Here is a 144,179-nt window from a genome sequence, read left to right as displayed (position 1 = left end):
CTATTTTTAACCTAAATAACACTATTTATACTATTAAGGAAAGACTTTTAGTTATATTTTCGACACACAAAGTGTGTGTTCTCAACTTCTATCTGTTTATTTCACAAGTTTAGGCTTATTATTACAAAAATAATACAATTCAATCTGTTCAGGAAAGACTTTTAGTCGCATTTTCGACACACAAAGTGTGTGTTCTCAACTTCTATCTGTTTATTAGGCTTATTATTACTCAAATAACATTATTTATACTATTCAGGCAACATTTTTTTATTAAATTTTGGACTCAGAAAGATATTTTTACAACTTTTTAACTTATTATTTTACAAGTTTATACCTATTTTTAACCTAAATAACACTATTTACACTATTCAGGAAAGACTTTTAGTTACATTTTCGGCACACAAAGTGTGTGTTCTCAACTTTTATTTGTTTATTTCTCAAGTTTAGCCTAATATTTACTCAAATAGCACGATTTGATCGTGTCTTTTATTACATTTTGGACTCTCAAAGACACACACACACACACACACACACACAGAGAGAGAGAGAGAGAGAGAGAGAGAGAGAGAGAGAGAGATAGAGAGAGAGAGAGAGAGAGATTTTTTCCAAGTTTACAGTATTATTCTCTAGTTTACTCAAATAACACAATTTAGATGTGTTTTGAATTATATTTTGGATGCAAAAGTATGTTTTGACAAGTTCTACCCTTTTATTTTACAAGTTTAGGCTTATTATTACTCAAATAACACAATTTAATCCAGTCAGGAAGGATTTGTTATTATATTTTGGATGCACAAAGAGATGTTTTCAACTTTTTTACTGATTTTTTTGCAGGGTATGTATTAATTTGTATTTATTTTGTTTCGTATCATATATACATTTACAAATTTTTAATTTAGAGTTTAGTATTTATTTAATTTTTTTCAAAAAACACTAAAGAAAAAGTACTTTTAGCTAAAATGTAAGCCACAGAATATATTATTATTATTATTATTAGGGTTTACTGATTTCCACTATGCTATTTTTGGTTCTGTATTTCTATATGTATTTATTTAGGTCAGGTTACGCCTGCTATGTAGGAAAGTTTGTTTATTTTAGAGTTTGCTGAGTATTTTGTTACTTTTATACTAGGTAAAGTTTTCTAAATATATCAGGAAGGGCTCCATCCATATACTTTTGTTTTTGCTGTTTGGAGATGATGCGATCAGCATCACTCTCCATCTGCTTTTTATTTTATGTACCCAATATTATTTTGAGGCTTAGTGAATTCTAGAGCCTATTTATGCAGGAGAGAGGGCTTGAAAATTTTCATTTCAGATAACCCACAACTATTTGTCAGAGTATTTTAAAGGATATTTTATACTTATTATGTGCTACTAGAATATCAAAGCGTGCTTAATTTTTATGTCTGTAACGCTGTTATTGTATTTGTAGCTAAGGTTTGCTGGATAAAGTACACGAAATGTTTATCATTTCGACTATTTACTTTTATACGAGGCCAAATTTTTAGTGTAACGAAAATTATTGTGTGTCTATAAAGACTGAAATCCCTTTACCGATGGGTCCATAACTGGACGCTTACCAACATTGTTTCTTTTATTTTAAAAAAATATATATAACCATTTATCAATATATTCTCAATTCACAGGACAAGACGAAGTTCACAGACGCCTGACTATATGGACCATAGGTCCACTTGCTAAATTTTTTTCTATGCTAGAAGAATAATTTAGCCTTATAGCCTTTTTCAAGGTATTTTTGAAGTATTACTGGCTTTTTTGGGTGCATCAACATTTGGGTTATTTCTATTTGGTTTATTATACGAGGTTTATTTTTTACTCTAAGATCAATATATGTCTCCGAGGACTAAAATACATTTATTGAAACTAAAAGCTTAGGCTGTAACTAGGGACTTAGCATGTATATCGACAATTTATAGGACAACACGAACCTTACAAAGGATTATAGGTGACGTAGGCCCACACGCCAGAGCTTTGTTAACCTGCAAGAAGCATTTACAGCTAATGCTACGAGGAAATGAGGTTGATTTTTTACTGTTTCACAAGAATGCTATTTTTTACACAACCAATATTTGCTTTTTCAAGTAACTACATGTTCCAGAAGCACTTACAGGCCAACTCTAACTAGACTTCGACTTATTCTATATCAGGTGCTAAATTTATAAAGAACTATGTGTATATTTCTGAGGAAGTACGCAAAAGCAGATTACCCGATTAAAGTATCTGAAAAACATATTTTTCTATGCAAGTATATTTTTATTGACTGGATTATTTAACAGATCAAACAGGAAGACTGCAAAATTCATTAAATGTAGGTCTATCGTATAGGTGGTTTCAGAGATATAAAAAGAACAAATATAAGATTTCGCTTTTTTTGCTTCTGAGGCTAATCGCGACGCTAAGGGTAAATGGCCAGGAAATGTAACGGAGGAGAAACAATCCCAAGAGTTATGGGCTGCATGTAAGTTAATACCACAGAGATATTACAGTAGGTGTAGGTTCTTCCACCAGAACATTTCTATCATAATAATACTGGTTATGCTGTACTGTTAGCTAAAGATGCTGATATTTGAGAAACTTAAAAGCTTACTCACGACTTACTGTTGCAAAAGATCCGATGACAAAATTTAAAAATTGTTATCGTCCAGACAGGGACTCGAACCCTCGACAGATAGGTTAAAAGCCTAACGCTATACCAACTAAGCTATCTGGGCACAAGGTATTCTTTTTTTGAAAAGTTAGTTATTTTAAGAAATATATTGAAACACTTGAGAACACTTTTGGTCTGGTTCGACAGACAAGGAGACAACATTTCTAAATTTTTACAGACTGGGTGTATTTTTCCACTATAGAGGCCTTCACTATATGTAATTCGAAACGCTAAAGTTCAGCTAGCTTCCAAAATTGAGGTAAAGATTGTGTTTGGCGAGATTAACAAGTTACAATTATATCCAGTTACGGACAAATAAAGCTAAAACTCTTAGATTTACTGTACTAGCCAAGTTTTAGTAATATTTTCTTCACTTTAGTACAAATACCAAAGAAATAGGTATATTTTATTTATAATTTGACAAAATGTACTAGTATTTAATTTACAAAGTTAGGTAAAAAGCAGTATTTTTTTAAAAATATTGTTACTGCCTTCAAATTTTATGTTATTTAGCCACTAACAACTGATTTACACTGTTTGGCATTCTTTAAATAGGAAAAGAAGGAATTATTTGTTTATTATTTTTACTTTATATTTATATTTATTTAAGAAAACAATTCTACAGTTTAACTTAATTTTAACAAATTGTTACTAATTTATATATCAAAGTTATGTTATTTAGAGTGTATCAAGGCGTATAAAGTTAATATTTGTACTTATCAGTTCAACTAACAATTATATTTTACACACAAAAGATGATGTTTACAGTTAAATTACTTGAATCAGAGAATAATATTTTACAGTAATTGATTCATTCAGCACTAGTCAGTACTTTTATGCTTCAGAAAGTTTTCTTAATTTTCTATTACGCATGCTATTTTGGGCTATTTTTAAAATGTATTTCTAAGGCAAACTGGTTTAATTTTCTGCTTATAATGCAAAGTTGACATAGTTTTCGCACAATGCATTGTACATTTGTTATATTCTCTACTTACAATTCAAATATTATGCTTATTTAATGTATAACTAACTAACTCTCTAGCCTTCTTAAACCCGAAGGTTCATGGCTGCAGCAACACATGCCTTTCATCTGTCCTTGTCCTGAGCAAGATCTATATACTCCTTTCCTTCCCTACCAATTTCCTTTTGGTCCATCTCTACATTATCCCTCCATCTTTGTTTTGGTCTTTCTATTGGTCTTTTACCATCAGGTTTTCCAACAAGAATCCTGTATACTCTTTTTTTTCTCTCCCATATGTACCACATGATCTACACACCTAAGTCTTTTTGATTTAAGCATTCTAATAATATCTGGACATGAATACAAGTTATGTACTTCTAAATTATGTAATTTTCTCCATTTATCTGTCTCCTCATCTGTTTTAGGTCCAAATATTTTCCTAAGGATTTTATTTTCAAATACTCTCAATTTATGTTCCTTTTTCAATGTAAGGGACCAAGTTTATTTACTGTATTTAACTTTTATTTTTTGTAATTAACAAAAATTAAAAGCTTATACTGTAGTTATTATATCTTTTTCTATCAGCTTATTTTGAAATTAATATTATTAGGTATAGTCTTTGATTTATAACTATATTGCTTTTTTTTATCAATTTATCTAAGAGTACACGCAGACAAACACGTGTGTTCACACTTTTATGTAAATAGATATGCCATTTTTCAATATTTTAGTATGAAGATTGCACTTTAGCTATTTAAGCAAGGGTAGGAAAGGTAGGATTTCTGAGAATTTGTTGCAGGATTTTGTTGTCCAAGTATAGATGAGAACTGAGCTGGGAGACTGTTTTGAACCTTTTCATGAGAGTTTGCATGTGAACTGTATGCAAATTGAGCACTATTGACTGTGCATGCTTCTAAGGTTTGCTGTTATTTTACATCAAGTCTGTGAGACTGTAGTCTGTTTTCCCATTTCAAGTAGTTTTTATTGATTGTATTTGTATATGTTTTCGGGACTTAGCAGTTTTATGTTATGAGGCAGTTTGTTGTAGAATATTTTTACCGGATTGTTTTGAGATATTGAGTGTCTGCTGTTTTACTTGTAATTATTTTCCTTTTTGTGTTGTGTATTTGACTATATTTTGTCCAAGTTCGTAGTATTTAGAATAATTGTTATTGACTTGCAGATGTAGGTAGTAATAATCCTTTGCAAGATGCCCTATACTTTAGTCTGAACATTATTCGTAGTGTTCACTTTTGAACCCTTAGTATTCTTGTAGTATTATTAATGTAGAGGTAAATTAGGCTGAAATGTAGGCATTTTTCTGATAAATTATACTCACTTAGTTGTTTCAGCAGGTAGAAGTTGCATGATGGTTTACTGCTGATGATGTTAATTTGCTCTTCTTATGTACTACGTATGATGTAGCTTACTTGAGTAATTGGAATTTTCTACTGAAAAAAGGATTGCTTGTCTATTTTATTCCTATGTTGTTGAGTTTGTCCATAAGCAAGCCATGTTTTTACTCTATCCTATGCCTTGGAAGAATCTAGATATATTGTGTTTGCAGTTTTATGTTTCTCTAAGGTTTCAGCTATGTAGTTTTTTAAACTGTGCTATGGGTGTGAATATTGATTTCTTTTTCTGGATGCCATGTGTTGCTGCAGCCATGAACCTTCGGGTTTAAGAAGGCTAGAGAGTTAGTTAGTTATACATTAAATAAGCATAATATTTGAATTGTAAGTAGAGAATATAACAAATGTACAATGCATTGTGCGAAAACTATGTCAACTTTGCATTATAAGCAGAAAATTAAACCAGTTTGCCTTAGAAATACATTTTAAAAATAGCCCAAAATAGCATGCGTAATAGAAAATTAAGAAAACTTTCTGAAGCATAAAAGTACTGACTAGTGCTGAATGAATCAATTACTGTAAAATATTATTCTCTGATTCAAGTAATTTAACTGTAAACATCATCTTTTGTGTGTAAAATATAATTGTTAGTTGAACTGATAAGTACAAATATTAACTTTATACGCCTTGATACACTCTAAATAACATAACTTTGATATATAAATTAGTAACAATTTGTTAAAATTAAGTTAAACTGTAGAATTGTTTTCTTAAATAAATATAAATATAAAGTAAAAATAATAAACAAATAATTCCTTCTTTTCCTATTTAAAGAATGCCAAACAGTGTAAATCAGTTGTTAGTGGCTAAATAACATAAAATTTGAAGGCAGTAACAATATTTTTAAAAAAATACTGCTTTTTACCTAACTTTGTAAATTAAATACTAGTACATTTTGTCAAATTATAAATAAAATATACCTATTTCTTTGGTATTTGTACTAAAGTGAAGAAAATATTACTAAAACTTGGCTAGTACAGTAAATCTAAGAGTTTTAGCTTTATTTGTCCGTAACTGGATATAATTGTAACTTGTTAATCTCGCCAAACACAATCTTTACCTCAATTTTGGAAGCTAGCTGAACTTTAGCGTTTCGAATTACATATAGTGAAGGCCTCTATAGTGGAAAAATACACCCAGTCTGTAAAAATTTAGAAATGTTGTCTCCTTGTCTGTCGAACCAGACCAAAAGTGTTCTCAAGTGTTTCAATATATTTCTTAAAATAACTAACTTTTCAAAAAAAGAATACCTTGTGCCCAGATAGCTTAGTTGGTATAGCGTTAGGCTTTTAACCTATCTGTCGAGGGTTCGAGTCCCTGTCTGGACGATAACAATTTTTAAATTTTGTCATCGGATCTTTTGCAACAGTAAGTCGTGAGTAAGCTTTTAAGTTTCTCAAATATCAGCATCTTTAGCTAACAGTACAGCATAACCAGTATTATTATGATAGAAATGTTCTGGTGGAAGAACCTACACCTACTGTAATATCTCTGTGGTATTAACTTACATGCAGCCCATAACTCTTGGGATTGTTTCTCCTCCGTTACATTTCCTGGCCATTTACCCTTAGCGTCGCGATTAGCCTCAGAAGCAAAAAAAGCGAAATCTTATATTTGTTCTTTTTATATCTCTGAAACCACCTATACGATAGACCTACATTTAATGAATTTTGCAGTCTTCCTGTTTGATCTGTTAAATAATCCAGTCAATAAAAATATACTTGCATAGAAAAATATGTTTTTCAGATACTTTAATCGGGTAATCTGCTTTTGCGTACTTCCTCAGAAATATACACATAGTTCTTTATAAATTTAGCACCTGATATAGAATAAGTCGAAGTCTAGTTAGAGTTGGCCTGTAAGTGCTTCTGGAACATGTAGTTACTTGAAAAAGCAAATATTGGTTGTGTAAAAAATAGCATTCTTGTGAAACAGTAAAAAATCAACCTCATTTCCTCGTAGCATTAGCTGTAAATGCTTCTTGCAGGTTAACAAAGCTCTGGCGTGTGGGCCTACGTCACCTATAATCCTTTGTAAGGTTCGTGTTGTCCTATAAATTGTCGATATACATGCTAAGTCCCTAGTTACAGCCTAAGCTTTTAGTTTCAATAAATGTATTTTAGTCCTCGGAGACATATATTGATCTTAGAGTAAAAAATAAACCTCGTATAATAAACCAAATAGAAATAACCCAAATGTTGATGCACCCAAAAAAGCCAGTAATACTTCAAAAATACCTTGAAAAAGGCTATAAGGCTAAATTATTCTTCTAGCATAGAAAAAAATTTAGCAAGTGGACCTATGGTCCATATAGTCAGGCGTCTGTGAACTTCGTCTTGTCCTGTGAATTGAGAATATATTGATAAATGGTTATATATATTTTTTTAAAATAAAAGAAACAATGTTGGTAAGCGTCCAGTTATGGACCCATCGGTAAAGGGATTTCAGTCTTTATAGACACACAATAATTTTCGTTACACTAAAAATTTGGCCTCGTATAAAAGTAAATAGTCGAAATGATAAACATTTCGTGTACTTTATCCAGCAAACCTTAGCTACAAATACAATAACAGCGTTACAGACATAAAAATTAAGCACGCTTTGATATTCTAGTAGCACATAATAAGTATAAAATATCCTTTAAAATACTCTGACAAATAGTTGTGGGTTATCTGAAATGAAAATTTTCAAGCCCTCTCTCCTGCATAAATAGGCTCTAGAATTCACTAAGCCTCAAAATAATATTGGGTACATAAAATAAAAAGCAGATGGAGAGTGATGCTGATCGCATCATCTCCAAACAGCAAAAACAAAAGTATATGGATGGAGCCCTTCCTGATATATTTAGAAAACTTTACCTAGTATAAAAGTAACAAAATACTCAGCAAACTCTAAAATAAACAAACTTTCCTACATAGCAGGCGTAACCTGACCTAAATAAATACATATAGAAATACAGAACCAAAAATAGCATAGTGGAAATCAGTAAACCCTAATAATAATAATAATAATATATTCTGTGGCTTACATTTTAGCTAAAAGTACTTTTTCTTTAGTGTTTTTTGAAAAAAATTAAATAAATACTAAACTCTAAATTAAAAATTTGTAAATGTATATATGATACGAAACAAAATAAATACAAATTAATACATACCCTGCAAAAAAATCAGTAAAAAAGTTGAAAACATCTCTTTGTGCATCCAAAATATAATAACAAATCCTTCCTGACTGGATTAAATTGTGTTATTTGAGTAATAATAAGCCTAAACTTGTAAAATAAAAGGGTAGAACTTGTCAAAACATACTTTTGCATCCAAAATATAATTCAAAACACATCTAAATTGTGTTATTTGAGTAAACTAGAGAATAATACTGTAAACTTGGAAAAAATCTCTCTCTCTCTCTCTCTCTATCTCTCTCTCTCTCTCTCTCTCTCTCTCTCTCTCTCTCTGTGTGTGTGTGTGTGTGTGTGTGTGTCTTTGAGAGTCCAAAATGTAATAAAAGACACGATCAAATCGTGCTATTTGAGTAAATATTAGGCTAAACTTGAGAAATAAACAAATAAAAGTTGAGAACACACACTTTGTGTGCCGAAAATGTAACTAAAAGTCTTTCCTGAATAGTGTAAATAGTGTTATTTAGGTTAAAAATAGGTATAAACTTGTAAAATAATAAGTTAAAAAGTTGTAAAAATATCTTTCTGAGTCCAAAATTTAATAAAAAAATGTTGCCTGAATAGTATAAATAATGTTATTTGAGTAATAATAAGCCTAATAAACAGATAGAAGTTGAGAACACACACTTTGTGTGTCGAAAATGCGACTAAAAGTCTTTCCTGAACAGATTGAATTGTATTATTTTGGTAATAATAAGCCTAAACTTGTGAAATAAACAGATAGAAGTTGAGAACACACACTTTGTGTGTCGAAAATATAACTAAAAGTCTTTCCTTAATAGTATAAATAGTGTTATTTAGGTTAAAAATAGGTATAAACTTGTAAATAATAAGTTAAAAGTTGAAAAAATGTCTTTGCGAGTCCAACATTTAATAAAAAATGTTGCTTGAATAGTACAAATAGTGTTATTTTGGTAAAAAATTAACATAAAGTTGTAAAATAATAAGTTAAAAGTTGAAAAATGTCTTTGTGAGTGCAAAATTTAATAAAAAATGTTGCCTGAATAGTACAAATAGTGTTATTTTGGTAAAAAAATTAACATAAAATTGTAAAATAATAAGTTAAAAGTTGGAAAAATGTCTTTGCGAGTCCAAAATTTAATAAAAAATGTTGCCTGAATAGTACAAATAGTGTTATTTTGGTAAAAAAATTAACATTAAATTGTAAAATAATAAGTTAAAAATTGAAAAAATGTTTTTTGTGAGTGCAAAATTTAATAAAAAATGTTGCTTGAATAGTACAAATAGTGTTATTTTGGTAAAAAATTAACATAAAGTTGTAAAATAATAAGTTAAAAGTTGAAAAATGTCTTTGTGAGTGCAAAATTTAATAAAAAATGTTGCCTGAATAGTACAAATAGTGTTATTTTGGTAAAAAATTAATATAAAATTGTAAAATAATAAGTTAAAAGTTGAAAATGTCTTTGTGAGTGCAAAATTTAATAAAAAATGTTGCCTGAATAGTACAAATAGTGTTATTTTTGTAAAAATAAGGATAAGCTGTGAAAATGTTTGACATAAAGTCAAAGTTTGGTAAAAAATAAACTCAAAATTAAGTTAAATAGCACACAGTAACATACATTTACTACCTAAATCAATAATCAAAGGGTCCTAGGTTCGTTACCCCGTGATAAAAGCAAATGGTGAAAACTGTAGGCCCCGTCCCTAATAGCTCTCCCTTCTTCATAGTACAGATAAAAAAAACCTGCGCTAAAGCGTCCTGTGCCTTGAAGGCAAACCTGAGCGGAATATTAATTGGCGGCGGAAACCGCATAGCTTCAGAGATTTGACCCTTGCTGCTTATTTCCAGACATCCTTTGTTGTCTGGTTGAATCCCTCCCCTGCCCTACGGCATTGCATAGCTTTCCCCTGTTCTTGCGTACTGGTTAACCTTGAAAAAACCGGTTCTGAAAATCTACCGACGCGTTCTCTGATTGGTGAATCAGCTTCTTCCTTTGTTCTGACGTTCTGACGTCATTTGACCTTGACCGCTCTTCCCCCAAATTCCTTTCTCCTCTACCTGCGCGGAATATTAATTCATTCTCTCTGTCTGGCATCAGAGCGGAGTCGAGATTCGGAGACAGTATTCTGTCTAGCGTGTTGCACCACCGTGTTTCATAATATAATGCAATTATTACATAGTGCTAATTAATAATATTACATATCGCGGGTTCGAGTACCGGGACCGTCTTCTTTCGTACCATTATCAGCGTTCATAGCGGTTCATAAACCATAAACTCTTATTTTCAATACTATAAACATTAATTATTATCGATTGATACGTTACATACTTTGCAGTAATGAATATAAAAACATATGCATAGCGTTTAGTACCTCTAATTACCTTCTATATACATATTTTTCATAAAATAAATAAATATATATTCATAAAAAGTTATAAACATGCAAATACATAAATGTAAAGTACTCTAAGTACTTGCAAATAAATTAAAACCCGTGCAAATTAGTTCTTAATTACGTGCAAATTAATTAACACCCGTGCAAATTAGTTCTAAGTACGTGCAAATAAAGGACCACCCACGAAGAAAACTGTCCTTAGCGTAGACCTCTACTACTCATATCACTCTAAATTTCAAGGAACATGTTATGATCCAGCTCAGGAACAAATATTTTTACAACATGTTCCGGAAATTTTTTCTGTTAATGACAACTTGGGGATTGAAAAGTCCTTTACAGCTGCTGAGGTGTACGAAGCGTTTCTAGGAATGAAGAATAACTCATCGCCAGGAATAGATGGTATTCCCATAGAATTTTATAAAAGATTTTGGTCACTTGTAGGTAATATTGTGACAGACTGGATAAATGAAGTGTATAATCAACACTGCTTGGGTAGGACGAGCAATACAGGTGTAATCGTCCTGGTTCCCAAAGTTCCTAACCCTACGATAGTAAAACACTATAGACCTATATCTTTGTTGTGCACGGATTATAAAATGTTTCCAAGATGTTTACTTCGTCGTCTTTTGCCTTATATGGAAAGAATGATCGGTGTCCATCAATACTGTTATGGTAATAATAGATCGATATTTACTGTTTTACAGACAATTCGTGATGTTATAATTAGTTATAGACATACGACCATACATGGTCACCATGGTATAGTGGCATTGGATTTTCAAAATGCTTTTGATACTGTACAGCACGAATTTTTATATGCTGTATTTTTAAGGATGGGTTGTAGTCCAAAATTTGTAAATGCGATTAAGAGTTTATATACTGATGCCATATCGTGTGTAAAAATCAATGGGTTCTTAACGAAGACATTTCCTATACAAAGGGGTGTCAGACAAGGGGATCCCATGTCTATGATAAGTTTTTGTGTAGCGTTAACCATTTTTAAAGGTACTTGAAATGCAATTGCAGGGGTTAAATATTCACTCAACAACGATAAAATTATTAGGTTATGCTGATGATGTCACGGTGTTTGTGAATTTGCCGACAGATATGGAAATACTTGAAAATGTGATAGAAAAGTACAGCTCGGTGGCTGGACTAAAGATTAACTATAATAAAACTCATTGGATGCACTTAGATGCTACAAACCACTCGTATCAAAATAATAAAATTCAAAAAGTAAATGCACTGAAAATACTTGGAATAATTTTTACCCACTTTTTACAAGAAATGATTGCTCAAAATTATTCAATATGTATTGCTGGCCTGAAAAGTGTGCTTAAACAAAACAAACTTCGTGCCCTTAGCTTGGTTGCCAGGTAGCGTTTGTAAATATTTATGCGAGTTCAAAGCTCTGGTTTGTGGCACGAGTGCTTCCGATGAGGAAATTGGATTTTGTACAGATAAGGAGTGCGATAAACTGGTTTGTTTGGGCACACCAAATGTTGCGGGTGAGTCACGAGAATGTATGTCTGCCGGTACGGTGCGGCGGACTTGGCTTGTTTAACGTGGATTTAAAAAGCCAAGCTCTCCGAGTACAAGCATATATGTCAATGTTAGTAAACTTCCCAGACAGTTTAACGGGTGTGATACTTAAGCAGATTTTGGACACCATACCATTGCAGTCTCCGATCGCTATAGCAACGGTGCCATCGCAGTATAAATATTTACAAGAATCAGTGCTAGAAATTTGTTATATACTACTTTCAGCGAAACCTCTTGAAATACCAAAAGTATCTCAATTATACCAGTCACGTTGTTTGGCAACATTGCCTAGCTGCAAGATAATGATTAATCAACCAACCCATCCCTGGCATAAAATATGGAACAATGTTCACGCACCACATTTATCGCCCTTGGTAAAATCTGCGTGGTACTGTGTGGTACAGGATATAGTGGTGACGGAAGAGAAATTACATAAATTAAAACTGTTACAAGACCCACTATGTGGTAGGTGTAAAAAAAAATGGTTCGATTTCACACTGGCTAAGTGAATGCATACGGACACGTGAAACATGGAAATATCTATGTGTGTTATTAGGAAAAATTTGTCGCACCCATCCCAATGCGTTTACTGTGCATAACATAATGTTACCTACGTTTTCGTATTTTCCATGTACTAAATTGCGTAGTGTACAATGGTTGGTTGGACATTATATATTGTTTGTCTACATATATAAAGGTATAGATTTTCATGATCAATTTTTAATATAGGGTGATCGAAAAGTCCCCGAACGCAAACTTCAATTATTTTTTTCGCCGGTCGTTATTATGATAATGTCAAAATTTCTGTGGAAGCTGGTTTGCGAGGGTCTTGGCTGTACACGACACAAGAGATGGCGCTGGGGAGTGGCGCTAGCGGTCGTGGCGAGGAAATGAACTACGAGCAGTGCTGGTAACAAAATAATCACGCCAGTTGCAAGGATGACTTTGTCGGTGGAGGAGGATTTTTTTTCGAAAACCGAGTGAATTCTATTGTGTACCAGGACATTATACAGCAGTTTATCGCGCTTTTGTACGCCGATGAACGAGATGTGTGGTTGCAACAAGACGGGGCAACATGCCATACGTCCAATGCCACCATGGCAGTTCTGCGTGAATTTTTTGATGACCGCCTGATTTCATCAGGGCTTTGGCCGGCAAGATCACCTGATTTAACAACACCCGATTTTTTCTTGTGGGGTCACAGTTTAGGTTAACTGTTGGTTTGGTTTACCTGATTATTTTGTTACCAGCATTGCTCGTAGTTCATTTCCTCGCCACGACTGCTAGTGCCACTCCCCAGCGCCATCTCTTGTGTCGTGTACAGCCAAGACCCTCGCAAACCAGCTTCAACAGAAATTTTGACATTATCATAATAACGACCGGCAAAAAAAAAAAATTGAAGTTTGGGTTCGGGGACTTTTCGATCACCCTGTATATGTTAAACAGGAATATCATAAAGTGTCTCAAGATAAAAGAACAATATTATTTGCACATTTTTTAAAGGTGCTGATGGAATGTTAAAAGAACTATTGTTATCCAAGACCTGTAAAATTACTGTATGAAAGAAAAATGGTAAATAAATAAATAAAAAAAAAAGTGGTTAGCACATCGCGCTGCGACGCCAAGGGTCCCGGGTTCGAATCCCGGTCGGGCTTGGTTGTTTGTGAATGCCCATTCATCAATTTCATCATTTCATCACTCATCCCCATCTTCGCAAATTAGCCAAGAGGCACAAAACGCGAAGTAAAATAAACTAAATCAAATCAAAATCAAACCATAAAATATTAATCAGAAACTTTACTTTTCGTTAATTGGATCTAACTTCTTGTTTGTTATTCAATAAATATTCAATTATTTTTCTATTTGACATTAAATTCCTTGCCAGGGCAGTTGTTTTTATGCAAATCTTGGCGATCTTAACTACACGTAAGCAAGGTAATGAATATATGCTTTTATATCTCTCTATTATTTTACTATCTTTTACCTATTCATGTAATAACAACAATATTAATTAACTTACATATTTAATTAATATTTCAATTTAATTAAATATAATTATTATAATTGTAATTATTTATTATTATTGTTGTTGTTATTATTATTTCAACACTTGGTTGGACCCTAGAAATGTTTTTCTAGGTGCAGTAGCATGTGTGTTTATATATATGGGAGGCTGAATTTTGTACCCCCCAAATGAAAAACGTTCCTGCGCCACTGCTCAAATTCCACATATTTTCAGGCTCATTAACATTTTCTAAGTTAAGGGTATTTTTGTTAAGCTCCTACGATCTGGGGAGAAAAGTAATAAAGAGTATTTTTTTATGATTTTGAAAATGTAACTCTTATTTCGTAAAATATTCTTGATCGCTACTTTTATGTGGTGGAAAACTTCTCGATTCTGCCACCCCCCCCCCCCAACATGAAGCTCCAGGTTGATGTTAAATTTTAGTGAGCGTTTTGTTAGGAACCCCATTTTCTAACAAGTATTGATCTATTGATCTAATTTTCTCTATTATCCTATTTTCTTGCTACTAGTCCACCTAATTAAGAGCCACCAGCCACCGCTGATTTAGGCTCCAATGAGAACAAGGTATGATAAATTACTGTTACGACTCGTCCCTCCTCACGCCGACACCCGTGGCGGAATGGTTAGTATCGTGCTACGACGCCAGAGGTTCCGGGTTCGAATCCAGATCTGGGCTTGGATGTTTGTGAGTATCCATTCCTCAAAATAAAGCAAATCAATCAATCGTTCCTCCTCACCATCATGGCCTATCGGTTAGCATAACGCTAAACACTCTTGCAAATCAAAGGTCCTGATTTCAATTCCGTATAAGACACAGTTGTTTGACTTTCCTTCCACTAGACTTCGTCAATCGCTTTAAGGTAGAGGTAGAGAGAGAGAGAGAGAGAGAGAGAGAGAGAGAGGGGGGGAGTTTGATTGATTGATTTGGTGTTTTAAGTCCACTTTATGCACAGTAAGGCTAATCGCGACTGGACCTACAGTTTAAAGTGGGATCCGAACCACTATGTGTCTCCACCAGGTATCGAACCCGGGGCCCCTTGATTACGAGGCGACGACGCTTTCACTGTGCCATCAGGGAGGCCCGCAATGAGAGAGAGAGAGAGAGAGTTGGGAGCATAAAAGTGACATAACTTTTACCTATAAAAGCTATATCCGAAATTGTATATAGATATACAGTGGCGTAGCCATGTTTCTGTTCCCCCTCCCCCCGTGCAAGTAATATACTGGGAACCTCTTAATGAAAATATATACAAGTAAACTTACCACCATTTCAGTTTTGGGGGTTGAACTGGACGTCTAGATTATCGATGTTCCAGCATCACAAGGTCAATTGGAATCTACTAGAGAGAAAGACCGCGGACTCCAGTGTTGAAAGGTCAAATCATGGAAATGCTACATCCCTAACTAAGAAAACTTTCATAAAGCATACCCAACTACTGTACTATCTCTATGTTGATTCATACAAGCACCCTCTCTTCTATCCCTAACTCAACCAAGCATCAAGCACTGTAAAATACAATCATAATGCACTGGAAAAGAATTACTTCGACAGAAATGTCCACAAAATTTCTACACGAGAAAAATGAACTTCACAAAATCACCCAAAATAATGACAAGAGGGTGTACTGGTTTTTGGGTCAAGGGATAATTGACCCCTGGGCCTCACCTTGTATTGAGTTATTAGGCCCCTTGGAAGTGTTTAACAGTTAAAAGAAAAATAATTTACCTTGTCGTAGTACAGCTCAAAATCGACAATAACGTGGAAACACAACAGGTTTGGACAATGTGGGGGAATTTCTGTTCTCTCTTATTTGAAAATTTTTGGTGTGAAGTTACATTTTAAATACATGTAAAATTAATATTACTGGTAAAAGTTTATTAATTACTAAGTTTGTTTTTTGGGTGGAAATAAAGATTAGTTGACTTTCCCTGGCACCTGGCTGAGCTAGCAGGCTTCGGATTACCATCTCAGACATGGTGTTACTTTTATGTCACTGAAAACCCACTCCACTCGACCATCAACATATTTAAAAATAATAACAATGATCACAGAGTCGAAGTTATTTGTTGTGCCCGTTGACTCTTACACCCAACGCCAAAAAAAATAGTAGGCAAACTGTCCATCACCATTTTCATTCAGTCCGTTTTCCACATTATGATGATTATGAATTGAAGTAAAAACGTCAATAGACAGAAGACAACATCTGCTTGTATCAACAGAAATTCATTACTTAAAAGAACACAGCGGCGTGTGGAATACAGAGTAATGAAAATAGCAATGGAGAATTTGGCTCTCGTCATCTTTGCCATTCACTGCATAGTTCAGCTAAGGCCACGTCCGAATCGGCAGCAGATGTTACCTAGAGCACCGTTCCATCCGGGGAACCAGGCTGTGGAGTTGGAGGGGAGAGGTGAACGGCGCGACAGATGCACGCTTCAACCCGCTGTGGCCCTGCGCTTGGCAGCCATATTGCAACTTCCGCTTTGCTGAGACAACACTTACTAAATAGACGATGTAAAACTGTGATTCTTGGACATTTTATCGATAAATCTGAATGCAGAAAAATTGAAAATGAAGAAATCACAAGCCACACTTTTAATAGTAGTAAATAGGTGGAAATCATAGTATTGTGTGGTTGGCGTCTGCCTTCTGCTTTCATCCTGTGTGTCTTCGCCCTAGAGCACGGTAGATGATGTTAGGGGCGACACCTGGCGGAAAAAGTGACAACCGTACTGCAAGGGGACGTGTAGATTCGGACGACTTTGACGGCACACGAAAGCAATGGGAGAGAACGTGACGCAACTTCGCAAACTCTACATAGCGAAGCATTTTCTGCAGTCTTATTGGCTACCGTAGTAGTGACGTCACACCTAGGATGACGTGGTCGTGCGTAATGTCCTCGGCTCGCACGTTTGTGCAGAAGACTAGCCCACGTTAAAGATTATTTTGTTTCAGGATATTTTTTCGTAAAACAGACAAATGACGAATACAATTAATCAAAGTGTTAACATTAACGTGTGCCTTTGGGATGTGGATATTTCGTACTGTAAAGATGAAAAAGAGAGCTATAAATTCATCCAGAGATGAATGCATGCAGTTGAAGACAACACCAAGTTACCCGTTGCATCTATATAATGTGCTGACATTCCTCTCTCTGCATGAAAGAAATTATAAGAACGTCTTTGGGCATTTAGATATTGAACTGCACAGTTTTCTCATCTGTAGCATACACATATTTTATATACGTAACTAGATTTTTTTCTCCTTTTGGTCTTTTAAGTGTTCATAAAATGTTACAAATATTTCATTAACACTCCGAAATAGCAGTTTCACTTTGAATTTGAAGTTAAAATTTTGGGTGCGTCAGCACTTAGGTTATTTTGCACCAGTCACTTTATACGGGGTCCAGCCGGGGCCTCCGAGAGATACTTATGTACGGGCCTCACACCAGCTTTCGTGACGTCACAGGATTAGTCAAGTATAGTCCATTTACAACATTTAACAAAGTGCATTGTAAGAGTATAATATTTAGTTTTCTGAGTGAATAGTCCTCTCTTATTCGTTCAGAACGTTGCTTTCACCTGAAGAACGTTTGAAATGTTATGACTAGAGACCGGATGTTTAGGCACTAAAAACATATAAAATAGGCAGGCAAATAAGCACTTATAATTTTCAAAATAGGCAGTAAAATAGGCATTAAAATACAAATAGGCAATAAAAAGGCAATGAAATTTAACTCAAAATAATGAAGATAGACATACAAAAAGAAATAGGTGTTTATAAAATATAGAAACATACCTATACATTCTTTGTAGTTGCTTAAAATAAACCAGGAGATCATAATTAGAGATAAAAAAAGGTAAAGTGCTCCCCTGTGCTTAGCACCACGCCATGAAGGCGTATAGGGGGTGTGGGGGTAACGCCCCACACTTTCTTGATCCGGTCGTGAGTGGGGGTGATGTGATCAGCATCACGCCCCTGACCGCCTTTACCCCCCAGGGTTTACCCCAGGTACCCATGTTATTCGACGCTGGGTGGGCGCCGGGACCGCTTCCAACGTTAGAAAAGTTCCCGGATTAGAGAGAGCAGTCCAAAATTGTACTTAATAAATCACTGCAAACAGGAGTCACGTCAGCCCAAAATTTTCCATTGTATAATGGCTACACACAATAGTCTGACAAAAGAAATTGTTGGCTACTTCCAACCAGTACGCAAATTATTTAAATATACACTTTATCACTGCACACAGGGTTATTTCAGTTAAAAAATTTACACTATGTATTCCACACAGCAGTTCGAACTAAGAATCTGTTTAAATGCGTTTCAAGTTTGTACTGTACGGTTTGGCCGTCTCTGAATAAGAAGCACTAATTGTGGTTGCACATCACAACAAATTATTTCTTCAGGTGATCAACCGACAAGTTATGTCTGCGATCGGACAACACATTTTTTAGAATTGAAAAAGATCTTTCAACCTCCACAGATGTTACCGGATCATACTTAAAGCACGCGAGAACATGTGGATCTAACTCAGTTTGTATATTTTCACCTTTCAGAACTTGTTGAATTGCCCTTAATTTGTCCAAGTCCTTATTAGCTGCAATAAATAACTCGCTAACTGTTATTTTTAAATTTCTTGGAAGCGTCGGAAACTAATCCTGGGAACAGGAAATTATATGCACAGAGTTCAGTCATGTCCCAATTTTAAAGAAAATGCCTAAAATAAGCAATATCTGGCATTTATGAAATAATATAGGCAATATCGTATGAAATAGGCAAAATTAAATTGCCTTTAAATGAAGCTAATCCCTCCCCCCCCCCCCCCTGGCCTTCGCAACATTCGTTTTCATCATATCTCTGACAGGAAAGAATAGGCATTTTGCCTAACATCCGGTCTCTAGTTATGACATTCGAAAATACGTAAATAATATTGATAAAAAATAAAATCCAATCTTTACCGTTCTGTATAAAGTACCTTTATTTTTCAAATTACCAATGGAAAAAAAGGCTATATACATAAAATTTCATCCTACTGTTGGATCTTACTGTAAGTTCGTAAAGAATTATCGTCGTTAGTACATAATTTCTATTAAATTGCTATGGAATGAGAACTTACTATGGTTGAGGAAAGAGCTTGTAAGATTAGAATTTCGTATTAAATAAGCTTTCCAACTTTCGAAACTCAGTTCCCGTGTCTAATTTGATAAATGTTTAATTTTCTATAAATCTGGTAAATATTTGGGTGCACAAGTTCCCGTGGTTTTGTTGTAGGTTACATTTTTTAAAAAAATAATTTTTCGCATCAAAATCTTAACATGCAAGCAAGGAGAGAAAGTGTACAAATGGTAATGCAACAAACGTCTAGCCTAAACTATTCGCAATACCTAAATGCTAGGAACCTAATTAACTAACAGTAATTCAAGCCTATGAAAAGGGATTTTCGATCACACGGAAAATGAAACTCGTTGAGAATATTAATGCAACATGCAAGCAACTTACTTTAAGAAGCCCAATGCAAAAAGCAAGAGAATACAATAAACCTCATGCTCTATCAGGTGATTATTTTTAAAAGAATATCGTATTCTAAAGTCATAATTATATTCCTTTTTGGTAAGCATGCTAGATAATGGTAACAGTTATTTTCAGGATAAGGCGTAAGTTTTAATATATATCAGCGTGTTTCATTATCCCTAGTAACGACAATTTACTTCTAATTGTACCTGGACATGTACTGAAATCGTGTCATGCAAATATTCGCTAACATATAAGTTGATAATTATATTTTTCCCTTGTGCTTGTGATATTTAGGAGAGGTTGAGATAATATCTCGTTCTCCTACTTTTCTACAGAGCATATATGTAAATCAATCAAATGTGTTACATGAAATCACAATGACTGACTATGCAAATATAATAATCGTTATTCTTTAGATACTAAATTTTCTGTCCAAATACCTTAAATGCTATTTACACAAGTACACGTTTTTATATAATTAGTTCGTTAACTACATTGCAATAATAAAAAAAGATCTTCCTGTTCTTGACAGAAATAATCGACAAAGCGAAAATATAACATCCATTACCGAGTACAAAGGTACAAAATTATCCACGAAATATGCTATTATTATTTCAGTCGTTTACCGTCAGACCGTCGGCCGCCGAGCGCCCCCTTCATGCAACAGTTCCCGGCAAATTGACTTACAGGAAGTCCGTAACAGAAACCGCTTGCTTTGTAATGTTTCCACTTTTCACAATTACAGTTACAATTGAAATAAGCACGTACCTTATCGCAAGGATGCTGGAAAAGGTGTCCTCCCAAGTACAAATATTTCTGGCACCTTATTTCTGACATCTAATCTTAGATTAGACATCGCTACTTTATCCTCAGTTGTCGCGCCAGCGCAGGCAGCTTATCGGGGGTCAGGGGAGTTGTCAGCCGCGAGAGGGCGCTTCATACTGAACGAACGCGACACCTGTCGCCAGAGATGACAACCGTAGGGACATGTCCATACGCATAGGGACTTTCACTATATTTCGCCCGCGTAGGGCCAGATTTTACCAAATAAGGGAAAACGTAGGGACTTTTTTCAATCTTGGAAAACAACATTTTATTGTGCAAAGGTGCAAAGCTTACTCGCCAGTCAGGCACGTATCCAGGAATTCCTTTCGGGGGGGGGCTCAACACCATTTTTTAAGGGGTATAGTAAGAACCTCACAATTGTATGTTTAAGACCAGTGGTGGCAATTGGGTTCCAAAACAGGTGGGGTTGGGCGGGGGGGGGGAGGGCGGTGCAAGGAAAGTTTACTTTCTCTTGGTAGACAAGGCTTAACATTAAGAGGCTATAATGTTGAGGCAAAAAAATGGAGAGCAACTATCCCTTAAATCGTCGCCACTGTAAGGCTGTCATTTTAATCAGAACGTGATATCTGAACATTTTTTACCACTCGACTCCTCTGTTTCCATGCATTAACATTGTGTGCTGGAACCATCTCAGTATGTGTGTTTGTCCATTTCTTCTCCTCAGGCATAAAAACATCTATGGTGTCTTTGAGTGTTTTTACGAAGCTGTTACACATGCACGGGATGGACAATCCACTCGACAACGCGAGATTCAAATTGTGGGCTGCGAACTGGACGCAGATAGCTCTCGAATATGTATCTCTGATTCGAGCCTGAACACCACTAACGTGTCTTGTCCTCCCATGTTTGCAGCTCTTATAAAAGCCGAAACCCACCAAATTGTTCCGATTCAGGCCTTAGCACTCACAAGTGTTCAAAAATGCCTGTCACAGCTTCCGGAGTCTTGTCATATATCGGCACGAAACAAAGGAAGTCTTCTCAAATATAGTTGGATCACGAAACAATTAATGCACAATGAAAACCCTTCCGTTCCCAACACATCTAATGTTTCGTCTACCAGTATGATCAAATGCTTATTCATTTATCTCCAGTGACGTGCCCAAAGGAGGGTTGGTGAGGTCATAACCCCATTTGACCCAGTATTCCGTTTATTGAAAAAAGAAGAACGTCAAAGACAGGATAAAAATGGCAAAATCAGGACTGACCACCAAAATTAGTATGCGTAAGCCCTCCCCCTTCCGAAAATCCTGGGCACGCCACTATTTATCTCCGACACATTTTTTAAAATTAACTCACAAGAAGTTTTTTATCATTCTGTATTGGATATTGAAGTAAGATGCGTTCTTCCTGCAGGTTTGGATATGATCCTTTAGGGTGCTGTCGTCTGCCTGCCTTCACACCTAACCTTAACAAGGCCCTACTTTTCCATCCTTCTGACTTGGATTTTCAAGATTTAGGAAGGTTTCATACCGAAGGGACACGCGATACATGTCGATTGGAATGGGCCCATCAACAGCAACGTTTCACACTGTAGTGACACAATAGGCCGCACAAACTTAATTTCGACTTGTAAAATCCTCAGGCGACAAGGTGTGAAATCTCCCTTATTAGGCCACTGTCATTGTCACCTCGAAGTAGTAGCTCTTGTTGACTACAGAAGGAAAAAATCCACCTCAACCGGTGGGAATGCTCCTCAGTTTTCTTCTCTCTCCTATATTTTCTGTGCTTGTTCACTATACAGGCAACACCTTACGATTTGATATACGCAGGACATGTACTATGTAGACATTTTAACGAAAAATCGGTTGAAGTCAAGGATGGCTAGGTGGCTCAGTTGGTAGAGCCCTGATTCGGGTTCTGGTAGAGCCTGCAATTTCCGCCTAAAATGTCTACATATGCAACATCTTCTTGCTTTCTCTTCTCGACATACATACAATTTTCGGCTGTCTCTTTATGGTAGTTAAGTGTTTGAATGTATTTTAAACCCAGTAGGCTTAAACAGAAGTATTTTTTATACCATGAAATTCTCGGACTGCATATACAAAATTTAGTTCTGGCAAAAGTAAATCATCACTCAAAACTTTGATTTTCAGTTGATCTATGCAGCTGATTTCTGTTTTAATAAACTACTCCAATATCCGGTACTGCTGAAATATTCACTTTTGAGAGAGAGAGAGAGAGAGAGAGAGAGAGAGAGAGAGAGAGAGAGAGAGAGAGAGGCACCTTGATTTCTTCGGCCCTTGAGCCGAACTAGCACTACATTGAGGCTGCGGAAGTTCTACTGTCGTCAATGTCTTCATTTCCGAATCACTATATGTTATAAAGCAACCAGAGGACTCTGACTGATCACTAATCGACTGTATGAATTGTCACACCTCTGAAATCTCATTAATCGATTCTTTGTAGAGATGAACCGAAAAATTGAATCCGCGTATTTATATCCTCATTATATTCTAGAACGTTCCGCAGATAAAACGATTCGATAATATTGCCAGTAGTTGACTCCTTCTTTCATTCAAGAACGTACCCTCTCCCGCCTTCCAGAGATTAGAAAAAACAACGAATCGCTCTACGTGTGGCGCTACCTTTGCTGTGCAGCTTCCAAATGCTGACAAGTTTCTACATAGTGCTCAAGTGCGCTGCGACAACACCGAAAGCGCAAGAAAAGTTTACGTGCAATATTATCAACAAGAGGGTTATAGAACATTCTCCGTTTTGCCTCGATAATTATTTCTCCCAAATTATCATCACATTATTCAAGAAGCCAAAATCCTAATTCTATCTAGTGTACACAGAAACATTTCCTGAAGGGGGGCTCGAGCCTCCTGATTCCCACCTTGGATACGTGCTATTGACAACAATAGGGTTATAGAACACTCTCCGTCTTCTCTCGATAATTATTTCTCTCAGATTTATAAATTTATTATCTTCACATTATTCAAGACGCCAAAAATCTAATTTTATCTAGTGTGAATTGAAAAATTTCCTTGAGCCACCTCATCCCCGCCTTGGATACGTGCTATTAACAATAATAGGGGTATAAAACATTCTTAGTCTTGTCTCGATAATTATTTTTCTCCTTAAATTATTTTCACATTATTCAAGAAGCCAAAAACCTAATTTTATCTAACGTAAACTGAAAAATTTCGTGGGGAGAGGGTCGAGCCCCCTGTGCCCCAGCTTGGATATGTGCTATTATCAATAACAGGGTTACGGAACGTTCTCCGTCTTGCCTCGATAATTATTTATCTCCTTAAATTATTGTCACATTATTTTATTTCACACCACAAGAAACCAAAAACCTCATTTTATCTAGTGTAAACCTAAATCTTTCGGGAGGGGCTCGAGCCCCCTAAGCCCCCCCTCTGGATACGTGCCTGTCGCCAGTCAGTTGCACTTTCTTCTTGCTCGGTTTGGAATGAATGGATTAGTTTATCTGGATACTTTAGCGAGGAGGAGAAAAAAGAACTAACCAACAAATCTCCATCAGAATTTTGAAACATGTTATCGGTTACCAAGAACTTTCAAGGCATGTTCTTTTTTGAAAACATTTCCACTCTCGCGAAAATAGTGCTAACATTGCCACATTCTAACGCGGAAACGGAAAGAATATTTTCAATGTTAAGTGATATAAAAACAAAAAAAGATAAATAAATTGGGACCAGAATTGTTCAAGACTGCAGGAAATACAGCATCACCAACCAATATCTATCTCTTCACAGCAGCGGCATGTATGACTTCAAATAACATAATCAACAGTAAACGACTCAACGTTATTCATTAGGGGTGTGCGGGATCCCGAAAAGTCAGGACCGGGATCGGAAAAAAAATTACCCGTCCCGATCCCGACTTCGGAAAATGACTTCCCGACTTTTCGGGATCCCAATCAGTCGGGAAATACCGAATGGTCACTTTAAAAAGTCGTTAATTCTCGACGATTTCTGCATTGTAAGTTTCTGGAACTTATCGGAAATTGTAAGTTTTTATTCTAGAAATGCAAAAACAATCACTTAAAGTGAAAAGCAAATTTTTTCGTCCCAAATGTTCGGGATTTACAAAAATTCCCGTCCCGACCCAAAAAATTCTGTCCCGCACACCCCTATTATTTGGCGGAAGAGAACAGTAAAAATGTTGTTAATGTTGTACAGATTGTTAGGTGGAGTGTGCAGGAGGATGGCCGTGGGCTAATTAATAAACTTATGGATATCGGTATATTGCCCAAAGAAGGTGCTTACATGTGACAGCGATAATCACGATGTAGAAGAACATGTGGAGTGTGGACTGATTTGATTACAGGTAAGTTTGGCAATACTGCATCGATCGTAAAAGTGCAGGATACGAAAATGGCGTCTTCGATGATGAAAGTTTGCCGTTAAAGTGCTACGAAAATAAGATTTTTATCGGTTCGTAATCACAATTAACGCAAAACTATTCACGTATAGCCCCACTGACCATTCTAGGTAAGGTTAGGTTAAGTTGGGTTAGGCCAGGCAAACATAGGTAGTTAAAATTTGGGATCGAAAAACCATGCACGGGTAGCCCCACAAACCATTGACGAATAGCCCCACGAACCATTCAGGTAAGGTTAGGTTAGGATAGGATAGGCAAACATAGTTAAAATTTGGGGTCGTAGTAATATCAGGAATGTATATTTTGTTTTTTAAGTATTGGAAACACAAAATCTTCCAGTAAATAATGAGCAATCGTGCCGATCGCGGACCACTCAATTTAACTTATTTTGCAATTTCTACACGTGACCCCCAAATTTTAACTTCAAATTCGTGATTAGGAGGCCTCAATTAGTGAGTATGCGAAATATTACAAAGAAACGGGGAGGGGTCCTGTATTGCAAATTCGCTCCTTCATTAATTGTGGAAGCACCGAGCAGAAAGATTTGGTAAGTAAATGTGTATATTTTATCTTCTGTTTGCATGCTCATGAGGTGTTTTTTTTTTTTTTAGTCGCTTTACTTGGCGTAGGGACATTTGGTCAGTTGTAGGGACATTGCCGAAAAATGGTTAGCAACACTGTCGGCTACCAGACGTAGTGAGTGTACCGTACCCTCATGTACACTTCTGTTTGCGTTTATCAGTACGCGTGTTTTCTATACTGTGTTATTGAGTTAGTGCTATTCACTGCTAGTGCTTTATTGTGTGTTAATTGTTATTCATTCATTAGTTATGCCGCTAAACAAATATAGTCTTGAACAAAGAGTTTTTATGTACGATAATTACGTGAAAACGAATTCTTGCAGAAAAGTGGTCAGGCAATTACGAGAGACAGGATCTCTTGAACCTAAGAAACGTGTTGTATTGCTGTTGAAGGAGGTCATTTTCAACATCTCTTATAACACAGGAGGTTAGTGATCATCATTATTATTACTATTAAATATCATTTTACGCTTTCGGTTTGCTTTATGCACCGGGATGCTGTCTTCCCTTTCTGTCAACTGAGGATAAAGTAGTGATGTCTAACCTAAGGTTAGATGTCAGAAATAAGGTGCCAGAAATATTTGTATTTGGGAGGACACCTTTTCCAGCATCCTTGCGACAAGGTACGTGCTTATTTCAATTGTAATTGTAACTGCAATTGTAAAAAGTGGAAACATTACAAAGCAAGCGGTTTCTGTTACGGACTTCCTGTAAGTCAATTTGCCGGGAACTGTTGCATGAAGGGGGCGCTCGGCGGCCGACGGTCAGACGGTCTGACGGTAAACTACTGAAATAACCTCCCTGTACAATTGAACAAAGTCGTAAAATTCTATAGACCGTGTTAAAAATGTAAACATAAACATTAGTGAGGTCTTGCCCGGTCCCCCCGGAACTTCCGGTTTAGGCCAGTCCCCGTTGTTGCCAATGCAGATTCACCGGTATACGAAGTAAGATATGGGCGCTTGTTTTCATCAGTTGTGCGATGATAGTCAAGAAAGGTATTTGCTAAAGTTCTACTATGAAGGAGTGGACGTCTACAATCCGTCGGATGATCAACTGCAGAGCAGATTATTAAAATATGACGTGTCTTTGTGGCCGCCAGTTGTATAGCATACATACAAGTATCTCATGTACACACACGACGAACTCAAAACGTACGAAAGTTTAGATATATTCAATTATTTTGTAAATGGAAAAGTGAGGGAAAGATAATTCTATAAAACTAGTGATATTATTATATTATAAAGTATGCTCAAGTGAATCTTTGCCAACAAATATGCAGAACTAATGAAATGACACATAACAAATGCTAGTAAATATACTGTATGTGCTTTCAACGTCGCCTTTCCGCCTGAGGGATTTAGTGAAAACCTGTGATATGGCATGCCACTTTCACTTGCACGAATTTACTTCAAACAACAAGGGAGTTTTCAGATTGAAGCGACAAGCGATATCGAGATTTCGCACAGAAGCATTCGATCTAAAGCAAACCATTCACCAGTCACGCTTGCGCAAATAACAGGCCGGGGCAACACAATGCACTGTATTGATACAACGACCCAGTCCGAGCGACAAGCGACGCCTGCAATTTGTCGTGTCGCTTTAATTCGGAAGGTGTTGTTTATTTTTGAATGTTGGTTTCCAAGAGACACGTATCTTTGCAGTCTGATAGCTTCCATTCAAACCAATTCATCGCGAGACATGCACGCGTCGCTTGGACTGGACTGTTGTTTTCTCAGTACCATGCATCGTGTCGCCTCAGTCTGTTGTACTCGTATGCAAGGTGAATAGTTTCCTTTAGAGTAAAGGGGCTGTTGATTGTCGCTTCGGGGTGTAATCTCCGTGCCACTTAAAAGTGAATCCTCAGTGATCAATGACATTTTTTAACCGAAGCGACACGACAAGCTGCACGTATCGCTCAGATTCCCAATGGCGTGTATTGTGCCGTCTGAGACTTGATTTCCCATGAGCTATAAATGCTTATTTATAGACTAAATGGGCCTGTGTCGCTTGTTACTTCGGTACGAACCACTGCTGCCGCGTGTCGCTTCGGTTTGAAACCTCACTAAGAGACGTGCTTTTCACCTCAACACAATACGCAGATAAACCATCAACATGCTTGCAACAAAATGCAAGACTTACAAATCCTTCCGGGTACCAATCCTTTCTTCGTTCTGCTTGTATCAACAGGTTTCGTCTCTCTACGTCCTTCGGAAACCTACGAAGTGATACGTGACTCAATAAATTTGTTCCCGATCGAACTGTGCAACCATATGCTACACAGTTGACACCATATTTCCTTGTAAAAGAATCTCCACTTTGCCCTTTCATATTAACGTTCATAGCACCGTAAGCGTAACCGGATGTTCGAGGGGGACCAGACGAGTGCGCATGCTCCGCAGTAGCTCCGCCTTTAACACAGTCTATTGATGTGCATTGTATTTCTGTCACGTCATGTATATCAAGCACATAATTCTTGTATACTGGAACATAGCATGAAGAAGTAAGTGAATATCCTTTACTGTGACTGGAAAGAAAATGAGTTAAAGACGTGACTCTTGCACTTTAAACTGTACAATTTCAGACAACGTATGAGCAATAAAACGGACATATAAATAACAATGAAAATTTTTTCGTGATAAATAAAGTAATATAATAGTTACAACGTCGGCATTCATGTTTAATATTACCATTCAGTTATGTTCACAAATTCCTAAATGTCGTACACATCGCACTGATTGAACATAGACTTTTTTTACTAACATCTAATTAAATGTTGTACTACAAACAAACGCATAAATTTATTTGTAACTGATCAGGAGACAACTATGTTAAGTTTGCGAAAACAATTATTGTTCTTACTCTGAAAATAATAGATTTACAGGAACTCTTTATCGTACAAATCTCTCATTCAAATACTTGTATTTCGCCAAAACACAAAAAATAATCGATCAGACAATTCGATTATCGATGGCGGGGAAAGAACTTCCGGTTTGGTCAATTTTCCAATGTAAACAAGTGGAATACAGATCGACACAGAGCTCATTTTATCATAAAAGATCGGGAACAAAATGGATCATTTGAAATTTTTGAGTGATATAGAGAAAAGAAAAGTACCTAGAAAAGATTGGCTTTTCCCGGATCCTTTGGATGAAGATTTATGGAAAAATATTAGTCTTTTCCGAGAGAATGTTGATCTTCCTCTAGCAATTTCGTGTTAAGACTTCTGCAGATTGAAATAAAGCTTACATAAATTATAAACATTGAAATACTTCAATTTACAACAGTGAAATGTATAATTTTCGACATTGTGTACTCAAACACAGCCTCTTTAATTTTATCATATGGCTTAGAGACAGCGTCGTCAGAAATTTTTGTAGGGGTAAAGGCCAGTAATAAAAGTAGAAATAATAATAATAATAATAATAATAAAGTTATTATACAATAACTAATTACTAAACTAATGAAATAAAAAATACCATTCGAAATTTATTATTATTGTTTATTTATTCGTGCTATTGTATCCACAAGCCGAGTGCATATCCTGCACAACAGTCACAATACTAAAATGCACAGTTATTGTATTTTATTATTAACTTTTGCAAGTGTATTCAAGAAAAGACTTTAGAAGTTAGTAAAAATTTTACTAATAGAGTTTACATTGATTACATTAAATTAACTTAAAATTATAATTTTGGAATTCTGAATGATTATAAACAGTTCCAATTTTAAAATAGTGTCAACACATGTGGGTTAGACAATTATAATTTTCGAAACACGTAAAATATTTTAATTTGATTTACTCCGGTGTCGACCATACAGCCTATTCTCTCGTGTTTGTGTCCATTCTTTTCGCTTTACTGCCTGAATCCACTTATTTTTCCGTATCGTACCTGTCTTGACAACTATGCATGGATACCAGGGAAAAAATATTTGTTCCCAACCTCGTGTTGTGACCAACAGCCACGCAATTATTGTCGCCTTTTCTTAAGACACTGCCTTTACCCCCTTTGAACTTCCATGCTATTCTATTCAAAACCGGAAGTGAAGTTCCCGCGCGCGCCAAGGAAGCACAGAAATGTAAACATCTGGTGAATAGCCCCCATACGGAGTATACGCGAAGTGTTCGCATCTCGGAGGCTCCGGTCCAGCCCCTTACCAGAAATAAAATAACATAACTGTAACGTCGTGTTGTAACTAAAATATTCTGACTTCGCTTAAAAGCTGAGGCTGTTAAGATGCACTTAAGGACAAAACATAGGACATCACAAAAAAATATACGGGCCAGTCGCCAGAGCCTCGTTCGTCTGCAAAATGCAGTCCAGGGCAGTGGCGTACGCAAGGGGGGGGGTTACCCCCCCTTGAGCTTTTGAAATATTATGGAAAATGCTGTAGAAAAAAATTAAAATGGCTAATTTATCACAGTCAAAGATCTGCGACAGTAATAATAATAATAATAATAATAATAATAATTATTATTATTATTATTATTCCCATGCAGCATGAAGAAAAACACAACATTCCAAGCACAATCTAAGCGGCCGCAAAGTTCAAATTTGCAAATTTTTTTTTGCAAAAAGTCGCGCAGTGACTCTCGCGAGAATTGTGAAAATTCCTTGCTTCGTCGCAGTGTGCCGACCTTATTGCAAATTTCTTCCCGGTACTGATTTCACATCCGCTTGTGAACTCTCAAGTGATGCTGAGTCTACATCCACATCATTAAATAATGTTGAAGAAGTTCTTTGTGAATCACCTAGAAGTGATAAATGTGTTGGAATGTCTATAAACTTACTTTTCAACGAAAACATAGACTCAGTGGAATTTAGCAACGTGTATTTTCGCGCTTCATCATCATCCTGGGCGAGTTCCATAGGTAAAGGTAATGTAAACTCCCCCGTGCATATACTCGTAGCACCGTGCCATGAAGGCACACGTAGTGGTGTGGTGGGCCCCAAAGATTCTCGATCTCGAACTATTTTGCAGGTGATGTGATCAGCACCATGCTCCGGCAGCCTTCATCCCCCAGGGTTGCTCTCAGGTACCCATTGCTATGAGGCTGGGTGCGGAGACAAGGCTGGATAAATTCCAACCAATTCCGGGAATCGAACCCGGATATCCCACGAAGTTGTCAGACTAGATCAGCGCGGCTCCTTGAATGAGTTTCATATTTCGATTATTTCAATAAATTTAATATATTTGCTTGTTTTTATGGATTTTCTTCACACTTAAAATGTCTCACTTATCATATACAAATAACCGTTGACTAGACAATTATTTTGTTACAAAGAAGCAAAAGAAATGTAATTTTGTTCTATTTCTTTCATAAATAGCAGTTGCATTAGTAGTAATTATTAGTAGTAATTAAACTAATTAATTAATTAATTATAAGAATTATTAATTATTATTATTAATTAACGTGTAATAAAACAATGGTAATGTGAATTTGTAGAAAGTTTTCGAAATAACACCCCCCCCCTTGATGAAATCCTGCGTACGCTACTGGTCCAGGGTGTACTGCGTGGAAGTGAGGTTGACAATTGAGTACGTGGAAGGTCACCCCTTACACCCCAGCAGTTTCACTTATCGCAAGGATTGTTAGCTTTAGTTCGTGTCCTGCTTTTATCAATATTTCAATAGAAGCGAATCATTACAACATGTGTTTTCTTTATTATTCGATCAAAATCAGTTCTTTCTTCTGAGAGGATATTGAGATCATCGTAAAATAAATATCGAGTTGGGGTGTACTGTGTATCGAGTACTCTGAAAAAATGAGCATTCTAGATAACTCGGAGAAATATTAGGGTTGAGAACAGAATGGAATATATTACTTCAAAATTATTATTACGTTTTATAAGGTAAGAGATAAATTCATCCCTGGCAGGTATGAAAATTTATTTCGTTGCTCAAGATGCTTGAATCTGTTGATGAGAAAACCGCAGCTACTGAGGGGGGGGGGGGGTGTTGGTGGACTGAAAGGCAGTCGCACCGAGTGCAAGCAACATGTTTATTGTGTTCTTTGAAAACAATTTTGTGCATAATAATGTTGTATACAAGATAACAAGTAACGACTAATAATAACATGCCTAGGGAAGTTTGAAAATGTGGGGAAAGTGATATGAAGTATTACGAGACATAAGACGAGTATTAAATAATAATGTTATTATATTATCCAATATTTCGTAGTGAGTTTTATTTCAAGCACACAGCCGACCTTCGTGGCGAACTGGTAATCACACCGCGCTACGACTCCAGAGGTCCGTACTGCTGTATACAGAATGGAAAACATTCTTACGTACACAGTGATTATGTGGAGCATTGTTATCATTTAGTAAAAAATATTAAATTTTACATATACTAGTAGTATTTAAATGCACATTTGATTTTTGAACACATTAGGATACGAAATTTAAGCATTACATTCACATAGTGTGGTGGCGATTAGGGGGGGGGCAGTCGCCCCTCCCCACTTTTTGTCCTGCACTACGCTAAACCATATACAGGGTGAATCTAAAGGTATAGTACAAACGAAAAAAACAGATACCTCCCATGAAATAGAGACGAAAGTTCCCCTTCCACTTTGCCGAGAGATGCCTCCGTGAGGAGCTAGACAACGCCGAAAACGTGTGAAAATGAACTTCACACCTCTGCATGGGCGTCCGGAAGGGGGGGCAAGGGGGGGGCGTGCCCCCCCTGGAAAACGAAAGTCATTTAAAAATTACATATTTCACACATATAATTTAATTTCAGCCTCAATAATGTGTGTTAATTATTGCACGAACATGATAAATTCAAATTTAGCATTGTTTTTTGATGATGCACACTATTTTTTGGGAAAATATGTCACGTTGCCCCCCTGGAAAAAAATACCTTCCTTGCCCCTCCCTGGAAAAAATCCTGCGGACGTCCATGCACCTCTGTACAGCCAGTACCAGTGAAGATAGAAAGGCGGAACAAACGAAGTCAAAAGGAACACCAAAGTCGCCCATCCGAAAAACACTAGGCGGCAGCTGCGCAACGCATGCGCATGGGGTTCCACAAAGGAAATAGGAGTGTCCCGCAAGACAAGTGAAGGGAAAGGGTAGCGATCGACAACGGTAGAGAGAAAAGAAGCTATGAAGCATGAAGTAACAATTGCACAGCGGGAAACAAACACCATGACTGAAGCAGTGCAGTCGAGAAAAGTAGTGCGGGGTTGTAGAACCACGGGAGGACGACGTAGGATGTAAAAACACACCGAGAATGCAAGCAAAGTGGTCCGTGACACTCGACAGGCAACAGACGCGTACATGGTTCGGGGCAGAAATGGCGGCGCTGGCGGTGCAGCGCAAGGGGAGTCCCCAAAACACAGTGGGGAGACACCGCAGCAAGAACAAAGCACAGTGCAACAAAAGAGAAAGAGGACCGGACGGGGAATGGTACCTGCCAAGGAGACAACAAATGCGGGACGAGGGATTCCCCGTAGCAGCACCGAGGGGATGTCACACAGAGGTCGTGCGCCAGCAGGACAAACACAGCAACTACGGGCACAGGAGGTTATTGCTAATGAAAAGTTCACGTACAAATAGGAACACGTACCCCGTACTGACGTTGTAACAAACGTCGTGATGGGGCCCAATCAGCCTCTTAGAAATGAAGCCGGAGGCACATCGCTGGGTGGGAGCGGGCGAAAGGCTGCTGGAGTGTCGTACGGACCCCACCACTCCGTACGGTGGACGACACTAATGGACGAGGTCGGAATGTTTCCATCCCGATCACCAAGTCCACCGTTGCTTCCGAGCGCAACCCCAGCCGAACAACTCGAGTCCCTCCTCGGCCGCAGCCTTCCGCTCCGAAACCAAGCGTGGCCTCACACCACCGCAGTCGCACACTGCCGCGTGGGTGTGAGACCGGGCCGAGCAAGGCTGGACAGATAAACTGCGTGGGACAATCGTGTAATGAAGCTACGTGGGGGTATGCACGTCTGTTCAACTGCTGGGTTACCCCACATTGGTGTACACAAACACCACACGATCGTACGTAGTGCTCCCCGTCGGCTCGAGCAAGACGGACGAAGTACGTGTTGTGGGTGAATGGGGCAAGAATGAAGGACGAATGAAGGACGCTACATGTGTTCCACGATGACAAGGCCCCAGAGTACATGGCCCCACCTGACGGCAGTGGTCAGGTAGTGAAGAGCGCAGGCACGGGTGGGTCAGGAACGTCAGCTGATTGTACCACAGCGCCGTGCGGACGTGTGGGCTGATTGGAAGTGCAGCGTCAGGGAGCGTGTCAGTGAAAGAGCCGGTGCGGTGGTGGTGTGCTTGACGTACGACAATTGAGTACGTTGTTTCGAAGCCGTTGAGACCAGTGTGTGTGTGTGTGTGCCACCTGTGCACTGCAGTACAGTATTCCATAATTGGCACTATCCTCACCGTACCATGGAACGCTACACATTTGTAGAACTGAGGGACATGCATTTTGTCTACGGCCTTGCAGATGGCAATGGCCGAGCAGCTGCACGCCTTTATCGCGGACGGTATCCGGAGAGGCGACAACCCGACAGCAGGTTGTTTTCGAACGTGCACCGTACCCTTGGTGAATCGGGTGTGTTACGTGCAGGCCATCATGTCGGTCACCCAAGACATGTGCACACCGCGGCGGTCGAGGAGGACGTACTTGCTCGCGTGGACGACACACCGTCCACTAGCACCCGTAGCATTGCACGTGCAGTGGGAGTATCACAGTCGACAGTGTGGCGTGTCCTTCATGATGGTCTGCTGTATCCCTATCATCTACAGCGAGTCCACGCGTTGCAGGCTGGGGATTACCCACGACGTGTGGAATTCTGTCAACGACTGTTGAAGTTTTGTACCGACGATCCCCGTTTTTTGCGCCATGTGCTTTTCACGGATGAGGCAACATTCACCCGTGAGGGCATCTTCAATTGCCGAAACAGCCATGTGTGGGATTATGAAAATCCACATGCAGCAGTCGAGGTGCACCATCAGAGCCAGTTTGCAGTGAATATCTGAGCAGGTATCATCGATGAACAGATTATCGGTCCATACCTGCTGCCACCACGTTTAAATGGCCGCCTCTATCGCACCTTTCTTGCATCAGTCCTTCCAGAGCTGCTAGAAGATGTACCCCTCAACGTGCGACATCGTATGTGGTTTCAATTGGATGGAGCGCCTGCACATTTTGATGGCACAGTGCGAACCCTTTGGCACCATACCTACCCACAGCGCTGGATCGGCAGAGAGGGCCCCGTCCCCTGGCCCGCCCGTTCGCCTGAGCTCACACCAATGGATTTCTTCTTGTGGGGCCATGTGAAAACACTCGTCTACGAGACCCCGGTGCCTGACATGGAAACATTGGTAGCGCGGATACTTGCAGCATCGGCCGAGGTGTGTACCATGCCAGGGATTTTTGATAGGGTTCGCCAGAATTTCCTGCGACGCTGCAATGCCTGCATTGAATGTGGTGGTCGTCAATTTGAGCAACTTTTGTAACAACGTCAGTCCGGGGTACGACTACGTACTATTCCTATCTGTAAGTGCACCTTTGCGTGGCAATAAACCTCCTGTGCCCGTAGTTGCTGTTTGTCCTGCTGGCGCACGACCTCTGTGTGACATCCCCTCGGTGCTGCTACGGGGAATCCCTCGTTACGCATTTGTTGTCTCCTTGAAAGGTACCATTCCCCGTCCGATCCTCTTTCTCTTTTGTTGAACCGTGCTATGTTCTTGCTGCGGTGTCTCCCCACTGTGTTTGGGGACTCCCCACGCGCTGCATGTGTTTGTTTCCCGCTGTGCAATTGTTACTTCATGCTTCATTGCTTCTTTTGTCCCTACCGTTGTCGATCGCTACCCTTTCCCTTCACTTGTCTTGCGGGACACTCCTATTTCCTTTGTGGAACCCCATGCGCATGCGTTGCGCAGCTGCCGCCTAGTGTTTTTCGGATGGGCGACTTTGGTGTTCCTTTTGACTTCGTTTGTTCCGCCTTTCTATCTTCACTGGTACTGGCTGTACAGAGGTGTGAAGTTCATTTTCACACGTTTTCGGCGTTGTCTAGCTCCTCACGGAGGCATCTCTCGGCAAAGTGGAAGGGGAACTTTCGTCTCTATTTCATGGGAGGTATCTGTGGTTTTCGTTTGTACTATACCTTTAGAATCACCCTGTATACAAAGGGAAATATGCTGTCTTTGACCCCCCCGGTTTTGGAACCCAATCGCCGCCACTCTTTAAGGATATTAACAAGGGTTAGGTGGCAGTACTGCCCTAGGTAGGATTACCAGACGTCCGGATTTTCCCGGACATGTCCTACATTTTAGCCTTATGTCCGGCGTCCGGAAGGAATTTGAAAAATATCATAAATGTCCTACATTTTGAGCGTCACATAATAATTAATTAGGAAAGTAGATAACAGAAAAAAAAAGCATGCAAGTTACAAGTCTATGGACTGCGCTTCCAAACTCAATGGTGAAATTTATTTTGATTCAGTCATTGCCCAAAAAGAAAAAAGTTTGTCCTGCTATTAAAAATCCGGAAAAACGGAAGCACTTATGAACAAAGTTTTGGAACCACTTTCTGATAACGTAACTGTTCAATGCCTGAGCAGAATCTCTTGCCTTAGGGATTATACTGATGGAACAAGGTGTTGCCATTCTTATTCAATATAATTTGATTGTAAAGCAGGGGTATAAAGTTATTCAGGGTGTCTACCAGTCAAGAAAGTCATGGTAGTCAAGAAAAAGTAAAGAAATCAACAAATAGGTCAAGCAGTCAATACAAAGGCAATAAATTATTCTTGTGGTCAAGAATTTTTGCTATCATGACTGATTGGTTGATTTAGTTTCTGTCGCTTTGGTTAATCGCGAAAATGATAATGAATGGAGGTAAGGTAAGATGGATGAAGGGACAGTCACAAACATATAGGGACAACCGACACAAGCCCCCCCATATAAGATTATACTGGCTTGAGTCCAGACGCCAAAGCCTTGCTTGTCTGTCAAACACAGTTCAGAGCAGATCTAATTCTCTTTTTAAATTCAGCTTCAAATCAGTTTTCATCTTGACTGGTCTTTTGGTAGTGGTTTTCAATAAATAAATATTTATTTTCTTAATTATTAATTTCAAATTTTACCTAAGTAGGGATCGGATAAATAAACGTTAAGAAAGAGGGAAAAAGGTCTAGAAAAGTCAAGTCAAGGAAAAGTCAAGAATTCTGGATGTGTTATTTTGGTAGACACCCTGTTATTGAACTAAAGACTACCCAAGGTGAAACTTCTCGAATTTTAAATTACGGTAATTGCTGAATATTTGTTTAACATTACAGGTCATCAGTGACGTGCGGTGATGCTGACACTTGGGGTAACAATCAGTGGCATGCCCAAGGGAGGTTGGGTGGGTCATAATCCCCCATCCACCCTTTAGGGCCCAGTATTCCAAAAAGTAGAACTTCAAAGAAAAGAAAGGATTGCAAAATGAGGAAGGACTACTTAGAAGAAGCACACGTTAATCCCACCCAGTTTCGAAAATCCAAAACATGTTGATTTGACTATTAAGCCAGAGATTCCGGGTTCGGATCCCACTTTAAACTTTAGGTCCAGACCCGATTAGCTTTTATGTACATAAAGTGGACTTAAACACCACATCAACCAACCGCTCAGTGGCGGCTGGCCAAGTGCAACAAGTGCAGATGTTTTCACCTAATTTTCAAATTAATATTGACATTTTTCATTTGCTTGTTAAATTAAACTATTTCCCAGCAGAACGCACACGATAATACTCAAATAATACACCGCTCGGCGCTACGCACGTGAAGAGTTCGTCGTAGCATAAACAAACCAAGAGCAGACGCCACCAGGTTGCGGAAGACTTTAGCCGGTTGTCATGGCAACGGTGACGTCACCTAGCGTTGGAATTGAACAGGTGTCGCCATCTAGGTGCAGGAGTTCTCTCGTCGACAGAAAACATTGCATCCAGTGATTGTGGCAAAATCGTTGCGTTCTTGCGAGATCTTGTTCCGCGTTTCTTATCGTGTGTTGTGTTCATGTGTTGAGCTGTGGTTTATACAATGACTTAGTGTGTAATTTGTTGCAGACATCATTTTCCAGATGGACGGATGACGACAAAAAAGACGTTTTAAATTGTGGGGGGCCCACTGGCACTATTTGTTTTTCATTGCCTATAAATGTACTTCTTCACCTGTTATTTTAGGCACGAGCCGCTACTGCGGGGGAGTGGTTATCACTGCACGCTACGACACCAGAAGTTCCGGGTTCGAACCTCGACCTCAGAGTGGGTGTTATTTGTGTTTGTCCCTTCATCAATTTTATCGTATCATCTTGACGATTAGTCAAAAGTGTAGGAAAAGCGAAGTAAAACAAACCAAATCAAACAATCAATCAATGATTTTATTTGATTTATGCTCCTTAGCGTCGCTGACACATTTGGTTAATCGCGAAGATGATGCAATACAATTAATGAAGAGACAAACACAAATAACACCCATGCCGAGGTCCGGGTTCGAACCCGGAACTTCTGGTGTCGTAGCGTGCAGTGATAACCACTCCCCCGTGGTTGGTTGATGTGGTGTTTAAGTCCACTTTATGTACATAAAAGCTAATCGGGTCTGGACCTAAAGTTTAAAGTGGGATCCGAACCACTATGTGCCTCCACCGGGTCCGATCCGGGGCCACTTGCACTCCCCCACGGAGGTCGACCGACAACAAAGATGAGTGGAAAGCTCTAACTATTCGGATACGTGGGTATCGATAAAGCAAACTGCGTATTTACTCAGTGGTACGTAAATTTCAATTGGATTTTTGAAACACCATATTTGTATATGATTAACGTTTTTCCATAAATTTGTGCATTGCTTCAATTCTATAATTTCTCCATCTCACGATCTCGTTACTGAAGGATCCGGGCTCGAGCCCTGGCCTGTGCATGAGTGTTCATTTGTAACCACTCTTCATCCGTTTAATTTAATCAACGTTAATTGTCATGACAGAATTTAGGAAAAGTGATGGAAAAGCAAAGCTAAAGAAAGGGGGAATAATACAAATAATTTCCTCCCAGTGGATCTGCAGGGCACTGTGAAATCAGGAGTCCAGAGTTCTGTTATGATTGTCCCTCGTGACTTCCATAAGCTCATTAGATACTTATCGCGATTAAATCTATACAGCTAGAAAAAGCAATGGGAGGTGGTAAAAACTCAATATATTAGAAGAGATAAACAGGTAACAAAACACACTTTTTTCTACTTACTTCAATGACATTCATTTGGCTTTTTGAGTTCTGGGATACATTTTTCCTTCCAAATTATTTCATTATTCACTGCAGAGTACAACACATAGGAACAAGAATGTGCGCGCATCACGGGTTCGAATCCCGGCCTGAATTGTTCTTTGTGAGGTCCCTTCATCAATTTCATTATATCATCACTCATCCTCATTTTCGCGATAACCAAATGTGGCAGAAAGGTGAAGTAAAAAAAAACCAAAACAACAACAATTAGAACGCGTGTTTTCTTGCCCAAAAGTAGTATAGTAAATGTTACTACGAGCTCACCTAAAATTAAGGGACAATTTTAATCCCAAAAACCATCAAAAACAATAACCCACCCACCAAATTTTTGCACATTTAACTAAAAATAATACCCTTAACCTTATAAAAAAAACACGAGCTCACCTAAATTTAAGTAGCAACTTTTCACCCAAAAACCATCAAAAACAACCACCCATCCACCAAATTTTAACACATTTTACTAAAGAATACATCCCCTTAAACTGTCAATTTATTCCTGGCGCACCCCCAATTAAGAGCTAACAAAAAACAGTACCACGCCCCCAAAATTTAACACATGCTTTCAAATCCTACCGCATCGCTTTAAATTTCTAAAAAACATTAGGGCAATTCAATTAAGGGCACATTTTTAACAAAAAAGATATGATTTTTAGGGTAAACTTTCCAAAACCACCTATTTTCAAGCCATACAAAAAGTTAGGAAATAATATAATAAAACAGAGACCCTTGTGCATTCCTTAAAATATATTGGTGCTTTCTGATTTAGGGCTAAATTAAAAAACAAACAAAAAAAAAACAGGTACCTATACAATTAATAAATTTTACCCTTTTTACTAGTCAAAATATAAAAAATCATCCCTTTAGATTGATTTATTTAATTTATGGGGCTATTTCCCCAAATGAGCATCTTAATCTATTTCCATGAATCTTTCTTACTTAATACACCTAACTTTAATATACTTGTAAATCTATATTATTCACCAGTTTATCAACACCCAACGCCTTTTCCTCATGAATCACAAGCCTGATTAGATCAATTTGTGACAATACCATACAGCACTTCACTCAATTTTACATTATGGCTGCTGAGATTGTTACATTTAATGCAACTATTGAGGCATATATTACTGAATGTGTGAGAGTGGGGCAAGTGATACCTGTAGAAGAAAGTTCGTGGAAATTATCAAAACAAAAAGTGAAAAGTATTTACAAAAAACTTAAAATGGAAGACCAGAAGGAACGAGACCTAAGCAACAGCCTACGGGAATTATTGGAAAATTTAACCAAAGGATTGATGCAGTACCATAGTGATGTTTCAAACACCTATATAGTACCAGATAATCTAAATCTACTGTTAAATGAAGCCATAGAAAATTGTCGCAGAGCCTCAAATGCATTTATTAAGGCCAACAGCAACTCAGCCCATCAAGCGTTTAATTTAGGATATATTCTCGATAATTTTTTTAATCGCTTTAAAATTCTAAAGAGCGAACGAAAAGTGAAACACAGCTGGAAGCAGTGGTTTGAATTAAGAAACATTGGAATAAGTTTGAGACAAGTAAGAAAATTGAGAAAGTTTTTTCACGATGTACAATATTATCCAAAATTGTTACAGTGTGGCTTATCATTTAGTGATTTACATGCGAAACTACCATCTATATTTAATGCATTCGTTCTTTTCCCAGAACAAAAACAGAACTTTCGTTAAAAGTGGCACAGATATGCCACATGAACTTTGGGCTTGATGGTGATATGATTTGTAACTGTGTTATGAATCACAAGGAAAATTTTTATCCCAGCTCAAGTGTTTGCAAACGGCAAACCGCAGATAAGGCCGACACAACTTCAATCTCTCTCACCTCTGTGAGCAAATCTTTTTATAAACAAGGAAAATGTAACTAACCCGTGAATAAAACTGTATAATTTATACCTTCCCTTACCTTGTGAAATAAAATTCTATTCTGCACATTACTTAAATATTTATTTGTAACCTAAAAAACAACCACGATCATTTCTGAGAGCGTAAACAAGGAGGCAGCCATCTTCTCCAAGCATAGTTGCCAAGTGTCAAAACGATAAAAAACTAAAAATAACGAAAATCGAGTAAAACGAAAATAACGTAAAAACGATAACAACGATTATAACGTAAAACTTAAATTACGAAAATCGAAAAAAAAAAGCGATATTTCTTCAGAACGTTGTTTCAATAAAGATTAATTTCATTATGGCGCTTGCCGCTTGCATCAATGCTAAAATCCAGTGTTGCCGTCAAGTAGGCCCGTTAGCTCAGTTGGTTAGAGCCGTGCTGAATGCTGATAACGCGGAGGTCGTGGGTTCGACCCCTATGCTGGCCAGGATATTTTTTTTCTCACCCTTCGTCTCGACTTTCTCTAAATCGCAATTATATACTTTGCTTATCGCAATATTCTTATAATGGACATGAAAACAGCTGAATTTTCAGAATTACTATGAATAGCCGAGGCATGTACATCCAGAATCCATTTACAAATTCGTCAGGTACAAAAATGAATAAACAGACTAACTTAGCTCAACAATATTATATTTAGAATCATCAAGAAAGTAGACGTCAAAACAACAACAAAAAATGCTCCGGATATACCATGCATTGGAAATGTGTTTTTGGAATATCTTATACATCCATATCTTTCACTTCCATAGTTCATAATTATTTTCAAATAGCTTCTTCCAACTCAAATGTTCTGTTTACTCTACCAAATCATTTGAAGATATATTACATGAGTTTCAAAATGATATAATGTACTGAAACATTGTGCAATGGTCCTTCATTCAACGTAACACAACATACAAGAAAACCAAAAAAAATTGTAGGGTTTGCCACCCCTATCTTTCAAGACAAATCCCAATCAGGAATTTATGCACACACAAACCCGGTTACAAAAAATATTAATTATGTAAGTGCAGAAGTCTTTTTCAAGGATCACACAAATCCCACACAAGGCGTTTCATAATTTTGTACATATAGTATTGTATTCCAGAACCCATAGAGATATTTAATTTATACCTAATGTACACATACTCATTATTTGCAAACCGTTAATCAAACTGCTTGGCGATTTGCAACGCTTGTTGAATGCTTTCGTTTCAAACAATATTAAAGTCTCCAACAGGAGCTGTGTTGTCCCACTTAACAATAAAACTAGCAAAAGTAGTCTTTGTCTTCAATATCGATTCCAAATGGTGGAGAAGCAGACGTACGGATTCTTAAGCCTAGTGTCTTCCGCTCAGTTGACCTAATAATTGGATAGGTTGTATAGGTATGCAAACGGGTGTTAAATATTGTAGCGACTTCTTCTGTGGATGCATCCCAGTTTGGTTGGACCCCTTCAAATAAAAGTAGCTCTGTATGCCGTCCCATTTCTAAGGATGTATCTGGAAGAACTTGATCAAGTCGTTTTTGACAATCATCACTCAAACATTTGCTTGGGCTTGAAAAGTTAAAATCATTGAACATAAGACATCCTAAAAAATGGGTACATTCATGCGCGGAAAGTGTTATCATGTCAGCCTTATTAATAGCAGTTCCTTCATATCCCGCCAAATTGTTGATGCAAAGCAGGATCCCATCTACTAAGCAGGCTCCACGCAAGTTCCTCAAGGGAGCAAACTTCTTAACACCGTATATCTTCAGATTAGCAATTTCTTTGCCAAAATCTGGAATGGGTGTGCTGCCCAGGTTTTTCATGGCTTCCTCAAATGCACTTATCATTGCTTTGCTACAGAGAGCATTCTGAATGTCCTTCTTTGTATATTCGGGGAATAACCACACTACTCCATCAACTCCGCAATCCATACTTGCATGAGTCACAAATGACTCTATACACTCATCAAAAAAGTTGGCCTTTGTTGATCTTTCAGCTTCTGGTAACTTATCCATGTCACTGCGAATAAGATATTTACGATATTCGAGTTCTACATCCATCTTGGTGTAGTGTATCATCACTTGAAGCGTGATTCGTTTGGTGATGTCATTGAAGTCCCCTCTCAAAAATTCAATCAACTTTTGTGTAGTGCTAGGCTCTAGCTCCAGGCGTTGCTCTAAAATATTGTGAATGACACAGTCACGGAAAAGAACCACATTAAAGTCCTTCATGGGGGCCACAGCCTCTTGTGGAGTACTCGGTGGTCTAGACTGTAGAAACTCCAGAATCCTGAAGTTGTCTTTCTTGTAGTTGGCAACTAAGTCATCAAAATAACCCATCTTGCCTAGGTTGGACCTGAGAAAGAAAAAATTATAAACTACTTCAGGAAAAACAGGCAGTATAATATGGAGATATCAATTTCACTGGTAGAAGGGGATTTATCTCTAAAACTAAAGTCTTACGATCTAAAATATGATACCTAAAAGTTATTGCAATGACAAAAACCATAGCACCATGTCTAAAATTTAGAATCTTAAATTTTAACAAAATGTCACTACACCACATCTAAATCACAGCCTTTCCCTTTTTTTGGCTAGTATAAGAAATTCAAAAATTACACAAATGAGAAATTGTAATTATGAAACTGAATATTTAAACTAATTAAAGATTATTCAAGTCTTTTAGTGATCGACATTTTTTCAATGGTTCTTGAAATCTAACTTCCTTTCATTTTACATTATTTAACCCAGCTTCATTATTTGTATTAGATTTAGGTTTTACTATAATTTGTGATTTAACATTTAAATTTAACATAAAACGCCCATAATTATCTCGGGGTGGTAAATTAACAACTCCTTTTTGATTATAGGATATATTATTGGCTTTTAAATATTTTACTACAGTTTTAGAATTAACTTTATATTTGTTGCAAAAAGAATTAATTGAATTATTTAAGAAATTATAAGATTTTAAAAGTTTAACAAATTCATCTGGAGTAATCGGTCTTGACATCTTTTATTTATTTATATTATTTTTTATATTTGTTAAAGTATGGTATTATTGTAAAGTAGTGTAATTCAGTATCGTATTATAGTATAGTAATACTGTAAGGTATGATATTGCAGTAGTAAGGTAATACAGTAATATAGTAAGGTAAAGAAATCCCGTAATATAGTAAGGTAAAGAAATGTGGTAAGGTAAATATTCTACAATAAAATATATATAAATGGAAAAACAAATCAAATTATTTACCCCCAGTGAGAGTGAATTAATAGGTTTAGATAATTTAATAACCAATGTACCTGAATTACAAGAATTAATTGAAGAATCGGGTTATAATATTCAAACTATCAATAATGGTGTTAAAAACCTAAAAGGTCTTCCAGATTCATATAAAGAAATGATAATAAAATTTTTTAAAGCATTGAATAACACACATATTACTAAAGAAATATATAATTTTAGAAATCAAGAAATAATTGATAAATTATTAGCCCGAGAACAGGAATATAAAAAAATTATAACAAAACAAGCATCTAAACACAATGACGAAAGTGGTATAGACGAAATGAACAAAATGTTTAGTATGATGATAATAGAAACAAAAGACAATAAGAAGATAAGTAGATATATGAATAAAACTTTAAAAGATATAAAGTTTCAAGATGATTTTAAACCTATATTTGAGAAGAAAGGTATTAATGAATATTCTAAAAAAGAATTATTAGAAATGAAAACTAGTAAAAAAGGTCCAACATTTAAAGATATTGAAAAAATCCAAATAGTTAATATTCCTGAAGGGAAAAATATAATTAACGGTAAAGTTAAATGATTTTTATAAAAAAAATCTTATCAATGGGAAAATAAAATAAGAGATAATTTCTAAGATTTACATATATTACTTATTATCTAAGTTTATTTTATAGCATACATAAATAATTGTACAACAAAATGTCAAGGTATTTAATACAATTTTATTTGTAAACCTAATTTGCAATAAATTTCTAAATTGAAAAAATATTGGGTATAAATAAATGAATCAAGTTGACACAACACAGATCGCTGAATTTCAAAGAAGAGTGAAAGGTTTATACAGATCAGAAGATTCTGCAACCAATGAGTTTGAAAGAATTATGATTAGAAATATGAACGCACAATTTAAAGAACACGAGAATAAAATAATAACTTTAGCTAGATTAGGCACGGTCAAGCTGCGGCTGCCCGCTTAGCACCTTCGGTGCGTTTTATTGAAAATATCTTTTCCGAAATAAATGGACAACCTTGATCCTTCAAGTAGTCTCGCTGCGCTTCGTTGTTCTGTTTGTTTACTATTTAAACATCCAGATGAATTTTACAATGGTAAATATGTTGATAGAAGATGTAAACAATGCAAAATACTTTCAAATTGTGAACGTTTGTTATGTGAATGTGGAAGATATTATACCAAAACACACTATCAAAGACACTTAAAAACTAAATTGCATAATAAGGGGGTAGGTGTTTATTGAATAATTTTTTTTATAATAAATTGGTTGTCTTAAAATGGAAGAACGTTTAAATAAACTTAAACTACCAGAATTATATAACATTGCAAAACTTTTAAAAATACAATATATTACAAGATATAAAAAAGCTGATCTGATTATACAGATAATCAGGCAATATGAAAGAAGGAAAAGAGAAAAAGAAAACAAAAAAATAATGATTTATTTCCATTTGATCAAGACATAATAGCACCTCCAAAGAAAAAAAGAATAAAACAAATAAAATGTGATGTTTGTGGTAAGTATATTAAAGAAACTAGGCTACAGCTTCATAAAGCTAAACATAATCCTGAACCTGATTTTATTTTAGTTGAAGTTGCTTTTAAAGGTAGGTTATTAACTTATCAACATAACAATAAAGAAGGAGATTCTGATTTGTTTTACTATATAGACTCAATTAAGAATAAAGCGAATAATCTTATTAAAAATGCTTTAGAAATTCATAAAAATATTAAAATTAATTTAGAGTTAGAATGTGATTTTAAAAATTTAGAACATGAAATGGTTCATAAGATTCAACTACCTAATGTAATAATCAGATCGTTTGAAGAACTTAATAATTTCTGGGATACACAAAGAGATTTATTTATAGCCAGATGTGATGAATTAGAAGCGAAAGGCTCAGGCTGGGCTATAAGCAGAGTAAACAATTTAAGAATTAATATTAATAAATATAAACCATTAAGTGGAAGTTCATATATAAAATTACCTGAATGGATAGAAGCTAAGCAAGCTTGTATTAATGTTAAAAATGTTGATAATGAGTGCTTTAAATATAGTGTGTTATCTTGTTTATATGAACCAGTAAAAAATAAAGAAAGGCCATCTAAATATAAAAACATTAATCATAACTTAGATTTTGATTGTGTAAAATATCCGGTTACTATTGATCAGATACCTAAATTTGAAGCAAAGAATAAAATTAATGTAACTGTATTTGGGTATGAAAATGGTAGCATATACCCATTATATCATAATAAAAAACAAGAGTTTGAAAATAATATTGACCTGCTTTATTTTGGTAACAGCACCAAAAACCATTACTGTTGGATAAAAAGTTTAAGTCGTTTATTAAATAACCAATTAAAAATTAATAATAATAAAAAATATTTCTGCAGAAGATGTTTAAATTATAGTGCTAGAACTGAAGAAGCTGTTAAGAAACATCAAGTAATATGTAATAACAATGAAACCTGCTTGCCTGTTATGCCAAAATCTAAAATTATAGAAAATTGAACAGAAATTAAACCTACAATATCATTTAAAAATTTTCAAAGAATGCTTAGACACCAATATGTAATTTACTGTGATTTTGAATCAATCTTAAAGCCAATTCAGACATGTGAACCAAACCCTAGTGAATCATATACCAATAAGATACAACTTCATATTCCTTGTAGTTATGGACTTTATGTAAAAAGCATTTACGGAAACATAGAAAATCCTTTACACATACATAAGTGTGAAACTGCTGATAAATGCTTTATAAATAAGATAACTGAAAATGCAATAACAATACAAAAATTATTAAAGAAAAATGAAGATATGAAATTCACAAACAAAATAAAAATTAAACATTTAACAGCTACAGTATGTTATTTGTGTAATAATGAATTTACCAAAGATAATCCAAAAGTAAGAGATCATGATTATTATACTGGAAAATACTGAGGGGCTGCTTGTAATAATTGTAATTTAAAATACAAACAACCACTTTTTATTCCAATTTTATTTCATAACTTGTCCTCATATGATTGCCATCTGTTTATAAAAAATCTGGGAGAGGAGGCCCCCGGAGGGCTAAGTCCAAAGGATGCTGGGTGGTCGTCTAAATCAAAACTAAAACTAATTCCAAATAATGAAGAAAAATATATCTCGTTTAGTAAAGTATTGAGGACAAATGAAGGTTTAATTGAACTAAGATTTATTGATTCTTTTAGATTTTTAGCCAGCAGTTTAGATAATCTCTCATCGAATTTAGTACCGGAACAGCTAAGAGAAATAATAAAATACTTTTCAAATGAAGAAATAAATATAATATTTAGGAAGCAAGATAATCGAACTATAAGAAAAGGAATTTATGCTTACGAATATATGGACAGCTTCGCTAAGTTTAATGATACAAAATTACCAGCAATTGAAAAATTTTATTCTAATTTAACCAAAGAAAATATTTCTTGGAGTGACTATGACCATGCTCAAAAAGTATGGAATAAATTAAAAATTAAAGATTTAGGCGAATGGCATGATTTATATTTAAAATTAGAAGTTTTATTATTAGCAGATGTATTTGAAAATTTTAGAGACTTAGGATTAAATAGTTCATATGGGTTAGATCCTGTTTGGTACTATACAACACCAGCTTTAGCTTGGGATTGTATGCTTAAATATACCAAGGTTCAATTAGAACAATTAACTGATTATGAAATGTATCTGTTTTTCGAAAAAGGAATAAGAGGTGGAATAAGTCAGTGCTCCAATAGATATTCTAAAGCAGACACGAACACACAAATTCACTATAATGATATGAATAATTTATATGGTCACTCATTATCACAGAAATTACCACAAAAGAATTTTAAATGGATGACTGAAGAAGAATTAAATAATTTAGAAAAGTCACTAACAAGCAGCGCACGAAGTGCTAGCCCTACTGGGAGCTCTGCTGCGCATATTTCAAATTCTGATGATAAAACTGGTTATCTATTAGAAGTAGATTTATCTTTTCCAAAAGATCTTCAAAATAAGTTCAATGACCTTCCACTTGCACCCGAGAATGCAATACCCCCAGGTGGTAAAGTACCAAAGTTGCTATGTCACTTCTATGATAAAAAGAATTATGTTGTTCACTATAAAATATTAAAACTATATACAGAATTGGGAATGAAAATAACAAAAATTCACAGAGGAATTAAATTTACTCAATCTGATTTTATTGCCCCATATATTAAATTTAATACTGAACAGCGACAGAAAGCAAAAAATGACTTTGAAAAAGATTTTTGGAAATTAATGTCTAATAGTGTATTTGGTAAATCTATGCAGTCAGTTAGAAAACAACAAAATATTAAATTATACTGTGATGACAATAAAGTCCAGAAAGCAATAAATAAACCTAATTTTAAGTCTAGAACCATTTTTAGTAAATACTTGGTTGCAGTTCATAATTATAAAACATCAGTTAACTTTGAGGTATAATTTAACAATACAGGGAATTTCTCCTATTTGTTTGAAATTTCGGATACTTACTAATTTGGGTCTCCTAATCACGAATCTGCACTTAAAATTTGGCGCTCACGCTCACGCTTCCTGAATTATGTGGAATTAACACCGGTATGATTGTCAATACACTCCTGTGGTAGCCATGTTTGATGTTGACAAGTGAGGTTAGGTATTCGTTGCATACTTGTTGTTGTGTCTACAGCGTTGCCGCAATGTTACTTTCTCATTTGGGGATCATTGATCGTAGCAGAATGGAGGCGGAAAGCAGTGAAAAGATCGTCAATGTGGTTCAATTATTGAAATGGAGTACGGAAGATGATGGATGTGGATTGGTAAAGAAATTAATGGGTTTTGGGGAGCTCGGAGGAGAATGGCGATAGTGACGATGATAGTGTGGAAGGAGAAGATGTTGTTGATTGCGGCTTCCAATAGAGGTAAGTTTGGCAACGGTGCGGTTCCTAGAGTGTTGTATGAATAGTTATACCAATTGCATGTAATCTGTGAATTGCATGGAGCGTTCATTTGCATGTGAGAAAATGGTGTCTTGAAAAGTGTGGATTACATGTTTCTTCCACGATTCATTGACGGTAAGGATAGGTTACGTTACTTAGAATAACTGAAATATATGCAATTTGTTTGAAATTCGGTGTACTTACTAATTTTGGTCTGGTAATCATGACTGTGCAGTTGAAATTTGGGTACTTGTTTACTATCCTTCGGAGAGAGATTTCGTACATAGCCCCACGAACCATTTCCGGTAAGGTTAGGTTAGGTAGGGCCACGCAATGGTTACAATAGTTAAATTGGTTTCGAAAAAATATTCGTAGCCCCTAGCCCCACGCACCATTGGCCCTAGCCCCACGCACCATTGGCGCTAGCCCCACGGACCATTGGCGCTAGCCCCACGGACCATTGGCGCTAGCCCCACGCACCATTGGCACGTGGTTAGGTTAGGTTAGGTTAGGAAACATAGTTAAATTTTGCAAGTTTGACACGTGAGCGCCAAATTTTAACTGCAGATTCGTGATTAGGGGGCCAAAATTAGTGAGTATGCCGAATTTAAAAGAAAATGGAGAAATTCCCGGTATTGTAAAATCGCTCCAAATTTGATAAACCTATTTATATTGGGCAGGCTGTGCTAGATTTATCTAAAGCTCTAATGTATGACTTTTACTATAATATATTACAGAATGAATTTGATACTGATATAAAATTATTATACGTAGACACCGACGCATACATATTTGAACTCAAAAATCACGATTATTATACTTTTATGAAAAATAATTCTGATTTATTTGATACGAGTGATTATCCTAAGGATAGCGAATTATATAGTGAAAAAAATAAAAAAGTAATTGGAAAAATGAAAGACGAATTAAATGGCAAACCAATGTTAGAATTTATTGGGTTAAAGAGTAAAATGTATGCATATAGAACTGACGATAAGGTAGACAAACGATTGAAAGGAATTAAAAAAGCTGTATTAAAGAAAGAAATCCAATTTGAGGACTATAAAAATTGCTTATTCAATCAAAAAGAGTGCTTGCATAAACAGCATGTTATTAGGAGTCATAAACATGAAATTTATACAGAAGAGTTAAATAAGAAGTCACTCAGTTGGAAAGATGATAAAAGATCTCTAATTCCTGGTAGTACAGATACGCTGGCGCATGGACATGTGCTAGTAGCACAGTAAGTCAATGACAATGCTAATGGTACATGATTATGAAGCGCTGGTACTTAGAGCGAATCACAATAATTAACATAATAGCTATAATACAGTATAATGTTGGACACGAGCTCACTAAAATGTTTTGTGATTATGATGTACTGTATGGTACCTATATTGTTGACAGTAATTTGTTCATTTTGTGTTGCTTGCTTTGTAGGGGGAGAGCCAAACAATGGCTAAGCATCAGTGTCGTTTTTTTCTATATTTAAATGCTGGGCTAGGCTACTGTTTACTTAAACGCTCTTTTTGCTTGCTCTGTAACCCTCTGTAAGGTACCTTTTAATTTATTTTAATGGACCGGCAACAAAGACCCGAATATGTTGGCTTTGGTATTGGAAGACTACACAAAAGCAGAAGTTATAGAAGAAAGGGTGGTTCTCTCTCCTTCTATATAGACCTATTTAACCTCACCATGTAAATAACAATAGCCTCAACAAGTCAGCATTATTTTCCTATAGCAAAAGACTACATCTGGGTACTGAACGAAAGACGTGTTGAAAAAGCTGGGGTACTCGTAAGCCTACTCTAAACAACGTCAATTTTTACCCTTATAAGTTAGTATGTATTAATTATTAAGTTAATACGCTTTATGAGTTTAATAATTTAGACCACTAAAATGTTAACAGATAGAAGAAATAAAAACAAACTTACTATTTTACAGTACTTTAAGCTCAACAACAGTGAAGCAAAAAGCAAACTAAACTCTGGTGCAACCTATCTTGACAGTGACGTAGTAACAGCATTGCAAACTACCATCGTTGATACTTTCACTGTCTGCACTAAGATAAAAGACAAACAAGGGAAAGAATTTCAATAGTTTGAAATGCAAGGGAAGGAAGTCCAACATGTCGCAATGCGAGGTTTCTTTTAGAATGGAATCATGTAAAATAAAGAGCAATTAAAACGAGCACGATGTATAAATACAAGAAAATGAACGGAATCGGATAATGAATACGAGATGGCAACGCGCCTTTGAACGGAAAGTTCGCGAGGCTTGAGCACAAAAATATAGTTCCTTAATGGAAACACGTTACAGTGTATACAGAGCATATAAATGTGTTAAAAATATTAGATACTTAAAAACTTGTTGAAATGTAGAGTATTCGGCACGATTATTTTGTTACAAGTCAAAGTTAAAATTATATATACTGCTCAGCAAAGAACAGAAAACCTCCGGAAAATATGCGAACTAAAATCCACCCCCACTTGTTTCTGTCGCGGTGAACGGCAGCAGACGAGAGTCTGGGGGAAATTTTTCTTTTCCTCTTCTCTCAAATGGCACGCTGTTGCCACGATGCCTCACAACTGTTCTCTGGCAGATGAAATTCTGGCGGACCTGCCGCAAAACGCGACGTTCAGGGTGGCGCGGTCAGTGGTTGAAGAAGTATGGATAGCGTTCGTGACGATTCCCCATTTAAATAATTAATGACAATAAAATCTATTGTCATGGTTGTGATTCCATTCTTCTTTGGGAAAGTTCTGAAATTCTTCTCTTGCAACTTCAAGTACTCTGCCCAAATTACGATCCACATTTTGTGATGCAATACGACCCTTTATGATACCCCAAACATACTCAATAGGGTTTAGATCGCAATGATAAGGTGGAAGACGAAGTATACGGTGTGGCCGTTTTCTGCTGCAAGAGTGTCGACCCGATATTGCGGGGGCTTTTTGTTGGTTTTGATTAGCTGATATAACTAATATATAATACTATATAATATATAATACTATATAATCCTAAGTCATTGCAAATAATGTTGCGAAGAGTTTCACGACTACCCCGAAAATTAATTTCTTTCTTTAATTTCGAAAGCACTTTTTTTACTGTTGGCACTTCATGTTCAACCGTATAAAAATTACCAATAGTTCTTCCAATCAAACACTTGTCAAAGTCGCCTACAACAATTCTACGCTTTTCGGCAGACCTGTGCTTACCTGGTGTCGTAAATTTCCCCCCGGAATTTCCTTCCTTTCTAATTTTCTTAATGAAAGTGTCCGACATTTGAACTGCAGCCGCCGCACGCTTTGTAGCTTGATTGACCGGTTAGTTGTTGTTGGTTGATTTGGTGTTTTAAGTCCACTTTATGCACAGTAAGGCTAATCGGGACTGGACCTACAGTTTAAAGAGGGATCCGAACCACTATGTGCCTCCACCGGGTATCGAACCCGGGACCCCTTGATTACAAGGCGACGACGCTACCACTTTTTTTTTCAAAAGGAAATACCCCCTACACGGAGGTATCCCCCACCATTCACTCTTTTTCTCACTTTTGCACTTTTCAATTCCTACATTTTCTTTGTTTCTTATCAACTGGACGAACACAAATACCCATGCCTTACCCGGGACTCGAACCCAGAACCCCTGGCGTTGTAGCGCGCTCTGCTAACCACTTCACCACGGAGGTCGACAGACTTTGATTTTCAGTTGATCTGTGCAGCTTATTTCTTTTTTAATTAACCGTTCCAATACCCGTTACTGATTAAATATTCACTTTAGATTGATTTAGTTTATTTTACTTCGCGTTTTGTGCCTCTTGGCTAATTTGCGAAGATGGGGATGAGTGATGAAATTGATGAATGAACATTCACAAACAACCAAGCCCGAGCGGGATTCGAACCCGGGACCCTTGGCGTCGCAGCGCGATGTGCTAACCACTCGGCCACAGGGTCCGGCATACCACTCCGCCATCGGGGAGGCCCGGATTGACCGGAAACGTGTAACATCCTTCTCTCGCTTCGTTGTCAAAAAATTTAACAACATTCGAAATCACCTCTCGGCTCTCACTATGTACGGTTTTGCCCTTCATTTCGGTACAAAACAGCTGATCTGTGTTGCCAACACACAAAAATATTAAATCCTAATCCTACCACTCTGTCACAAAATCTAAATTTTCACCTTTTGTATATTGTATTATGTTGTTAATAAAAACTTCCCTTACTTTTAAGGTTACAAATAAATATTTAAGTAATGTGCAGAATAGAATTTTATTTCACAAGGTAAGGGAAGGTATAAATTATACAGTTTTATTCACGGGTTAGTTACATTTTCCTTGTTTATAAAAAGATTTGCTCACAGAGGTGAGAGAGATTGAAGTTGTGTCGGCCTTATCTGCGTTTTGCCGTTTGCAAACACTTGAGCTGGGATAAAAATTTTCCTTGTGATTCATAACACAGTTACAAATCATATCACCATCAAGCCCAAAGTTCATGTGGCATATCTGTGCCACTTTTAACGAAAGTTCTGTTTTTGTTCTGGGAAAAGAACGAATGCATTAAATATAGATGGTAGTTTCGCATGTAAATCACTAAATGATAAGCCACACTGTAACAATTTTGGATAATATTGTACATCGTGAAAAAACTTTCTCAATTTTCTTACTTGTCTCAAACTTATTCCAATGTTTCTTAATTCAAACCACTGCTTCCAGCTGTGTTTCACTTTTCGTTCGCTCTTTAGAATTTTAAAGCGATTAAAAAAATTATCGAGAATATATCCTAAATTAAACGCTTGATGGGCTGAGTTGCTGTTGGCCTTAATAAATGCATTTGAGGCTCTGCGACAATTTTCTATGGCTTCATTTAACAGTAGATTTAGATTATCTGGTACTATATAGGTGTTTGAAACATCACTATGGTACTGCATCAATCCTTTGGTTAAATTTTCCAATAATTCCCGTAGGCTGTTGCTTAGGTCTCGTTCCTTCTGGTCTTCCATTTTAAGTTTTTTGTAAATACTTTTCACTTTTTGTTTTGATAATTTCCACGAACTTTCTTCTACAGGTATCACTTGCCCCACTCTCACACATTCAGTAATATATGCCTCAATAGTTGCATTAAATGTAACAATCTCAGCAGCCATAATGTAAAATTGAGTGAAGTGCTGTATGGTATTGTCACAAATTGATCTAATCAGGCTTGTGATTCATGAGGAAAAGGCGTTGGGTGTTGATAAACTGGTGAATAATATAGATTTACAAGTATATTAAAGTTAGGTGTATTAAGTAAGAAAGATTCATGGAAATAGATTAAGATGCTCATTTGGGGAAATAGCCCCATAAATTAAATAAATCAATCTAAAGGGATGATTTTTTATATTTTGACTAGTAAAAAGGGTAAAATTTATTAATTGTATAGGTACCTGTTTTTTTTTTGTTTGTTTTTTAATTTAGCCCTAAATCAGAAAGCACCAATATATTTTAAGGAATGCACAAGGGTCTCTGTTTTATTATATTATTTCCTAACTTTTTGTATGGCTTGAAAATAGGTGGTTTTGGAAAGTTTACCCTAAAAATCATATCTTTTTTGTTAAAAATGTGCCCTTAATTGAATTGCCCTAATGTTTTTTAGAAATTTAAAGCGATGCGGTAGGATTTGAAAGCATGTGTTAAATTTTGGGGGCGTGGTACTGTTTTTTGTTAGCTCTTAATTGGGGGTGCGCCAGGAATAAATTGACAGTTTAAGGGGATGTATTCTTTAGTAAAATATGTTAAAATTTGGTGGATGGGTGGTTGTTTTTGATGGTTTTTGGGTGAAAAGTTGCTACTTAAATTTAGGTGAGCTCGTGTTTTTTTTATAAGGTTAAGGGTATTATTTTTAGTTAAATGTGCAAAAATTTGGTGGGTGGGTTATTGTTTTTGATGGTTTTTGGGATTAAAATTGTCCCTTAATTTTAGGTGAGCTCGTAGTAACATTTACTATACTACTCCCAAATTAATACATCCGTATTTATGACTGTTTAGCTTACCCGTTTTTTTATTGGACGCTAAATTATTAGTATATTTAAATGAAATACTACTAAAACGAGAGCGAGCGTGAGCAAATATTTGTTATTTAATCATTATATATTCCATATTTGAAAAAAAGAGAAAAGAAACCATAACATTTTTGTCTGCACTTAATACGAGTACGTTCCCATTCATATAGATACAAATAAAACTACATCCCATATTATACATACATATTGTACAACGTTTAAAAGGTTGTGTAAATAAAGAGAACATACTGAAAATTTTCCTCCAAGAGGATTTACAAAGCAGTAGCGTACGCAGGATTTCATCAAGGGGGGTGTTATTTCGAAAACTTTCTACAAATTCACATTACCATTGTTTTATTATACGTTAATTAATAATAATAATTAATAATTCTTATAATTAATTAGTTTAATTACTACTAATAATTACTACTAATGCAACTGCTATTTATGAAAGAAATAGAACAAAATTACATTTCTTTTGCTTCTTTGTAACAAAATAATTGTCTAGTCAACGGTTATTTGTATATGATAAGCGAGACATTTTAAGTGTGAAGAAAATCCATAAAAACAAGCAAATATATTAAATTTATTGAAATAATCGAAATATGAAACTCATTCAAGGAGCCGCGCTGATCTAGTCTGACAACTTCGTGGGATATCCGGGTTCGATTCCCGGAATTGGTTGGAATTTATCCAGCCTTGTCTCCGCACCCAGCCTCATAGCAATGGGTACCTGAGAGCAACCCTGGGGGATGAAGGCTGCCGGAGCATGGTGCTGATCACATCACCTGCAAAATAGTTCGAGATCGAGAATCTTTGGGGCCCACCACACCACTACGTGTGCCTTCATGGCACGGTGCTACGAGTATATGCACGGGGGAATTTACATTACCTTTACCTATGGAACTCGCCCAGGATGATGATGAAGCGCGAAAATACATGTTGCTAAATTCCACTGAGTCTATGTTTTCGTTGAAAAGTAAGTTTATAGACATTCCAACACATTTATCACTTCTAGGTGATTCACAAAGAACTTCTTCAACATTATTTAATGATGTGGATGTAGACTCAGCATTACTTGAGAGTTCACAAGCGGATGTGAAATCAGTACCGGGAAGAACTTTGCAATAAGGTCGGCACACTGCGACGAAGCAAGGAATTTTCACAATTCTCGCGAGAGTCACTGCGCGACTTTTTGCAAAAAAAATTTGCAAATTTGAACTTTGCGGCCGCTTAGATTGTGCTTGGAATGTTGTGTTTTTCTTCATGCTGCATGGGAATAATAATAATAATAATAATAATAATTATTATTATTATTACTGTCGCAGATCTTTGACTGTGATAAATTAGCCATTTTAATTTTTTTCTACAGCATTTTCCATAATATTTCAAAAGCTCAAGGGGGGGTTTAAACCCGGTAACCCCCCCTTGCGTACGCCACTGTTACAAAGGAATCGAAGGCAAAACAATTTCTCTATCTGTCCTATAGGAGATAGACTGGAGGACCTGAAACCACGGGCTTTCAACCATTGAAGCGGGTGGCGAGGCGGCAAGGGAAGTACAGGCAGAAATCTTCTCTTTCCCTTCGGGCAGTTGTCTATACCTGAAACTGGTAAGGCGGAAGAAGAGCCAGCTAGGTTATCCAGCCTTGCCAGCTGATCACATCGAGGGACGAGAAGCGCGTGGAAAGAAGTATTGCATATGAACTGAGGCTTCCAGACAATAAATTCATGTGATTTGAAAATAATTAGAGACGTGAGATTGATTGATTGATCTGTCTCTGCTAGACTAGCTACTCCTCAGTGCACGTCACTGCAGGTCATAATTAAAATGTTCAGGGGGTACTTTTATTACCATCAGCCCAACAAACTAACGAGAGAAATTATTTTCGTAAAAAATTACTATCCTTCGGACACCTCTAATTTTTTCGTTTCGTCAATTTTTGACATTCGTACTTACGTATCTGCTTCGCGGAACATTCCTGAAGGTGTATCAACGTTGTTTTGATGAAATTTGAACTATGTTTCCTAACCTAACCACGCACCAATGGTTCGCAATTATTTCCAATTTCTAGATCCTGATACTAACACGACACCAAATTTTAACTATGTTCCCTAACCTAACAGAACTAACCTATCCACGCGCCAATGGTTCGTGGGGCTAGCTATTCTCCGTCGGAGAATTAATTTTCAACGAACAACATGAATTTCGGCTATGAAACATTCCCACATCACATAAAACACTTTCCCGATGTTCGACAATGCTACAGGAACTTATTACGGTAAGTAGTTTCTTCTATAAAAATAATTAAATTTGTCCGAAGGATAGTGAACTAATACCATTATCTTTTCAGTCTGTAAAATATGTTAGTTCCTATAACAAATATAATTTGACTAAACCTGAAATTTTGATAAAAATTGTCTCCTCAGAGGAGTACCACTTAAATCATGATTAGTATGATTGCAAGTCTTGAAATTTTGCATGTTAAATTCATTTTTTTAAAAGTGAAAACTGTAATTTTCAACTACTTTCTAACGTGTTCTCTAGAAATATGCATTATTTATTGAGAATGTTTTGTGTCCTACATTTCCCTTACAGCGATCTGGTAATCCTAATCTGCGAGTCTAAATCTGTTGATATGCATTCCAAGTTCACCGACAAAAAGGGGACACCATTCTATTCAGTGCTCACCTGAACGAATGTGTTAATTTCAGAGATTATACAAAATTTTAGAACAGAGAACATTATGGGGTCCATGCAGCTCACCCATTCCACAACGGGGACAGCTGTATCTTTCTTATGTGCTGATCGAAGGTTGTATTATCAAAATGTCACAATAAAATTTTAGTTACAGTGCTTAGAATTTCACGTGAAAGATAATTTATGATACTTTGTCAAAACTGTGGGAAGAAATGTGCAAAATTGTAGCTTGCCTTCAATACATTCAACCCTTCAGGAAAACCAATTGGTGTCATCCATTTTCTCCAGCAATAGGATGTTGGCTTTAGGAAAGACTTCCACCGTTCAGCAATTCATGTACTTATAATTTATTTTTCCTTGTTCATATTTGAAAACCGTATCAAACTAAAAGTTGATGCTTTGTTCTAGCTCTCTCCACTTTTACCTTATCTTGCAGTTGGCGCACTTACAAAAACATGGAAGTTCTGGCTGAAATCTTAAAACCCTGAGAAGCAAACTTCCATGCATGATAAAACACAATGACAGCTATGTTTGGCATGCTGATATCTAAGATACTCAAGTACCATGAATTCTATTTCAGACACAAGGTCAAAAGCCAAAACTGTCAAACATATCAGCCCTAGAGTGATATAGGTCTCCCGCCACAACTTGAGCTCTGGGGAAAGTGGGTTTTGTCAAGAAAAAGGCAGGCTGGTGGAGCAAATTCCAATGTTGCCATCTACAGACATAAACAATTAACTGGTCACTCAGTTTAGATGTAATTTGCATAATTCGGGGAAAAAAGGGGTTCTGCATTGCGAAGCCAGGCAAGAAATGTGGGAGAAGCTTCATTTCCGAAGATACTCGCCGATATCCGTTGCGGAGTGGTTAGCACAGTGTGCTACGACATGAGGTAGCCCGGGTTTGAATTCCGGCTTGTAGATGGTAGTGTTTCTGTGCGTGTCCCTTCATCAATATCATCACTCATTGTCATTTTCACGACTAGCCAGAGGTGGCAAAAAGCGAAGTAAAATAAACCAAATGAATGAATCCAATTTGGATAAACTGTTATTAATGGATTGATTGATTTTATTTATTTTACTTCGCTTTTCTGCCACTTCTGGCTAATCACGAAGATCAGGATGACTGATAAGACGAAACTGACAATCACAAAGAACATCCACGCTCAAGCCACGATTCAAACCCAGGACCTATGACAATGAAGCACACTGTGCTAATCACTCTGCCACAAACCGTAAAAAGGGGTCATTAGAAAGCTTGCAAGGGATTCTTACGTTGGGGACAATACTGTACCTACACCTATCACAAAAGTTGAGAAAAAAAAAATCAATTTTAGATTTGGGGTCACATTATTGAAATGTTTACTTGATCTTTATTTCCCTTATTAAAGAACTGAAACCAGTAGGAGGTTTTGATGGAGAAACCAGATATTATTGTTGTGCACGCTGATTTCTTTGAGAAATTCATGACTTCCCAAACACTGAAGACCAGTGTACTATTTAAACAAGACACAAACGAACATCACACGGTGCTAAAATGTGGCAGTGTGACAAAGACATTGTAAGGCCTTTACCACCAAGTGGAGAAGGAAGAAGAGACTTCTAATGGCAACCATCGATGTAGCACAGTTTCGTGTGGCTTTTCCCAAGTAAAATATTTGGGGCCTTAGTGAAAAAATACATCAAGAAGAGACGTACGTGTATACACATTGATGACATCAGAGGGATGGACAGATGTTTTAATCCATTACGAAAAACGAGAGAAGGAAATGGGGGGTGAAGAGGAGCTCACAGCATTGCATACAAAGCAAACATGGCCGTAATAGGTTGGAAGGTATATACTTTTTTTTTTTTTTTCAATTAAAAGAACTTAGTGTATATACATACAGCTTTGCTAAGAGATGCTCTTCGTTATCACAGGCATTCTGGTAATATATTGTGAATAGCAAGAAATGAGTGTGGTTGCAAACACTACATTTGAAGGGCGGAGAACTCATTATGAGGGTTGTCACTGCCTCCGTGGTCAACTAATACTTTCTCCTCAGAGCTAAAGTTGTGGCGTGAGACCTATAGTAAACTAAGACTTGACAATCTCCTTTGAATCAAACCTTTACCTACTCCACCATGAATAACAAGCTGCTGCAGATTTTGGAAAACTCGTTGACCAGAACATTGAGGGTTTAATTCATGTTAAATTTTTCCAACATATTTTGTGTTGTGTAAAATTTACAAGGACAGGTTACAGCTTGGGAAAATAAGTTTGGGACAGAACTTCAAACCTGGCAGCCAGACAATATCTTCTAATGAGGGAGGCTTGTAAAGCTTCGAAACTAAGGAGTGTTATTTTCTCGGAAATGGCTGGCTAGTGTAATCTAGCACCTTGTATCCTACCACTCAAGGAACACATCTCAAAGTCAATTTCCCCAGCTGTAGCCTCTCCTTGTTAATGTTATTCTATCAAGATTTTTAAATTCCCAATTCAGAAACACCAAAAATCTCTCTCAACCACCTGAAAACATATTCACACACTTTAGGTTTTATTTTCTCAACTTTTTGTTAATCGATAACTGGGAATTTAAACATTAGCTTCATGTACACTTCTCCAAATATTACCTGACCACACCGAAAGATTTTCAAAGTCCAGAAATCGTTAATTTGGGAACATAGCTCTTGAGAAACAGCTGAGAGTAGCCAACTTTACTGCATGTCCCTCTACTAGGCAAGAAACCCTGTGGTAAAAGATTTACTTTCTTGTTTATAGCATGAAGTCAAGCTATATTCGTCCAATATATTAGTAGAGAACAAAAATGGAAAACTGAAGTATGATGAATAATTTAAGAGATACTCACGATTCGGTATGTTAAAATTGGAATCGGAGAAACATGAGAGATTGGAAACTGAACTCGCTCGTGGTCCACCTGGAGGAAATCTCTGGCCAGTTTGAACACAAAAGGGTATAATTACGAGAGTTTATACACTTAAAATATAACACCACCTTGTAAAATACTGTCCAACGAATGTAAATAAATGTTTGTTGCATAGAAAAGTGGTAGCTTGTGCAATCAACACGTTTCAATGTATGTTTAACAGCGACGTTGTCGAGTATAGGTAAAATACTCACGTCAGATTTAAATGACAAAAAACTTAGCATATTTGGCATCTCGTGGTTAATTATTTTTCCCCTTGGAATGGTTTTTGTTTTTTGTTGAGTACGGAGTTTAGTAATTAAGTTGAAACATTTTATTTCAGAATTATTCTTGCAAATTTTTTTTTTCTGGCAGTAAGGTATACAATTTAGAGATGAGATTTACTTCAAACATGTGATAAGTCTGCAATTATTTTGTAACTAATTCACACAACATATCCTTGATTATTATTACCATTTACTCCTAATTATTTTTATTATTTAAAAAGCAATAGGAACATTCATCAATTTGGATCGAAAAGTGTCAATTGTTGTCATATTCCAACAGAGTATTTGGTCAAACCATGTACATGCAGACTAGGGCTTGGAAGTTGAAGAATAATAATCATCTTTTCTGAGCCTTCAAAACAATGCTAAACCTGATATCTGCCAGTTTTCCTTCAGATAGAACCAGAAACATTTTTTTGTGTTTGCCAACCCCTTTTTGGCTTTTAGATCATTTTCAGTATTTTTTGCCTTTGTTAATTTTCTTGAAAAGGTTTTTGCTGAAATGAAGGAGGCCTGAGCTGAACATGAAGGAACACTTTCTTGACCTTAACGCTAGGCTGGACCTTTGGCCCATACCAGGGCATCCTCCCTTCTTTTCGCAAAAACCTGTATGATATTCGAAAATCTGAAAAATTTTATCTGTGTAGAATTCCTTCTAGAGCATTCATGATAATTTTCGTATGGTTTGCTTTCTCTGTTGTCTAGATATTATCAATGCTTTAATAGACTTATATAATCACGACACTACTGATAATATCTAGGCAACAGCGAAAGAAAACCACCTGAAAATTCTCGTGAATGCTCTAGAAGGAATTCTAAACATGTATTTTTCTTTTATCCTAGCAGTTTTTCGAAAAGAGGAAGAAGCTGGCCTGGCACAGGCCAAAAATACAGCTAAGCCTTAATGTTGAAACAGCTGTTCCCAACATGCTCCCTGCTTCTGCTACACTACAATCCAATGCTCTCTACTTCTATCATGGCTAGGATATATATTGTTTGATCTGAAAAAAAATACACAACAAAATATTTAATAATTTTTTTTATTATGTGACAAGATACTACACAAAATGTTTACAGTAAAATATGTCCTTACATTGTCTGTGTGAATAATCACGTTTCAGCCCATTCCCTACCCCCCCACCCTTGTCTCCTTTGCCTGATTAGTGTCACTTTTCACCATCCTGGTAGGGTTTTTGGAATGTAGTGATTACTGCACAACACTAGTTTTTTCTTTCTTTTTTCTGTATTACGGATGCACTCAACTCAGGCCACTGAGGTGGTGGGCGCTGAGATTAGATACATGAACATCTGTGGACGACACGTCAAAGAGACCGTCTCCTCAAAGTATCCTTACACGACCCAATTCTCCGCTGCTGCCACCTTCCTGGTGTTCCTCTTCTTGCATTCTGGGCCCACGTCCCTCCCCTATTTTGTAACTTTTCGCCCTGGAATGACATTCAGCAGCACAAACACATCCAATATTCAAACGTAACAGCCCTTGACATATGCAATAAGGTATGGCATAGCAAGAATACAAGTAGGACAAAAAAAAGAAGGCTAATTTGTAGGCAAAAAACTAAACAACTCACGTGTTAAGAAAAATTACTAAAGTAACAGAACAATGAAAAATTTGTAAGAGCCAAAGAGGTATCCAATCTTCACTGTATCGAGTGAGAAACGAACCATGACTGGCAATCCATTTTAAATGCAGTTTCTGCTGAAACAAACATGTTGCAATAGAAATTTAAATCATTCTATGACAATTTAAATAAAACAAAACAAGTCACTGAAGTAGTAATGGGGTTGTATTAATTCTCTGCATCAAAACATTTGCAAATGCGAAAATCGATATATGCACACAAGGATATTTTTATATTAAAAAAGAACATTGCAAATATAAAAAAGAACATGAAATTTTGCCCTGTACCAGTCGCCTCCACAACTAGTCGCTCTCCCCCTTCGATAGATGCCTGAAAAAATAAAACTAGGAGAAACTGTTTTTTGGCATACGGATTGATTTAACGCGTAGCACATGGCATGCAATGGAAACATTGCTAGAGCATTAAGTTAGTCTAGTGAAGATTCATTATACATATATTTAAAGAAACAATTGCATATCAGTATTTAATAACACGAACATGATGCAAACAGGATAATAAACATGTATCAGTCAAATCACTACAAAACATTTAAAAATTGGAGAGAGAGAGAGAGACAGAATAAAGCAGAAAAAAATTTTGTTCATCAAATATTGAATCAGAAAATGGATTGTTCCTCTCTAGTTTGGAGCTGGCCGTTTTTTATGAACTGGAAATATGAGGATCAGAACAGTAAAACAACCAACTTTGAAATAAATATAAATAATCACTTTATGAAAAACTTCAATGCACAGAATTATGCTAAATGGTATATCAAAGGAATGTTTATGTCGAAAACACATTATATAAAACATCTCAAAACTACTGTCAGCACAAGTAATATTAAACATACAACAAATCAGAAATCTCTAACCAAAACACACAGATGAAAAATTAAAGAGGCATTCTATTTTATCTAGGTAAATAGTTTATGCTAAGGCTATAAAAATTGGTGCCAGTCATGGATTTTCTCTGTAAGATAACAGCGAAATAACCTTCCAAAAAAAAACAAGAATATATACACACACATATATATCCCAGTGCCTTTCAAGGGCTATCAAGATAAGATTCCCCAACCCGACCACCCCATTCATAGTTTTCTTCCCCTTGGGTTGCATTCTTTTGTTTTGTACTAGGGTTATATTTCTATACAATTGTTCAATAGAAAGGAAAAAAAAAAAAGAAATTTATATGCACAGAGCCAAGACATCACCTGCCTTCGAATGCTCTAAAAGTGTAGTACAGACCTCCCTATGAAGTGCAAGAACAGACAATTCGTGAACAAAAAAAAAGAACCACTGCTGGCAAAAATGCATCGTCACAGTTCAATGACAAAATTCTTAATTTACACAAGCACAATATAGATTAGGTATGCCTTCATATTTGCCGATACACTAGTACTAGTATCACTGTTCCCTTGAAATGATCAGTGGCATTACATCTTAATCTAACAAATGGGAACATCAACTTGCAAACAATACATTCTGTTTGGGGGCACACGCCATAATGCAGAATCACATATGATGGAGGATCTGGGATCAACCGTGGGGAAATATCTGAAAAGAACATAAAAACACAGCATTTATGCATATTCAATTGCAAGTAAAAGGTGGGATATCCTGAAATAAGAAGAATGAGCATTTTATATACAGGGAGATACATTTGAGCATAACATTTCAAACAAGGTACTCACACTTACCTCATTCTATACTCACCAAGAGGCCATCCTAATACAGATTAGGTAGCCATCTTGTTTGTTGCCCTGTGAACAACAGGATCAGTTGATATTTTGGCAACAGGAAGTTGTATTGCTTTCCATTTCCAAGATACCCACCTAGCTAGTAAATAAGGGCACAGCAAGAACCACAACAGAACACAAGCAATTGCAAAACTCCAAATATAAGACAGACCTCATGTTACACTTGGAATACAGGCACCATAAACATCCATCAGATGTACATATATACACACATCTTTCTAATAAAACATGTAAGCTTACAAATATCAGTCTTTAAAGATGAAGTTTACCTTACTGTAGACAAAAAGGATGTTATAAAACAAGCGCAATTATTATTTCTTAAAGTTGGATATGTAGATATGATATATTAGACTACTTGTTACTAATTCAAGTATAAAATTTAGTACATGTGCATTAATTAATGCACTGCAAATAATCTTCCACCAAACAATCCATTCAAATTACTCTGTAAAAGGAAAAACACACACCCCACAATGACATAGTCCAGAAAATGGCAATGAATTTGATATTTTGTTCAATGTATTCTTTGTCATGCTGCAGATCTAAGTTTGGGCTTACGAAAAGCTATGTTGTTGATATAATGGTACCACAGGAGCATCAAACATTTCTTTTCCATGTTTACAAGAGAAGTTTAATCCATTAAAAGCATGTTTTAAAAAAGGTTTATCCACTTTCATTTCTGTGCTGATATTTGGGACACATACGGATGCAAAATATTACATTTTTCTGAGCTGAGAGTGCAGTTGGGGTAACCGAGTTATGGATGAATAATGATTCACTTGGCATTTAAAGCTGGGATTCTTAGTTTTGTAACTTTCAACACTAGCACTAGAAAAAAGTTGCAACAATTGGATACAAGAAATGCAAACAATTTACATCATTTCTCCTTAATAATTAAAATTTAAGTGGTAGAATTCTATACATGAACTATAATAGGGAACTTGATTGTGGATTGGTACTAATTAATGTAGTCCTTCAGTAATAATGGAATATGTTCTCGGGTTGCATATGTTTAATATATTATTATTCACGCTCACATGCAAGTCAGTAAATATGAGACTTACCAGAATGGCCTCAAAACACTTTGTATTTATATATAACAGCTGGTGAAATTTAAATTTGACATTAAACAGCGGTAATTACAAATTTACAACGGAACCACATCTCCCTTCAATTTTGCAAAATGTACAAATTCAACATATGCAGAAAATTGAATCAAAACGACAAAAAACAAAATGAAATTATATACAGATGCTGGGCACTGAGCACAAACTTCACATTTCCCCCCTTCATTGCATACATATTTATTTGATGACTTTATCCTTAATTTATTACTTCATGACAGAAAAATAAGAACTTGTTATTTACTAATGTTTTCCTGTAATTTATTTCGTGCAAGGAGTGCCCCTTTTTCCAGCCACAATGCTTCATATCTGAATATGCATGTGACGTTCTCATTATTATAAATACGTGTAAGAACGTATTAGTTAAAAGAACTAGAACTTTAAACATTCGAAAAATAACAGGTTACTTTCCCTAAGCTTCCAAAATAAACAAATCCATGAAATTATATAGAATTCATGGCAAATTAGTGGTCAGACTCAAAAGTGTATTACTGCATTACTATTCATTAAATTTACATCTACTGTAAATCAGCTTGAAATTCCTTCTTACATGATCACTATACGTCCTCTATTGGGTGAGCAAGATAAAAGTATAAATATATACACATATGTATATACAAACAAATATGGAAAAGCCTACATATTTCTGGTGCTCCTCATATCACATTAGCACAGAAAAATTCACACTGGATAGGACTCACCCGCATGATGCTTATTTTTTGTGATACCAACGGAAGATTCCACTAAGATGGGAACTATCGATGCAGTTTGATCTCCGCTTAAATAGATTCCTACAAATGCCAGCCATCAATGACCCCTGGTCGTTTAGGGCTAATAACAGTTGCTCTCGCTACCAACGTGAAGTCATCGTTTAGCAGCTGTTACGTGAGTTGCCCTGGATGGAGTGTCTGGTTGCTGAGAAAAAAGGCCCAGGCATCTACAGTCAATTGCACTAGTGTTATCTATATACACAAGGCACACATCGACATGTAGGTTCGGTGAATTATGTATAGTGAGACATAAGCAGAAGCCAGCATGGATTATGAAAAAATGTAACAGGAAAGAAAACACACCATGAAACCCATATACAAGTTCCATTTAGAAATGCACAGAACAATATAGAAAATGGCAAAGTATACCAGCATGCAGAATCTCCCAATTTCTTTGAATAGACCCCAGGAGATTCAGTTTCTACGTCTAATGAGAAGGCAAAAGAAATTAAATGAAAATAAACTAGGACATGAGGAAAACACCATATTAAAAAAAAAAAATAAGACAAAGAACAGGGTATATGCTACATGAATAGTCATTAAAATCTCAAGCATAAATATATGTATTTAATAAAATATCAACCTAATGTGAAAAAGAAATGAATATACTCTACAATTAAGGCAAACAATGTCAGCAAGCACAAAGTAACATAGAAGCATTAACTTGAGTTATGGGGGGCAAGAAGAACAAAAAGACCAACCTCTTGACAGGGCATTTCTTGGTGTGGAAACCAGCTACCAAATTTCTCTTTCAGGATGACCCCAATAATGGTACACACAGGAATAACGTCATAATATATATCTTCAATCTCCAAAATGCTATATAAATTCCATGCTTAACCCGGTGACTTAAAATCACTACAATGTGTAAGTGTCAGCAATAACTGTGAGGTCCTTACGTTTTTGATGTGTGTAGATGCTAATCTCTCTTTCCAAGTGAGCAAGTTCATTTTATACTCATTAGAACAACCTACAGTTTCACTGTGCAATGTGTTTCCACAGAGACCCATGATTACCAAGGGGAATCTCTGTAAGCAAGATTTTTCTTATAAAGTAAAAATACATAATTTTTATCAGCTTTTTATATAACGTAAATCTAATGAACATCCAGATAAGGAATCTCCAGGTACATGAAAGTAATTTCTTTCAATTGGCAAACCTGCAATAAAAAAGGTTGCTTCTTGGGATTGTAGTTGCTTGAAACTGGATGAGCTTTACATCCCAAAAGAAAGGCTTTATTTGAGTTTTAATTAAATTTAATTATTTAAAGGTATATGCATGCATACATGCCGTGAAGACATGGGGAAATGTGGAGGTAGAGCTCCACATATTCTTGATCTCAGCCATAATTCGGATGATGTGATCAGCATAATGCCCAGCCACCTTTAACCCCCAAGGAACCCATTTATACAAAGCTGGGTGGGCCTCAGAGCTGTGCAGAAAGAGGGAAATTACTTGAAAATTTCCTGCTCCAGATCACCTGTCCCGGGATTCAAACCCAAGTCTTCCGCATGGTAGTCAAGATGCTCTACCAACTGAGCTACTGTGGCTCATACTAGCTGACAAAAAATGTCTGAATAAAAAAATTCCAGTTCTCTTCCACCTGTGACCAATCGTTATGTTCATATATGACAGCTATTTAAGGTATGATAATTTCAGGCAGTCCCAAGCTTGATCCCCAGTGGAAGCATGATGCACTGACCAGGCCTTGAATTTCAGAGGGATGTCATGTCAAAGTTTAGGCTGTGCATACCAAACAGTTTCTTTTGTTTGTTCAAGGAGCAAGTAATATAAAAATTATTTAGTTTTAAATAGAAGTAAACACAGTTTCAAAAACTACTACGTTTAAAAAGGTTCATACTAGGAATGTGCCGAAGCAGATTACAGATGTATGAAAATCGACCGAAATCGAGATGAATCTGCAAAAATCCGATATTTAAACCGGTACAGATTATACTAGAGTTTTACCTTCTAATAAGTTTTATATTCTAGTTTTGTAAGATTTATTGAAAATTTGGTTATGATTAGTCATTATTGTCGAGTTTTTGTAAGAAAATTATTGCAAACTCATTCAGAGGATCAACCTAACTATAAATCTGAAATAAAACAGTACATTGCTGAACCAGGATCTGCTGTTGCATTGGAAATTCAAAAATGAGTATTCAAACCTGAAGCAAGTGCTGAGAAAATACTTGAGCATACCTGCTGCATCAGTATTCAGTGATTGAGTGTTCGTTGCTGAACAGATTTGCGATAAGAGAAGCAGTAGGTTACTTCCTGAAGTGCTTCCAAATGTCTTATTTCTGAAATTGAATCTGGCAGAACAGGAATTCATTTTGCATTTCAAGGAACTGCTTGTGTACTAATGTTAAATCTCTAGGTTCACATAATCTTTTGAAGATGCAAATGTACATTCACATCTCTTGAGAATATATATGTATATACATATGATATGCAATAGAAATGTACATACCAAATTTGTTTTTGTCATGCAGAAAATAACATACCATTTCTGTTTAATAATCTTATGTATCGGAATCGGTTAAATATCGGCATCTGTTCCAAAAATTATCGGTGAGTACATCGGCACATCCCTAGTTCATACCAACATTATCATGAACTCATTTGTCAATTAGCATGTTCTTTGTCAGCTCATATGAATATTTCTGCAAAAGCTTGTGCATTTTACTGAAAAACAAACAAACAAAAAAAAAAGATTTCTTTATTCTTTAGATTATCGTCCAATATTGAAAATTAATCTTCTGCTGCTTTAAGATCTGTACAATTCCTCCCATTATGTGAACAGTATGGGTTGCTGTCTAGGTATTCCATTAGTCTCATGGCACTAAGTCAAAATAAGGACAAAGGTGAGTGCAATCCATGTGAAGATTGCCCTGGATGTTGGGGAACAATAGTTTTGTTTTTTTTTGTAGGGGGGGGGGCCTTGGTTTTTAGGGTAGAAAGTCCTACCCTAAGGCTGAGCCTTAACAAATTGAATTCTGCTCACGTATAGCTCTTGTCTGCATCTTTGAAAGCACATCTCTACAAATTGAAAACATTCAAACTTATTACAACGATGTCTGCCATGCTACTGATTTGTGTTCACATTTTTAACCCTTTAACCAGTTTTTTTCTCTCTCTCAATTAATATATTCACATCCCAGGTTATTCATTTCTTGAAAATTACAGAAATATTTCCAATGTATAAGCGTAATTCTAAACCCTTTTTGTTTGTTTCCATCTGAGAAAATTTAATCTTGTTTCAGCATCATGATCAGATTACATGATGTACCCCCTATGTGTAAAAACGAATAATTATGAATTAATATATAGTTCACATAACACCCCCTCCAAACCTTTACTGTTCTTTTTATTAGAAGACCATAATGGAAAAACCTATATACAAATTACTTATCTGCAAATAGTTCACCCCTCGCACCACTACCACACAAACAGTGCAGAAAACAGTTGACAAATGGTGTATAACATTAAAATTCCTGGTTAAAAGGTTAAGTAACTATTCCAACAGAAATATACCTACAATATTCATATTTCAAACAAAATAGTAATCAGTTTACATCATTTCGCCACTACCTCAATTGTTCTGTAAGCATCGTGATGTGAAAAGAACTTGTCTATGAGCAGGTATGAATTTCTTTCCTGTCCACAAAATGACATACAATTTTGAATAACAAAAAATTCACAGAATATATCTATTTTCAAGAATAAATGAAAGAATAAAGTCAAATGTAACAATGCCACACAGACATATAAATATCACCATGTTCCATATTGCAGTGTAATATTTCCAGGACATCAATATTTAAGATCCTACGGATAAACTGATACTGGACTTTGCAAAGCATTTTATTTTACCTGTGGGAGCCTTTACATCATCTTGTTTTAGTGTACATAGGTTGTACTCGGGAACTTAAACAATGAGATCTGTTATACACATTTTATATTATTTATTTACTACACTTGCTAATATCCTTAACTAACATGTACATTAATTTATTCAAATAATTTATGAAACTGTTCTGCTTGCTATTTGAGTAGAGTAAAGGGTTTAGTCAGATAAAATAGGGAGTATGCACATACAAATTTTGGTTTCATGTCTCTTGCTGAAGTATGTTGAGTTAGTAAAACTGAGCAATACATATAATTAATGCTGAAATTTTATGAGGAACAACAATCAATCAAAATTTGACAGAAGAACCTTTCCTTTTAGTATATTTATGGGACATTTTGATCATCAAGTATGCACTAATATTACATAACCAAGGGTCCATTACACACCTGTTTACAAAATTAAGTAGAAAAGGAAATGTATCGAATCATTTTTTGAGGTAGCTACTATTTTGTTCTGAAAATTGTCGCTAGATCACACAGAGAACCTGGGATCAAAGTCATACATGTGCTCTTATCAACAGAGCCACAAATCACGGGAGTTAGCTTAGTAGAGCACTCCAACTTAAGGCACAATTTTCAATACTTATTCAGTTATTTCACAACTGTGTGCTCATATTAACTTCATGTATTTGAAGTGGAGGCAATGAAAGTACACAGTTCCAGCCTGTGCAAAGTTCACTATTAGAACTACGGTAAGATAAACTAGTCACAAAAAATGAAAGAAAATAATCAATTTAGAGCATCTTTTGAATTAATGCAGTTTTTCTTGAGTGACAAACAAATGCATCATGTACATTATGTAACAAATGGTTTATTTATAGTGTTGTCCAAATAAATCCACCTTTCAAAGAACTGCCTACATCAGGGGTACCCAAACTTTTATTTGTGCAGGGTGAATAGCTACTTGAGGAATTGGTCTCGGGCCACATTAAATTAATTTACACTACAGATGTAAAAAAGAAAAGTGTTACGAACTACTGTTAATGTATTAAACTTCATACAAGAGTTAACTCTAGGTGCCGTGTAACAACTTCATGTTCTAATCTTTCATGATTGTTACTTTGTTCCAACTCTATTCTGCAAAATTCATTGTATATTCACTATCATCTTAATGCAGTTTTCAAAACATTCAGAACTTGACACCAGAATCTGGCACCATTCGGTTTCGCAGTGTGAACTTTTCCTCTGGTTTTCGAGTCATATTGTTACTAGACACCAAATTCTACAATTGCCTCTAACGTAAGTTTTTGTTAAGTACTAAGAAAGAAGAAAAGGTTGGCCTGAGGGAGTATGCCAGCAATAGCCACTAACTTTTACAAAACAATGTGGTAAGTCTCTTGATGCTCGAAGAATCTCTTTGGACAAGTAAACTATGAACATCAGGCGATTTCCTTACTTATAAATAGGTCTAGGATTTTTATGACCTAAAAATCACCAAAATATGCCAAATAAAATATGCTCTAATGACCTAAAATTTTACAAAATATTTACTAGAATTTGAAAAATATGCCCTTATAACTGAACTGTTTCAAACATCAATATCTAATAGGCTATATGCTAAAATATTTTCACATACGAAAAATTTTTAGTGCAATTTATGGGTCTCGGAGTTATAATGCACAATGAATACTCTGTAAATTTTTCAATAAAAATGAAAAAGATTTTTCTGCAGTCCCAAAAAATTAAAAAAAAAACTCAAGTGAACATGGGAGTTAGAACAAATCCACTCCGAAAATTACTGCCAATTTCTTGAAAAGCAAAAATATGCTGAATATGGCCTTAAAAAGCACCATCATTCAATTAGTTTCTTCACAATATGAATTCTATATATTTAGGGAACACACCACCCTTAGAAAAAAAAAAGAAGCTTAAGTCATGAAAATCCTAGCCTTACTCATAAGCTTAAGTTCCCTCAATTGCAGGGAGATGGCATGTGTGTTCACATGGGTCAAGGGTGTTTAAAATGCAATGAAAACCCACGGGTTACAGTCACAGACACTTCTGGGTTCTGACAACCCCATTATTACTACCAGACATGATAGTGATAGCACATATAAACAATAATTGTCAACCTAGTAAAAACGGACCCAGGATTTGTGTTGACAAGCTATAGAGAAAAATTGGGAAACACTAGTTTCCAATGTCAGAAAAACAGCAGCAATGAAACTATTCAGTGTCCACGTATCACCAAATGAAAAAGAACTCTCCAGCCTTGGTTGTTAAAGGACAGTAGTGCAATGGAGTATAGTTTATATCAACATTCCAAATCATAAAAATTACTAAGATCTACAAATCTGAAATGTTGCACAATGTATTCCATTAGCTTCTTCTCCTCCTTACCATGTGCAATTACTGAACATTGCATTTCAAATGACAAATTAAAAAAAAACTAGATCCTAAAATGTAATGAGGCAGAATTAAAATTTCCCGACAGCAAATGAGGACACATGATCCATGGATTTTCAAACCTACCGTCAAGAGGCTAGGCATCAATAGGAATAAACCAAGTTCCAACATTACCTAAAGTATGAGTAACACTAATGACACTAGATCTCCCCAATTGCCAAGTTGCCCATGAAATCTTTACCTACTGCCCAACTGTTTAGAAGCAACCACTTTAAGCATTATGCAAGACGTGAAAAAATATTCCATAGCAGCCTTTCAGCATGTTGTTTTTATCCATGTCTACACAAATGCTGCGATGGTAGTATTAAATTAACGAAACACCAACTAACACTCCCACAATAAAAAGACATGCAACCAGACTAGCATTATCACAGTAAAGAAAATCTTCTAATTGATCCACGCCAAAATTATCTACACAAACTCATTTTGGACATTTGGCAATATACACCTAGTTAAGAAAGCTCTTCATTAGAAAGATAAGGCAAATGCATTCTTTTGTTGATAATGCAAATATGAAAATTTAAATTTTAAACAGTTCATTCTCTTGAGTTATACATAATGCCAGCTGAACAACTTTTCCTGCAATGATCATAGTTACCAACTCTGAAGCATCCATTAATTTTAATCTTCTGGTAATTACGTTCATTTGCACATTCCAAATGTAACAGCTGTGAGCACAATGTTAATTATCTAAACTCACTCACACCCTCATACATTTATACCCTATGGCAATATTTGTACAAATACACTTAATCAATTTCAGTTTCAAGAGCGTAAGAATGTGGAAAGCAATAATAAATAAGCACGAGCACACACGCATGAACAAAATACAGTATAGTTCTTACACAATCTCACATTTTACGTTGCCCCATGTTAACCTACTGCCAATAATTTTACGTAGCCCCATGTTAACCTCCTACTGCCAATAAAGCAACAAGTTAGACATTCCTCCTGACATTTTCGTTTCCCACAATTGTTTAGCCACAGACGCATCAAAAATGTATAATAAAGGTGTTCCTGCTTGTAAGACATGTGTACATATACCACAAACTGGCACACACATGTATTTTCATATACATTCTGATAATATAGGAATACTGAAGCAAAAATATGCTATCAAAATGCATGCTTAGCATGGGGTCAAATTTGCTAAATTGTAAAAATGTTGCACACGTGAATGAAACAAAAGGGTGCCCCGAAAGACCATTGAAAAGGAAAAAACTTCCTTAGCCTGGCAAGTGTTTCCTTACTTCAAAATATCACCAAACATATTCACACATCTGCAGAGCAATGGCTTTCGAGTTACCAAGTGAAAAAGATCCATTCGGGGTCAAGAATGTCAGCATTATTGTGCAAATGTAACAGTTCTAATCAACGAAAAACACTTTTTACCTCTGATAGTACTTATATTGTTTCACATTTCCTTATATATAGATGCAGTAACGCAGTGAACTATTAAATTGATTGATTGGTTTGCTTTCTTTTACTACACTTTTGGCTAATTTGCGAAGATGGGGATGAGTGTTGATATGATGGACACTCACAAACATCCAAGCCCTGGCCAGGATTTGAACCTGGGACCCATGGCATCATAGCAGGATGTGCTAACCACTAAACCACAGGGGACGGCGAACTATTAAATTGTCTTTGTAACTGGCATTTCCTATTACGACAAAAGCATTTCTCTGTTCTAAATGGTTACGTTATATTTGCAGGGATTTTTCAACAAGCTGCACTTTGATAGTTGGGGGAAATCTTCAGGCACTTTCCAATACAAATAATGACTTTGAAATGAATGGTTTACCCAAAACAAGGTTTTCGGAAGAATATCAAGCATTCTTACAGGGCAATTTTTAGGGCAGATTCTATGCCACTTTGAATCAATGCAGTTTTATACTTTCCTACAGATAACTGTATCAGTGCTTGAATAACGTAATTAAAAGTTTTGTTGACAGTACTTTAAAAAATTATTATTTATAAGTATTTCATTGCAATCACATCAAACCACCCAATTTTTGCATTAATATGTTCAAAGAAATTAGGGATGGAACCGATTAATCGGTACTCTATCGGTATCAACCAATATAGGTATATCAGTGTATCCGTAAAATTAGATACAATTTATCAATAAATATCTGATAAATAGTGCAAAATTGTAATTTTGTTGTATTTTTTATGGATAATCTCCATTCTCTACTTTCTAAAAAAGTAAATGTCTAATTATGCAACTTCTTTTGCACTGCAAAAGAAACAATTCATTAAGGTCAATGAACCTTTCAGGTCCTTCAAGGACCATTTCTAATTTTATATCGGATCGGTAAATATCTGTTATCGGTATCGGCCAAAATTTCATACCTGCCCATTCCTAAAAGAAATACATTAAAGAAATAATTGAAACAGAATTTTTTAATTGGGAAATTCATTATTGTGACAATGTTGGCTGAGGGGGAAGGGTGCATTTTGCATAACAGACAGGTTCGACTCTGCGAAAAGTGTCATGTGGCATTCTTTGAGGGTTCTACGATGACTGGATTCCATGTCTGTATCTGCTCAGCACAACTGATATTTTGTAAATGACATCTCTTTTCACTGCAAGGAACCAAGTTTCGTGGCTTTCTGAAAATCTGTGATGGAGGAAGTTTTCTAGATCCCGTTGACAGAATTACCTACTTGCTTCAGAACAAATGATGAATAATTTCCCCAGGAGAACATGTATATTCTTGAAGCCCATCATGCATGATGCTCAGAGTTTTTCCTGTGTGTAGTGAAAATAGATTTATTGAACAGTAAACCTATTCTATTTAAGCAAGTGGCTTAAAAATTGCCAACACGATAGTCATAAATTTTCCAAAAGCCATCAAACAGGTATGAGTATCAAGAGAACAAATGGTCCTGAATGAGAAAATTACACACTTCACTATAGTTGAATCACAGGCAAAAGAGCCTGCGCAGACCCGAAACTCCTGTGCATTGTACTCCTCCGTGGAGGGGAAGGTGCACGGAGACTTTTGGCCAAAGGTTCTTTTCCTCTATAAAAAAGTTGTGAAAACAATACTATTTTGTCATCAATCAGGGATAATAATCTTTGTATTACCTAAATCAGCACAGACGGACCTCTTCTTCCATCAACTAACGAAACAAGTTTTATTTTATATATGGAAATAAACCACAAACTGATTTTTTAAAGGGCGGGAGTTGATTCGTAGTTGCTATGCATGAGATGCCATTTCAAAAAATGTCTGCTTTGTTGATTGATCCCAAAATTCTTACTATTAATGGTGCCTATTTTCCAAAGTAATACATAACACCTCCATTCCAGCAATCTAGTGTAATACTAGCAAAACTCAATAGATATTTAATACTAGCAAAACTCAATAGATATTTGATATTTACTTACAATACAATTGTCGATCTTTGAGCGACGAGTTCATTGATTCTCCGGACCCTGAGGAGGCTGAGCGTAGCCACCGTAACCAGGATAATTGTACGGTTGATTCTGAGGTGGTTGTCCACCATAGTAACCACCATAACCATATGGCTGGTAGGGTTGAGCAGGCATCTGACCTTGCTGTTGTCCAGCAGCTGGAGCAACAGGCTGCTGTGGAGCTTGACCAGCGGCAGGCTGCTGACCGCTCTACAGAAAAGAATTATTTCAAATTAAGTATGGCGCGTACATTTGGAATATCACTAGTAAAAATTGAAAAATTTACATGCAAGAAAGTGAATGAATGGAATGTTCTATCGGCTGATCCGATACTACTTTCACCTAATGTCAATACCCTTAGAGATTCCTGCTAATACAGTTGAACCCTGAATTTACATTTTCCCACATTACACATTGAATCTTGATGGTCCCAATATAAAATTTTCATCCATTTTACATTTTCCCAATTTTTTTTTTAAAAAAAAATTAAAATGTAAAATCTAGGTTTTACCATACTTAGAAATTGTAAAACTTAAAAATTGTTTAAATATTGATTGATATTAGTGTGCAAGTATTCCAATCCAATTATATGCCTCAATTTACAGGGAGCCAGGGAGGTTTGTTTTAAAATATTCAAGAATTACATCAGAATATGAAAATACATGCTACGTAATCACAAAATTCAGTGTTTACACACAAAAAAAGCAATGATTTCCAGAATTAATTAGGCACCACGGAAGTGTTACAGAGGTTATATGCGCTCCTGAAAGCTCAAATGCCTAAAAGTTCTCCTGGAATAAGATCGGTTCAATCTTATTCTATATTGTTAAAACTGTCATTGTATTAGACTTCACTATGGGGAAGTATAAACTGTGAAGTGTTTGACATGTAGCTTAGGATGTGACAAATTGATTTCCAATGCATGAATATTGGCTGAATATCAAATATTTAACACTAACGACGGACGGGTCTTTTAGGCCCGGTTTCAATTTTTATACCTGTAATTTTTTAATGCTGCAAATGAACGTGTTCTCCTTCCATGACTTTTCATCAATTTCGAAGGCCTTTGAAATCATTTATTGTAATCTTCGGTTATTTTTTAACTTTGGTCAGAAAATGTATTACATTTTCTGACCAAAGTTACATTTTCTGTATTACATTACAGAACAAAGGAGAACTGCCGCCAGAGTTTACTGCCACAAAACAGCAAGTGTGTTGCTACACTTTGTTTGGATTTCAAGATGATCTCATGATAGCATCATATTGCCCCAAGAAGAACAAAGTGGTGATTCTACTTTCTAGGTTCCATGAACAGCCGAAAATCGACGCTTTCACAGCACAGCTAATAACACAAAATGGTACAAAACTACGTTACAGTGTGAAACGAAAAGCTCTGAGATGGCCATGGTTATATTTCATGACATGATCGACTTCAGTGCACTAAATGCATTTGTTTTGTACCAAACAGTACATCCGTAAGCATTGGAAGCCAAATCGGGTAGACGTAGAAGGTTCTTGCAGTACCTGGGAAAGGAGATCAATGGCAAACTAGTAATGGACGAGCAAACCTACGGATGTTCAAATAAAGAGCAAGGTGTACAGAAGCAATCCAGAAGGAGGTGTTATATTTGTCCATCAAATATCGATCGGAAAACAAGAACAGTGTGCTCGAAATGTATGCAAACGTTTGTACTCAGCATTCACGTGTTCTATGTAACACATGTTAATCGATGTTGTAAGTTATTCTTGACAAAAAGTAGATAATAAAAATATGTAAATTCTTACAAATCATTAATGATAACTGGACATACGATAAAAATGTTCCAAATGTAAGAAAACTATTATAATAAAAACTCAAGGGTTTCTTCATAACATATGTTATTCAATGTTTAAATTTCTTTTGTAAAACATGTTACATATTAGAAACATGTAAATGGTTAAATATCATTAAGAAATAACCTGAAACATTATTTTCAGTCATTGATATAAATTAGAAAGTTTGAACGCCTGAAAAAAAGTATAATATTTCCCCGGGTCGAATAGAACCGATCCGACAATAACGTATAGTCATTGTAGCCGTCGTTATAGTGTTAAAGAGACTTCAATGCCTTTCAAAATTTCGATGACAAGAGGATCCTATTGATAGTTGTCTGAAGTGCAGTGCTGTATTGTCTCTTACAAGTGTAAAAGAAAACCTAACAATGGTGTATTGAAAATGAACCGACAAAAGGATACACACGGCCAACCTAGGATCCCTGGCATAATATTATGACAACAACACTGGCATTATTCTACTGTTGTTAAGACATGGAAAACTTGCTCACAAGAATATCACCCCCATCTGAAGAGCATGGATGCACTTTAAAAAAAAGAAAGAGGCAACGAATTTCTATTTCAATACTGTTCATACCTTGATAGAGACTAAACTTACACCACACTTTAAAAACCACAGCACTCCCCCCTTTAATTAAAATTAACTAACACTAACACTGACAATTCACCACTTCCATGTGCTGTGGTTTTTAAAGTGTGGTGAAACTTCAGTCTCTATCATGGTAAGAGTTAGCACATGCTTCTTTTTGTAAACACACAATATATCATTGCGGTTTCACAAGATGGTTTCCACCTGAGACATGTACTTACCTTTCCAGCCTTCATCTGCGCTTCGATTGCTTCTGCCTCTTTTATTTTGCCAATTGACCTGTAATACTCTGCCCACTGAGCACTGTAATCTGGTTGGCCGTTCTGGGTGGCAGCTGGCTGAGGGCCTGGTTGTGGCATTTGTTGCTGAGGCTGCTGTGGTTGCATACTCTGAAGGAGAACAATGCAACGGAACTCAACTATGAATAATGTACTTTTCAATTCAAGTGAATTACTTTAAAAGCACATTATTTCCAAATGCAAATGTACTTCAAAGCACAATTTTCTACCATAAAGACTACAAATGTAGTCAGTCATACATTGCTTCAAATATGAGAATATACTCACAAGTGATTCGGATCACACTTTAAACAAAACCCCAAAAATTAAGAAGATGCCTCATGTAGAGTATTATGAGTTAAACAACAAAAAGGGTGAAAAATAAAAAAGCCACAATGCTATCAACATTTGGAATGATTCCCTCCCCATCATCAGGGTAACAAAATAAATAGAGGTTAAAACACATGCACATCTGGACTGATGATCACAGAAATGTTCTTTTTTTTTAAGTCAAAAAGCAGGAAGTACACCCTTTTACCATACTCGTGAAACTACAATCGGATAAAAAATTAAACAAGTTTGGGCTCAAATTAAAAATTAACCAGTAGGTCTATGTAAGAACAAGTTACATCAAAATTTAGCTTATTCAATTCTGCCTTGACAGCCTGCTGTTTCCACAATTTGAAGGGCATCATCAGATTATATTTGTAGGACTACCCCAGGAAAAGGTGGTTTCACAAAATTGATAAGAACCTTTTATAGGCAACTTTAAATAATCTGAAAAATAAGAATTGTATTTAAAAATTTCTACCATGACCAGACCACAAGCATTTTATTTGTAGAATTTCAAAGAGAGTGGCCATTTGGAAAATAAAAATACCAGCACTTTCTTTTGTTCTCATGATGAAAAATTGAATGAACTAAATTTTGATGTAATTTTTGTGTAGAATTTCAAAGAGTGGCCATTTGGAAAATAAAAATACCGGCACTTTATTTTGTTCTCATGACAAAAAATTGAAATCTCATGTGAAAAAAAATTGAATAAACTCAATTTTGATGTAATTTTTTTGCCCTCTACTGGTTTATTTTTAAATTGGGAATCAAAGTTCTAGAATCCATAATTGTTAATCCGATAGGAGTTTCTGTTTAACATGAAATATGAATCAGATCAGAATCTAATTTTATCACCCATGTAAATCATGATTAAATATACTGGAAAACACTCTTAAAAAGGAATTCCTGTGATTGCTACAAATCACACTTATTAAAACTGAAAAGTTTCAACAAGGCTCTGCTAGACTTTTGGCCATCACCAGGGCAGATGTTTTAAAATTTTCATCTTTTGAAAAACCACCATCACATTGCAAAACCTGAAAAGTTACATAAGCTTACAATTTCTTCCAAAGCATTGATATGAATTTGAGTGTTTTGCTTTCGCTGTTATCTAAATATTCTCATAGATTAATAGACTTATGTAATCACAAAACTATTGAAAATATCTAGATAACAGAGAAAGCAAACCACACTGAACTTCATGTCAATGCTCTAGAAGATATTCTAAGCTTAAGTAATTTTTCAAATTTTGAAATGTGATAGTGGTTTTTCGAAAGGAGAGGATAATTTTGAAAAATCTGGCCTGGCAGTGACCAAAGGTTCCGCCGAGCCTTAACCTACAGGCTTTACTGAACTGGTGTCTTACCTTGTTAGCTTTTGCTTGCTGTTCTATCATTTCAGCCTCTTTATGCATTCCTAATGACCTGTAATACTCAGCCCACTGCGAACTGTAATCAGGCTGTCCTGTTTGTGGGTTGATCTGAACCTGTCCACCAGCATCTATTAAGAAAAAGAAGTTCCTTACATATTACATTTACAGGACACATTAAACTGTAAATCTTTACAACTAACAAGAAACAATGTCATATATAGGCATTATATATCATTACAAAAATATTTGGTTTTATCCACATATAATGAAAGCCTATATATCCCCACTTTGTCCCCCCCCCCAAAAAAACCCACCATATTCCCACATCTTGTTCCTCTTCTAAAATAGCTTTCAGACCCAAGTGACAAATGGCAAACCACAAGCAATACTTGCCACTTGCAAACGAATATTTATAAATAAATGCAACCTTTCATACTAGAGTAATAAGCTCCTGCTGTCTCTTCCTGCTTGCCTGTCACTAGGACTGGACCATTTTCAGTGAATGCTTTCTACATACTGGAGTGGAAAATACATATCCCATTTGTAAGCGGTTTGTGGTAGGTAGTGTCGTTTGTCATTTTACTGTTAACCTCCCCATGCCATATGAAACTTCAGTCTGATAGCTACTTAAGAGAAAGTTATAGGGAAAGAAAACCCTTGGATTCTCTCCACCAGCTCCTATCTGTCTTGTAACTGAAGGAAGAAGCTTGGCTGCTTCAAATTAACCATTCTTTAATCGCAGTACTCTACCACCAGCAAGAGGCAGGAAACTGCGAAGGATGATGATGATGACCCTTTAATCCGAAGTGTTTCCCATTCACCACCCGATAAGATAGGATTTTTAATGTATTTGGGTATGGATAATTCAAAATACGGATAATTTTTAATAAGTTGTTTACAAGAAGACCCTTCGGAAAAACTGGTTTCGCTTAATTCGAAGTAGACACCTGCATAAGTCGACAAGAGAAGATTGAATGTTATTTTAACTTGACGTTGACATGTTTCCTTGTCCTAAAACCTGCTGACTACTTGGGAGAAGCAGCCTAAAATGCCCACTGGATGTGTATGGCAGGTTGCCACCTTGGAAATATTCACCAGTGCCAGATGAGAAATGAGCAATAAGATCGCAGAAACATTCCAAAAGAAAGACTCGTGGCACCTGAAAGTCTTGCCCATCTGTCTAGCTCTGAGCTTGAGATTCAGTAGTTTGCAATGAGCGAGAAACTCTTGGGCCTGTTAGCCGACAACTTCCAGAAACCACTTTCATTCGAAACTTGTTTTTGTGACCTGTAGCACTTCATAAAAAAGGGAAACTGTTACAGATAATCAGTCACATAGGCCAACTACAGATTGTCAACCTGCTTAATGCTTTGTCATCTAGGTTTATGCAAAAATTTAATCTCGTTCTTACATATGTCGTAACTCCCATTTCCTGCTTCATATGTTTCTCAACTGTGCAGATGCCGTAACATTTGCCAAAAAAGTGTTTTGTTGGCAGAGTGCCTTCTCCACCCGTTTCGGCCAAGAAATGAAAGGTTCCCGAAGTAAAACTTCAGACACTTTTCTACAACATCCATGCTTAGTTGCACACAATAACTGAACTTGGTGAAGCATTAACTTCAAGTTAAACATTTTCAATATGGCAGAGATACGCTTCTTTGTTTGCACATATTTTTACTTGTTCACTTATTTACCTGTTCATCAAAAATAAATCTTAAGAGTAAAAAAATAAGATTCTTACTTGGATCATTAGGATGTCCTTGATTCTGCCAATGCTGGTATGCATTTCCCCAACCTTGAGGTGCATAATGCTGTGGAGGTGGCTGCTGGCTACAAAACAAAATAAATACATATTTTTAAATACTTTCAGTGAAATGCAACACCCACAATCTACACAACATGCTTTGGCTGATAATCAATATTCAAATACAGTCAACTCTCGATACGACCTTTCACAGTTACCGGGAAAAGGGTAGTTATTGGAATTTGCACCAATTTTCAGCTTACATGGAGCTCAAACACACACACACAGATGGCAAGGAGATGGTAACACTATTTATCCTGGTAGTTATACAGCCTGTTATGCACAGGATGCGTGTTGTGAGAGGGAAAATAGAACATGAAAACATTTTTACAAAAAAATAATTAAAATAATGTTACTTTCTTTCAATTGTGCACAGTTGTTGCTTTTCCAGGAAATTCTTACAATTCTAGTTCCTGAGAAACCCGTTGCACTGAGATATATGAAAAGGAAAACAATGTCTTGCTTATTGCAAGGGAAACTCGAAGAATCTTGACACCAGCAAAAGTTGGGAGATAATCGGGCAGAATGAATGTTGGATTTTATACGGGTCTAGTGGAGCATTGTCTGTTACAAGATTAACTGGTAAGGTTAGTCCAAACTCCTCCCTTGACTTGCATTGTAATCCAGCATGCAAAAGGAAACTCGCAACTTGAGATGTTTTCACCCAATACCTATTCTAGGACACATCAGTCCATAATCATTCAGATTTGGAATTGAATTTCACTTTAAACTGTATATTTAGTCCCCATTGCTTATCAGAAGGCACAGAACATGAAGTTATTTTAACTCTTGTTCTCCTTTCTGGAGATAGAATTTGGTTATTGTCAAATCAAAACAGCTTTGCGAGATTCAAAACAATAACTTTTCCTTCATGCTGGACTGTTATCCGCAAGCAAAAGCTTTGCAGATGCTAGACAAAACACTGGCACCAGCTGCATTGTAAAAATAAGGAGACTGGCTGGAAGTTCAAGCAAGAGGTGGCGGAAGAGAAAAATCACAGCATTTTCAAGATAACGCAACTGTCTAAGACTGAACTTTTAACAGCAGTGTAAAGAAGAAAGAAATGACCCTTGCTTTATGTTTTACCATACAACAGACAATAATACGGGCAATACGTAGACATTTTTTTTTAGAAAAAAAAAAGGCCTGAATTCTGCAATTATCAACATTGCCATGCACACCAGTAGCGGATAATGAGCTGGGGAAAGAGGGGGGGGGAGGGTCACATTTTTTTACTTGTTCTATGGTTTTTGTTAGTTTTCAAGAATATATCCAGAACTGGTTGCCCATTTTAGACGTCCCTTGTAATCAGCTCGTGTGCACACATGAGCAAGAAAATCGTGGCTGAAACAACATAATAATAAATACAAAGCAAATGAGCCTTACACAGTAAACCAGTGAAAGCAATTTCAACTGAAATGTTGACTCAGTGTATCGGCTCCGCACGGCCACAGGTATGGAGAAGCTGTGGGGGTGTGTAACCTTAACTGATCTAAATTTACACAGTTCACTTTATCTTGCATTGTTATGAATTTTAAAAAATTCGAACAATGAAATTACAGAAAATCAAACACAATGAAATTACAAAACTGTCGAAGAAAAAATTGGGAGTGCAATGGAAGTTCAATTTTATACTTTGGGATGATGAAAACTGATTGTATAGTACAGGAAATCCAGCATATTATCTATACAAATTGAGTTTCACATGACAAGTTTCTTTTATTATGGCTACAATGTAGTTGAAAATGTGTTACATTCATTCATCAAGGCATTGTAACACAATGAATGATATTTTCTATTCCAAAAATAATATCATGCCAGTAAAAGGTTCAACACACTAATATGCCTGAAATCAGTCTATTATCAGGGAAATGAAATTCCCAGACTTTTCCAGGACAAAATTTACATTTTTCCCTAATAATTATAAACTAAGTAAAATAAATTACTACTGATATTCTTGTTTTATTTATGACTATCACTAGTAATCTTGATTTTTAGTTCTTTTCTAAATTGGTGACATTCTCCTCTCCCCCTTCCCATTCACATTTTCAATTTAGTGCATTTCTGGATTATATCTAAATTTCTACTTTCACGGTGTTTTCAAAGTACTGTTTCAAATTGTAGGTCGCATGGCATATGCCTCTTGGTGAGAGTTTGATACCTTGTAATTTATTTTGGGAAAGTTATTTTCCATACCCCTTTTAAATTTTAAGCTAAAGATAAGGGGATTTTCCCAGACATATAATGAAAGTTGCAAAATGGCCATATGTAGTAACAGACCCACAAATTCTAAATAAATCAATTAAACTTACATGACAGATACAGATATACAGGAAAACCTCGTTAATACGAAGTTCAAGGGAACAAAAAATGTCAACTTCGTATTAAACGACTTCGAGTTATCCAAACTTTTCAAGATGGCGCCTGTTTTCAGGTGTAAATGAAGTAGAGTATAAATTACCCTGACAAAGGATGTTTTATACTTGGTAGCTCAGAAAATAAGCTTTATATGTACTATATAATAATATTGTACGTTTTAAAGAAAGTGTAAAAAATGTTACACAAAATGAGAACACTGAGCTTAACGCGGACGCAAAGATTCCAAGGAGACGGTTAACACCATTTATCCTGCCTAGTTATACAACCGGTTATGCACAGGATGCATGTTGTGGCAAAAAGTCTCTTAAAAACGGTATTTTCTTTTAATTGTGCAAAGTCGTTATTTTAGTTCATAAGAAACCCATTTGCACAGAGACTTACAGAAAGGAAAACAATCTCATTTATTGGAAGAAGTGAAACTCTGAAGAACCTTGACAGTAGTCACACTGGCGCGAGCAAGAGACGGGAGATAATCGGACAGAATGAATATTGGATTTTATGTGCATTTACTAGAACATTGTCCGTTACAGGATTAACTGGTTAAGAGAAGATTTTCTTGGGAGAGAACACAACCTTTCCCTGGCACAAAACAAAACAAAAAAATCGGGGCTGTAAATTTTGTTCTGGTTCGGCTGTCTAAAACACATCGTAAAAAAAATCACATATTCTTTGCTTCAGTTAACTTCATATTCGGCCCCCTTGCTGGGATCAGTTCAAACTCTTCAACTTGCATTGTAATCCACTCTGAAAAAGTAAACACACAACTTGCGATGTGTTTGCACATGTGTCCTAGGACACATTAAACAGTGCCGCACTCAATCACTCTGGTTTGGATCCCACTTTAAACTGTATATTTAGTCCCCCTTAGATCAACAGCATAAAATGAACTAAAAACAAGCTTTACAGAAACTTGCGTATTTTCAGATTAATCGACAATTTATTGTAGTTTTCTTTTTTAACAGCAGCATGCTAATGATTCTGAAGAAAAGCAGGATTATATGGCTTTGCCAGATTCAAAACAATGACGGGCGAGCTTTCCAGACGCTAGACTAAACACTGGTGCCAGCTGCAGCGTAAACACAATGAGACCGGCTGGAAGTTAGAGCAGCAGGTGGCAGAAGGGAAATCATCGGCATTTTAAAGGCAGTTGTCAAATTTTATCAGCAGTGTGAAAAGAAAATGATTCTTGCATTACCTTTTACCATGCAACAGACAATAATACAGGCAATATTTCCTATCCAGACAGCTGCATTCAAACAAGAAAGAGGGACCTGAATTCTGCAATTATCGCATTACCATGAACACCAGTGGCGGATAATAAGCTGTTGTAGGAGAAGGAACGGGGTCACTTTTCTTTTACTTATCATGCGGCTCTTGTTCGTTTTGAAGAAGGTATTCAGAACTGTTTGCTCTTTTTTAGACGCCAAAGGAAAGGAGTCCGTGTGCGCATGAAAATCATGGCCGAAACAATTAGCAATCTACAAATGCCAATGTTATGACTCCCCTGTGGTGGTAGGTGAGCACTTAATCCCTGCCAAAATCACACCACTTAGCTCGTTAATTCAAAATACTTCTTGCGTCACAAATACTGCTGATTCGGCTCTCGTGTCATGGTAGACACGCACTCGATCTCCTGTCAGAACCCCACCATTTTGCTCTGTGGAGCAAATTGTTCTGATAGAAGTTAAGAAAAATCGTGGGAAATATGCAATTTAATGTGTATATTTGAATTCTTCCAGGTATGTGCATTATGTTTTTTATTGGATAAAAATGTTGGAAAACTTGCACGTTCTACACACACAAATATGGCACATTTTGTTTCTATAAGTCTAAAATAATACAAGAACGTTACATTTTAAGGTATTTTTTCGTTATTTAAGTACAGTTTTTAAAATTGACGAAGAATGCCAACAATTCACATTTTATGCCATATTCGCATTATTTCACTATTTTAAATGGGTGAAAAATGTGTCCAGACATCTCTGCACATTCATAATCACTACTTCGCAGCAATTAACATTTTACACTTTTGTCACGTTTGCAAAAAATCAAGGTCACTGCTAATTGGAACTTACTTTCTGGATGTCCCTCGTATAAATCAGTAGATTAAATGTGAAAATTTAGCAGGGCTGGCAGTGAAACTTCAATTTCCTGAAGAAAGTGATATGTTTTTAAGACTGGATGAAATGTGTATTTATAATATTAAGATATTTACATATTTATTGTTAGTATTTTATTTCGTAACATTGCACATTAATTTGACTCCATGACAGATTAATATCCATCTCTCATGAGTTTAAACAGACAGGCCAGAGGGGGGTGTTAATTGTAATACAAATGGTGCAGAAAACTTCGAGGTTGGAAGCATTTGCTTGTCAAATTTTTATAACGTTTACCAATGCAGATTTTTGTTTCACCTTTTTGTGATACTATTCAACATATATATTGAGATTTGTTGGATTCATCTTGATATCGAAGAATAGTTCAATGTCGTCGTAAACGCACCGTAACTTGTGCAAAACCAGTATTAAGCCAAGAGGAAAAAAGAAAACCTTTGTAGGGATTGCTACATTAAATTAGGTTAAGTGAGCCAGAAGAGTAATAAAATTCCAAAAGCATACATGTGATTTTTGTTGGATGTTCCATCTGACAAACATCGTAAACTACAAAAAACGTAATACTGGAACATCCAAGAAACATCTGATTCATAAGAGCGCAATGCATGCAATTCTTGTTGGATGTCGCAGAATGACAAATATCGAACTGCTACGTTAGACAAAAACTGCATGCTTAAACAGAGCCAAAACGTTTGTTCAATGAAATGTGGTACCACAGCAGACAAACTTGGATGTACAAGGCTCTGTTTAGGCATGCCACTTTCGTCAGATGTTGCAGTCTGAAGACATCCAAAAACAATCAATTCCATAAGAGTGCCATGCATGTGATTCTTGTCGCATGTTGTAGTGAGACATTTTGTCTAAGTTCAACGTTAGTCGGATGGCAATATCCGACAAAAATCATATGCATCAATTGAGCCTAAAATGTTCATCTCACAAATGCTGTACCACAACATTCGACGAATTACAGAGTTGCGTAGTGCGCTTATTTGTTTTCATGTTCCTTCAGAATGTCAGACAAAATGCCATACTATGACGTCCAACAACTATCAGATGGTGCCACAGTGGTATGACCCCTCCCCCCATGCCCTATATTTGTTGAGTCCTGTGCCCTTACTACTCGCATGCAGACAAGAAAAAAAATGATAATTCAATGCATTTCCCACAATATTTAGAGGCTTATCATTTTTTCTGCCCCTCTGGAAATCTCTCCCCCCCCACCTCCCATCACTAGTTTCTGGCACTGTAATTGTGTGTATAAAAGAGACCTAAAAGTTGATGCTCAGACTTGGCAACAAGATTTCCTGTTCCCATGTAATGCTTCATAACGACATTTCAAAGCAAACGCCTGGTACATTCATTCCATCGCATAAAAAAGTCAATCAAGCCAAAATTCAGACATTTCCCACTTTTTTTGACCTCTTAAATTTCCTGACCTTTCCCGGTTTTCCAGGTCTGTCGCCACCCTGATTATATGAGCCTACATGATACCACTACGCCTTTACCAAATTATACATGTAAATTTCAAAGTAAGAACATTGACTGTCTTGATACTTACCCACCAGGTCCAGGACCCTGACCAATAGGATACTGCGTTGGAGGTGGGGCAGGCCCCGGCTGGGACTGAAAATACACATTCTGCTTCAATTTAGCAGCCTGTTCATGCTCCCATAGGAACTGGTAACAAATACATAATTGGCATACCTCTGGACTCTTTAGTATTGCTGAAGGCTATTTTACCTTCTTATAATGAGTAAAATTTAAGTAATTTTTACATGTTACACATGTTATTAAAGTAGTGACAAAATTCATCTTCACTGTTTTGACATAGTATCTTGTGAAACAAAAATATATGTAATAAAAAAAAAGGTTACAAAATCAGTTCTCTTCTTACAATAAGCACAAAACATTATGGAGAACATATGAATATAAGTTTATGCCTTCACAAGAATTAGCAATTGGGGATGAGCCAATATCAATGCCAGTGCATAGGTAAGGAGAAGGAAAGTATCCGTTGCAACTTATTTACTGATGCCTGGCATGTGTCTTTTTCATAGTCTGCACAGCATTTTCAGTCTAATTATCCTTGGAAGTGTGCAAAATGTGAAGTTTTCAGTTCTTTTGACCAACATTGAGGAGAAAAATGATTTTTTTGTTAACATACTGGGTATTTTAATTTTAATATTTTGATGCTACTTCTTGAATATTTTAAAGCAAGTTGATGCATATAATTGGAATGCAATACATGCACAATAATATATATGTTACATTTTCAAGACACTGTATCAGAAGGAATCTAAGAGTTTTGGCATTGGTATGGATATAGGCTCAGCCATAATTAAAATATAATTCAGAACATTTAAATTTTGTTAACTAGGAATAAAACAATAAATAATATAAAATAACTGTATGAGGAAACTGCTCTAGAGGAAGAAAAAAACCTGTTACCATGTAATAGTCTGTGCAAAGAAACTGGAATATGAATCGTAATATGTAAAGCTTTATGTTTGTGTGTTTGGAAAGTTATCCAAACAACAGCTACAATATGATTAAGAAATTGTTATTCTAGAATTGTAACTATACTTACTACTCATAAGTAACTACTTTGGCTACATTTGACTATATATTTTAATACAAATATTGTTCAGTGTTGCTCTTACTCTTGCAACATTAATTTAGAACGTTTGATGCCTTCAACATGGATTAGACCATAATTTACGTTAACAAAGGCAGAGATTGAAATTTATGTCACAAGAATAAGAAAAACATGCAAAACCAAAGCTGTTTTCAATATAATATCCTGAAAGATTTTACTGCACCACACCATGAACTTCCAATTTATCTCTCTTTACAAATACCAAGGCATTTTCTCAGCCAATAGTGTGCTAGTTTCAAGATTGGGGGAATGTTGTGTGTGCATGCAACAGATTTCAATAGTTACCATTCCTATCTTCTCTGTAATGAGCCTCTTTGCATGTTCTATCTGGTCTGGAGCCCCTCGAATGACGAACACTTTCTCGTTAGGATTGGGTGGAGGCCTTCGGTCCAGCTCACAGTGTGCACCTGTTTGTTGGTTGATTTGCTTAATTGTTTCACCACCTAATGGAGAAATAGTAAACAAAATATAATATACACACCAAAATACAATCCACAATTATTAGTTAACTCAAATGTGTAATTACTTACTCTGGTGGAAGTTTGTCCTACAAATGAGATCCATTTTTTAGAAAATCATAAAATATAGGCCAATTTTAGTTTTATACCAAAGGAGAAATAAAACCACATTTATGTGACAAAGTTTAAGATTACAGACAAATTTTGGATCAAGACTGATCAATATTGTCTACTGACTAATCTGCTCCAGTCTTACTATGGATATAATGTAGTGACATTTCAGTGAACCTGAAAAATTCTTAAATTTAGCTAACTTTAGAAGTTAAGTAAGCTGATATATCCTTCCTGCAGGCAAGAAACTTACTAGTGTCTTACTAGATGACTAAGTCATCAGGTGGAAATGCTCGATACTTTCTTCATACAAATTAATCTCTACTAGTGACTGATCAAACTATGTTTCTGCATCAATATTTGTTCAACAATTTCATCTAAACACTTAAACTAAACTAAAATGAAACTCCATGCAGTAGTAGCCTCCTGAAGGCCAGGGATTCCCAAGTGCCCTTCTTTTTAATTTGGAGCCTGCTACTTCTTTCTTAATTTTGGGAACTTCCACTTTGTATCAAACCTGAGACCAATTGCACCAAAGGCTAGTGTGCTAACCATTTGGGTTTGCAGGAGTTACGTCTACAATCCATAATACCCTAATGTGGCCATATTATTTATTTATCCCATTTTCACATTGGGTTTCAACCCAACACCCCTATTGGCATGATGCTAATACATTTTTAATAATTATTTTCCTGTAGTTTACGGTTATTACAAGCATAAGAAAACAGTTTTTCGTTGTGATGTTTCAGGAGAACACACGCTCCCTTCATCAGACATTTCTTTTCATTTTGACTGAAGATATAGTTATAACAATCGTTAGCAATTTTTTAAACAAAAAGAATCCATTATATAATGGATGTTGTCAATGTTACATTGTTGTAATATAGCAACCTAACTGAAAAGAAGCAGTCTGTTTTATTTTTATTTCAGATAAAAAAATTACAGGAAAATAATTCTACAATGCAAGCAATGCGTACATACAAGAATTTTTTTTAAAAAATAATTTTCAATATCTCATGATGCACAATAAGAACAAATAATTTATTACTGTAAGGGTACTGTATTTTAGTCTCAGAAAAAAAATATGTATTTCAGTATTAACCGTGTTTGTGCATGCACAATGTGAACTTTTGTGGAATTGCATGTAATTAACTTGTAAATACGGTACTTACAAGAACAGTTATATTAAATACACTTTTATTCATAAAAATAATTCAATGGCAAATTTGTGCTACATTATAGCCTATTTATAGATATATGAGAGCAATGGGTTTACCAATACATTACAGACTTCCCAATCAATAACTAGGTTGTAGCATAAGTGATGGCCAATATTCCTATGCATTTCATTCATGGAGGCCGGCTGGAATTGTTGGTAAAGAACTAATGCCGCAGGAACACCCCCCCCCCCTTTCAATGGGACCAGAAATGATAACCGAGATGATAACAGTACATATTTTTGAGTTCTATACATTGGCATTAATGCACAAAAATGGTCAAAGGTTCACAACCAATCATAAGGTTCTCCGCAATACTGTATTTTTTTTTATGTTACGCAAACATGTATGAAATAGGTAACAGCATATTTTAAATATTAAAAAAAACTTGTATCTACACACCTCTACCAATTATTATTCCACACTTGGCTGCAGGTACAGTGAAAGTAACTTCTTGCTTGTCACCCATTTGGTTGGGTGGCTGCATTCCTCCTGGTCTTCTGTCCCAACCACCGGGCCCTCCTGGTCCGGGACCATACTCCCCCCCTGGTCCTCCGCGACCCATTCTATCAAAAGGTGGTGGAGGCCCACCTCGACCTCGTCCTCTTCCCATCTCATTGTCCCTGCGCTGGAATGAATATCGTTAACAGTTATTAGTGAACATAATTCGCAAATATTATATATGTCTCTGGGAATTTTTTTTACTAAAAACATCCAATTTATGATAACAGCCAGACAACTTTGCGTATGTTTTTGACTCCATGCCGAAGCAAGGAAGTGGCACCAACATAGAGGAGCATGGAGTGATTTCTATTTAGGTTCAGCTGTTGTCTGAGCAACAGACGATATGGTCCTACATCTTAAAACGGTTACATTCAAACAAATTTAACCATTTCAGGATGGCTGGTTTGAAACAAAACCAGACCCACATGGCAAATATACAAATAGTTCTCTCTTTTTTGTTTATTTATATGCATATGAAGATATGACATACTGGAATGTCAAAATAATATATATATTGTTACTACATTTAACAAACTCATTTTGGAAATGTCCTTCGAAGCAACAACGCAAGATTTTAATTGTTTTTTTCTCCAAGAAGTATCTAAAGATTATCAAAGTGACTTTGCAGTTCTAAGACTCCTGTCATCCTGCAAAAACAAAAAACTGATAATCTATGGAAGTCAATTACAGTCAACTCTCGAATCTACGTCCCCGAATATAACGACCCTCTCTAAGTAATGACACTTTTCCCAGGAACCGTGAAAAATTGAAGGAAATCGGCCGAAAAATATGTTTATATACGTATTGCCGTTGCTTGTATTGTAGAATTATTTGTCCTGTAGTTTACGGTTCGTACAAGGTTATAAACACAAAATTTGACAACCTTTCGGAAGAAAACACACTTCCTCCATCGGACATTTATTCTTAGTTTCATTAATGTTGCAGTTATAATATTGTAAAAATGTCTGATGAAGGTGCATGAACAGAAATAAGCTGTCACGTGTTGACTCACGGCATGTCAAGTTGTTGGTCACAGTGTTTAGTGCTTGGTGTGTAGTGGGCAGAAAACAATTGCTGGTACAAGACACACTCCCGAGGTTAATGGTGTAACATGGTTTTTGCAGGTGCAAGCCCATAGTGCAGCTGGAAGCTTGAAATCATTTGTAGAATGAGTGTCATGCATGGAGAGAAGGTTTGTCAGGAAATGGTGCCGGAAATTTCAAGAGGGAAGAACTCATGTGTGTCATTAAGGTGGACAAGGAAGACAGTCTATCGTGCTGGATGACCTTGAATGAGTGGATAACATGGTTTACGAATACTGCCGCTTCACAATATACAGTACACAAAGTGTCAAGAATTTCCTGAAATTGGGCAACCCCCTCTATGAGACAGATTGTGAGGCTGGGTTATCAAGTTTTGTGCAAGATGGGTACCAAAATTAGGAGCTGATGGATGGTGTTTGAGAATGGTGGCGACGAGGGTATACAGAAGAAAGTGCGTTCACTATGACAAATGCCTCATGAATTTAGATGGCAATTATGTTGTAAAATAGTTCACGTGTGTGTGCAACTTTCATGTATAATATACGTTTTCCTTATTTCATGCCTCTCGGGAAGTTTTGTAAAGTGTTTGCAAAGTTGGTACCAGTCGACACCCAAAATAAAGTGAAGAAGAGTGGATATCTGCTCTAATCTGTTGGAAGAGCTTGCAGCCAATCAAGACAAGTTATCTCCTGATATGATGACCGGATGAAATTTGGGCATATCTTTATGATCCGGAGATGAAAAATCAGGCTTGTCTCAGGCCTAAGGTGGTTGTGAAGAAATACGTACAACAAACAATGCCCACCTCAATTTTTTCCAAGAGAATTTAAGAGTTGTGTTCAATGTTTGTGCAAATGCATTTATTGCGATAGAGACAATGTTGCAATCATGATCTTATGTCACATTATCTCTTAAAGCTAGAACTGCATACATCATTACTAGAGGCACATAGTTTTGGTTAATAAAAAAGCAAAATTTCAGTATAAAAACTGAGTCAATTTCGGGTTCAAAAGCGGTAAATAAAATAAAATATCGGTGTTATAGCGGTGAATAATCACATAAAAAATGCAATATAAAATGGCATTTTGGTTTTAAAATTGTGAATATAATCCTAAATTTGATTTAAAAACTACACTTATTCCACAGAATTAACATTTCACTTCTAACAACCCATTTATGTAGTTATCAGAGTATTAAATTTATTTCTGTGTAAAGGAGTCAAGTTTTGTTTCTCCAATATTAACAGAATTAATCATTTTTCCGGGAATTGCATAACTCTCAGGATAATTCAGACCTCTGAAGGTGTCGCGTCTGTGAATAAACCCTAAATTTCGTGTTTAAGAGTTAATTTCGCTTTTTGCAGTTCATTTCACATTATTTCGTGACAAAACATGGTCACAAAATGCATCTCACACCTTTCAAAAACATGAAAAATTAACACAAACAATGCGTTTTTTTCAAATTTCGTTTTTTCGTCAAAAACGAAATATGCATGCCCCTAATCATTACTCATTTTTTACCAAGAGGCTTTCACAGGTTAGGCATTCTTGCCTAAATCACATTTTTCACATGTATAATGATAAAAAAGAGGAAATCAGTTTAGTGCATAATTTTTTTTAAATTGTTTCATTTTAAATTTTCAACCGGTATATTAATGATAAAGCTAGACTTTTGCAACCATTGTTAAAAAAAACAGTTTTGTGGTACAGCACACAAGAGAAAAACTTTGTAACTGTTACAACAATAATGAAGAAAACAAAAATCACTGATTTATACAGTTTGCTTCAATTGTAATCTCCTTAAGTTAATAAATTATTATTTTAATACTGAAACCTGGCATGCATCGGTTTCAAGAAGTCTTTAATACAACCAAGCTGATCAAATAATCACATAGTGGTAATGATGTATTTACCATGTGATTACTTTTGCTTCAACACTATATTTCACTGCAAAATTATTTACTAGATATAAATCACAGGTACATTAGCAGCCTACATTATTTTAACTTAAGTACTAAAAAATCTATAACATGTATACTAAGATACATCATAATGTGTATATTTATTCAATTTACTCCCAACATATTATATCGCACCCCTCTGTGCCATACACATGCATGTGCATGCGCCCACACACTTCTAGAGCTTCAGTTTCTATAACTAGAGTTTATTATATATATCATTACAGACTTATGCCACTATTCCATTACCTGGATCTTCAGAATAAGCATTTATGATATTTTATGACCTCTATATCATGTGCTATTTCAATAATAACGAACGACATGCTTGCTTGCTTGCTTTAGTAATTGTCTATTACTTAACGTATGTTGTTATAGGAGAATATAACTATAGTGCTAATTCTAGCTTTAACACTATAAGATAATGATCAAAAACAGTTTTGCACGCTTACAGGAATGAAGTAGTAGCCACTGTCTTACCTTCCATTCTCAGAAGCACTTTACCAGAAGCATGATCCAAAATCCATTCTTCACTTTGTTTCTGGCTACACATTTCAGACTGAAATATCAGCACCACTTAAACTGTGGAGTTGAAGACAATCCTCTTTGTGCAAGGAGGGAGAAAGACGAAAAGAAACTGGTAATGTGGTAAACTAAACATTTACCCCCCTTCCCCCAGGTACGTCCACATCAAATTTCAGGGACTGCCTCACCACATTCCCATAATCATTGGCAGACATTCTGGATTCCAAATGACAATACCGAAACAAAATGAAAAAGCTCTGAAACATTCCACTGACTTTTGGGCATGAAGCAAAATTTCGAAGCCATCGTGTCATCCGAGGCAACAAGCATGTCTCACTTTATTTCCTTTTCTTTTTTGTCATGCGAATTCTGAATTTGTGGCACACACAATAAGGTCTCCCCGACACTACTGTTGCCCTCCCAAGAATGAAGACCATCTGCTTTCATTCGCAATGGTTACAGGAGGTGTGTAACTGCTTACCAACACACTGTCGATGAGGTCTTCAATCCGTCTCCTAGCCTGTTCTATTTGGTCTGGCTGCCCTGTTAAGAGACACCTCCTGTCCCCAGGGCCATCGTCACAATCTTGCTGGAACTGCACCCGCGCTCCAGTCTCAGTCTGTATCTTCTTAATCATGTCACCACCCTTTCCAATGACAACACCCACCGCTGCCCGTGGGACAGGAACCTTATCACACAAAAGCAACACATTATTAATACAGATAACATCTTTTCATGTTATTCAACAAAGCATTTTCATTTATGGGTAAGGTGGGGCAGGCTAGTTAGGGAATAGCCAATTGTTACTGAATGCTTTTTTTTTTTTTTTTTTTTTAGTTATTCCCTTTCCACAATCCAAATATTAAGGGATGATGAAAGGGACAAGGGGTAGGGTAAAAAAGGAAATTTATTTACCATATTTACTCATGTATAATGCGCACTTATTTCCAAAATGTTTGCGCCCAAAAACTGTGAATTCGGACAGCCCCATGGAATTACACATGTTTTCACTATGTCACTGCATATAACATGTATATATTAACAGGTGCCAATACAAATTACCCGGTTTGGTTTCTTGAGCAAGTAATTATAATTTTAAAAACCACAAGTCTGGTCATTTCCCATGATTTTTCACATTGTAACATGTTTTGTGACACCGAGAAAAGAGGTGCAATATTGGTGGAATTTGTGCACACACCTCACGTCATGCAGGATGTGTATCACAATGGTATTTGTTGGATGACAAATAGAAAATAACTTCCTGACCGTTGCAAATCCATAACATAATTTTGATCTTTCTTCTACAACCCAATAAACAAGGTGGTTCCAGAAGTGAATCTTGGGGTGCTAAACACAGTGGAGGGAGAGGGGGGGGGGGGGGGGCATGAGTTGGAATCTCATTGTATGCACAAGAGTATATTCTCCTCATGGTCCACACAGAAACAGGTGACTCCTTGAATAGGTATGATGTCCTTTGCTCTTGATCGGTATAGCAACAGGTTTACAACCTAAAACTTAGGAAGCAATTTCTTGAACCTCAATTGTACTGCGAATTATATATGGGATAATTGTTGCTTTCCCTATCAAAAAGCAGGGTGCGCATTATACACGCGTAAGTACGGTGCTGTATAAATATATATAAAAGGAGTTTAGTATGAGTGGTTCTTTTGATCCATATGTGGTTATTTGTGTCCGATTTGGGTTTCTGTAAGCCCCTCTTTTTCTCTTTTTGCCCAACTACAGTCACAAGGCAGAGAAATAATGCTGATGGGCAATTCGTGGTGTTAAAAGAGTGTTTCAGATTACAATGCACTCGGGAGATATGATGAGTTTCAGATCAGTGGCATGAAAGCAGTGGTCCAGTCTCCTACAGATCATGCAGTGTTACAAGATGCCAATGATGCCTGTGTTTTGAAATGCACTACAGAAGCAGTCAGTGGAATGTTAGTAACAGACCTTTGTGAACGAACTTTGTAGGAGATCCAAACATTTCACCTCAAAAAAAGAACTAATTAGAAAAGTGCTATCAATAGACTATGACAAATGAAATGCTACACCACCTATTCTAAGTCTATTCGTAGATGATAGTGATTAACCCATAGCTCTACACACAAAAGCCCAGCAAAATGCCACTAAAATAACAATTTTTAAAGTTTTGCTGAAACTTGTTATATGTAGTTGTCCATCACCAGTGCAAATAGCAGACATGTTATAGTAAAAAAAATAATCTTTTTGCACATAAGCATTTTGTTTGGCACGGGTATGCATTAGTCGACATTTAAAAATTGCATAAGATCAAGAAAATATAATAATCTGGTACATTACTTTACCACATATTTATTTGGAAGAATAGCAATACCTAATAGAGTGGAACATCGATTTTACATTTTTCAGGACACCAGAGTAGGAAAACTTGAAATCCAGAAAAATTTTATAAAATTTTGCCATGTTGGGACCATCAACGTTGAATGTATAACGCATGAAAATGTAAAATCTGGGAAGATAAATTCAAGATTCCAATGTGTATATACGAGTATATAGTGGAACCCCAATTTTAAGTTTCCGGTTTCACACTCCCAAACATAAAATGTTTTAAAACTTTCCTTGATTTTACATTTTCCTGCATTTTGATTTTCCAGCTTCGTCCCTTGAAAAACTTTTGAGGTTCCACTGTATATCACATTTTAACATGCTACTGCTAACAAGACAAACATGTAAATCTGAAAATAGTAATCTTAATCCTTAAATAATAAAAAAAATCTTACATGTACAAGTACAAATTACTATCCTACTACAGTGCAACCTTGATTATGTGTTTTTCAGGGCACACTAAAGAACTTCGAATGTAGGAACATGTAAAATTTAAAGGAAGTTTTTAAAATGTCACTTTTTTTGGGACCTTGAAAGTAAAACAACATGGAGAAATTAGGAATCTGGAAAAATCAGCCTTCCACTGTAATTGCAAAACATTGAGATTTGTTTGTAAAATTAAAAAAAAATACAAACAAAATATTTTGAATGGTGAATGTCTTTCAAAGCAAAAGATGGCATGATTTCTCCATTTTAAAGGTACCATTGTGAAACATTGCTTACTTTAAGGACATAACACCTTCAGGAGTCCTACTTTGAAGTCCACTTATGCTCTTCAGTTTTTCAGGAGTAAACTCACAGATGTGGATTACGATGTGCACATACACGAAAACATTCTGGGGACACACATTGTTTTTAACAAACAATGTGACAATACACAAACGTTTATTATTGGATATTGAGAGTTCAAAAGGTACGAGGTGCATTCCTGCCATGTTTAGCATTGCTTTTAAGCAACTTTTGGTTAACTATAACAACAATGAATGAATGATTAGATGAAATTTAGGAGAGCACTCTCATACTCAGATCAGAACTGCCCCAGAGGCAGGCAGCTCCATATGAATACATAAAACAAAGCAAAATGACAAAACTACTCTTAAGTAAATTCAATTCTATCCACCATTAACGTGTTTACATATACAGCAAGTTAAGTGTGTGTGTACAAACGTACATCTCCAAATCACATTCTAAATGAACTATTGCACCTTCAGGCCATGTAACTGGTAATAAAAAAAGTCCAAAATGAAAACTAATACAACTGCAGTTATGACATGCATGTAATTACTGTATTTTCATGTTCAGGGAAGGGTTACTTTTATGCAAAGTAGCATTTCACTTAAAATAAAACATCTTACACTATTTCTTAAAATAAATTGATATCACTAATATATGAAAAAAGGAGGAAGTTGTGAAATAGCTTATTTGTTGCACTCAATAAATATTCACATGGATTCTGCATTTTACATTCCCTTACTTCCTAATGGTGTCCAAAACTAAATTCCTGGGTTTCTACAGGTAATTTAGACAATTTTAAAGTAGACTTGCAGATCTTTTGGTGGAGTTTCAACCACGTTTTGAATGTTAAAATTCACTTGCTATTTAATGAGTTTATTCAACACTATTCAAACATTTTTATGTAGAACATCTTTCATCAAGAAGCTGCTCAAGAAAAAGTGCAAATTTCTTTCCATTTCTTAATCTTGGAAAAGAAAAAGATTTTTAAGTTTTCAGGCATCTGGGTGTATTTTCAATATATCCGGACTTGGCTGTTTCACTCATAGGTTGATTGCCTCAAAGAAAATTGTTGAGCTTAAGAAACTACCCTAAGAGAAAATAGAAAATCCGGATTTCAAAATATCTGATAACCATTTCAGATGCAACAGATAATTTGGATAATACAGCTATCTGGACATCAGACTAATACGGTCATTCCTGATATCAAAGTATTGAGATAACTTATGTATGCAAATTGCTATTTACTTTATCAAGTCCAGTAAGTTATTCTGGTAAGAATGGTCTGGAATTAAAAAAATAATTACCATGTAAAGGATTGGGACATCAAACAATGTTACAGACAGATTGGAAGAGGACTTTGAGAGAATCCACACAGTAGACTGAATGTGACAATATGCAAAGAGCCCCAAAACAGATAAATAAACTGCCCAGAGAATGAATACATTCGAGTATTTCAGATAATTGTATAATCTGAATATGAAAATATCCAATTTTGGGAGCGAAAAGTATCACATAAAATTATGTTTGGCCATCTCTACATGCTACACGTACATATGTAAAAAACCTAAAAGGGTTTATGGGCAATCAATTGAATGTTGTATTGCATCCTTAACTTCATGCTTCTTTCAATAGTCACATAATCCTAAGTCAAAAACTTCTGAATGTACATGCACGGGTTTCCTTAGATAATAAATAATTTATATAATTAGAGAATATAAAACATGCAGAATGGAGTGTTGCACAAAATGAATGCCAGAACATTAAACTGCACCACAGACAACACTCCTTCAGATGCATGAACATGCTAATACACAATTTCAATGAGAAGGAAATCAATTTTCAAAACAAAAACAAATTTCCTTCAGCATCACAAAACTTGTGGGAAACTCGGGCATGTAAGGAGATTTGCATTACTGAGAAACAATGTAAAACATGAAACGGCTGCAATTACTGAACAATACTTATAACCCCTACCTCTGCTGAATCGGGACCACCTCCGTATTCACTGAATCCTTGGTTTGGCCCACGTTGACCACGGGTAAAGGCCTGATGAGAAACGAAACTATCAAAGGACAAAAGCAAACCATGCTCCCAACATCCAATGCAGGTATTGGAGAAGGGATAGTTGGGAACCATAACTACAGTTCCCACTACATAACACACTTGGGGACAACACCCTATTTTTAAAAAAAATATGCAAGTTGCTCCTACTTATGCAGCTAACCAAATAGACAAAGCAAGCATGTTATTCATCATTCTTAAAAATAGCACATGATACAAGTATTAAGCAATAAAGCTACATTCTTCAGAGCAACAATTTAACCACAAATTTCCTTAGCATACAAGTAACCTTTATACCTATTCAAATTATAACAATCTGGATGTGAAAATAAGTGTACTTCAACTACCCTACAACTATAACTGCATAGCACCCAAAATATACATCCTCCAGGCACAACTTCCAACAATATGAACTAATCCATTTATTGACAAATAGGCCTGGTTCTACTATATAAGTGATTTTTTATGCTCTTTCAATAACATTAAAATACATTCTTAATGTCACATCATAAGTAAGTTTCATAAAAATGCCAAAGGCAAGCAGTGCACAAAAAAAATGACAAACTTTTATAATCTGTAAAATTCCTAGCTGGTAAATCAAGCAATACATAAAACTTTTAACAGAAGTCATACCTTTTTCATCAGGCATTACAAGGCGAAATAAATAGTGCTGAAGTGAATATTTACCTGCATTTCCTTCTCTGCTATCAGGTCATACACAAGCTGTTTTGCATACTGGAAGAGGAAAAAATAAAAGCAAAAATTATTCATGAATTCTGGTAATTCAAGGCAAGGGCAGGTTTAGCATTAAATGCAGGGAAAAACTCTAAACTAAGCCCATTCTGCAAACACTACATGTATGTTACACCCACAAATGCACAGAAGAAATATGTAAATCAGCAAAGCTCAGTCAGTAATTAGAATTCATAAATTTTGACAATACTGATCAATACATAAATTCCAAAATTGAGTCAGAAGAGTATTATCACTTGGTAGTACTGAATGAAAGGAAAAAATAGTACAGCCCATATTAGTGCCTAACCTTCCCCCCCACACAGAGAGAGAGAGAGATATTTAAAATGAAAGAATTTAATATTCTTAATGTATCATATGAAAACAAGAAAATCTAGGATTAGTTGACTATCTAGTAATACTCTTATTTTAATATTTCATGTTCTTCATGCTATATATTTCTATAACACTGAAGTGTTGGCATAAGCAACATCTGCAAGAGTAGGGTCATAAGTAGGGCCCGGAACGTTATGTCCTATAAAACTAAAATATGTATGTAATTATGTCAAAAATTGAAAATTATAAAATAACAGTATATGCAAGACAATTATGAAATTATACAGTAATATGTCTTATTACGAGAAAATTGAAGAAATATGTTGTAAAAAAGCGACATTGGTAAAAATGTCAAAATATGCTTGATCAAGTTGGTCTATTTCGGCTGATTTTCATCACATATGTCAAGATCTTGCCTCAGTACACGATCCAATGCCAAATAAAAAATATGTTATAACAGTCCCGAGCCCTAGTCATAAGCATTGATTAGAATTTGCATTGGTTCAAACCTCAAGAGCTGATAAAACAAAATGCACTATTTTAAGTAGACCTGCAGCTTTATTGGTACAAGTTTATAATACTTTTCTAACACATCCTATCAGTTTAACAACTATAACAGAGTACATGCTTTTTATGTAAAAACATTTTTTTCAGATATATCAAATTTCCAGATAATTCTGTAGTGTTTTCACTTACCCCAACTCTGTTTACGTTTCTCAAGGGACCAGGGTGAAGAAATTTAAAATTAAGTCTGAGCCAATGGTGATGTATTAGTTAAAATTTAACCACTGATACCTGTAAACACTTTTCCAAGTTAAAAAAAATGCCACACAATACTTTCTTAGAATTAATTCCGAAAAACGATGTAGAATTTTATTTCATTTTAGAAGGCCAAGTATTAGGATCTGAAAGTGACACCGACATAGGCTAATACTTTCCCCAAATCTGAGAATCTTGGTCCAGAGAAATGTCCTGTAACACTTCCATAGTGTGTCAATGTTATGGAAACTGCAAATTTCATATTTTTCATTATTTTTGTAACATCGTTGTGGGAAGACATGGAACTTTTAATACATTGGAAGCACGTGAAAGTAGGACTATTTCCAAACAAAGCTGGTAGATTTCTATCATGTAATTCAACAGTTTCACAGGTAAGCGCGTACTTCATTTCAGTATAATAATTTGCTATCGAGTTTCTTTCCCCAGAAAATGACAATTTATTATTTTTTTAAGTATTTTGAATTGTTACAATTTACAGGTACTGGTATCTGTGGGAATCTGCATGGGTATTGGCTCAGATCTATAGTATGCACCAAAATATACAGTACTGAAATTAAAAGACGAACATTACATTGTTGTCATCTGTGAGTTTCTTTATCCTGAAAGAAACCCTAAATACACAGTATTAGCGAGTTATAACTTCCTTTTCACTGCTGAGAACACGAGCGGCTGGAGCTATGCCCCATCGACAAATGCACATGCGTATTCGAGGTGCGCGAGTTTCAGTACTGCATATTTTGGCACATACCGTACTTAAAATTTGTTGCTACATTGCGACTGAGGACAATGTATCCTCCCCCTTCCCCCCAAATATAATTCTGTGATAAGCTTGAAGTGGAAATATGACACTAGCCCTAGTTACTAGATAAAGCATATTTTTAACACTTTAGTCGCAAATCACTGTTAAACTTGTAAAAAGTTCCATATTTGCAAGTGTACAGCCTTAATTGACATTCCAGGTTAGTGGGAAAACTGGCTTACGCACAGTTGAACAGACTAAAATATGATGTCAAGCACACTATCAGTAAAAAATCACAGGGTGTATCCTCCTTACCTCTACTTTTTGAGGATCTCCACTAATTCTCAGAGGTTTCTCTTGTTCTTGCTGTGGACCATCCTGGATCACGACCATTTTTGCACCAGACTTCTCTTGAAGAGTCTTAATTGTTTCACCTCCTTTACCAATTATCAGTCCAACTTTGGGTCCTGGTACCATAATTTCAACCTGGGTGAGGACAAAACAATTAAAATCCTTTTTGATTCATGGCTAAATAAAAAAAAATGATGTTCTTTGGGAGATGGTGACTTCATAATTGTTCCTGTTCTCTGTTGCGAGTGTGTAATGAACTGTGCCTAATGTAATCTGTCCATAAGAAGTCTAAACCTAATCTAAGGACGTACATACATAGTTATTTGGACCTATTTCCAGGTTCTTCGTCAGTGGTTCCAGGAATTAAAGTAGCCCAATAACACCTGGGGCTCCTGAGGAAGAATGTGGAAAACAAGTTCAAAACATTGGACAGAAGAGGACGTTAAACAACAAAAGACTTTGAAGCACAAACGTTTTTCATACTTTTCAAATTATCTTACGCTGTTATGTGGACATTCATGAAAGTGTTGATATACATGAAGTGTCAAAGAAAATTTTGAGCAAGAAATGAGGTGAAATAAAACACCCTCTCATATTTTTAGAGGTTACATGTGTACTTTCAGCTCATGAAACTGTACTTACAGGTTTGAAGACACTATTAGGCACTACCCACTATTCGGTATACCAGGAAACAGAAAACAAGATAACGAAAAATTCAGCATTCGGAGAATGTGTCCTCTAGCATGTACACACGTGAATAAGTCTTAGCTTCATTATGTAGAAAGGTAGTACAAAGTTGCCTGTGCCATGAAAGAACATTTAGGGGATGTGGCAATAGGGCCCCACACATTGATCTCTTGCCATTTTGGAGGTGATCAGCACAGTGCTCCAACCACCTTTACGTCCCCCAGGGTACCAATTTATTGAGGCTGGGTGAACCAGAGAGCTACTTTCTGCTGGGACAAGACCAGAGAAATTCTAACTGACAAGACTACTGTGGCTTCATGTTGAAAGGCATGTGATAATTCTTATTGTTGGCAAAATTGGATCATAATATCACTAATTCTCAATTCCAACAAAACAAGTAAAAAATATTTTAATTAAATGTATTACTGTTTCAATTATGCTTATGAACAAGGTTCCCCCTCATTTTGCCAAGACTTTCAGGTTTTTGGATATGTTTTCAAAATTGCCCAGACCTTTCGGTGCAACTTGATCCAATGGCGGACAGCAAATTTCGTGCAGCTCGACTGGGACACACTAGGAGTAGCCTTTTCGAAAATAATTTAATCCTGGTTACATGTGTACTTTCCATGTCACGTCAATTTTAGATGAAAACTGAAGATTGCTGGTAAACCTGCGTAAACTTTTTCTCTGGTCTTATTTGTACTGAATTAAGGATAAATGTAATATTTTTTTTAATGTGCTAACTATAATCTATAAAGGCTTGCCAAAGTTTGTCCCTTTTACTTTCAAAAACCTTTATATCCGTAATAATTTTAAAATTAGAATTTCGCAGTTATAGGCGATGTATAAGAAATATCTGGCAGATAAAATTATTAGCCATGTTACCGATGACAGAAGAGAGATAAAGTGCCAATCCATCCCATCCATATTTTCAAGAAATGTCCGAGTAATGATAGTATTGATGATTATCACCAAAAACACATGCATAAATTATTCGTCATACAGCAGCAAGAAATCATAAAAGGGACAGACTTTGACAAACACTTATCTTATGTACTAAAATTAAATAACATACAGCAGACATCTTATCCCAGAGGAATGCTACAACTTACCAGTGTGCTTACCTGAGCATGATTGCCCATTCCTCCCATATCAGACATTCCTCCTCCTCCTCCTCCTCCGCCGCCGCCACCTCCTGGACCTTCCGTTCTACTCCGTTGATGTACAATATTCATTATAAGCTCCCGAGCACGACTGAAATATTAGTATTTACGAGTGAGTTAACATTCTTAGCACTATGAGAAGTAGAAAAAGCCAAATTAAGATCGACAGTTTGAGGAAATACCTAAATTTACCTTTTGGTTGACGAGCTTATGGTATACGAATGGAACATCTGCTCTGTATATTCACAATAAATTGAACAGGGAATTTCTTAAGTGTGCTGGAAGTTTTAATATTTTGGCCTTCATATGCTCATCCACAGTGAAAGAAAAACAGCCTGTGCAGCTAATAATTAAACAGCAGTAATATTTTTCATATTCAAAAGTAACAAAAATAAGAGGGAAACTACTAACAGATCTGTCAAGTATGTAAATCAAATTTTATATATAGAACAGCATATATTCCTTGTATGAATCCACGATTTGAGCTACTAAAAATTTCAATTTGTGATTCATAATGACAAACTCATCACTGACTGCTTTACACCAAGCTGACATATAGGTAGTAAAACTTCATATGAATTGCTAAACCTTTCTTAAGTGAAAGCTGTAGTATGATGATCATAACCACAGATTCTTACCCCTGATTACTCAGGATTGGACCTAGAGTACCTGACATCATACAATTTCAAGTTGGGACAGAATAAGTCGCCATTGACATCAGTGTTTCAAAGCTAACAGTTCACTTTGCAGTAGCACCAAAGGACAAAATTTAACACAGGTAAAACAGCAGAAGTGAAAAATCAGGAAAACCAAGGCTGGCTCAGTAGTCAGTTGGTATAGCAATGGCATGGTATGTCGGACTCAGGTTTGAATTGTGCCTGCATTTTATGCTTAAATCCCTACGAGTTTGATGTGGGATCTGAATTACTTGGCCATGTGTCTCAACTGACAAAGGCAAGGCCCTTTATCATAAGACAACAGTGTTGAAATACTTTCTATTAGAACAGAGTAGATACCACTTTGAACCACTAAGGACACCTGAAAATTGTTACAATTCAGTTCAGAATATTAATAAATTTTCACAGCAACTATATCATAGCAATCCACCAGTTTGGTTGTAATAAATTTCACAAGATAATCGCTGCATCACAAAATCCAGCTCTTCCAACAATGTTTTAAAATTAATGAAAAATTTTGTATTTCCAGGATATTTACTGTGCAAAAGTAGCCTTGGCCCTACATTCTTCTGTTGCAGCATGCAAAAAACTGCGCAAAAGAGCATTCAAAACAAGGTTGTTCTGCAGTTGACAAGTCTCTCGCAGGTAGAAAAAACTGCACTGACCAAGTCACAGGCACGGAGGCATTAAATAGTGTATTGGTGCAATGTTTTCTAACAAACAAAATTCTCGTGTGGGTGACAAATGAATTAAAAAAATGGAAGATTTTGTGCATTTCACAACTTACACCCATTAACTCTGCTTTAGCCTTAATCTCACAAATTTCAGAAGGAAGCACTATTAAGATTTAAGCATTTATGCATATGCAACTTCATTTTTTTAAAAAATGAAGGCAACGTTCATAAAATGGAAGTTTAAAGTTCAAACAACAAACAGAAAGGAGTAATTTAATCCAAATCTAAACATTTCTGCTATTGCTAGTGGAAAGACTGCACAGCAACAACAGGCATCCAACATTTGACAATGCTTGTTCTGGTATACCTACTGTATTAGTTTTAAAAAAAATCCAGGCTGAAAACAAACCAATCAATATAGAAACACACAAACTCTTCACTTACCTTATTGAGTCTCTTGTACCCGTTAATGTACAAGTTCTATCTGGAAGTCCTCCGCTATCTGGAGCCATCTGAATCTTGCACCCTGACTCATTCTGAAGCCGGCTGATTTGCTCTCCACCACGGCCAATTACTGTTAAAGAAGAAATTTGATATCAGGGAGGAACCATCATAGACTATTCTATTCTAAACACTACTAACAATTCTTTTAGCATATGAAATTTGGATTCAGAAAATTAGAGTCAAGTTTAAGAGTATACAGTGAGCAGATTTTTGTTAACAAGCTGCAGTTTGGTGAACACGTGGAAGCACAGACAGTGTAAAATTGCATTTGGAACATATATATAGGCATAAGATATAAGAATCATTCAGGGTTTATATTTATAAAATATGATCTAGTTACATACATCATACATGTATGGTTCTTATTGTAAATGCTGTTTTAAATTGGGGATAACCTAATAAGAAAAGTAAATTCTTAAATTTTACTGAAGATTACCCCTTTTAATTCTGAATGTAATTTTAAATCTGAGAAATAAAACTTATAAGCATAATATGAATTAAAAATTACACACACAAATGTATTTGCAGATGTACACTAAGGGTGATGTGAATAATAACTAGCAACAATGAGAGCAATGCTGTTACAAACTTGCATAACTTAAACTTCAATTATTCCATTTTCAGTCCCTTAATTTACACAATGGCATGCTTTGAATTACAGGACGACTTGAGCCTGTGCAAAACAGCTAGATGAACAAGATGAAAAACAGAACTAATTCAGAAACTATCACTATAGAATGGACAACAAACAATGGTGCTCAAATTATCAGGTACTAATCACTTGTCCTTTTCTTTGCAAAAAACAAAACCAAGGCAGAAATTGCAAAGCTACCCTGAAATTGGAGAGGATTAAAAAAAAATCATTTGCATACTCACTCAAGCCAACCATCTTGTCCGGGACCCGAATGTCTTCTGACTGGACACCACCAAGGCCGGCATGTGGGACTGCTGCACCCGGTACACGAGGTTGGGCAGCCTGCACAGCCTGTGGTGGTGTCTGTTGGTTTTGCGTTGGTTGCGGCGTTGTTGCACCTTGTGACTGTGACTGTTGTTGTTGCTGCTGCTGTTGCTGTTGTTGCTGCTGCCTTAACGCAGCCAATTGAGCACCACAAGGGTCATTCACTGCTGCTACCTTCTTGGCTTCAGGTTCTTAAAGGAAAACAGCAAATAAGCAATTAAGCTGCTGCCCTAAGTTCCTACTAAATTCAGAATTAATAGTATTGAAAATTGAATTAAAAAATTTTGAGCGATCGATTTAAAGAATCAGATCTTCTAAAGTACTTTTCTTTTACGTAGCAGGTTGCTTACTTTCGTCCGAGAACTTATATGCTTGTGTTCCTTTAAATCTGAGTGCCCACACTGTTGACAACACACACATACAACACAATTTTGGAAGGGGGTGAAAATTTACATAAAAAATCACATCCTAAATGAATGAGGATGTTTGCAATTGCTTCATTTCATGCCGGAATAAATGGTTTCTCCTTATAAAGGAGGGCTAATTTGGGGTTTCAATAGATACTTTTTAAAAAATTCAAAGATTGCTATATAGATAGGCATCAGTAATTTAAGAAAGAAAAGAACTGCAACAGTTTGGCAAAGAATGATAATTGCTGATGAATGAACCACATGGACATGTTTGACTGGGACAAACAAGATGTTATTCATATGGATTTTTTTGGAGTAAGGGTCAGAATTAATGCCCAGTACTACTGCACATTGATGAAGGATGGCGGATGCAATGCAATTCACAAAAAGACTGGGAATGTTATCTGAAAATGTCATTCTTCATCATGACAATGTCCAGCCCCACAAGGTCAATTTGAATGCAACTCTTCTCACTGAAATGCACTGGGAGCGTACACTCAGCGTACAGTCCGGACTTAGCCCTCAGTGATTATCAGTCTTGCTTGAGCTCCTTGGAAAGGCACACAAGAGGGTAGAAATTGAAGAACGATGAAGCACTGACACAAAAGATGTCCTGCAGTGGTTAAGACAGCAGTCAACTTCCTTCTACGCCAAAGGATTCAGGGTACGACAACGGTGGTTGGATGCTCGGTGGAAATACTTTGAAAAACCAGCTTAGTATGGTGCTTGTAGGACTTTCCATTTTTTTCCCTCGCAATAGAAATCTGGTCAACCTTGAGCGAACCTAGTACATCAGAAATCAAGGGAATAGAGAAGGAACTAGGTATTGTCTGAAGTAGATGTGAAGCCACTCCCTCCACGAGGTTGTCCGCAACATTTTAAATTGACACACGGAAGCATGTAATTTGGCATTTTGAAATGGTATTGCCAAGCTTTAGCAGCTCGTTCAGTTACAGATCAAGAAGGAACATTTCATAGGACAGTAACTAATTTCTGTTGGTATACTTGAATTTAAAAGTAAATTTGTCAGTTTTGGCTCACCAAAACAATGGGGATATTAGACAAAACTGATGAAAGGATACAATGCAGAAAACAAACTCCACGGTTATACTGGCTGTGTTTTCATGTTCCAGAGCCTCCTTTCTTAGCGTGCTGTGGCATTACATAGAACTACCGGAATTTCATCTCCGTATAATGTGCTTGTTATGGAAAGAGGTCCAGACTATACAGTCTGTCGTCATGGAAAGGACATAAATAAGTGTGGTGGGGGTGTGGGGTGGCAATGTTTTGGTAAATTGAGAAATAAGATTTAAAAATGCTACAATTGTGGTACAAAACAGAGGTGGGAAAAATGTTTCAGACCGTTCTGTGTGATAAATGTGAACATAGAAGAACGTGTGTGTACATAGTTCGCATGAATTTATTTAAAGCAACAATGTCACAGACCACAGTGATACGCAAAAATGCAAGGCAAACACACAACCTCAATTGCAATGTTCTGTGCATGTGAGATGTGGCAAATATTTTGCAAAAAAGATGTGCACTTCATGGAAAACACAGGCATTTCATATTGTTTTGTGAATCTAATTGCATATTTCATCAACGGAGATGTAATTAGGAGCAGTATCCTAAAAGTATCATATTTTGTACAATGCAAAAATTCAATGTAGGGCAATGCTGTAACGTTGTTGGTACATAGAAATTTGGCGTTGAATGATAATTTCAATAAATTAAACCATGAGTGTGACCAAGATAAAGCTAATTTCATGTAATATGAGCTTTAGTTAGATTCCCGAATTAAACAAATCAAAATATATAATTTGTGAAGGTAAATTGAGTATTAATCCATGGGAATATTATAGTTCGCATGGCCAAAGGAAATAAACTCTTCCATTAAGCATGTTCACAACATGAAATGGCCAACTTTAAGTTCTATTGAAACTTTTATTATTCCATATCAAATTAGCCCAATTTCCAAGACGAAATGCAGCAACTCTATGAATAATATCGTCTTAAACCTTGCCATTAAATAGGAATCAAAATGTAGCACAGCAGATTCACTTTTCCGTAAACAAAAGAATGTTGTGATCACATATACAGACATAGAAAAACAAGGCAAGTGAGAAGAAAATTTGAATCCTTGCACAACCTAGTTTCCATTACAGATAAACAAAGAAAAGCTATGCTCTGACAACAGGAATGACCCAGACCTATGTCAACTATATGTTAACCAAATTTTCTTTAAACTGTTTAAAGCGTTGTTGCACCTTGTGACTGTTGTTGCTGCTGCCTTAACGCAGCCAATTGAGCACAAGGGTCATTCACTGCTGCTACCTTCTTGGCTTCAGGTTCTTAAAGGAAAACAGCAAATAAGCAATTAAGCTGTGCCCTAAGTTCCTACTAAATTCAGAATTAATAGTATTGAAAATTGAATTAAAAAATTTTGAGCGATCGATTTAAAGAATCAGATTCACTTTTCCGTAAACAAAAGAATGTTGTGATCACATATACAGACATATATCAACTGTTGTTGGCTTGCAACTGCTGAACACTGGTCAGAGTAGAATTCACAGTTTTTTGCTACCACCTACTTGGGCAAACCAGGCTAGATCCAAAATCCAAAAAAGACAAAAGAAGGTAGCATAAACTACAAAAAGACTTTTTTACTCATTTCCAGCCATCACTAGCTATGGGAGGGCAAAACAATAGATGAAACAGTTTACTAACAGCCATGATACAAGTGGAATATCAACTTATGCCCCTTTCCCTATACCCTCATAGGTCTCCAAAAAATATTGTTGCAGACATGTCAATTGAAATGCTTGCATTGAATGCATCTGAAAGTAAATATGCTGTGCACACAATACTCTGAATACACAAAAACTGAAATTTCAGACAATCCACAATATTTCTCAGGGAGTCTCATTTATCACTAGAATGATCTGAATAAAATCCACATATTAGCTGGTTTACTGATAACTTCCTAAAGATGAATGTTTAATGCTTGTAAAGCTGCACTTCCTTACACTATCATGAGTACAATTTTCTTTTAAAACAATTCAAGGATTATTCTCAGCAACACTAATCAACAAATATTCTAAATATACATTAGTACAATAGTATGTTAACTCTCCTTTCAGTTAAGTGAAAATTCTTCCTAAACAATTGTATCTGTTATTCACCTTGCCCACAACATTTAAACTTTCTCAAGTAATATATACATAAAGAATATAAAGAAGGCTGGCATAGTGGTGCCTCATCAATCACCTTCATTCTTTCAACTAAAATATTTTGAATTGCACTTTTGTACCCCAAGGACTTTTGCATGGAAAATTGAAACATTAGATAAAAACCCGTAGCTACACAACCTATAATACTAATGTGGATAATTAGAAATGTGGCACTACATGTGATCTGCTTTCAACATGTGGAGACTTAAAGAGACATTTTGTGGAAAGCATATTCCAATTTTCCTCAATTTAAAATGAGCTTTCTGCTAAAACCCAGGTGATGCTTCCATAGCCTCTTTCACATGATAACACCACTCCCAAAGTGGGAAACAACTTTATGCATAACTCAAATGGAACTATAACATTTTAAACGTCCATGACATGGTTATTTACGAATAAGAAATGGGGACATTTGGTAATTACAGGTCATAATATGCAAGTAATCACAAACATTAGAATTTTAATGAAGGATTCTATAGTAATATATTTTAGAGAAGAGCTTTTGCAAGTTTTTCGATACACAATGTACAGGGTTTCTATAAATTAGTTATACAAAAGTAACCGTTAATTGTGAAGAAATGTATGTGTAACAGAAATGGTTTACACATCAATGAATACAGCATACCTTCTAGTTTATTGTCGCACGTCATTTGCTTCCAGTTGTTAGTTTCAGATGCCACCACTGGAGGTGTGAGCGTTTGCTTATCTGTCAGAGGCATATCATACCTGGACATGCTTGAGAATTATCTAATACCAAAATTGCGTGAAGATATGGGTGCCGATTTCATTTTCCTCTGCATTTGCATGAAGAAGTAACAGCCTACCTCAATAGTGAAGTACTGACTTTGATTGGTTGTGGAGGAACTATTCCGTGGCCACCTTCTTTGCCTGATTTGACCTCATGGATTCCTCTATCTGGGGTTACATAAAGAACGTGTGTTTGTTCCCCACCCCCTTCTTCCCAAACATCGACGAGCTACAGGTCCGAATAACGCAGGCAACTGCGAGCATCGATGCAGACATGCTTCAAAGGGTTTGGCAGGAAATCGAATACCGCTGGGACATTTGTCGTGTGATGAAAGGATTATTTGTAGAAAAAACTTGAAGATATGCTGTATTCATTGATGTATAAAACATTTGTTACAAATACACTTTCTTCACAATAAACTGTTACTTTTGTGTAACTAATTTATAGAAACCCTGTATAAATCAATAATTAATTTTGAACTACGTTTGTATCCACTTCATTCTGGAAAATATTTCTTGGAATCTATATTTCGCTAAACCTAGGTAATTGTCAAGAAACAAACATCCTGTATGGAGGTACAAATGACATCTTCAACCTAATCCTCATAACTAGCCAAGCAGCTTACTTCAAACATTAATGATTAGCCCAACTCTATATCAGATATTCTGGACTAGTTCTAATTATTTCAGCAAAATTAGCAGCTAGTAAATATATTTTTGAATAAATGAAAATCCTCAACATAGAAGACTGGATGAAAATACAGCATAAGAGAAATTAGTAAATTAACAGGAAAAATTAAGCCTCAATTACAAAAATAAGCAGCCTTGTTCACAGCGAAAAATAATAATAAAGCTGTATGCACATTATCATGAATCCACAAAATTGGTATGAATAATGACAAAATTCCAAATAATATACAATATTCAAGCAAATAAACTTGAAATCAATGCACATTAACAATGCCATTGAAACCTTATTTATTCCTAACCACATTTCACAGATATTGGTATTTCTCATCAATGCCTCAATCTTCAACATGCTATTAAGTTTTTCAAATTGGGTTAATAAACTTACAGGATTACCCCATACAAGTAGATAACTTTAAAAACTACATACGTAGCTTTCATATTATAATAAATACAACAGTGTTACACATGTAAAACTAGAAGGGGGCAACAACATGCAATTACACAGCTTGCTTCAATAGAACATATTAGCAAAATACAAAGTTAGACATATTTAGTGTATACAAGTTATGTTAGCAGCATATAAATGAAACATGTACAGGAAATGCATAGCCTAAGCATAACTGCAAACCTTGATTCTCCCTCACACACTTCCTCTTTCCGCACACACACACACACACACACACACACACACACACACACACACACACACACAATTACACTCTTCACAAGGTTTACAGTACAGAAAATAAGGCCAAGTCTCCATGTTACAGATTGTGCCAAGTCTAGCACTGGAAGGTTGAAACACTCCTTTTTGTGGAGATAAGTTTTGTTAAGATTACAACTCCCAACAGAGAAATATAACTATGCACAATGCTTTAGAGGTGGCACGTTACACTTCAAATAATGGCAATTTACAACTTCTATGTTTCCCTACCTTTTTTTCTCCTCTAATGAAGACTTTCAGCTTATATTCTGGCGACTGACCATCGTTTTCAGTATGCAATCTGGCTGACAGGTAGTAAGGGTGGAAGTACTTTCTGTTCGCCATTTATATATGAAATATGGTTGTCATTTAATTTTTTCGGTTCCACATTCAAACAATTTTTTTATAGTTCTTTCCAATATTAATTGCTACCCTTTCTCTTTTGATAAACCTGAATTTTGTTTGTTTCCTTAATCTTGTGCTGATGTACCTCCTCCTCACATGCATTTAACCTTTAGCCACCGAACCTCTTAGCACCTACTCGCAGTCAGATGAAATTTTGTCTTGCTTTCTTTCTTAAAGACGGGGCTTTTAGCAGAGGTAAAAATTAATGCCTCACAATAATTAGTGTCAAATGTAGAAAAAGAAAATTGAATAGGCCCATGTCCCCTCAATAGAGCGAAGTGAATGAAAAAATGTATGTAGTAATGGTTAGGGGCATGCATATTTCGTTTTTGACGAAAAAACGAAATTTGAAAAAACACATTGTAGTGTTAATTTTTCATGTTTTTGAAAGGTGTGAGGTGCATTTTGTGACCATATTTTGTCACGAAATAATGCGAAATGAACTGCAAAAAGCGAAATTAACTCTTAAACACGAAATTCAGGGTTTATTCACAGACGCGACACCTTCCGAGGTCTGAATTATCCTGAGAGTTATGCAATTCCCGGAAAATTGATTAATTCTGCTGTTAATATTGGAGAAGCAAAAATGGACTCCTTTACACAGAAATAAACTTAATACTCTGATGATTACATAAATGTGCTATTAGAAGTGAAATGTTAATTCTGTGGAATAAGTGTAGTTTTTAAATCAAATTTAGGATGATTTTCACAATTTTAAAACCAATATGTCTTTTTATATACCACTTTTCATCCATTTTTTCACCGCTATAACACCAATATTTTATTTTATTTACCGCTTTTGAACCCGAAATTGACCCAGTTTTTGTACCGAAATTTTGCCTTTTTATTTACCAAAAATATGTGCCTCTAGTAATGGTACATTCGTATATCCATGCAAAGTTTCATTGAAATCAGACTGATATTTGAGTAAAAAAAACAACTCAAAGTGGCAGTGTTGCCAGTTTCGGGACAATGTCCGGAATTTCGCCTCTAGTGTCAGCCCTATGGATGCCGGATGGATAAAATTTGGTAGGAAGCACACAAAAGATCACTATGAGGACAGGGTTGCTACGATTTTTTGTATCGAATTCCTACATTTTCAGCTTTTCTAGGCCAAAAACGAAATTTTTCCAGACATGTTTATCATCATGATTTTTGATTTTGAACCTTGTATTTTTCAATATATAATTGGTTAATTATGAATATTCACTTTCACACCTTTTTTGTTACAAAATTTCATTCTACACAAAAGAACGTGAAAATTCGAATAGTAAAATGTAAAATTAAAATCTGCATCAAATGTATTGGGTGCAAATCATGTGCATCTAGCCTTCAGGGTAAGGTAACAGAGATAAATTATTTGACCATAAGGTCACAGCATGTTGAGAAACTTTTGTTGAATATAGGAAATGCCAACAAGACTAAGATCTATAAAGTAATAGACGATAACTTCATCTTCACCAGAGTTTCCGATAATTATGATCAATTGTCAAGGTACTTTAGTTACCAATCCGATAGCTGGACTGCAAGTTTTACTTTCATATTCTTTCTAATAACTAGTATTATAAAAGTGAAAATTTATTACAGATATTCGAAGAAACCATACTTTTGCACAAGATTGAGAATCTAAAGAAAGAAAGAAGTTTCTAAACTGAATCTTTTTTTGGGAGTGGAATCGCAAGAACCAAATCCACAAGTGGAAGTGAACTGTTTATTCATTTTGCAACTTTTACTCTCGCAGAGACTCCAAAATACATGTAAAATTCCAGATAATCTGCAAAATCCCTTGACATTTCCCAGATGCGTAGCAACCCTTGTAAAGCTCATGCTCAAACTTTAAACCAAAAAAATGGAAACTTTTCAACTTTGGCCCTTTGCCCACGCTTCCCCCTGCACTGTCCATTGTTGTTAAAATGTTGCTTTTTACTCATTCTTACATTTAGATTTGTTCAAAAAGATGCAGTGATTCAGCAGCTATAGCCTCCAATTTATCCCATAGTAACTAAAGGGCTTTTTCAAACCGTGCTTGTTAATAGTAACAATGAATATATTGTTTTGTAATTTCCATATAATATCCTTAGATGCAAAGTATTGAACAAAAAAGATAGAACTGAAATATAGTGTAAATTTGCAAGAAATGGCACGTTAACCACTACACGTGGCAAATTTTAACAAGCAAGCCTTAGCTCTCGCGTTCCCCGGGAATCCTTAATTGTTGGACAGTGTTGAAAATGTTGCTTTTTACTCATTCTTGCTTGTAGAATTTAAACTTAAAAAAGATGCAGTATCCATCATGGAGTATTGGACTTTTAACCACTGTTAATTTTTACAAAAAAAATAAATTTGTTACCTACGTTTCGGAGGCCGAATCTGCCTCCGTCTTCAGGGTAGCGTGTAGTCTGATATGTCACATAAATGGTTGCCTAGGAGGATTGTTCAAGGTGACCTAGGCTCCACCGCATCTGCAGTCACAAGGACCTCTATATACGAAAAAGTGCCAGGTAGATTATGAGTGGACCAGGCTCCACTTTGTCGAATGACCACGTCGAGGTCACGACCGACCACGTGAAGGTCACGACCAAGGCTTCGTGTGGCACCGTTAGGTTTCCACCTTGATCTCCGGGGCGATCCAGTCCCCGGAGATCAAAGTGGAAACCTAACGGTGCCACACAAAGCCTTGGTCGTGACCTCGACGTGGTCATTTTGACAAAGTGGAGCCTGGTCCACTCATAATCTACCTGGCACTTTTTTCGTATATAGAGGTCCTTGTGACAGCAGACGCGGTGGAGCCTAGGTCACCTTGAACAATCCTCCTAGGCAACCATTTATGTGACATAACAGACTACACGCTACCCTGAAGACTGAGGCAGATTCGGCCTCCGAATCGTAGGTAACAAATTTATTTTTTTGTAAAAATTAACAGTGGTTAAAAGTCCAATACTCCATGATGAATAAATCACCACTGATTAGCTACAAAGAAGAAGATGCAGTAGTTTTGAAGTTAGAGCCATTCTTATAAATCTATCACATAATAATACGGCTGCAACGAAGGCAAACAAAAAGACTTCTTCAAGCTTCACTTGCGAATAGTATAATAACAGTGACGATGGATATATTGATTTGTAATTCAAATGTCATACCTTCATATGTATACTATAGATAAAAAAAGACAACTGAAATATTGTGCGTAATATTTGAATTGCGATCGAAATATCGACCATCCGGCATTTAGGATTCACATGTGGCGATCCAAATTTCATGAGTCAGGCGGCTAAGGGTAAATATCTGACTGGTTATATTTCCCGGTTTGGTAGCCAAATTTAGGTTAGGTTATTTGGGTAAATGGTGTAATTGATTACTACTAGTTAGTTTAGAACAGTAATGGATAACCAATCCAAATCTTACTTTTTTAGATTTTAAACAACTATTCTTGCCTTAACTTCTGAAGAAGGCACATGATTTATATGCCTAAACTGGATTTTAGCTACTTCCTTTCTGATATGCCAAATGGGTTAAGTCACTCCTTCGAAACAAGCCAATACATTTTTCTATTTTACTGGAAGCAATCATATCTTAGGTCAGCAGTACCAGACAATGCACGGTTTTTAAGAGGACTTTCAACATAGAGCAGTGGTATTCATACTGTGCGATGCACCTCTCTGGGGAGGCACCGAAGTTTCACAGTGGATGCGCGAGAACTTCAGAAAACGTATTTTTTTTTGTGAAAGTTAAAAAAGTGTTTATGAAAAAAATAATGCTTTTCTTCTGAATTATTGCTACTAATTATTGCTACCGACGTTGGTGGTCCATTGGCAATGTCATCTGTCAAGTTTTTGAACTGAGACAGGAACTGCACTTGTCATTGCAGAAGAAAACCATGCAAATGCTGAAAAATTCAATGATAGTGTGTTTGCACAGAAATTGGCATGCCTTTCTGATATTTACCACAACTAAATGTTCTAACTACAAGTTATACAGGAATCCTGCAACTACCAGACAAGGTGTTAGCCTTCAAAATTATGCTTTGTAAAAGAAAGATTATATATGAAAGCACTGGTGATTACTTTAGTACACTGAGCTTGTTAGAAGAAACACTACTCGAGTTAAATTAACAAATCCAAACATTGCTGTATATCTACATCTTTATCTCGTGAATATCACATTGCTGAATGAAAAGACACCAGCTTATAAACATTAAAAAATTGTACTTTCAGTATTTCCAGCTGGTGAGGTGTAGGTTCCAGTGATTACTTTGGAAGCACACGCACACACTTGACATTCCTCAATGGATGAACTCTTGCGGCCAACCAGACAAGGGTTCACACAAACAGTGTCGTGTCAACAGCTAATCAAGAAGTAATGCTCTGCTGTTGCCACTAGCACCTGGAAATGTGGCATATCTCTATTTAGACATCGCTACCTGGTAGGAAGGTGGTTTTCTTGATTTTCACAACAATAGTTTCCCGTTCTTGCATGATCTTCACCTAATTAGCACCCACAGGCAAATAGTTTACTTTAGAGAACAAAAGAAGGGCAAGAGGCGAACTTGAAACAGGCGATTGCAATAAAATTACAATATACAATCATATACATATTAAGTTGAAATATGCATTTACGTGCACCAAATCAAGTGAAATGATTTAATCTGTTTAAAACGTAGTGAACTCTCCCCAGCGAAAAAGCAAGTAAACACCTGCCTTAGTCATAAGAAGGAAAAAACAGGCCTCGTGAACCTGGTGAAATCAGGTGTCAATTTCAGTTTTGTTTATGGGAAGTTTCCACATGTCATCCAGCAGAAGACCAGTCCTTCTGGGAGAAAGGAACGCCATTCTAGATGTTCTTGCTCATTTTATTCACATTTTAAAAAGCAGCGAAAGTACAATCATCTTATGCACATTGCTTTGGTTCAAATTACACTATTTTTCAACTACTGCAAATACATTGTCTGCAAGTAACAATTTATAGAACAAACCTCACAATCTTCAAGAAGGAACAAAAGAAACAGCCAACTGCTGTAATTCATCATATGGATTAAACTTGTGAGATTTTCAGAATGGACCTGAAAATGTTTCCTCAAAAAAATATTCAGATACTGCAATCTAATATTCTACTTAACTATATGTATTTTGCAACTATCTGCTATTTAACCTTTTGAGTCCCAATGCCATTTTCACAAGCAAGCCTCTCTGTTCAGAGCAGATTTTGAGCAAAATGCAGAGTTTCAATTAAATGAGTGTAGATCAGAGACTAATTGCCCTAGAGATATGAAAGATATATCGTTGTACGCAGAATGAATCACAGATTCAGACGATATATAATTTATGCACATTCGGCGTACATATGGAGAGGGAAAGGGGGAAATCCCCTCAAAAATACTTTTCTTAAAAAAAATAGTTTCCCCCGCCCCGACGAAAAAAATGTCAAAATGCAAAATTTATGCAAATTTGGCGTATATATGGAGGGGGAAGGGAGAAAAAAAATATTTTAAAAATTGTAACTTCACTCAAAAAATGTCCTCACACTTGGGCTCAAAACTACGCTGAACATTCACGGACGAAAAGCTAGAACGCAGATTCTTGCAGCTGCTTCAAATTCTATTTTTAGACAATGCAGGGTAACCCCTGTTGCAACTTGTGGACAGTTGTGCTAAAAAAACAAAGCTTTCCTTCAGCGTGCTTCGAAATTGCATATTCACAATGCAGATTCAACAACCAGTCTTCCCCCCTCCAACCCCCCCCCCCTGCTTGCACCCTCACTGAAAACTTTCATTTTGAAATCTGATACTGATAAAGAAGCTTCCTTGGAATGCAGTTAAGAGGAGGGAGTGAAAAGCATTGCTTTAGAACAACAAAGCTGGTCTTACTTTGTCGGCAAAAATTTGACCTTGAAAAGAGATGCAAAAGAGTATATACCTTTTCCCCTTCATTTTCATGACGACAAAAAAATGCAAAAAAACATTTCTGTTAAATACATGTGTTAGGAACAATATAAAAAAAATTGAAATTCTAGCAAAAAATAGAAAAGTTATAACGTAAAAACTACGACCTTGACACAGTATCTCGATCGATATACTTGGGACCCTGGGATATTTATGGAAATCTCAAAATCAGCAGAAATGCATAGTAAAGCACAAGTTACGATTGTTTAACTTTTTTTACATGGTACAATTTTCATTTGTACCAGTTTACACATACTTTAGTCTGATTAGTTAGGCGTTTTCTGAAAAATGATCCTTCCCTTTGATATACTTGTCGATTCTTGTTTCGGAAAGTTAATTCATTCACTATAGTTTTGTTGCTGCCTTCTACTTTCATATGATGCAGAGATATTATGTCCATAAATAAATCCTTGTTAGTTTAGCACAGCAATTCTCAGTGTGCTCTGCAACACTTACCCTTGTCACACCTTCATACTTGCAAAGTCCCCCGAGAGTTAGCAGGTAAAAGAAAGCACAACCTATATTATTGCTGCCGAAGTGGCCATTTACGACCTATCACTCCCTGTCGTAACAATGTTTTCCTTGGAATATCACACTCAATTTTTTGTGCACGTTCAGATTACACTTTATACTGTAAATATTATGGTTTTATTGTCTCCCACCAGATATACTGGAAATTTAATTTTAATATATATATATATTAGTAATCAATTTGGACAGTTTTATTTCCCTACCTATCCCAATTTTACATTTACTCAAATTATTGAATCAATAAGCATTACATACCTATTAATGTACACATTACTATCCTTCATCTGTGTTGACGTTTGCAACAAATAGTTAAAGAAAATAAATCAAACAAAGGATTTGTGCCGTTTTTTGAAAAGTAGAACTACTGTGTAGTATCTGACAATTTTAGAATCATAGCTTGCTCAGTAGTTTTCCATGGGAGAAACAGTGCACCAAATTCTTAACCACAACAGCTTTAAAATTGGACCTCGCAATATTGGACCAACATGAAGTTTCACCACAACCCTGCTGCAAACTGGAGGATAAAAAAAACCTTTGAAACATCCTGGATTGTACATGATATGCTGCTCTCAATTTGACTTCATTCAGCTCTTCGTATTCACAGTATTTTAGTTTATCGTGAAAGTACGAAATTACACAATTCTTTGTTGTTTTTTTTTAACTAGAAAGGAACTTAAACACACTTCAAGAATGCAAACCACCTTTTAGGAGCATGACATGTTAATGAATTAACACAAGTCATTCCAATCCACAGATTTTAATTTAATACTTCTACTTTAAACTTTTCCACCTTAATTTGATATGTATGAAGGAACGAAGTAAAAAAAATTGTATTTAATTTGGATCACCTTCAAACCAATTTCGAATTCAATATTGTGAACCGCAGGCTTGATCCAAATGTAACAAGCATCATTGCCAAAAAAAATACAACTCAAGCTCTCATTTCCAACAGATGTGTTCAACTACTCATTCCAAATTAGATTTATTTACAGCTCCAGAAATAACTGAATTGCTGCTGTTATAACAGTAATACTTCAGTTCAACATTCCAGCACAATAGATATGGAATATGAATGCTAAAACCATCAGACTTATGACTTTTCCTGGTCTCAATAGGGGCATTCCAGTCACATTTCACATCCAAAAATGTACCTCCTAGACTTGACATTGATTAAAATATTCATAAACAACTGATTTCATAGATTAATGAAGTACTTTGTGGTATCTGCTAACATATGAAAAAACACTTTAGTATAACGACATGGCCTCAACACATGAAAAGCATTAATGAAACTAGCAACATGTGACTTCATCTACTTGTGAAGCATATGCTACAAATGCTATTAACTTTTGTCAGTGAAATATGAAAATTATGTGCATTGACAAACATTTAAACTCTTATGCAATCAAAAACACTAAAATTTTCAGATTAATTCATTTTGTTCATTACATGGAGGACACGTTTTGAGGAATGCCCCAATAGAGTGAAGATTTTAAGTTGTTTTTTTTCAAGAGTGCAATCACAGGAAAATAAATTTGGCTAAACAGGAAAACACCAAAATCTGGATCTCGCTGGGAAGTATTAGTACAGCTCTATGCATTACTCCAGGCTACGACCACAGTTAAACATGCACGAAGCTGATTTTGTCAAGTGCAAATAAAGAACACGATGAAAGCTTCTCAGAAACAATTTCAACAAGACAGAAAAATTGAAAGCTACAAAGTGGAATTGGATCATCACACATATTTCCCTGTATGTAATATATATCAGGGTGGCTACAAAAAAACAGAAATCAAATTCTCAGGTTTTCCAGGACAAAATTTACATTTTTCCCTGACAATTATAAACTGAGTAAAATAAATTACTACTGCTATTCTTGTTTTATTTATGCCTAATTGGTAGGATCTTCATTTCTTGTTATTCTTTTTCTAATTGGTACCATTCTTCTCCCCCCCACCAAATCACATTTTTATTTTAGTGCATTTCTGGGGAATATACCTAATTTATACTTTTATGCTGTTCTTAAAGTAGTGTTTCAAATTTTAGGTCCCATGGGCTATGGCTCTTTGTGCGAGTTTTGATACCTTGAAGTTATTTTGGGAAAGTTATTTCCCATAGCGCTTTTTAATTTTAAGAAGGGAATTTTTCCCGATACATACTGACAGTTGCATACTGGCCATACTTTGCAGCGCACCCACAAATTCTAAATCAATCTTACATGACAGATACAGATATATTACAGCACCAAAAATTGGATATCTTTTTTCTTTACTTTTCAGTGTTATATTTTTCAAACTCTTGTTTTTATTATAGAACATTTTCCTGCCAAATATTGTAGGTCACATTGTCTACGTATTTTTGTGACAGTATGATATGTTCGAACAGATTTTTAAGGAAGTAATTTTCCATTATTTCCCGCTCTACAAATGCCGATCTTACGACTCCCCTGTGGTAGTACGTGAGCACTCAATCCCTGCCAAAATCACACCACTTAGCTCGGTAATTCAAAATACTTCTCACTCCACAAATACTGATGATGCAGCTCTCGTGCGACTAGATATGCACTCTATTTTCCTGTCAGAACCCTGCCACTTTGCTCTGTGGTGCACATTGTTCTGATAGAAATTAAAAAATCGTGGGAAATATCTAATTTAATGTGTATATTGGAATTTTTCCATGTATAACAAGCATTATACTTTTCTATTGAATAAAAATGTTGGAAAACTTGCATGTTCTATACACACAAATATGGCACATTTTGTTTCTATAAGCCTAAAAAAATACAATAATGTTACATTTCAAGGTATTTTTTCGTTGATTAAGTAGTTTTTAAATTTGCCAAAAAAGTGCCAACAATTTATTTATTTACTCAGTTTCAGATACAGTCTATTTGGCAATTTTACACTGAAACAACATAAAGTAGTAACAAAAAAATAAAAGATAAAAACAATAACAAGATGGGATAGATTTACAAGTTGTTGGTCCGTAATATACAAAAATTACATTCTGGAAGGAAAATATCTACATTCAGGGGAAGTTTGTTGTAGATTTCTGGGAGACTGTAAAACAAGGAGCGTTGTAGAAGGGCTAGCCAAGTGGTCGGGTTATGGAAGATTTGCAGGTTACACGTTTGCTTTTGGGGTACCCTAAGTGTGAATTCACTGATTAGGAGATCTGTTCTGATTTTGCCATTTATTATCTTGTATAAAAATTTCATGTCAGCTAGATCACGACGAAAGGATGAGTGAATATTCAGAGCAGCCATAGTGTCTGATTTGGATACATGTCGAAAGGAAGGTATTCTATGGCGAACAATTGCAAGAAACTGAGAACAGAATCTATTCTGGTGAGATTGGTTTTCGAGGCCATTGCCCAAATTGGAGAACAGTATTCAAGGATGGGCGAGATGAAAGATTTAAAGAATAAAGCAAGACATGATGGGTTTTGAATATCGCTAAATCTGTATAGAAGACCGAGAAGGTGCATGGCTTTTTTAGTGGTAGCTATAATATGATTATTAAAAGTGAGTTTCTCATCCCTGATAATACCTAGGTCCTTTTGGGTGGAAACGTTTTGGATTGGATTGTTTTCAATAGAATAAGTAGACAGCACTTTGTTCTTTTTTAGGGAATAAGTAAGGAAAGAGCATTTCTGAGGGTTTAGTTCTAAATTCCACTGATGACACCACTTAAGTTCTGTGAGAGCATTTTGAAGAATCATCATGTCATGATGCGATGAGATCTCCTTAAAGAGTTTGCAGTCATCCGCAAACAAAAGTATATTGATAGGGAGGGAGGACAGTTTTTCAGGGAGGTCATCCATGTACAGAAGGAATAGGAGCGGCCCTAAGACACTCCTCTGGGGAACTCCAGACAAAATGGGAAGAAAGTTAGAAGAGGTACCTGAAATAACAACACGTTGTTCCCGCTCATGGAGGTAGTCCTGGAGTAAAGAGAGAAATTTGCCATGGATGTTAAATCTGGATGATAATTTATGATTAATTTTGTCAAAGGCTGTCGAAATGTCCAATTATATAGTGTCAAGTTGGTAGTTATCAATAGCTCTGGCAGCATGCGAAAGTAAGACGGAAATATTTGTTAGGCAAGAGCTGCCTGGAAGAAAACCATGTTGTGCTGTGTTCATATATGGTGACGTAAACTGAAGTAACCTGTTTTTGATGATTTTTTCACAAATAATTGATAGTGACGATAGAAGTGAGATTGGTCTATAGGATTTTACACACTTTTTATCTCCAGTTTTGTGAATGGGCACAGTGTTGGCCGTTTGAAGTTTTTCGGAAACACACCTTTAGAGAAACATTTGTTGAGTAAGGCAGAGGAAGAGCCAAGGAGTAGGCAGTTTTACGTAGAAATATTGTGGGGATTTCATCTGGACCTAGGGACCGGTGGAGGGGCAATGAAGCCCGAAGGTATTTTACTTCTTCGGGGGATGTTTTGATTGAAGATAGTGTGTGAGGACAGACAGCATTTAAGTGGGACAGACATTTTATGCCATATCTGCAATATTTCACCATTTTCAATGGATGAAAAATGTGCCCAAACAGGGGACATTCATAAACACTACCTCAGCAATTAACATTTTGCACTGTTATCACGTTTGCAAAAAATCAAGATCTCTGCTAATTGGAACCTTTGTAAGGATTGGTACATTAAATAAGGTTGAGCCAGAAGAGCAATAAAATTCCAGCACCATATTTGCAGTGGTGCAGCAGACTAAGGCCCCAATTATGAATGCAATTTTTGTTGCATGTTCCATCTGTCAAACATCGTAAACGACAACAACTGTCATACTGGAACATCCAAGAAACAACGGATTCAGAAGAGCGCAATGCAAGCAATTTTTGCCCGAAGTCGCAGAATGACAAATATCGAATTGCCACATTCGACAAAAATGGCATGCGTAAAGAGCCAAAAGTTCGTTCAATGGAATGTGGTAGCACAGCAGACAAAATCTGATGTACAAGGTCAGATGTTGCACTCCAAAGACAATCAAATTCCATAAGAGTGCCATACATGCGATTTTTGTTGTATGTTGTAGTGAGACATTTCGTCGAAGTTCGACGTTAGTCGGACAGCGATATCAGACAAAAATAGTATGCATCAATTGAGCCTAAAATGTTCATCTGACAAACAATGTACCATGACATTCGACAAAACAACAGGGTTGCACAGTGCCCTTGTGTGTTTCCATGTTCCTTTAGAATATCAGACAAAATACCGTACTACGACATCCAACAACTATCAGACGGTGTCTCAGTGGTATGCTCCCCATTCCTTTGTTGACAGTCCTGTCCCCTTACTATTCCCACGCAGACAATAAAAAATGATAATTCAATGCATTCTATACGTAATAGTGTCTTATAATTTTTTCTGCCCCTCCGGGAATATCTCTTTCTCCCTCCCCAACTTCCATCACTAGTTTCTGACACCGTAATTGTGTTGTGCATAAAAGAGACCTAAAAGTTAATGCTCAGACTTAGCAACAAGATTTTCTGTTCCACGTAATGCTTCGTAACAACATCTTTCAAACCAAACACCTGGCACATTCATTCCATCGCATACAAAAAAAGTCAATCAAGACAAAATTCCCTGCCCTATTTTGACCTCTTCAATTCCCTGATTTTCCAGGTCTGTCGCCAGCCTGTGTGTACATATATTATTATTATTACTACTATTGTCTATGTTTATTGTACTTTTCTCATATACCTGCTAAGCACAGCAGCAGCATAAAATGCAAACTTCCAATGCTATACATGGAAAATTTGACATTTGCATGCAGTTATATGCAAGGATAAGATTATCATATTCCACGCCTCGTCCTTGCCTATACATCCTCAAAATGGACAATTAAGGGAGCTTTCAGATCAAAGTACAGGTGACAACAAACCCTCAGAAATAAATGCAACCTTTTGTACTAGTGTGACAAGCTTCAATTGCCTGCTGTATGGTACAGTCATGGACATGACTGGCTTGTAATAACCGCACTGACTTTCACTGAAATCATTACAACCCAGAAGTGTCTGTGGCTGTACATTCTCAACAACATCCATAATGTTGGTTTGCGCAACCGCGGGGAATGAATTCTGTGGTTGCATTGCTTTTCTCCAGTCACTTTGGTCTGAAAGCTTCCTCATTCAATAGATTGTGCACTTGAATATGAAAGACCTACTCCTGGCCCTGGACATGACGTAAAACAAACCCCTCAAATTGTTAAGAACAAAACAATCTGAGAAAAATAAAGCTCATACCTCATCAAATAATTTACTTTGATACAAATCTCAAGGATGCGGAACCAATTTTTAAAGGCATACTGTTCAAGAATGTTAGAACTTCCTACCAAAATTCATCACATCCTCACCAGGTTCCCAAGGAAACTGCCAAATAACATGGAGACTTGGCCGATATCAAATTACCTGTCCAGTCCATACCTGACCCGTCTTCCAGAGGACGTTTTTGACCAGCACTATCCCCACTAGCACCACCGGGTTTGATCTTAGCAGCAAGCTACAAAAAAGAAAAGCTTCATATCATGAAATGGATCAATCATGTGTAAACAAAAAAAAATCACCACTAGAATTTGGCAGTTCAAGTATTGGACTAAACTGCAAAGAAATATTTATTTTTGAGTCTACTGGTAAATATTTATTTTTGAGTCTACTGGTAAAGTTTTATTACCAGTTTGATACAGGCAAAACACATCCATTTAGTCATTTTTTACATTCGCACTTAGCTATTATGCATTGCGAAACATCGTTGCTTTTTCGCTTCAGTTACACACAATATGATGGGAAAAATCTTGACTAGTGTTGTTTATCATCTGTGGGTATGCAGTGTTTCAAACCACCTTAACTGAAAAATTCCTACTTTCATGTTACAGATTTTGTATTTTTTCCGGGTTCCAAAACCCCACGAACCATGCACGCATAGCCCCACAAACCTTACTTTAAGTTGTCATGTTCTGGAAAAACAATTGCGTCGTTGGAAACACTTTACCGGGGGTTACATCATCGAACACACGGAACATTTGGTTTACGTAGTCGAAGATAATGGAGGCATTGCAGACATATTAATGTAAAAAAATACACGTTCAATCGGCCGAATAAATTGAGGTGAAAAAACACTTCCACAACCTTTCAAAAGTCTACAGAAACTCAGTTCCGTAAGTACTTTCGGTAAATGCCTGTTATATCACACACATTTCTTCATTTTTACAGAAGAAACAACTTATGGAAACGAGTTTCTGTAGCATTTTGAAAGTTCGTGGAGGTATTTTCTCACCATAGAATGCAGCACAACAAGAAATAAGCACTTTTGATATAATAAACTCGCATTTTGTGCAAATCGACAACATTATGGCGTTGTTTCCATTATATACCTGTAGATGGCAGGAGCATTGAAAGTCACGCTGTCTCGCCAGCGTTTCCAAATGTGCCTTTTCTTTTTAAGAGAATTTTTTAACTATGCTTACCTAACCCAACCTTGCCAGAAATGGTCCGTGGGGCTATCGTGAATGGTTTTTGGGGCTATCAGTCAATGGTTTGTGATGACAATGAACACAAAAGTAGGTAATTTTCGGTTAAGAAGGGGGAAACACTGCATGCCCACTCCAAATCTACAAAACACAAGCACGATGCACGATGATCCACAGCTGTGCTTGCCATATTGTATGTTCTGCAACAGAAGAAAGGAACCAAAAGAATTATTCGTAATGTGAAAAATCGAAGTTATTTTCGTGAAAAAAGCATAATGGCACCTTCAAGTATGTTCCGCAATACACAATTGGTAAGTATGAACCATCCGAAACACAATATATCAGATTTTAATGTGCCTCCAATATAACAGACTGTACTAATTTACTTTAGTTCAAACAGATTTCTTCATTTTTACAGAAGAAACTACTTACGTAATAAGTTCCTGTAACATTGTCCAACATCGGGTAGGTGTTTTGTGTGATGTGGGAATGTATCATAGGGGGAAACCTGGGTACTTGTTTACTATCCTTCGGACAGATTTCGTACATAGCCCCACGAACCATTTCCGGTAAGGTTAGGTTAGGTAGGGTCACGTATAGGTTACAATAGTTAAAAATTGGTTTCGAAAAAATATTCGTAGCCCCACACACCATTCTCGCATAGCCCCACAGGTGTCCGAAGGATAGTAAACATTTACCGAAACCTGTTCTTCGTTGAAAATTCATGCTCCGACGGAGAATAGCCTTTGGCGAATACACCTTTGAAAATCATCACGCGTCGTGATTGTGTTTTGTTCAGGTTCATTGGGAATCCAGTGTTTCCAACGTAAGTTAGAAACATGACGTGTCATAGATGCGTGGTGAAATTTATACTGGGTGTGGAAGATCCAGTGGATTTTTTAATTTAACTGAACATGGGATCGTGAAGAAAGGAATGTCGAAAATGTGACAGTGAATGTAAGCTACTCGTTAGAAGAAATGGGCTTTGGGTACATGCCTAATATGACATGTCGTGGATGCATGGTGAAATTCAGGTAAGTTTTCCGAATCCTGGAAACTGATTTCTTCAAATTTAAAAGTTTGGGGCTCATTTGGGGGAGGTGACTCCGGCCAATTTCTTGGTCAGCTTACTTAGTTTTTCATATCATGGAAACAAGGCTTAATGGAGTTACAATTTACTTCATAAAAAAATGCGAAAAAGTTTTTTTCTAAAAAAAATTACATCAGATGAGCTTTGTTCACTGGTATTTCTCGGGTTCCGAAGGTTGAAACACTGCATAACAAATGAAAATCGGAAGGTATATGCGGCATATTGTGTTTGAGGCAAGCGAAAAGGCTATGGGAAAGAAGTACTCGTAATGTGAAAAATTGCAATTACTTTGATAAAAAAAAACCTCAATACATGTTAAGGACTGTTCCGCGAAGAAGACATGTAAGTATGAATGTCAAAAATTGACGAAACAACGAAATTATAGGTGTTTGAACTATAGTATATTTTTACCAAACATTTGTGCATAAAATGGTACCCATGACTCCAATACGCAGTTAGGCTTTGGAGTGATTACTTTCTCTATTGATCTGTTTTGTGATTCCAATAGAGGAGATTGAAGTTGCAAAACAGTGATCAGGTAAGCAATGACTAAATACTTTTGATGAAAATACCTAGACTTCGTAAGATGTACGTTGATCTACCATGCAAAAACATTTCTTGCAATAAAGAATAACAAAACATTTCGGTAAATCTCTCGTATCGGACAAACGGATTTCTTCAAATTTACAGGAGAAATTACTTACCGAATGCAGTTTCTTTATACTTGTGAAAGTTCGGGGAAGTGTTTTCTTGCAACGTTGATTGAATTTTGCCAGTAAATCATCTGTTTTTCGATATAAATGTGACCGATGCACGAAAGCTCTTGCATCCATTTACTTCCAGGTGGATGTAGCCTGTGTGTGATGACGTAATTCCGTCAGTGTTTCCAAACACGTGTTTTTCTAACTGAAGAAGGCACGTTTCCGCAAATGGTTTGTGGGGCTATGCGAGAATGGTGTGTGGGGCTATGAATATTTTCTTCTAAACCAATTTTTAACTATTGTAGTCTAAACGTGACCCTACCTAAGCTAACCTTACCGGAAATGGTTCGTGGGGCTACGTAGGTATTTTTGGGTGCAGTGGGGTGGAAACACTGCATGCTGAGTACGGTAGTGAAACTGTGACCGCCATTTTGCGTGTTAACAAAGGCAAATAGAAATGAAGAAAACTTACCCGATATGTCGCAAATATAGCTTATTTCGGCTCGGGTACCCTTTTCTACACCCTCAATTTTTCGCACATTTCAAATATTCTCGTTACAAAAATTAGTTCTTCATAATAAACGATGTTTCTAAATATCGCGGAAAGTAATTTTTTAGATCTACGTGCTACGAAACTTACGTTTTTTATGAAATTAAAATTCCTTGCGTAACGTCAAAAAGGTTTTTCACAACTTTATGATGGCGAATGATGCATTCATGTCACAGGCGCAAGTCTGAAGATTTCGGATGATCGATTTATGTCACAGGCGCACGTCTGATTTTTTTCTTTTTCTTCTTATGATTGACTTGTGCAATAGGAACATTTGCGATTGCGATATATTCTCTGTGCGATATATTGGTAGATTGGACATTTCAGACATTCGATTTCATTTATGTGACTTCAGAAATTGGAAATAATAATATTTTTTTCGCAACTGCATGCCGTAAAGGGGAGGGTTGTTTTTTCTAAATGACTTGTGGGATGGGATAATTTGCGACTTCTAGTTTTTATGATGGGAAGGGAGTGGAGGTTGGTATTCTGTGGAAAAGGCCAACAAGGACTTTCAACGTAGGTGTTACTTCATTTTTGGACTTACAAATTGAAATTCGACCCACAATTCAATACCTGGCCTTGGTAAAAAGAGGTAAGTTACCTTCTTTGGTTTAATTTTAGCCTTCATTACAGGGAGATGGTCTGCTGCCCCACGAACCATTGGCGCTAGCCCCACGAACCATTGGCGCTAGCCCCACGAACCATTGGCGCGTGGATAGGTTAGTTCAGTTAGGTTGAGATCGATAGTTAAAATTTGGTGGCGTGTTAGTATCACGATCAAGAAATTGGAAATAATTGTGAACCATTTCAAACGACAAAATTTCAACTTTAAACGGCTGTACAGTCGTAAATACTTCTTTCCGCGCTCCAATTTTTTTTATTCACAAATAGGATCAAATAATGTTCATAATGACAAAAAAAAATATTCAAAATTCGAGGGTGTAGAATAGGGTACCCGACCCCTTATTTCCGTGAAATAAGTGAAATGCCACCTTCAGCAATGTTTCTCAATGCAGAATACGTAAGTACGAATATTCAAATTGGTACTACTTTACTATACCTGAGACACCTGGGAATAATTTCTTTCGCACTTTTTTACATTCCTAACGTACTATTCTGCATTCCGGAACACTTATTTAGGTGAAATAATTGAATTTGTTAGGAAAGTAATGTATATTTTACATTTACGAGTACTTACTGTTCTTGTTTATTTCCACACACAACATGGCGATAGCTTACCGTTGATCGTTCCTTGAGCCAGAAAAACCATTGACGTTAGCCCAAAAATTCACGATAGCCCCACACAAACCATCACGGGGATGAGGTATGCCTACTAGGTTAGGTTAGGCCTGTTAGGTTTGGTTCCATTAGCACTCCTTTCGTTCAATTTAGCATATACGGACAATACGAGAGCGTATTGTGCTCTCATGCAGGAAGCAAATGGCGGCAGCAGCAATAGCGCGTCGGAAATAGATTTTCGTACAAAAACCACATGCATTCGCATTAAAATGAATCAAAATTACATTCCCGAACATCAACAACGCTACAGAAAATGATTTGCGTAAGTACTTTCTCCTGTAAATTTGAAGAAATCTGTCTCAGGTATAGTAAAGTGTTACCTTCAAATTAAATGAACTAGCAAATTTCAGCCGTTTGTCCGATACCAGAAATTTACCTTACAGAAAATAGCTGCATAAGTATAAAAAAAAAGTACGTACAAGGCAGTCCGTAAATAATTAATTCAATGTGATTATTTTTCCAACCCTTCACAAGGTTGTTTGGACCGAATGGTGCAAAAGAATTTTATTCGACAGGGAAAACACGTGGATTAAAAAATTACGTTCACTTGGTAATTTATTTCAGCTTCTTCATTCCGAGAATGCTCAAGACCAATACCGATTAAAATATCTTCATACGTCATGCGTACTTTTAGCACGTGTAACAAAATTAATATGATTATATCCAAACCAAATCAAAAAATTCAATTAGATTCCCGTCGGTTTCATGGAATACATTTAAAACATATTTATAGTTTATATTTCTTACAGTAAATACGTCTAAGAAAATGTCGCACTGCTTTATCGATGCAAACGCCAATATGGCTGCCTATGCAACTGAAATGCCATCCTGTCCGGCTGATATGATATACACTAATTATCCGACCCATAACGACACTTTTTCTTTTTAATTAAGGCTATTGCATTTCAAAGTAATAATCTACATCTTTTATGCGTACGAGGAAAGTAAACTTTGTAAAAATATCAGCATTTACAACAAAGGCTTTGGGCGAGACGCATGGCGTCTATCTTCAGCAGCACCAATATGACCTTCGACGGATTTTTTACGTACATTTATGAAATCTCGAGCTATAATTTTAAAAAATATATAGGTTATTCATTAATGTACCTCTTACCTGTCTTGCACGTTGTAGGGCAGCAGCAAAAGCCGAACTTTGACTAAAATTCTGAGGCGGAGCAACCGCTGAATAATCACTCATGGTGAACCATGAAGCACAGGAAGATAAAATGGCGCCGTTCCAGAGCGCATGTACTGGAAGAACACTTCATTAATTATCCGATAGAGGCGCTGAATGCTGATGGAAAAATTCAAGAAGCATGAAACAGAAATAATTTTCCTATGTATGCTGCAATGCATAGAGGGTGAAATATATGCTGCTTACTTACATGCTAATTACACCGTTATTGTAACTAAAGATGGACATACAATTCAGTGGTTTGGAACGTCGTTAAAAGGGGGGAGGGGTCCTAGCCCCCGGAATACCGACACGGACTCTGTCAAATTTTCTGTATTTTGCTACTATTTCGACAACAAGCATAGCATTGCAACAGTAAATGCTTACTGGTTAAATCACTGCTTCTGGGTTTTCCATGGCATGAAATCCATACAAGGTATTTCTTTCTGCTCCTCATTTTCCTTTTTTTTTGCCTGTCCAAAACACAGGCCCGTAGCCAGGATTGCTTACTAGGGGGGGCAAAGTCAATCCTAGAGGGGGCAAATTTTTAATATATTGTGTTGCATTGGCAGATATAGCAGGGTACAGAGGGGCGCTTGCCCCCCTCCTCCAAACGTGATAAGTAACAGCATAGACTAGTTAGGTTAGGTTAGGTTAGGTTAGGTTCTAACTATTCTATGGTAACAGGAAAGGGATGATATCTTGAAAATCCAACGAACAAAAAAAGTTCGAGCAACATCAAATAACAATATTTCGATAATGACCTTTCGGACTAAGAAAGAATACAAAGATGAAGTTTAACATATATAGGCTAATTGGGATTTTATCTACTTTATATTTACATGTCAATAATGTTAATAGACGATTAATATGTAACTTTGGGCTTCTCTGCGGAACTGATTAAGGAAGTCCTTTATAAATTGTGCTTCATAATGCACTATAATTTCCAGTATGCAATATTTTTACACACAAAGGAATCTAAAGAGAATCCAACACCACCATTATGTTGTGTTATGCAAGAAAAATCGAATTAATTAAATAATAATGGTTACATGTTATCTACACTTTGATGAATTCTGTAAAAATTTGTATAATTTTTTGTAGGCCTACTTGCTAAAACATGGCTCCTATTTGCTTCAAAGGGGAAAGACTTGCATCACTACAGACAATGTTTGCCTACTGGTTACGTTAACCATTTTGCAAAATATTGTGTCATTGAAATACATGTGTTTGACACCCGACAAACAAATAAGAATCCTTTGATTGATCAATGACTTCTTGGATTACAGTGTCATCATTCATATTTCATATCAAGTTTTATAGAGGGAAATGTTGTATCCTCTTTACGTTATGAAAAAATACCTTCCTTAATGATTACGGTACGAAACCAAATGATCTAAGGGGCATCCTTCGCCTTACCCCATTTCCGAAAAAGCGAGGTCTCTGGGCCACTTATCGCCACCACTTTTTGAGCAGAAGCGTACAAACCCAAAATATCAGGGTTTTTTATGCTGATACTGATTTCTGCCAGTCACAGAATGGCTTAAGATATATGAACAAAATTAGGAGAATCAACTCCATAGCAGAAGAGTTGACATAATTATTTGTCAAAAAATTAGGTTGTGCATGAGGTACTTTAACAGACAACGTCTGCTACAGACACAATGCAATATTATAAATATAAGAAAATAAATAGAAAATAATTTGAGAGATTTTCAATCGTATTAACTTCACTGCAGATTTTTTCTACTTGTCATTTTCTTGAACCTATATTCATAGGGTGCTGCCTGATAACATCGAAAATTTTCACAGTGTGTACAGGACATCAAGGAAGGCAACTTTTATCAATGACTATTTACTCGTCTAATTCTTCTTTCGATGTTACAAGCAATCGAAATATAGCATCTTATGACCTTAATGTATGCAATCCCATTGTAAGCTTCGCAGTTGCAAATGTAATTTATTTTTTCTGCCGTTTAAAATTCTTGAGAGCAATATATATAACATGCTATGCAAACAGTCAGGGTTAAAACTTAACTTTCCCTTTATAAAATGGATATCATGACACACACCTATGTTGCTTATCAAATTTAATGCGTTTGCATAGAGAAATGATTCATAAGATTTGAAATTCACATTTATATTTCATAAGATGCTTAGTGTAACCTGTCTCACACTACAAATTTTATCGCTTTCTAAACGAAATAATAAATGTGAAAAACTATCACATTTTCATCGTGTTTGATAATAATTTGAGCCAGTAAGCTGTCCTACATCTTCCACTAGCCGACCTCCATGGTGGGATGGTTACATAACACACTACGAAGCCAGGGGTTCCAGGTTAGAGCCTGGGCATGAATGTTCTTTGTGAACAGAGGCGAAACCACAAATCTTTATATGGAGAGGGGTCAAGTACCAGAACAAACATGCCAATTATAATAATAGTAATATAGTGGTGGTAGTGGTAGTAACAATAATAGCATTAAAAGGACGTTATTATTGTCGTAAATCATGCAAAAGGGGGTAGAAGTCGGTGCTAAAGCATTTGTGTTTGAACAAATGCTTTGAAATATTTTTCCAATACGTTCAATTTCATATTAGCTAGTAATGGAAAACAAGCACACAAACTGTATTTTTGAAAGACAGAATATGCATGACATTATTTTTTTTGCACATATGACACGTACAACTTTCATCTACAGCATATTTTTTTACACATATGCAACATGGAGCGACATAAAATAAGAAAATACATATGCAACATGTTAACTCTAAATTGTGTACGTATTCAAAGTTTCTTTAATATATATATATATATATATATATATATATATATTATTTAAATACATTACATGATCAATTCATCCGCCAAATTGTCTCTCAAATGTGCGACAACAATCTGAAGTATATATATCTGGCCTTACTTCTCTCTCAGGTAATTTAGAATGTATTACAGAAAATAATCATATTGGGATCAAAGCAAGCAGGAAAATCTTTAGATCCAAATATTTGCAAACTGAAAACAATATTGATTTAATTTCACTGGGCGCCATAGGAATCTCTTTAACATTTTTTTTTTTTTCATTTAGATTGTTTTGACCCAGGGTTGACTCCCACTGACCCCTAGCTGCGGTTCTGCACTACGGACTAGAAGAATAGTAGATATTATGTTTGCGAGCGAAGCGAGCAAGAAAATTTTACGAAATGTACTTTTATTTGTATAAAATTTGAAATCGGGGATGCAATTGCCACTCTGTGCCCCCTGTAAGTGCCCTTAGCCGTCTGGAAGAAAAATGCAAGAAACACTTGAAAACTAATTCCATCTTGAGTATCCATTTGTCCTGTTATTCTTAGATTCTGCTAGTCATGTTTCTTTACTTCAATGCTTGCCCCCCTAGATTGGACTTCCCTCCAAGATTGGGGGGAACGACAATGCCCCTGCCCCCTTGTGGTTGCAGCACTGTTTGTGAGTGTCTCTTCATCAATTTCACGTCATCACTCATCTCCACGATTAGCTGGATGTGGCAGAAAAGCAATGCTAAGTAACAAAAATCAAATATCCACTCCCTTTCTCTCGCTATTACCAAAAGATAGACTTGGGAAACAAAAAATTATGAAATTATGCAGTTCAAACTTCATAGCAACACATTCGAGAAAAAAAACATCCAAATACATTAACACTTTTCATACAAGACTACTCAAAGTGTCACAACTGTTCTAGATAATGAAAATTGCGAAATCATTTTCCGAAATCTGAATCTGGAAGGGAATCCCCCCAATCGTGATACGACATTATACGGAATCCGACACGCCTTCGTGTTGCTAGAGTAATACAGGATATAATTGTAAAGATTAGTGAGAATTCCAGGTAGGAATGTGTTCTGTATTTTTCACAGGGGGGGCAAAGCATGCTCTCAGGGGGGGCAGTTGCCCCCCTTGCCTCCCCTCTAGCTACGGGCCTGCCAAAACAGGGGTGGCGAGTTCGTACAGTCAGAGCGTTTGCACACGTGCCGAAATTTGTCGCAGTCGTTATCAGGGACGACACCGACACGAATTTTACACACGCACCGATAAAATCGGGGTCTTGCCCAGTAGTGTGTCCAGGATTTTCGAAAGGGAGGGGTTACGACGTACACTTATTTTGGTAGTCAGCCCTCATTTTGCCATCTGACGTTCTTATTTTTAGGTATGCTTCTTGGGCACGACACTGTCCTCTCCCATACCTTGAAGGGGCCCCACGAAGTGATGGACAAAGCCTGCAAAAAAAAAAAAAAAAAAAAAAAAAAAAAAAAAAAAAAAAAAAAATCCTTGCCAGCCTGAAATAAGTGTGTGTGTGTGTGGGGGGATTTTACAGATTTCGGAGTCAAATTCTCGGCGGCCTAACTAAACCGGCTAAAATATATTTACTTATTACTTTACTACGGTATAATTTTACCAGTGAAAAATGTTACATTCACACGCAAAGGTAAATAACTGTGTAATGTAAGATACTATATTAGGTCCTTTTTTCGCACATAAAAAGTGCTTTTGGGGGGGGGGAGGATCTTTAATGCCAAACAAAATACAATAATTGTATTGTTTTCTTTTCTTAAGCCATTATTTAATGGAAAAATATTACTATTGAGATTAACAGAACAAAATACACAATGAAAACTACACTCACTATCAATTCTCTGTACTTACGTACATATGTATAAATACTGCATGTATTTTTATGTGAAGAGTTTGAATACTCTTTTGCTGAAATGAGAAAATGAACCACAGCAAAAACTACAATAATATACATCTGCTCATAAACAGCAGCTGCAAAATTATCTACACCCTTGTTTAAATCCAAAGATTTTGAAAGCTTTTTCTCAATGGACAGAATACATAGAACGCTCAACCTCTCGTTACCAATTCGATTGCGAAGGTAACACTTGATTTGTTCTCTTTCTTTTCACAGCCAGCTAGCTGTTTATGGGGATATGCACATTAATGTTTCGCCCATTGCAATTAGATGCTGAAGGGTCTGATTTCTGCCTCATAGCGTGCCATAATATTTGCCATCAGTTTTAACCACGGCCCGGGTTCGATCACCGGCCGGTTCAAATCCGGGAACTTTTCTAAGGTTGAAAGCGGCCCCGGCGCCTCCCAGTGTCGAATAACATGGGTACCTGGGAGAAATCCTGGGGGGGGGGGGTAAAGGCGGTCAGGGGCGTGATGCTGATCACATCACCCCCAACTACGACCGGATCAAGAAAGTGTGGGGCGTTACCCCCACACCCCCTATACGCCTTCATGGCGTGGTGCTATGCACAGGGGAGCACTTTACTTTTTATTTTTTTTTACTTTTTTAACCACTGTGGGAATTAAGCTTTTTGTTTTGGGGGGATGCCCACTTAGTGGCGTATTTGTGGTTCTAAGTAGGAGTGTGTGCGGGACAGAAATGTTTTGGTCGGGTTTTGGAAAATTCGCAACATGCCGACAAAGTCGGGAAATTTTCAGAAGGGGAAATGTTTGAAGTTTCCCGACACTGTGCAAATCTCAAATTGCACAATCCATTTTCCCTTAAGTGATTGTTTTTTTATTATTTATTACTGGAAGCGTGTGCAGCTATGCCATGAACCCCCGTTGATTTCTAGAACTGACAATATCGGTTTCGGAGACGACACCGATTTTATCGGTGCGTGTGCAAACGCTCTTAGTGCCAGGACGGCACGGAGCGGCGCTAGAGAGGTGCGATGCCCAGGGGTGCCCACACAAAAAAAAGTTTTACACCTTTGTACCATGTTGCAAGCAATATGTGCCATGAGGTGGGGAGGGAGGAATGAGAATATTGATTCATTGATTGATTTGCTGTATTTTACTTCACATTTTGTGCCACTTTTGGTTAATTTACGAAGATAGGGATGAGTGATGATGTGATGAAATTGATGAATGGACATCCACAAACATCCATGCCCAGGCCGGGATTCAATCCCGGGACCCCTAGCGTCGTAGCGCGATGTGCAAACCACTCCGCCACGGGGGCCGGTGAATGAGAATATATTTCCTTAGTAATTCCCTCACTGTATCTTGTCCCAAGTTACTTTTGCTACTAGTACTTTGATGATGAAAAGAAAGAATTGGAAGGAGTCAGATGAAGTAAAGTGTTTAGTAAAGCTAAAAATGCGAGCTTCACTATTACGATAGTAGTAGACACGCTGCAGTAACATAGAAAAGTTAGGTAATAAAAGTGGAAGCTACATTTAAACCTCGCTGCGCTTGGAAATTGCAGTTCCGTCGGTGGCCAATAGATGGCGCGGCCGTCTTCTTTTGCTGTTTCCAGCACAAATTGGGGGGGAGAGCTCTTTCGGTGACAGTCACGTGGGTTTCAAACGTCCTTATTGGTAGTATTTACTATGGTAGTAATTCAATACTTTATAGGGATCATGACGTCATCTGCCATTGGCCCTGAGGCGGGAGAGGGAGGCATTCCTTTAGGAAATGTGATGCCCTGTGCGAACTATTCCCGAGGCTCCTTGATTGAAAAGCAAAAACAGAGAAATTTCATTTCTCGTAAAATCCTACTGACTGGCGTTGGCATAGCGGCCAATTAAACTGGGGAGCCCTCAAGTTGTAGGGGTGCCACAGTTTTTTCTTGTGCTTCTGAAATTCTCAATAATCTCAAATCCAACACATAGTGTGGCTAATAAAAAATATCGGATTTACGAAACAGATGTGTGTCAAGAATGACACAATTCAAACTGGAAAATATCTAAAGCGACCACTAAATTTTATTCATTTATTTATTTTTGTTATCGGTGAACTTAGAAAATGCCTCAACGGATTTCGTTGTATTGTACGAGTCAACTAGTGCTGTAGTCCCATATTTTTTGGAGCATATGTGCTAAGTTTCGTGGATAATGTTTCCAGTAAATATATGGATTAAATCATTCAATTTCTGAAATAATGCCATTGATGGTACAATAACGATTATGATGATGATATACCTACCCATAATTTGCCTACATGACTGGGCCGCCGCAATCAAATTGCACACACTTTAGATCCAGAATTGCGCACAAATCTCACTGACCTGTTTTGCGCACAGATTTTGATCGAACGTTGCCACTTTGATAGCTTTAAAGTCTGTACGCAAAACTGTTTTTTTTTCTATAGACAAGAAGAGAGAGAGAAATTAGAAATAAAATAGTAAATCATACCAATTTACTCAAATCCAAAAGTTAGGTTAGGTTAGGTTAATGACTGCAAAAACACGTGTAAGTCCACACACACGCACGAACAAACACAACAGAAGTGAGAACGTCTTGAGAACATTTTACATCTGACAACATCGCCTCAATTTTTTGTGGCCAATCCTGTACATTGTGACAGCTTGTCAACGGCTTCTCAGATACCACTGATAAAACCAGAAAAGTGTGCGCAATCCGGCTGTAGCCGACTGGGCGACAAAACTGGGAGGGTGTGTGTGTCAAGGACAAGGTTTGGCATTAAACTCTTCAAATGGGACCATAACACTCCTGCCGTCTTTTCTTCTTTGGCTAGATAAACCCAAAAGTAAATTTCAAGTGAATCAAATAAAAAATCCAATCAACCGACCTCCGTGGTGGAGTGGTTAGCACACCGCGCTACAATGCTAGCTGTCCCGGGTTCGAATCCCGGTCTGGGCCTGGGTGTTCTTTCATTAATTGTATTATATCATCATTTATCCCTCATGGTCGCGATTAGCTAAAAGTGACATAAAAGCGAAGTAAAACAAAACAATAAAGAATAAAATTCAAAAAGCCTCATGTCCAATGTATTTTGCATTATTTTATGTTTATGTAAACATTTTAATACTAACTATATTATTAATTTTAACGTCCCCGATGGCGCAGTGGTAGCGTCGTCGCCTTGTAATCAAGGGGTCCCGGGTTCGATACCCGGTTGAGTCACATAGTGGTTCGGATTCCACTTTAAACTGTAGGTCCAGTCCCGATTAGCCTTACAGCGTATAAAGTGGACTTAAACACCAATTCAATCAATTATTAATTTTAATACACTTCGTTATTTCATTAGTAGTTAATGTCGTCGCTGTAGCAATCAGACAAAAGAGACAACACCATGTTAACGAAAGTAAAGCTTCTTGAAAATTTCCATTTCGAGCCCTGCTGTAACTTGACACAAATGGCGAAAATAGGCATTTAGTTGTCCTTTACAAGAAATTCAACTACGATACGGAGAAAATTTTCTTTTCACAACACATTTTTACATATATTTCCATATGAGCTGTTCAATACCATTGTACAAACTGTTATGTACAGGAGCGATTCCTCCATGTAGGAAGCGAGGAACTTCCTGCAGTTCATTTGTACTTTCTTCCAGTTCTCTACTTTTTAGGAGATTAATAATAATGAGCGTTATAAAATTATGAGCTCAATGTACGAACAATTGACTAAGTTAGCTACTTTCAATTGTCACTCGCTCCAGCCGCAGCCCAAAGACGATGGACACTCAGGCTTTTCTGCCTGGCCTGAGGAACCTCGCTGGTATCACTACAAACATATGGGTAAGAAGTTAAAAAGGGCAGGGGGGAGATTGCAGTTTCAAAGCATCCAGCAAGGAAGCATCGAGGGTTTCCTCAATCAGTGATGCCAACCCCAGCAAAATGGTACTGAACCTAGCACAGTTTGGCACCTAACACCCTGCTTTTGGCATAATGGTAAACTATAGCATAATCTGCAAATGTGAGTTTCTGGGAGAGGGAAATCTAATTCAAAGGAATGTGTTTTCAGGAAATAAATATAAAATTAAGTCCAAATCTTATTTTCACTTCACCAGCGGAAATGTTTCAAATAAAAGGGAGTATGCCTACACAGCGAGATCTCTTTACAACCATGCCACGATACATCCTTTATCATTTCTTTATCCTGCCAGATTTTGTTCGTGAGGAAATTTTATGGCAGGACATCGGTAGAAGGTTGAGGTGTAAACAAATATTTCTCTAAAACCGTTTCAAGTGTCTTGCTGACCCATTTCGTTTGTTGAGCCATCGTACACAATTTTTCAAACCTTCCTCGGTTTAACATAACTTCTTCCTACACTCCAAAAAAGAAAGGAGTCGCCACTGCTTATGCATGATTCTGACCGAACGTAAATAAATAAACTAGTCTATCACAGAAATAACTAGGGAACGGAACTTCATGTGCTAAAAATCTCAGAAATATTTATCTTTTTATGTGTCATAAATCTTGAAAATATGTGATAAAAACAAGAAAATATGTGACAAAAATAAAAAACAACAACTTTGGGAACAAAAACAAAATATTACATGCATTTTAAACACCTGAAATCAGTTTCTAAATGCTTACCTCTTAGTGAGTTATTTCTTGGAAGAGTTGCAGTGAATCACCATAGTTTTTTTTCCAAATTCTCCATTGTAAATCTGTGACATTATCTCTAAAAATCATCTTATAATGTGAGAAAGTTCGCTCCACGTCACAAGAAACAATTTTTGCATATTTCAACCACAAAATGTCACTAACTCTGAAGTTTTCCAAAGCTTCCTCTTCCTCTACTTCACTTTCCAAAACACGTGCAATTTGGCACAAAGTTTGAAAACCTTGATTTTTCTCAAAAATGTATGTACATTTAGACATTAGCACTTGTGCGTTCGATCTAGTGGAGTGGGGGTAATGTTTTCACCCAATAGGATCGTAGGCGAGGCGCCAGAAGTCTGCCAGCGAGCGTGATCAAAGACAAAACAAACCTAACACTCTCGATATGAAAGGGGTGCGGAGAATAAACATTTTTCCTTCGTGGATTTCGAGGTAGCTGAAGTCAATGAGCGATTTTATGTATTTAAAATGAAAATTTGCAAAATATGTATTTACATACGGAAAACTGGAAAATATGTGTTTTTATGTAAAATAAAATTTGCTGTGTTGACATATAAGGCTATGATCATAATTTTGGCAAAAACGAGGGTCTCTATCTTATCGCAAAAAACAACAACATTTATTTACCTAAACTTCCGTTCCGTAGTAATAACGTTGGTTGTTGGCTATGGCTCTATCTTGCCGTACCCGTTGGAATGGGTTTGCTTCTTCCGTAGAACTTGCATGACCTGCATACAAAAGTTGTAAAATCACACAACCTAGAGCGTTTCCAAGTCAGACACCATTATAGCAGAGTACAATTACCCACAATTCCCTCCATTCTCTCTCTTTTTCTGCCTGTTTTTCTTCTAAATTACTTTTCTATGTCTCTCGCTTTTCAACTTTCTTTCTCTCTCTGTTTCGCCGCTTCATTCCTTCTTTCTTTCTCCCTCGCTTCTCAATTTCTCTGAAGCAGACCCGTAGCCAGAATTTTATTTCGGGGGGGGGGGGCTCATCCGTAATCAGCATAGGGGTCGCCAGAAATATTTGTAAAGAGGGTCAGGCCATAGATAAAACTTGATTAGTACAAATAATAATGACAATAATAATTATTATTATTTTACAATAATAACTTATATAAGTTATTAAAAATATACCAATTTCAATTCAAATTTGTTTTTATTATTACATAAATGGAGAGGTTTTGGTACTTGATCCACCGTATCAGTGAATATCTAACACAATTGTTGTCCATTATTTTTTAAATATTTTGTACAGTTAGTGTACTGAAAATCATAGTTATTGCATTTTGTTATTAACTTTTACACAATCGTTAAAAAAGGCTTCAACAGTTAGTGGTAAATTTTACTTATAAAATTTATATTCTGTGACCTCTCACAAAGAAAATTATAACTTTTGGAAGCTGTGGATCCATTTATTCTTTGGATTAAATGGTAGAATATAAAACTATAACCTGGTTCCACTATTATACACTAAACTTTCTTCGATGTAATGCAGTTTTTACTGTGGTTATAACTTTACATCTGCTATTAACAATAAAAATAACATTTAAATTAGATATTTGTATGTGGCTTCAGCCCCCTTAGCCCTCCCACAGGCTACGTGCCTTCTCTCAAGCGCCCTTTTCTTTCTATCTCTCTCTCTCTCTCTCTCTCTCTCTCTCGCTCTCTCTCTCTCTCACTCTTCTCGATTTCTTCCTCCCTTTTGCTTCTCTATATTTTGACATCCTCTTTTGCAATTTTTAAGGTTAGTATTATTTTGATATCATTATGTAGGTATTAAATACATGCATACCTACAATAAACGTTTTCTTTAACAGTAGTATTTAAAAATAAGGTTATTATTTTTTAAATTTAAAACAGTAGATATGTAACATGGTTAAGATGTTATTGGGAGCGAAAAGTATGGTGACTAGGGCGGAGAGTGTGTGGGGGAGGGGGGAAATCACCTCGCCCCTGTGAAAAGTTTAGCTTGAGCAGCCCCTGCCTGGATCCCCCCACAAATGTCCTTGGTTGCTAGCATGGACCTCCGCAGGATTTTTTCCAGGGAGGGACAAGCAAGGTATTTTTTCTAGAGGGGGCAAAAAAAAGTACATTCCTCCCAT

General features: G+C 36.3%; 2 protein-coding genes across 9 annotated transcripts; both read right to left on the bottom strand.

Moving 5' to 3' along the window:
• Positions 1-41,269: 41,269 nt before the first annotated feature.
• LOC145980141 (uncharacterized) lies at positions 41,270-50,859 on the bottom strand. The gene is made up of 2 exons (XM_083113190.1): positions 50,780-50,859; positions 41,270-42,982 (listed from the first exon to the last, which is right to left on the bottom strand). Exon 2 carries the CDS (start codon positions 42,964-42,966, stop codon positions 41,905-41,907), a length of 1,062 nt encoding a protein of 353 aa, XP_082969316.1. The 5' UTR covers positions 42,967-42,982; positions 50,780-50,859; the 3' UTR covers positions 41,270-41,904.
• Positions 50,860-61,797: 10,938 nt separating this feature from the next.
• On the bottom strand, positions 61,798-132,779 carry LOC145980004 (far upstream element-binding protein 1-like). 8 transcript variants are annotated; one of them, XR_014440822.1, is made up of 18 exons: positions 132,654-132,779; positions 126,839-126,929; positions 107,670-107,942; positions 106,734-106,863; positions 104,888-105,029; positions 103,053-103,223; positions 100,838-100,885; positions 100,064-100,135; positions 95,466-95,672; positions 91,355-91,580; positions 89,452-89,609; positions 88,069-88,148; positions 81,952-82,040; positions 80,205-80,338; positions 78,449-78,616; positions 75,779-76,015; positions 65,995-66,208; positions 61,798-63,966 (listed from the first exon to the last, which is right to left on the bottom strand). XR_014440822.1 is itself a non-coding variant. In XM_083112950.1 (17 exons), the coding sequence occupies exons 1-16, from the start codon at positions 132,735-132,737 to the stop codon at positions 75,809-75,811; spliced, it is 2,280 nt and encodes a 759-aa protein (XP_082969076.1). In that variant the 5' UTR covers positions 132,738-132,779; the 3' UTR covers positions 61,798-63,966; positions 75,779-75,808. The 8 variants fall into 8 exon arrangements, 7 of the variants coding, with proteins under 7 accessions (XP_082969076.1, XP_082969077.1, XP_082969078.1 ...); XM_083112950.1 differs by lacking the exon at positions 65,995-66,208; XM_083112951.1 differs by lacking the exon at positions 65,995-66,208 and having other exon boundaries at positions 126,854-126,929.
• Between the last annotated feature and the right edge of the window lie 11,400 nt (positions 132,780-144,179).

Source organism: Lepisma saccharinum, chromosome 27, assembly GCF_977018435.1.
Source record: "Lepisma saccharinum chromosome 27, izLepSacc3.1, whole genome shotgun sequence".
Classification (NCBI taxonomy): Eukaryota; Metazoa; Arthropoda; class Insecta; order Zygentoma; family Lepismatidae; genus Lepisma; species Lepisma saccharinum.
The sequence above is the reverse complement of the archived record's forward strand: the minus strand, read 5'-3'. Positions and strand labels throughout refer to the sequence as shown.

Excerpts from the sequence above, each read along its gene's own strand:
- LOC145980141 (XM_083113190.1), bottom strand. The coding sequence starts at position 42,966 with ATGGGTTATTTTGATGACTTAGTTGCCAACTACAAGAAAGACAACTTC.
- LOC145980004 (XM_083112950.1), bottom strand. The coding sequence starts at position 132,737 with ATGAGTGATTATTCAGCGGTTGCTCCGCCTCAGAATTTTAGTCAAAGT. Across the intron at positions 105,030-106,733 it reads GGTACAAGAGACTCAATAAG|TCGTGCTCGGGAGCTTATAA; the intron begins GTAAGTGAAGAG and ends CTAATATTTCAG. Across the intron at positions 95,673-100,063 it reads GTGGTCCCGATTCAGCAGAG|GTTCCTGTCCCACGGGCAGC; the intron begins GTAGGGGTTATA and ends TTGTGTGATAAG.